The following is a 144,179-nucleotide window of genomic DNA, read 5'->3' as shown; positions in this document are numbered from 1 at the left end:
AATTCATATATGTGGAAAGAATGGTAGAAATAGAAAATAATTTGTAAGGCAACCCTGTAACAATCATTGCAGTCAAGGGTGGTAAAAATTAATAACTTCAAAGTACAATCAGAACTCCCTACCCTTGTACCCTCTTATTCAACCAACCACAGATGGAAAATAAATACTTTGTGATTAGGTCTACAATGCCTGCAGTTATACTGAACATGTACAGACATTTTTTTCTTGTCATTATTCCATAAGCAATAGTATAAATGTGTCATTTGCATAGTTTTTATATTGTATTAAATATTATAAGTAATTCAGAGGTAGGAGGATGTGTGTAGGTTATATGCAAGTGCTATGCCATTTTTTAAAAGGAACTTTAGTATCATAGACTTTTATATCTGTGGGGGTCCTGGAAACAATCCTCCACAGAGACCAAGGAAAATCTTTATTCCCCTAAAAGATGTCTATTAATTACAAAGGAGAAAATGGTAGCATTAGAGTGGAAAATTTGACAGATGTCCCCTTAACCAAGTGATCAAGTTTAACATTCATGGTAATAAGAGAAGTCAACATCATGTGCCTGTTAGTGAGAGGTACTGGGAATGACACACAACCACTCATGCATGTGACTTCTCCTCCCCCACAACTCACATTGTCTGATGTGCGATATAACAAGTGTTATGTAAGATGAAAGACAACAAGTGTTGGCAAAGATGTTGAGGAAAATGAACTCTTGTACACTGTTGGTGGTAAGTAAGTTGGTATAATCATGATAGTAATCACTATGGAAGCTCTTCAAACCATAGTACAATTGTTTCTCTTACACCCCAACAACCAAAAAGACAAGTGAACCCATTAAAAAATGGATCAAGGACTTGAATAAACATTTCTCCAAAGAAGATACACAAATGGCCAAGCATGAAATGAAGATACACAAATGGCCAAGCATAATGTTCCATATCACTAATCATTACAAAACTTCAAATAAAAAGCAAATGAGATGCCATTGCACTGCCAATAGGACAATAATAATAATAACAGCAACAATAGAAGATAACTAGAGTTGGCAAGGATGTGGAGATATTGGAACTCTTATGATGGAGTCACTATAGAAACCACAGTTTGCTTGTTCCTCAATAAGTTAAAGATAGAATTACTATCTGTCCCAGCAATTTCAGTCCTAGGTATATACTCAAAAACAGTGAAAGTACATAAATAAATACTTATACAAGAATGCTTATAGCAACATTATTTATAAAAGCCTAATACGCAAATAGCCCAAATGTCCATCAATGGACGAATGGATCAACAAAAGGTGTTATACAAATACATTGGAATATTATTCAGTTATAACTGAACTGTTGATACATGCTATAACTTGGATGAACCTGGAAAACTTTATGCTCAGTGAAAGAAGTCAGGCAAAGGGAAACATTCTGTATTAGACCATTTATATGAAATATCCAGCTGAGACAAGTTCCATGGAGATCAGTGGTTAGCAGTGGCTGGGAGCAGGGAGGAGTTGGGTGAGGGGTGACTGCTAACAAGTGTTCATTGAGATGACAAAAAACTTCTGGAGCTAAATAGTGGTGATAATTGAGTAACATTTTAAATGTACTTACCGAATTGTATGCTTTAGAATAATTCAAATGTTAAATAGTTTACATTTTGTTATGCTATTTTACCACAATAAAGAAAAAGTTAAATGCATAGCGACCATATGATGTGGCCATGCCATGCTCCATGGTCTGGGCTCAAGTTCTGATTTCTCTGTCTCCTGGTGGGAAATGTTGACAGCGGCCTATCTCTCTGAATCTCCTTTTTAAGACCCTCAAAAACCGTGTCAGCCTATGGAATAATGAAGTTAAAGGAACAATGAAGGCCCAGCACCTGAAAGCAAGGTTAGAAATCACATCCTGGGGTAAGAATTGAGCTAGCAGTGTGCTTAGGTGTGCAAGCCTTTAGGGTTCCTGTCCAAGAAGTCAGGGGAGGAGCCATACAAAGACAACCTGATAAGGGTCAACTTTTGGTGTCCGCTTATTTTCGGTACCTGCTCCTGATAGCCTCTTCTCAGAGACACAGATCTGGGTTATCATCTCAACTTTACACCGAAAGCCAACAAACCTTAGTGAAATGACCAATACCTTGGAGCCTCAGACAATAATTTCTACCATGAACTATGGTAGAGAAACAGTGAAGAAAGATTTTGCATACCAATGCAGTCTAAAAAGGTTTTGATGCAGCAAGATAATTTGTTTCAAGGATTTAACACCAGGAAATTTCTTCTCCCTCCCTCCACCATCCTTCTTCCTCCTGAGACACTCTCCATCCCCCCTCTTCCCTGCCCCAGATTTCAGAAAAGTCTGACAATCTCACCCTAGTTGGGGAAGTCCATCTGTGTGTAAACAGGAGTCCTAAGGATGGCAGAGAGGGGCTCCTGGGAGAATTAGGGACCAGGACAGGCCTTCCCAGGAGCCGTGAAAATTCGGCTTTGCCCTGGAAAGGTGGCATAGGCCAGGTTCTCATCAGGTGAATGATCACAGGCCACTCCAGGCTCACAATCCACTCCCTCAGAAGTTGTCCTTATGGCCAAGACAGCAAGGCACCCACTGGAACACCGTTTCCAGATGGGGTGGCTGCTCTCTCCCTCTGGGCTCTCCGCTGGCCTGGGTGCAGGCTCACATGCCTTTCTGCGGCTGTAATCCCAGCACACTTTCCAGCACGCTGCTCCTCATTGCGACATAGCTCTCAGCGCTTTGCTTTCCAAGTTCATCAAGTCAAAGTCTGTAAATCAAAGAACCACACCCTTGTTGTGAGCCCCCCTCCCTTTCAGATTGTTTCATCATAGTAAATTCCCAGCAGTGAGATTCTTGGGCTAGAGAACGTGAACAAACATTTTACGGGTCTTGCTGCTTATTGCCAAATTGTCTCCCCGTGTCTCGTACACTCTCGCTATCAATAAATGAACACACCACTTTCACTGTAACATTACTGGCACTGATTCATTTCATGAACTTCGAAAGTTTTGCAAATAAATTTATTCTTCCTTTTTAGATGTAAAAACTGCTTGTGATAATATTCTTGCTCGATGGACAAAGAGACTAGTGATAATCAGATATCTAACACAAACTAAGAACATTTTCGGTCTGCAGTAATCATTGTTTTTTCTAAAAAGCAAATCCTGTTTTACCTCCATTTTCCTTGTAAGGACATTTTCCTACAACCATAATGTCTTTGTGGCACTAAATGATCAATGTCTTTGGTGTCATCTAATGCCCAGTCCATAGTTAGAGTTCTCCCTTCCCTTGAAAGTAAAGTCTCTTTTTATTTATTTTGTTCCAATGGGATCCACATAAAGACCATACGTGCTATTTGGATGTAATGTTTCTTAATTTTCTTTTAATCTAGAGTTCCCCATATTCCCCGTTTGCCTCTCTTGCATGGCTTGCTGCATGAGACAGGTCAGTTACCCTAAACCTCCTTGTTGCTCAATTTGTCCAGGCTGCCTCATGGTATTATTCAGCTGGACTCCCGCTCACCTTCCTCCTTTAAACTGAAAGTCAGTTCTAAGGCCATCACTGGCTTCAAGCTCAATATTTTGGGTAGAAAACCTCAGAAGCAGAGTCAAGGGCTCCTCCGTGTATCTCATTTAACACACAGGACATCTGAATGCTCCATTTTTAGTGATTTCAACTTTGGTTTCTGATGAGTAAATGTCCCATCAAACTTTTATTTTTTATTTTTTTAAGGATTTATTTATTTATGCATACAAGAGCTGACATACAGGCCAGAGATGTGGGGGGGTGAGAGGATTCACCAGAGACAGAGTGGGGAACAGAACAGGCAGATTGACTGAAAGACACTGCTGAGGGGAGTAGCGGGCGATTCAGGAGAGGTCTGTTGTGCCATGTGGGTTGCTCCCTGGCCGGCCGGGGGATCAAACTCGAGCTGCAGAGGCTGCGGACAGCTTCATAGGTTGCATCTTAACCCTTGCACCACCAGGAAGATCCCCTATCAAACTTTTAAACCATTCATTGTTGTCTATTAATCAGCAGACAAAACAATCCACCAGCTCAGTGCCACGGGAGATGGCAATTCATTCATTAATTCTTTCTATTTGAAGATAAATTTGGAAAGAAGTAAAAGAAACCATCATTCAGTGAGTACCCATTAATGTGCTGGCATTGTGCTTTGTATTTTGCTATTTTGGTTTTATTTAATCTTTGCTGTAACATGGTGAGGAAGAAAATTGATATGATTATACCAGAAGTACTAGTCAGTAAAATTTGGCCTATCGCATCTTTTTTTGATCCTATCCTTGAGATAGACTCTGTTATCATCCTTAACTTACTGATGGGGAAATCAAGGCTGTTACTGTCCTTCCTTACCCCAGGGCAGAGAGCCTGGAAGAAGCAGGGCAGGATGTGAGTCCAGGTTGCCCAGCTTCTACAATTCTCCACGAAATTTCGGTAGGGTCATGGAGCCCAGCTGGCCCTCCCTAGCATTGGCAGTGGTAGTGGAAGAAATGGTGAATATATAAAAGCGCCCACAAAATACTGTCCTTAGGAATTTCTTCTAGAAAGACACACACATCACCAAGAGTACCTGGTTCAATGCATATTTACTGGCCACAACTCTGCTTTGGGAAATTCAGAGGCTGGTCTGTTGGTGACTCCAGTAGCAGCCCTGAGTAGCTGAGGTTTACACCAAGATGTGGGGTTGCTGGCACAGAGATTAAAACCCGAAGTAAGGCAAAAGATGACACAGTCAGGTGTCTTAATATGGAGTGGTTTCTACTGCTTACCACCTCTGGCAGCTGCAGAGGGAAAACCCATGCTCTCCACCAGTGGTTGGGGGTGGCAACTAGGACCTTTGCCACATTATCTGCCCCTGGGTAAAGATAGGGACCAGGATTAGTCAGGTTCAAGGTCAGATTCACTATTCAGGGAGAGCCAGTGATGGGACCCACTTCCTTGTTACTTGCTCACCATCTAAGACCCCTGTTGTGTGCCCCACATTGAGGCATTACTGTGACTGTCACTGTGATCACACCCTTGCTGATGCCACTCCTTTGCTAAGTGACTCATATATTGATTCACTTTGCTAAGTGACTCATTTCACTAAGTGATTACAAAGTGATCACATTACCCCAGGCTTCTCACAGCAACCCCTGGAGCAAGTCTTGCCTGGAATCCCATCTTGGGTTAGGAAATTGCTAGGGCCAAATTGTTAGAAAATAGGTAAGGCATTAGTCAAACCCATTTCTGTCTCTAAAGCTATTTTTGCAAAATAACTGGGGCTTTTGGGCCTCCCCTGGTGGCGCAGATGGTTGAGCACAGCGCTGTGAAGCTGTCTGCAGCCTCTGCAGTGCAGTTCAATCCCGGCTAGATGGTGAGGGTCCCACATGGCGAAGCAGACCTCTCCTGTCTCACCTGCTGCTCCCCTCAGCAATGTATTTCTTCAATCTGCCTGTTCTGTTCCCCGCTCTGTCTCTGGTGAATCCTCTCACCCTCCCGCTTGTCTGACCTGTATCCCAGTTCTTGTATGTATGAATAAATGAATCTTTAAAAAAAAAATAACTGGGACATTTTTTCTTTATTTTTTGCTCCCTAAATAACTTTTATCTAGGCAGCACTATGTCTATCATCACGGCTCTAGCCAAAGGCATAAGACTCGGACAAGCACTTGCTGGGAGATTTTCCAAATCCATGACTTGGGTCATGCCTGGATCTTAAAGCATGGCCTATTGATATAAAAACAAAACAAAGTAGGAAATGTTGTATTCCAAACAAAGAGTGTGAGCCTTTAATTGACATAATACTGAGAGTACGAGATTCCCAAAGCAGGTATGGAAATTCTGGGTGCTGTAGGCAAATGCAACTGTGACCAACTATATGAAAAACCAGAAGGGGTCCTGCTGACATCCCAGGGGGATACCCAACAGACAGGAAGGGCCAGAATCCAGAGAGGTTAGAGGGACAGGCTACATGGCTTTGCTTCCAAAGAGCCTGGAGAGCCAGGAGTCCACCAAGAAGGCCGCGCTTAATACTATAAGATGGGCAGCAGCGAGAGCTGTAGGTCTGAAAAAGCCCTCTAGGGAAGATGGTGGGCAGCCACCTAGAGTTCTTGGGCACCAGTTGAAATGAGGAGGTGGCAGGCCTGGGTGAGCATGGAATGAGGCTGATATAGGGGTGGGAGTGGGGGCCAGCCCAGAAGCTGCAAGAGTTACTGAAGAGCCATCCACCATAACTGCAGTTGGTATCTTGGAGCCAGTATTCCTTCCATAATCTTTGCACCTTAGAACTTAAATGTTACTCGGAAGAAGGGAAGCAGAACTTTGAATGGGTTGATTTTCAAACATGAAGTGATTAAGAAATCACAAAATGAGACAAAGTTTACCTGAAAGCAATTCAACAAGGGTGCTGCAGTGCAAGTCTTGATTCAGAGATCAACACAAGTTGTAGACAGTGGAGTCACTGACCAGGGTAGTGTGGAGTTTATGTCCTGCCTCTCCACTTGCTCAGGTCAGGTGCTCCAGAGGTGGCATGGCCTAGGTCTACCCAGATCCCCACAATGTCCGGCCCAGAATCTTATAAATGATAGGGTACAAATATACATGTATTTGTGGCTAAATTATTACCAGAGAGAGTCCAACTTTCACCTTTGTGGAAGTCTGACCATAATAATAATTAGCATATAGTATAATTTTGGCACCCCCAAAATTCCCTTGTGCCACTCATTTGTAGAAAACTCAGCCCTCAAACTTAATATTTGGCCACCACTGATCTACTCTGTCCCTATAGTTTTGCCTCCTCCAAAATGCCATATAAATGACATTAAATTGAATTATGTAATTTATTGAGTCTGACACCCTCATTCAGCATAATGCCTTTAAGATTCATGTCTCAATAAATTTAAAACATTTTATGTCAGATAAGCCATATTCTCTGGCCAAATGGAATAAAATTAGAAATTTAACAATAGAAAGATATCTGGTAAATCCTCAAACATTTGAAAATGCAGTAACACACTTCTAAATAACCCACGGGTGAAAGAACAATATCAAAGGAAAGATTGAAAAGTATTTTGAACTTAATGAAAATGAAAACACAACATATAAAAATCCAGGGGCTATAAACACAAAATAAGCAGAGAAAAAGACATAGTAAAGATCAAAAAGAAAGCATTTGACAAAATTCCACATCTATTCCCAATAAAAGCTATCTGAGCAAAGTAGGAATAGAGGGGGACTTTTTCAGCCCAATATTATGTAGATGAAAAATCTCCAGCTAACATCACACTAATAATGACAATATCAATGCTTTCCACTATGATCAGGAAAATGACAAGGATGTTCACTCTTACCACTTCCATTCAAGACTGTAATGGAGGTTATATCCAGTGCAATCAGGCATGAAAAAGACATAAAATTCATCAAAATTTTGGAAAGGAAAAAAAAATATTTTCTTTGCACATGATATGATTCCCCTTGGAGAAAATCTGATGAATTCTCTAAAAACAGCTATAGAAAACATAAGTGAGTTTAGCAAAGTTGCAGAATTGAAGATCAATATACAAAAATCAATTATAGAATATCTGGAGGGGCGGAGCAACATGGCGGCGAGGAGACACTGCGAGTAAGATCTCCCATTAAAAAAAGTTAATAGGGAGGAAAAGCGGCAGGTCCCAGTGAGAACTGGGACACGGAAGATAAACGGACGACTCCAGCAAACTGCCCGAAGAAGAAAGTTGCCATAAAAGAGGACGAGAAGGGAGGGAAGCGCAGAACCCTGCTCCCCTCCCCCGCCCACAGAGGCGGCACTCTCCGACTGGCAGAGAGGAGGGAAACAACAAACCAAAACGGCCAACAAGAAAAACGGACACAGCAAGTGTGACTGTGAGTGGAAAGGAACTATTTCAGCCACCACACCCCGTGAACAGGAGCTGAGGCAAACCCTGCAGGATCCGCCGCGGAGGTGAGCTCCAGGCGCCATTAAAGAGAGCCCCGCCCCCCAGGAGGAGACCAGCACCAGCACACAGCCCCGGCCGCCCGGTAAGCTTGCGCGGAAAGTGGCGCGGATCCAGACCAGATCGCAGCTGCCCAGGTCCCCGCGCCTGCGACCTAGGCTGGCGGGGAGACGGCGGAGGCCCTCCCTGAGTGAGCAGGAACAAGGCGCCCAGGCAGGGGAGCGGGATTCAAAAGGCGCCATTCCCGCGCCACTGATCTGGGCTACAGCCCGCGTCCTGGAACTGAGGGCTTTGGAACTGAGACCCGGGGCACGAAATTAGGGGTGTGGGTTCCCCACGACGGTGGGGCACAAGGCAGACACAGCACCCCAAAGCCGTTGAGGTGTACCCTACCATCCCCGCTCTGCTCCCTGTCCCACGGGGTGGAAAATCAGCTCCCCAAGGGCTCTAGGAGAGATCTCTGGCGCCACCTAGCGACTTGACCCCAGCACAGGCTACTGAAGGAGCTAGTGGCCAGCTGGGGAGTTAGCCCACACCGGGCCCCTTCCGAACAAGTAGTCTGAGCCCACAGGGAGAGCGAGCACCCACAGCCGGGGCAGACCAGGCGCGCAAAAGAGTGTGCCTGAGACCAGACGCGCAGGGAGTGTGTCCCACATCACCATTTTAGAACAGGGACATTTCTTCAGTAAAGACTACCTGCAGAAGGCTTCCTCAGGAGCCAGAGGTGAGCGGGGGAAGTTCGCCCACGCCAGACCCCCTCTGGCCTGCAGTCCAAGCCCAGAGGGGAGCAGGAACCCACCGCCGGGGCAGACCAGGCGCACAGGGGAGTGTGTCCCCACATCGGCATTTTAGAACAGGGACCCTTCTCCAGTAAAGGCTGCTTGAAACTGACAGATGACTCCTGGAAGAACCAGAGGGGAACAGAGAAGCCCACCCAAGATGCCGGACAGTCCCAACAACACAGTGTCCCAATGCATACGGCAAATTAGAAAACAGACAGTAGGGAGGAGAAGAACCACACGCAACCTAGCAACTCTCCAGAGAAAAAGCACACCACAAAAAGAAAGCCAGCCCCCAGATTGCAAAGACAATAACTTGGAAGAATTTCTGAGCCTTCCAGAAAGAGAATTTAAAATTGCCGTGATTAAAAAACTGACAGAAGTCATAAAGGAAAACAATGATAAGGGAAAAATAATCAACGATCAGAAGAATGCAATTGAGTCCCTAGAGAGGGAAAACAATGGTCAGAAGAAAGAAATTGAGTCCCTAAAGAGGGAAGTAAAAGAAATGCAGGAGATCAAAGAATTAATGGAAGAACTAAAGAATTCTGGGAAAAGCAATGAAAGCAGAATAGATGAAATGGAAGAACGAATAAGTACTCTTGAAGACACAGAAATAAAAAGAACCAAAACAGAAAAGGAAAGAGAAGTACGAAGGAAAAAGAACGAAGAAAGACTTCGGGAACTATCTGACTCCATGAGGAAAGGAAATATAAGAGTTATAGGAATACCAGAAGGAGAGGAGAGAGATGTAGGAACAGAGAAAATATTCAAAGAGATAATTGAAGAGAACTTCCCAAATGTGAAGAAGGAGCTGAAAATTGATATACAAGAAGCAAGAAGAACACCAAACTTCCACGACGAAAGGAAAAATACAGCAAGACACATAATAGTAAAGCTCCCAAGAATCCAGGACAAGGAAAAAATAATGAAGCTGGCAAGAGGGAAGAAACAGATAACATTCAAAGGAAAACCAATCAGGCTGACATCAGACTTCTCCGAAGAAACACTACGGGCAAGGAGAGAGTGGAGGGACATAGTCAACAGACTCCAAGAAAACAGATGCCAACCAAGGCTACTTTATCCTGCAAAGCTCTCCTTCCTCTTTGAAGAAAGAATATGGACCTTCCCAGACAAACAGAAACTCTGGAATTTCATTGCAACTAAACCCCCACTCCAAAAAATACTACAAGGAGTCCTAAAGCCAGAACCTCAGAGGGACGAATAACAATGAAAGAAGGCCAAAAAAAAAAGTTATTAAAAGAATAAATAAATAAAATCAAAGGAAAGACAAACACAATGGCAAATACAGATGTTAACATATCAATATTAAACTAAATGTAAACGGACTAAACTCTTCAATAAAAAGACACAGAGTTGCAGCCTGGATTAAGAAACAAAACCCAACCTTTTGCTGTCTCCAGGAAACACATTTAGCTACAAAAGATAAAAATAGGCTCAAAGTTAAAGGATGGAAAACAATCCTACAAGCAAATGGACCAAAAAAGAAAGCAGGAACAGCTATACTTATATCAGATAAAACAGATTTCAAACTCAAAAAGATAAAAAGAGACCCCAATGGTCACTACATTATGATCAAGGGGACAATACTTCAAGAAGAAATAACACTCATTAACATATACTCACCAAACGAAGGAGCACCAAAATATATCAGACAACTGTTGTCCTCTCTGAAAACAGACATCAGAGAAAACACATACGTAGTGGGAGACTTCAACACACCACTATCAACAATGGATAGATCAACAAGACAAAAAATAAGTAAAGAAACCAAAGCTCTAAATAAGGACCTAGAGCAATTAGGCTTAACAGACATCTATAGAACACTAAACCCCAAAAAAATGGAGTACACATTTTTCTCAAGCGCACACGGATCATTCTCCAGGATCGATCACATACTGGGGCACAAGACAAACATCAACAGATACACCAAGATTGAAATCATATCAACCATCTTTTCTGACCATGAAGGCATCAAACTAGAAATAAACCATAAAAAGAAGGCAAGGAACTTTCCTACCTCATGGAGATTAAAAACCACACTACTGGAAGACCATTGGACTAATGAGGAGATCAAAGAAGAAATTAAAAAATTTTTTGAATTGAACGACAAGGAGGACACCAATATCCTAAATGTATGGGATGCAGCAAAAGCAGTAATAAGAGGAAAATATATAGCAATAGAAGCTCACATCAAGAAACAAGAAAGAACGCAAAGAAACAACCTAATCTCGAAGCTCAAAGATCTAGAAAAAGAACAACAAAAAAACCCCAAAACCAGTAGAAGAAAAGAAATAATAAAAACCAAAGCAGAAATAAATGAAATTGAAACTAAAAAAACAATCCAAAAGATCAATGAAACCAAGAGCTGGTTCTTTGAAAAAATAAATAAAATAGACAAACCCCTAGCCAGGCTCACAAAGGAAAAAAGGGAGAAAGCACAAATAAACAGGATCATCAATGAAAGAGGAGAAATCACAACGGACACAGCAGAAATCAAAAGAATAATCAGTAACTACTATGAACAGTTATATGGAAACAAGTTTAACAATCTAGAGGAGATGGACAAATTCCTACAACTCTACAATCACCCAAAGTTAGATAAAGAAGAAATAGAACACCTAAACAGACCAATTACAATTAGCGAAATTGAAATGGTAATCAAAAACCTCCCCAAAAACAAAAGCCCAGGACCTGATGGATTTACAAATGAATTCTACCAAACATTCAGAGACGAATTAGTGCCTATCCTTCACAAACTCTTCCAAAAAATTGAGAAGGAAGGGACAATACCAAACACGTTTTATGAAGCCAACATTACACTAATACCAAAACCGAACAAGGACAACACAAAAAAGGAAAACTACAGGCCAATCTCCCTAATGAACACTGATGCAAAAATCCTCAATAAAATTTTAGCTATCAGAATCCAACAATGTATCCATAAGATAATTCACCACGACCAAGTTGGATTCATTCCAGGGGCACAAGGATGGTTTAACATCCGAAAATCAATCAACGTTATCCAACACATCAACAAAAAGAAATATAAAAACCATATGATAATATCAATAGATGCTGAGAAAGCTTTCGACAAAGTGCAACACCCATTCATGATAAAAGCCCTTGAAATTCTTGGGATACAAGGAACATACCTCAACATCATAAAGGCCATCTATGACAAGCCAACAGCCAGTATCATTCTCAATGGTGAAAAGCTGAAAGCAATTCCATTAAGATCTGGAACAAGACAAGGATGTCCACTCTCACCATTGCTTTTCAATATAATACTGGAAGTCCTAGCCAGGGCAATAAGACAAGAGAAAGACATCCAAGGAATCCAAATAGGAAAAGAAGAAGTCAAACTATCACTATTTGCAGACGATATGATATTATACATAGAGAACCCCAAAAACTCCACAGAAAAGCTAATTCAACTCATCAATCAGTTCAGTAAAGTGGCAGGATACAAAATCAACACGCAAAAGTCAGTAGCCTTCCTATACACAAACAATAAATCTGAAGAAGAAGAAATCAAAAAGACCATCCCTTTTGTTATTGAAACAAAAAAAATCAAATATTTGGGAATAAATCTAACAAAAGAGGTAAAGGACCTATACAAAGAAAACTATAAAACACTGTTCAAAGAAATAGAAGAAGACACAAAGAAATGGAGAGACATCCCCTGCTCATGGATTGGAAGAATAAACATTATTAAAACGGCCATCCTTCCAAAAGCAATATACAGATTTAATGCTATTCCAATCAAAATCTCAATGTCATTCTTCAAAGAAATAGAACAATTATTGATGAAATTCATATGGAATCACAAAAAACCCCGAATAGCCACAGCTCTCCTGAAAAAAAAAAGAAGGGAATGGAGGCATCATACTCCCAGACTTCAAACTCTACTACAAAGCCATAATCATCAAAACTGCATGGTATTGGAACAAGAACAGACATACAGACCAATGGAATCGAATAGAAAATCCAGAAATAAACCCACAGATTTATGGTCAACTAATCTTTGACAAAGGAGCAAAGACTATGCATTGGAGCAAAGAAAGTTTGTTCAATAAATGGTGCTGGGAAAACTGGGTCGCTACATGCAAAAGAATGAAGCTTGACCACCACCTCACACCATACACAAAAATCAACTCAAAATGGATTAAAGAACTAGACATAAGACCTGAAACCATAAAATATATAGAAGGAAATATAGGCGAAACACTACGTGATTTGCACATCAAAGACATCTTTACAGACACATCACCCAAAGCAGTGATAGTGAAGGCAAAGATAAACAGCTGGGACTACATCAAATTAAAGAGCTTTTGCACAGCAAAAGAGACAATAACAAAAACAAAGAGAAACCCCACCAACTGGGAGAACATTTTTGCACCCAACACTAATGATAAAGGACTGATCACAAAAATCTGCAAAGAGCTGATGAGACTCAACAACAACAAAGAAAATAATCCAGTCAAAAAATGGGCAGAAGAGCTTAAAAGAAACTTCTCTGAAGAGGAAATACAAATGGCCAACAGGCATATGAAAAAATGTTCAACATCACTTGTCATCAGGGAAATGCAAATCAAAACTACCATGAGATACCATCTTACACCAGTGAGAATGGCACATATTAAAAAAGTTAGCAACAACAAATGTTGGCGAGGGTGTGGAGAAAAAGGAACTCTTCTGCACTGTTGGTGGGAGTGCAAACTGGTCCAAACGCTGTGGAAAGCTGTATGGAGATTTCTGGACCTACTAAACATAGAGCTTCCATATGATCCAGCAATTCCACTCCTAGGTATTTACCCAAAGGACACAGAAACATCAATTCCAAAGAACACCTGCACCCCTATGTTTATAGCAGCACTGTTTACAATAGCTAAGCTTTGGAAACAACCCAAATGCCCAAAAATAGATGACTGGATCAAGAAGATGTGGTACATATATACCATGGAATATTACTCAGCATTCAAAAAAGATAAACACATGCAATTTGCAGCAACATGGATGGCGCTGGAAGGGATCATGCTCAGCGAAATAAGCCAAAAAGAAAAAGAAAAATACCGGATGGTCTCACTCATAGCAGGAATCTAGAAAACTTAAATAAGGGACCAGGAAAATGAATAACTATAAGAAAGTGAAAATCAGAGTCAACGGGGGACTATGAACCAGAGACACTTTTAGGGGGGCGGGGGTGGGGGGGAGGGATTGGGGTCAGAATGGGGGGGCTGCAATTGTATGGGGAATATAACAATAAAATTTATTAAAAAAATAAATAAATAAATAAAAAATCAATTATATTTCCTAGGACTGAAGATCAGACATTGAAATTAAAAACAAATACTTGAAGCTGCACTAAATTATGATAGTTCTAAAAATAGATGTGAAAGACCTACATACATCACTATAAAATATTCCTGAGTTATTAAAGAACATCTAAATAAAATAAATGGAGAGAAAAACTGTGGTCATGGGTTGGAAAATTCTATAATATTAGGACGTCATTTCTCCTGAAGTTGATCTAAAGATTCAGTGCAATTTCAGTCATAATTCCAGAAGACAAGGATATGTCAAAACTTGTATGGAAAATCAAAGGACCTAGAATAAGGTCCTTTCCAAAACAACTTTGGAAAATAACAATGTTGAATAGTTATCTCTCCCTTATTCAAGGATATTCTAATAAACCTACTTAATCAAAGTGGTATTGCCCTATAAATATCATCTTTTGGATTATCTGAAAATTTGTAAGATTCCATCTTAGTTTATTTATTTAATTTACCTGTATGTCTTTGTGTAGGTATTTCAGTGGTCATTTTTGCAATTATGATATGCATAATTAACTTTTCACACTCTATTCCAACATCAATATATTTTAAAATTTTTAAATATATTTTTACATCATTCTTCATTTTTATACAATGTATGCTTTCTCGTCTCGGGTGTAGTCCCCATGAAGTTCCCACCACCAATTTTCCCGTGTGCCATCACCATAGTCCCTTGTGCTCTTCCCACTCCGTACCCTCTGCAGAATGTCTCTGGTTTATTGTTGCCTGTTGATTTTGATTTTCACTTCATTATAATTAGTTTTTGTTTTCCTGTTCCCATATTTGGATCCTCTACATTTCTCCTGAGTGAAACCATCCAATATTTTTCTTTTTCTTTTTGGCTTATTTCGCTTCCACATCCATCCATGTTTTCCATCCATATCCATCTATCTATCTATCTATCTATCTATCTATCTATCTATCTCTCTCTCTCTCTCCATATATATATATATATATATATATATCACATCTTCTTGATACAGTCATCGGCTTTTGGGCAATTGGGTTGTTTCCACAGCTTACTATTGTAAATAGTGCTGCAATAAACATAGGGCAGCAGGTTTCCTTTTGAATTAATGTTTTTGTGTCCTTTGGGTAGATACCTAGGAGTGGAATAGCTGGATCATGTGGAAGCTCCATTTTAAGCAGATTGAAGAACCTCCAGACAGCTTTCCATAGTGGCTGGACCAGTTTGCACTTCCACCAGCAGTATAGGAGTGTTCCTTTTTCTCCACATCCTTGCCAACATTTGTTGTTGCTAGTTTTTTTAATATGTGCCAGTATTACTGTTGTAAGGTGGTATCTCATTTTGGTTTTGATTTGCATTTTTCTGATTACAAGTGATGTTGAACGATTTTTCATATGCCTGTTGGCCATTTGCATTTCCTCTTTGGAGAAGTGTCTTTTTTGCTCCTCTGCCCACTTTTTGACTGGGTTGTTTACTTTGTTTTTGTTGAGTTTTGTCAGTTCTTTGTAGATCTTTGTGATTAGTCCCTTATCATTAGTATTTTGTGCAAAATTTTTCTCCCAATCAGTGGAGTGTCTCTTTGTTTTGGTTAATGTACAGAGCTCTTTAATTTGATGTAGTCCCAGCTGTTCATTTTTTCCTTCACTATCTATGCCTTGGGTGAAGTGTATTTAAAGATGTTACCGAGGTGTATGTCATGTAGTGTTTTGCCTATATTTTCTTCTATATATTTTATGGTTTCAGGTCTTATGTCTAGGTCTTTAATCCATTTTGAGTTGATGTGAGGTAGTAGTCTAGCTTCATTTTTTTGCATGTAGCAGACCAGTTTTCCCAGCACCATTTATTGAACAAACTTTCTTTATTCCATTGATCCTTTGATCCTTTGTCAAAAATTACTTGTCTGTAAATCTGTGGGTTTATTTCTGGGTTTTCTGTTCGATTCCATTGGTTTGTGTGTCTGTTTTTTTTTTTTCTTGTACCATGTAATTTTGATTATTATGGCTTTTTAGTATAGTGTGAAGTCTGGCAGTTTGATACCTCCATTCCATTCTTATTTTTTCAGGAGAGATTTGGCTATTCAGGGTTTTTGGTGGGTCCATATGAATTTCATGGATATTTGTTCTATTTCTTTGAAGAATGTCATTGAAATTTTTATTGAAATAGCATTGAATCTGTAACTTGCTTTTGGTAGGATGGCCATTTTGAAAATGTTAATTCTTCCAATCCATGAGCAGAGGATGTCTTTCCATTTCTTTGTGTCTTCTTTTATTTCTTTTAACAATGTTTTATAATTTTCTTTGTATAGGTCCTTCACCTCTTTTGTTAGGTTTATTCCCCAAAAAGAGATGGTTTTCTTAATTTCTTCTTCAGCTTGATTTTTTTTGCGTATAGGAAAGCTACTGATTTTTGTGTGCTAATTTTGCATCCTGCTACTTTACTAAACTGGTTGATTATTTTGATTAGTTTTTCTGTGGAGTTTTTGGGGTTCTCTATGTGTATTATAATATCATCTGTGACTAGTGATAGTTTTACTTCTTCTTTCCCTATTTAGATTCATGTATGTCTTTCTCTTGTCTTATTGCTCTGGCTAGGACTTCCAGTATTATATTGAAAAGCAATAGTGAGAGTGGACATCCTTGTCTTGTTCCAGATCTTAAAGGAAAAGATTTCAGCTTTTCACCATTGAGAATGATATTGGCTATGGACTTGTCATATATGACCTTTATTATGTTAAGGTTTGTTCCTTCTATCTCAAGAATTTCGAGGGCCTTTATCATAAATGTGTGTTGTACTTTGTCAAATGCTTTCTCAGCATCAATAGATAAGATCATATGGTTTTTATTTTTCTATTTGTTGATGTTTTGGATTACATTAATTGATTTTCAGATGTTGAACCATCCTCGTGTGCCTGGAATAAATCCTACTTGGTTTTGGTGAATTATCTTATTGATGCATTATTAGATTCTGTTGGCTAAGATTTTATCAAGGATTTTTGCATCAGTATTCACTAGAGAGATTGACCTGTAGTTTTCTTTTTTTGTGTTGTCCTTGTTCGGTTTTGGTATTAGTGTAATGTTGGCTTCATAAAATGTGTTTGGTATTATCCCTTCCTTCTCAATTTTTTGAAAGAGTTTGTGTAGGATAGCACTAGTCATTTCCAAACCTTTGGTGGAATTCATTTGTAAATCTGTCTGTCCTGGGCTTTTTATTTATTTATTTTTTTTATTTTTATATTCCCTATAAACCCCCTGATTTTGACCCCAATCCCCCCTTTCCCTCCCCCGCAAAGTGTGTCTCTGGTTCATAGTTGTTTGTTGATTTTGATTTTTCTCTTTCTTATAGTTATTCTTTTTCCTGGTCCCTTATTTAGGTTTTCTAGATTCCTGCTATGAGTGAGACCATCCTGGGCTTTTGTTTTTGGGAAGAGTTTTGATTACTCTTTCAATTTCACTGCTTGTAATTAGTCTACTTAGTGTTCTATTTCTCCTTTATCTAGCTTTGGATGATTGCATAGTTCTAGGAATTTGTCCATCTCTTCTAGATTGCTGAACCTGTTTGCATATAACTCTTCATAGTAGTCTCTGATTATTCTTTTGATTTCTGCTGTGTCTGTTGTGATTTCTCTTCTTTCATTTATGATCCTATTTATTTGTGCTTTCTTCCATTTTTTCTTGTGAGCCTGGATAGAGATTTGTCTGCTTTGTTTATTTTCAAAGAATCAACTCTTCATTACACTGATCTTTTGTATTTTTTTCCTTAACTTCTATTTCATTTATTTCTGCTTTAACTTTTATTTTTTCCTTTATTATACTGGCTTTTGGGTTTTTTTGTTCTTTTTCCAGTTCTTTAAGGTGGGAAATTAGGTTGTTTCTTTGATTTCTTTATTGTTTCTTGATGTGAACCTGTACTGCGATATATTTTCCTCTTATAACTGCTTTTGCTGTGTCCCATATATTCTTTAGAGTAGTGTCCTTATTACCATTCATCTCAAGGTATTTTTTAATTTCTTCTTTGATCTCCTCATTGATCCAATGGTCTTCCAGTAGTGTGAGTTTCAATCTCCATGAGGTGGGAGGGTTCCTTGCCTTCTTTTTTGGTTTATTTCTAGTTTGATGCCTTCATGGTCAGAGAAGATGGTTGGTATGATTTAAATCTTAGTGTATCTGTTGATGTTTGTCTTGTGTCCCAGTATGTGATCAATCCTGGAGAATGATTCGTGTGCACCTGAGAAAAATGTGTACTCAGATTTTGGGGGGTACAGTGTTCTATAGATATCTGTTTAGCCCAGGAGGTCTAGGTCCTTGTTTAGAGCTTTAGTGTCCTTGCTTATTTTTTTTGTCTTGTTGATCTATCCATTGTTGAGAGTGGTGTGTTGTAGTCTCCTACTACATACATATTTTCTCTAATGTCTGTTTTCAGAGATGAAAATAATTGTCTGATATATTTTGGTGCTCCTTCATGTGGTGGGTATATGTTGATGAGTGTTAGGTCTTCTTGATGTACGGTCCCCTTAATCATAATGTAGTGGCCCTCTATGTCTCTGTTTACTTTTTTCAGTTTGAAGTCTATTTTATGAGATATAAGCATAGCTGTTCCTGCCTTCTTTTTTGGTTCATTTGCTGGTAGGATTGTTTTCCATGCTTTTACTTTCAGTCTATCTTTATCTTTTATAGTTTAATGTGTTTCCTGAAGATAGCAAAAAGTTGGGTTCTGTTTTTTAACCAGCTTGTGACTCTGTATCTTTTTATTGAAGAGTTTAGTCCATTTACATTTAGAGTTAATATTGATGTTGGTGTCTGTTTAGCCATTTTGTTTGTCTTTTTGTGATTTTATTCCTTGTCTTGTTCCATTCTTCTTATTCATCCCTCTGTTGGTTTTGGCTTTAGGACTTCTTGTAGTATTTTTGGAGTGGGGATTTAATCATAATGAAATTCTGGAGTTTCTGTTTGTCTGGGAAGGTCCTTATTCTTTCTTCATAGAGGAAGGAGAGCTTTGCAGGATAAAGTAGCCTTGGTTGGCATTTGTTGTCTTGTTTGTTGACTATGTCCCTCCACTCTCTCCTTGCCTGTCCTGTTTCTTCAGAGAAGTCTGATATCAGCCTGATTGGTTTTCCTTTGTATGTTATCTGTTTCTTCCCTCTTGTCAGCTTCATTATTTTTTCTTTGTCTTGGATTCTTGGGAGCTTTGCTATTATGTGTCTTCCTGTATTTTTCCTTTCTTCATAGAAGTTTGGTGTTCTTCTCACTTGTTCTATGTCTATTTTCAGCTCCTTCTTCATGCTTGGGAAGTTCTCTTGGATTACCTCCTTGAATATTTTCTCTATTCCTTGGTCTCTCTCCTATACTTCCAGGATTCCTATAACTCTTATATTTCCTTTCCTCATGGAGTCAGATAGTTCTTGAAGTGTTTCTTCATTCTTTTTCCTTCATGCTTCTCTTTCCTTTTCTGTTTTGATTCTTTTTATTTCTGTCTTCGAGAGTACTTATTCATCCTTCCAATTCATCTGTTCTGTTTTCATTGCTTTTCCCAGAGTTCTTTAGCCCCTCCACTAATCTTTTAATCCCCTGCCTTTCTTTCATTTCCCTCTTTAGGGACTCAATTTCATTATTCTGATCATTGATTATTTTCCTCTTATCATTCTTTTCCTTTTTGTCTTCTTTCAGTTTTTCATTCATGGTGGTTTTAAATTCTTTATCTGGCAGGCTAAGAAGTTCTTCCAAGTCATTGTTGTTGGGCTCTTGTGGTTGGTTTTCATTTTGTGGTGTGTCCTTCCCCTGAGGGCTTGCTGGTTGTATGTATTTTTTCTTCTCCCTGTTATTTGTTTTCTAATATGTTCTATGCATTGGGACACTGTATCACTGGTACTGGTGGGCAACTTTTCGGGGTGCTCCTTCTGGGATGTTGGGAACTGGTAGTCAGACCAAGTCTAGCACTATTGCACCACTCTACAAGGGTGTAGTGATGCTGTGGGTATTTTTATGGATGTCCCCAATGATCCCTTCCCTCCATATTTACTCAGTTCTGGAGGAGGGCACAGTCCCTTGCTTCCAGCTGAGACACAGGGGCTGTGCACTCCCAGTGCACTTCCTGTGCACTCCAGGAGCCAGTGGTGCCAGCATATCCTGCCCCAGCTGGCTCAGATCAGATCCCTGGCTCAAGGTCTGCAGAAGACCCCCTCTGCTCTGTGCGCGCTATCTTACTGACCCCTGCTTGGTTGTGGAGCCCTCCTTCTTTCAGTTACAAAGATGGGGGATCTTGTGGTCCCTAGCTTCCAGGGATGGTGACTCACCAGGGCTGTGCACTCCTGCTGCTGTCAGGACAACCTGCAGGTGGATCTCCTCCCCCCGCAACTCCCCCCCCCACCCCATTGTCACTTTAAGCAAAGTTCACTTAGAATTTTTCCTACCGCTTTCAGTTGGGCTGATGTTCCCAATATGTAAGCTGATAATCAGTTTTCTGGCTTTGTTTGGTATTCTTATTGTATGTATCTAAAGATGACACACCCAGAGTCTTCACTCTGCTGCCATCTTCCTTTCTCTCTAATATATGTAATTTAACTTCAAATAAATGTAGAAAACTTCACAATCTCTCTCCCACTGACATTATAGGTGTCTTATGTATTGTATCTACATACATTACATACCCATCAGACAACACTATGATTTTTATTTTTAGCATCTAACATGTTTTAAGGAAGCTTAGAGAATGGTCTATTATATTTACCAAATATTTACCATTTTGGTTGTGTCCTTTATTCCTCATATTCCAAGAGTCCTTTCACTTCCCTTCTGTCTGAAGAAATTCCTCTAACAATTTCTTTAGTGATGGCCACAGATTATCTTCATTTCCCTTCCTCTGAGAATGTCTTTCTTTCAGTTCATTCTTGAAAGATATTTTTATTGCATTTGAAGTTCTGTGCTCACAGTTTTTTTCAGTAGTTTAAAATTATTCCTTCATTGCCTTCTGAGTTGCATGGTTTGTGATATAAAATCTGGTCTTTTGAAGCTATTTCCCTGCATCCAGTGTGTCATTTTCCCCTGTCTTTTATGATATACTTCTTTTCTTTCCCTTTCTTTTTTTTTTCTTTCCTTTTTTTTTCACTTCACTCCCCCCTCTTCTTCCCTCCCCCTTCTCTTCTTTTCTCTTCTTGCCATGCTACAGCCACCACCTTGGATCTAGCTACTATCCACTAGACTTTTACTATACTGTATGTGCAAGACATATTTCTTATGTTCAGGGTTTAACAATATCTATTTCTTTATCTTTAGATTATGATACATTCAGGCATGAATTTCTTTGAATTTGTGTTGTTTCCGTTTACTTAGCTTCTTGAAACTCTAAGTGTGGAATTTCATATTTTCAAAATTTGGAGGTTCTCACTCATTGTTTTTCAAATTTTGTTTTCCACATTTTTCTTCTTCCCCCTTTGGGACTGTGATGGGATGAATGGTAGGCTTTTAGTATTGCCCTACATGTTTCAGACACCTTGTACATTTTTTCTCTCTGTTATTCACTTAGGATAAATTTTATTCCTCTATCTTTGGTTCATTGACTCCTCTACTCAGGAAATTTCTTTATTTTGGCTACTGTATTTTCCAAACCCCAAATTTTCCAGTTAGTTCTTTTTAGTGCTTTCTATTTATTCACTGAGAAGTTCTAACTTTCCATACACATCAAGAGGTGTTTATATACTTCCTGGAACATGAAAATGATATTTGTTTTAAAGTCTTCTTAGAATATAGTGTGTTGGGCCTCCCTGGTGGCGCAGGCAGTTGAGCACCGCACTGTGAAGCTGTCTGCAGACTCTGCAGCGTGGGTTCGATCCCGGCTGGCAGGGGAGAAACACACATGGCACAGCAGACCTCTCCTGTCTCGCCCGCTGCTCCCCTCAACAGTGTATTTCGTCAGTCTGCCTGTTCTGTCCCCTACTCTGTCTCTGGTGAATCCTCTCACTCTCCCACGCATCTGGCCTATACCCAGGTGCTTGTATAAATAAATAAATCTTTAAAAAAAATATATTGTGTGTCATCTCTAGGTTGACATCTATTTTTGATTACTATTTTCCTTGTGAGTTGATACCAGATGTTCCTAGTTTTTCATATGTCAAACAATTTGGTTTTGTCTCATGGACACTTTAAATATTACTCTGTGGGATTCTAAGTCTTGTTTTTAAGACTAGCCCATGGCTAATCTGGGAACTGAATAGTGTTCTAGTCTGTAGTTTAGATCTCACAGCCATACATGATTTGTTGTATAAAATAACTCTGGTAAATTGGCCTTTAATGACAGAGTGTTAAGGTATGGGAGAAGAAAAACATTCTATAACTCTATGATTAAATCCCAGTCTTTGAGTGAGCCTGTGATGTAAACTTTACAAGTGCTTCTCAATTTCTTGCCCCCTTAAATAGGACAGGATGAGTAGAGGAGGGTGGAGTTGGGTATTTCCTTCCCCCATGTAGAGGAGTAGGTAAATTCCTTCCCCTAGTGATTCAGAGTCTGATAAAACTTCCCTAGGTTAGGCTTTGTAAAAGTTTCTCTTGAAAACAGATTTTACTAAAAACAGTGCTCAGTTATATTCCAAAATTGTTACATTCTTGTCCCCGCCCTGTGAGGCAGCACATAGGATTTCCCCCTGACATTCACTGTGAAAACCTGGTAGTGCTTCTAGAGATAAAACCCACAAAAGTGTGGGTACCCTTCCTAAGACTGGGACCCTCTGGAGCTTTGAATTCTCAGACCTAGCCACACTGAGTTTTCAATTCATCAACTGCAGTTCTGTCTTCCTACCTGACACTGGTTCCTTTGGAGGTTGCTCCTGGGCTTCTGCTCTGGTAAGTGGTGGTTATTTGGGTGGGCCCTAACTGACAAATGTCCTTATATTAAATATGCAGAAGAGGAGATAAAAACCATGGAGAGGGAGATATGGGAGAGATGTGGTCACAAGCCAAGGATGACAGCAACTACCAAAGTTACAAGAGATAAAGAATAGATTCTCCTCTAGAACTCAGAAGACATTGTGATTCTGCTGATAGCTTTGTTAACCCAAGAAATAAAATAGGCTGTAATGTGCTAGAAATAGTTATTAGAGAATAGGAATCATGATCTGGGTCCAACACCAAGAAGGCAACCCCAAGGTGTGTTCCTCTATGGTCAGTTTGTAGTGGAATTTTTAAAGGACTAAATAAGGAAGTGGTCTGAGTTTAGGTCCCTATGGTGAAACTTTTGGATTGTTTTTTAAGTCCATTTGTCCATGATTGGTTGCTTCAGACAAAAGGCTATACTGTGGATGTCTGTTGGGATAATCAGCAGATGGTCTCCTAGTTGCTTCCTAGTTGAGTGTCAGTTTGCGCCTCAGCAATTACCCAGAAGTATCAGGACAATTGGAGAAAAGTGGAGTTTGTTTGACTGAAAGGAGTTTGCACACTTTGATTTTGGACATTTGACCTCTAGAACTGTGAGAAAATAAATTCCTATTGCTTTTTGGTAATGTTACAGCAACCTTTGGAAACTAATACAGCTTTAGGCAACCCATACTGTGGGCAGGTCATCCGGCCTAGTCAGACTCAAGGCAGACTGATGAAAGGTCAGTTCCAATCGGGTGTGGAAAGAGCAGTAGTATTGGTGGGAGCAGTAGCACCATATAAGACCTATAACTGGATAGGAAACCAGTGTCCTCTGGGGAGGGATTCTTTGGAGATCTATGGAGCTACCCTATGGAAGTATCTCTGCTGTGAATATTACTCAATTTAATGTTACATCTTTTGGCGAATTTGTGCGTCAGTCCACATAGGGGACGTCATGCTGCAAAGAATCCTAAACTATTAGCAAATTAAAACAACAAAGATTTATTTCATGTGACACATTGGTAATGGATTTAGTATGAGTCTTGCTCCATATTTTCTATCTTCATGACTCAGTCTGAAGAAGCAGTCACCATTTGAAACACTAATAGTCACCACAGCAGACAGGAGAGAGCTTTCACAGGTCCCACCTAAACAATCACATGCCTCAACCAATTTGCCTGACTCAGTCTACCAAACCCACCCAAACAAGGATGCCAGGAAGTGTGAGCCTATCATATTCCCGGGAAGTAGAGAGCAAAATCATAGTCAGCAAACAGCACAAATGTGAACCAGAAGTCCCCTATCTACTGATGACTTTTCAGTGATCATTCCCAGGGCAGGTCCTGTCTGAGAATGCATTTCATTACTGCTAAATAAAAGTAAAGAAGGGAGGGAAGGAGGGGGAGAAAGAGGAAGGAAGGAGAAAGTTCCTGGCATGTTGAAAGTGTTTTTCCAAACCAGTGCTACTTATGGGCCACATAAGGAGCACTATAAACACATGCTGGATGCAATTGAATTGATGTTCATTTTTGTCCCATCTAACTTTGACTTGTAATCTTTTGTCAAATCCAAGCCCTCAGTCAGGCATAGCCCAGGACAAGACAGCCTCCAAGCTTGAGGTCAGCAGTGAGGTTGGTGATGGTGGAGACACCTGAGCAGCCAGAACAGAGGTTGAGTGCCAGATCAAGCCTCAGTGCAAGGTTCTGTGCCAGGGCTGCTCTTCCCTCTCCCACTCTTGAGGCTGTGCCCCAGTGCCCCAGACATACCCAGCCCTGTGTGCTGAATCAGTGATGCCACTTGTTCTGTTCTGGCTAGCTCTTTCAGGACTGATAGATGCACCCTGCCTCTAATCAGCCCATCTGGATAGAACACAGACTGTGGCCTTGCTTTTGTTTCAGTCTTACCTTAGAATTAGCTATGACTTATTTCATGCTAGTTTTAGAAATCCACTCAAAATGTTTTACAAAAAAGAGTGCAAGTGATTTCAGGTACAGTTGGTTCCAGAAGTCTAAACCCATGTTCTGCTTCTCAGGTTCTCCTCTATTTTAGCCTCATTCTCAGACTTGTTATCCCTACACGTGCAGCCCTGACAAATGGGCCTAGACAGCACCTACAGAAGAGATTTGATAAATGCTTGATGAATGAATTAAAGATGGGTTAGCACTCTTAAGTTTATATAGGTTATCATCTTAGCAATTCCAGGAAAAAGAAAGTAACTCTTGCCTGGGTTTGGGTCATATATTTGTCAGAGTATACTAGACTTTGTCATGGTAACACATCAATCCTGATACCTCTTACTGCTGACTCACATCACAGTTCAATGTGTTTAGGAGAGGGAGACTTTGCTTCAAGTATTCACCAGGATATCCAGGCCCTCCCCGTTTGTGACCATTTTCATGCAGGTCTTTAAGGTTATCATAGACAGGGAAAAGAGAATATTTATGTAGGAAATGTATTAAGGTGCAGAATGAAAGAAACATTCGTTACTTCTGCTTGTATTCTATTGGCCAGAGCTGGTGCAATGGGGCAAATCATGGGTATATTATAAGAAAGGCAATGGTATCTTGAAGAGAAGTATCTTGAAGGGAGGTTATCAGGTCCCAACCACAAACTTCTGCCTCAGTCAAACTTCTCTCTTTTTTGTCTGTGATCATTTTTTTTGTCCTCACAGGTAGATTTCTGAAATTTAAACAGAAATTTTAATAATTTATCAGAGGAGCAGAGGTGTAAGTTGCTATTTGGGGTGCCGGATGCCATAGGGCCACTTCTTAGGCCTTGTGGCCCTATGAGGTAGGATTCGCCTACAAATAAAATTAGATCAGTATTAGAGGCATCTTAGTGTAAGTTGTTTCTAGGAATCAAGGGAATTTTAGAGTTAAATAACTGATTTAAAACCCATTATTTTTTTTAACACATTATTATTTCACTTCCTTTTGCAGCATCACTGAAGCACCAAGGGCCAAAATGAAGTTCTCTCCCTTTGTGACTTCTGACTGGGCAAGAACCGTAAAAGGCATTTCAATGCACCTTCTACATTTGTAAGGAGGTCATGTCTTCCCCTCTTCCCAAGGAGCTGAGACAGGAGTACCATGTCCCATCTGTGCTCATCTGGAAGGATAATGAAGTCCCAGATGTCCAAGGGCACTGCAAAGAGCGAAGTGTCCGAGTTTACAGGAGGGAACAGTTGGGAGGTGAAGGGGCACAGCGGAGGAGGCACAGCCATCCCAGGGGTGCTCACCCCAGCAGGTGGGTATCATAGCTAAAACTGGACAAGGACAGCAGAAAGATCCTAGAATGCAAAGCCAAATCTCCCCAAGTAGGAAAGGAAAAGAGCAAATACAAGAAGCAATTGCGAAGATGCAGGAATAAAGTGACCTCTCAAACACCCTGTCCTTAAAAGCTGCTACAATGAGGGGGAAAAACACATTATTATTGTTTTAATAAGAATCTCACTTTTCCAAATTATAATTGATTAATCTTTTTGTTAACAAATTAGATGTGCATATGCATGTAAAATATTAAGTGTCTTTTTATATGTATATGTATACATATTTTTTATATGCATACATATCCAAATTCCTGGAGGGATTTAAATGTCTTCTTAGAGTTAAGGTCACTACCTTCTTGGGTTTTGTGTGTGTTTCTTTTTGTTCTTTGTTAGGGTCATTTCCTACTTCAAGGTTATACACAACATTATTATGCGTTATTGTCACTATTCTTTTGTTATTTTTGATGGTTTCTCACTCAAAAGCAAATTAAATCATTTCAGTTTCAACAATGTTTCAATAAAAAGATATACAAACATTATACTACATTCTGGGGCAAGTGAATTAATCAGGCTTTTTATGCCATTAGCCTCTGTGGCTATCACTTGTAGCCTTGGTTGTAATGATTTGGAGGCCTTTGGGCACATGGGCTCAGGGCACACATGCCTGATTGTGGACACGTAGGGTATGGGTATGAGCAAGCATCAGTGTGCACACCTGAACCTAGAGGCCAGGGATTTAAGGGCAGCATCACTCAGACAGACTATGGTTACAAGGAGGACGAGAGGTATGGCTACAGAAGATATGAGACAACACGCAAGAGAAAACTCCAGAGACAGCCCAGAGAAAGAACATAAAGATTTGTGGGGGGCTGGGAGGTTCAGTTGCCTGCCTGTTTCCAGGCTCCCTGCCTGGTGTGCTTGTGTGCCTAGTTCCCTGAAAGAGCATTAAAGCCTGAAACATCCACTGAGGGCTCTGGGACTCTCCTTTATCCATCTGCCCAAATCCATATAGTGAACCTGCCCTGTGCATCCTGGCACCAGACATATCTAAATTTTGGAAACTATAAAATTTCTAGAACATATATATTAATATCTATACAAATGTAATGACAAGAAGGTTTAAAGTTATTTCTTTTTTGACCATGCATTATATTTAACATATCAGTCAAGTCAAATTTGCTGTAATATCTTCCTTCAACTTGGAATGAGTAAAATTCTGTGAATTTCCAGGGCCTCCTCTGGAAACTGTTAGCTTAAGGTCAGATCATCCCTTCTTTTTTTACCTTCAAGGTGTTGATCAAAAAATGCATTCCATTTTGACTGCCTGATCTTTAGACAGCTCTTTGTAACTATGTTAGCAAAAACAAAAATATCGGGTTTGCTAAGCTATTCTGGCCATTTTAATATGAGATCTCTTTTTGTAAAAATCTCCTCTCTAGAGAAGTACTTGCAAGTATGAGCTTCATATGTTATTCATGAAACCCATTGAGTGCTGGCAGGGGTAGGAGGGGGATTTAGTATCTGGTGTCTTCTTCGATGCCTTATTCCCCATTTTAAACACTTTTTTTCATTGAGACAAAACTAGGATTGATGTGTCATGGATCAAGGTGTACTGATTTGAGTTGCTAATAGCTATGGCTCATATATAGCTCAGATTCTCCCATAGCTGTTCAGAGTGTGAATGATCAGAGTGTGGGTGATCATCTTCTATGTACCTGCTGGATAAAATTTAGTTATAGCTGTGGTTGGAAGACCTGGTGGGAATCACTGCACATTTTAGGACTTGAGCCAAGACACTTTCTAGTGGAAAGGAGCAAGTGTCCCTTTTTTCTTCAGAGTCAACACCTGGGCAGGCCCAGACTCCTAGTCCTGCAAAACTCCTAGGCTTCTGTCTTTGGAGGTCAGTTGTTAGATGCTTCTTTCTTATTTTTTTGGCAGATATAGAATTGAGGTTGGGGATCGGCATCCTGGGATCTCTCAGAGGATCATTCCTGCACTTCCTTACGTCCACTTCTAGGGGCTCCCTCCCTAGATACCTCCTGATTGTGTTACAGGGTAGGGAGAGGGGTACCTCAGAACCCCCCAAACCTGCCCATTCTAAATAGGTTCTGCCATCCATATCAAGACAAAGCATACTCTAGTGTATAAGACCTTCAATGGAAAGGAACTTGAATACAACTATTGTGCAAATAGAAAAGAGGAAGAATATAGTTTCCACATCAAGCACCCAAAGTTACCCATCCCTCCATGGGTAAATGTCCAGCCAAGTAGGGTTGGTTAAAAGCAGAGCCACTGAGACCTGATTGCCTGCCACAAGTCTAAGGCACATTCTGGAGGGGACCTATAGAAAAGGGTCAGAAACAGCCAGACAAGTCTGGGAGGAAAAGAATAAAATCAAAACCAAGATAAAAGCTGCCACTGTTAACCCCACACAGGTCTCTCACCCACATCTGTTTCAACCAGTCCAGGACCAAGAAGCAAGTGCAGTTTCATCATGTCTCTTTGCTCCATGTGCCTCCTCCAGGTGTCCTTCTTACTTTCCATCCTGCTTCCTTCTTTCTTCAGTCTCCTCTCCATCTTCTTTTCCTTCCCTTCTCAGCTCTACCTTTCCTTGGGTGGAGAAGGGAATCAGGAACCTCCCTTTTCCTGGGGACCACCTTCTTACAATTGGACCATTCATCCTGGCTGGTGCCCAAGGAAGGAAACTGCCCACAGGCAGCAACTTTTGGCATGTGCGGATAAACCCACCACATTTTTCTCATGGTTCCACTGTTTAAGTGGTAATGAGAAAAACACCAGTTTTGCCCTGCAGTTCATGCTGCAGGGCCCTGTAACAATTCCATGAAAGTTCATTCACACTAAGGGTATACTTTCTTGTCTTTATGTGGCAGATGGAGGACACCATTTTATTTATTTATTTTTAAATGTTATTTTTCTATTCCCCATACAATTGCAACCCCCTTATTTTGACCCCAATCCCCCCTATCCCCACCCCTCCCCCACAGTGTGTCTCTGGTTCATAGTTGTTTGTTGATTTTGATTTTTTCTTTCTTTAGTTATTCTTTTTCCTGGTCCCTTGATTCCTGCTATGAGTGAGACCATCCAGTATTTTTCTTTTTCTTTCTGGCTTATTTCACTGAGCATGATCCCTTCCAGCTCCATCCATGTTGCTGCAAATTGCATGAGTTTATCTTTTTTTATTCCATTGTGTATATGTACCACATCTTCTTGATCCAGTCATCTATTTTTGGACATTTGGGTTGTTTTCAAAGCTTAGCTATTGTAAACAGTGCTGCTATAAACATAGGGGTGCAGGTGCTCTTTGGAAGAAAGAGCCTAGGAGTGGAATTGCTGGATCCTATGGAAGCTCTATCTTTAGTAGGTTGAGGAATCTCCGCACAGCTTTCCATAGTGGTTGGACCAGTTTGCACTCCCACCAGCAGTGCAGGAGAGTTCCTTTTTCTCCACATCCTCACCAACATTTGTTGTTGCTAGTTTTTTTTAATATGCGTCATTCTTACTGGTGTGAGATGGGATCTCATTGTAGTTTTGATGTGCATTTCCCTGACTGCAAGTGATGTTGAACATTTTTTCATATCCCTGTTGGCCATTTGTATTTCCTCTTTGGAGAAGTTTCTTGTTAGCTCTTCTGCCCATTTTTTGACTGGATTATTTTTGTTTTTGTTGAGTCTCATCAGCTCTTTGTAGATTTTGGTGATCAGTCCTTTATCATTAGTGTTGTGTGCAAAAATTTTCTCCCAGTCATTGGGGTTTCTCTTTGTTTTGGTTATTGTCTCTTTTTCTGTGCAGAAGCTCTTTAATTTGATGTAGTCCCAGCTGTTGATCTTTGCCTTCACTATCACTACTTTGGGTGATGTGTCTGTAAAGATATCTTTGAGGTGCATGTCATTTAGTGTTTTGCCTGTATTTCCTTCTATATATTTTATGGTTTCAGGTCTTATGTCTAGTTCTTTAATCCATTTTGAGTTGGTTTTTGTGCAAGGTGTGAGGTAGTAGTCAAGCTTCATTCTTTTGCATGTAGTGACCCAGTTTTCCCAGCACCATTTATTGAACAAACTTTCTTTGCTCCAATGCATATTCTTTGCTCCTTTGTCAAAGATTAGCTGACCATAAATCTGTGGGTTTATTTCTGAGTTTTCTATTTGGTTCCATTGGTCCGTGTATCTGTTCTGGTTCCAGTACCATGTAGTTTTTATTATTATGGCTTTGTAGTATAGTTAGAAATCTGGAAGCGTGATGCCTCCATTCCCTTCTCTTTTTTTCAGGAGGGTTTGGCTATTCGGGGTTTTTGGTGGATCCATATGAATTTCATCAATATTTTTTCTATTTCTTTGAAAAATGACATTGGAATTTTAATTGGAATAGCATTGAATCTGTAGATTGCTTTTGGTAGGATGGCCATTTTGTTAATGTTAATTCTTCTGATCCATGAGCAAGGTATGTCTTCCCATTTCTTTGTGTCTACTTCCATTTCTTTTAACAGTGTTTTATAGTTTTCTTTATATAGGTCCTTTACTTCTTTTGTTAGGTTTATTCACATTTATTTGATTTTTTTGTTTCAATAATAAAATTAATGGTTTTCTTGATTTCTTCTTCTTCAGATTTATATGCATCAGATTTATATGCATTGATTTTGTATCCTGCCACTTGACTAAACTGATTGATTAGTTGAATTAGTTTTTCTGTGGAGTTTTTGGGGTTCTCTATGTATATTATCATATAGTCCACAAATAGTGATAGTTTGACTTCTTCCTTGCCTATTTGGACTCCTTGTATGTCTTTCTCTTGTCTTAATGCTCTGGCTAGGACTTCCAGTGTTATGTTGAAAAGCAGTGGTGAGAGTGGACATCCTTGTCTTGCTCCAGATCTTAATGGGAATGCTTTCAGCTTTTCACCATTGAGAATGATATTGGCTATGAGCTTGTCATAGATGGCCTTTATGATGTTAAGGTATGTTCCTTGTATCCTGAAAATTTCAAGGGCCTTTATCATAAATGGGTGTTGTACTTTGTCAAATGCTTTCTCAGTATCTATGGATAGTATCATATGGTTTTTCTATTTCTTTTTGTTAATGTGTTGAATTACATTGATTTATTTTCAGATGTTGAACCACCCTTGTGTCCCTGGAGTAAATCCTACTTGGTTGTGGTGAATTATCTTATGGATGCATTGTTGGATTCTGTTGACAAGGATTTTGTTAAGGATTTTTGCATCAGTGTTTATTAGGGAAATTGGCCTGTAATTTTCTTTTTTTGTGCTGTCTTTGTTGGGTTTTGGTATTAGTGTAATGTTGGCTTCATAGAACGTATTTGATAGTATTCCTTCTTTTTCAATTTTTTGAAGAGTTTGTGTAGGATAGGCACTAATTCACTCCTGAACGTTTGGTAAAATTCACTTGTGAAGCCGTCTGGGCCTGGGCTTTGTTTTTTTTTTTTTTGTTTTTGGGGAGTGCTTTGATTACTGCTTCAATTTTGCTGCTTGTAATTGGTCTGTTTAGTTGTTCTATTTCTTCTTTGTCCAGCTTTGGATGATTATATCATTCTAGGAATCTGTCCATCTCTTCTAGGTTGCTGAATTTGTTTGCATATAAGTGCTCATAGTAATCTCTGATTATTCTTTTGATTTCTACTGAATCTGTTGTTATTTCTCCTCTTTCATTTATAATCCTATTTATATGTGTTTTCTCCCATTTTTTCTTTGTGAGCCTTGCTAGAGGTTTGTCTATTTTGTTTATTTTTTTAAAGAACCAACTTTTTGTTTCATTGATCTTTTGGATTGTTTTTTTTTAATTTCTAATTCATTTATTTCTGCTTTGATTTTTATTATTTCATTTTTTCTACTGGCTTTAGGGTTTTTTTGGTTGTTCTTTTTCTAGTTGTTTGAGATGTTCTTTCTTGCTTGCTGATGTGAGCCTGTATTGCTATGTATTTTCCTCTTATTACTGCTTTTGCTGCATCCCATACATTCTGGAAAGTGGGGAGGACACCATTTTAAAGTGTGCAAGCTTGAGGGTCCCTGGGTATCCCTTAGTCAAGCACTAACAGGTTTACATAGGTTAGTTACATGCACAAAAATAAAACATAATTTTTGAACAAAAAAGATAACTAGCTAATTTCTAACACTTTCATTTAACCAGAGGAGGTAAGTGATGTCAGTTTGGAGAGGTGTTGGGTTGAGAGAGTGGGGTCCTTGGGTTACCTCTGAGAAAAGTTTTATCAGAGCTCCCTTTTTTTTTTAGAGATTTATTTATTTATGCCTATAAGAGTCAGGGTGCAGGCCAGAGGTGTGGGAGTTGGGAGGGAGTGAGAAGATTCACCAGAGACAGAGTGGGGAACAGAACAGTCAGACTGACTGAAATACACTGCTGAGGGGAGGAGCGGGCAGACAGGAGAGATCTGCTGAGCCATGTGGATCAGCTCCCTGGCCAGGATCAAATTCATGTTGCAGTGGCTGCGGATGGCTTCATAGTGCTGCAACTCAACCTCTTGCACCACCAGGGAGGCCCAGAGTTCCACTTTCAGTGGCATGCGGCAAGTGTCCCCATGAGGCAGAGATGTTTTTTGGGGGGAAAGGATATCCTGAACAAACTCCACAAAAACAGGTTTTATGGATGCCACCTCCACCCCAGACCAAAGAGATTCAAGACACCAAGGACTACAAATCCCATAATGTCATCACCACCGAAGGGAGGGTTGCTGGGAACTGAGGGTTTAGGTAAGCAGTCAGGTTTGGTGTAGAACCAGACATGTGGGCCTTGGGGGACCTTCGTTTTTTGCCAGCTCACAACGTGCTATTGGGGTTCCAGCTCAGCAGAACTGGTAAGACGCATTCACAAATTTATCTCTCTTTCTCCCTGAGTTATACCTTTCTTCATTTCCCCCTTTTAGTAAATAAACCCTTTATTAACCTTTTTGTGTGTGCCTGCAGTTGAGTCTCATTATAAGTCCCTTGTAAGTACGTGGGTGAGGACCCACAATCAGGCCAACCCATTTCACACTGGGGTTGCCCTGTAACAGTTTAGCTATATTCAAAAGGGAAGGATGCTTGCACAGACACAAGAGGGCAGAGAGAGCTGCCCCTGAAAGGGATATGTTAAAAGAGAGGACTGCCTAGTCATAGGTGGGAAGTCTTGAGAGGAGGGCTCCCTGTGCTGCTTTGCCAAGAAAGGGAGAAGGTTGGTGAAGAGAAGTACCTGCATAGTCACAGGCGGGCAGAAGGACTGCTGCATCCTTAGTGTCTTGCACCACTCCTGACTTGTTGGTGTAAAAACAGCCGTGCTCTCCTAAGCAGAGACAGAGGCCACCATGGGCCACTGTGAGAAGGTTCAGACCCCTGCAATTCTGGAGGACCACTGATGCCAGGGTGTCTATCTGGGTCTGAAGGTCCCTCTTGGACTGGGACACATCAGTGAGTTCATGGTCTACTTTCTGGGAGAGGGCCGTATACTGTTGCTGAAAAGATGCTGATGCTGGCAGCCCCCAGTCCTATTCCAGGAGCTTAGCCTATGGCCTCCACCAAGGGAATGGCCACCAGGACCCTATGGACCTGTGGTTTTCGTTCACTTGGGCCAGAAAAGGCAGGGGGCCAGATGACCAGTTATGAGGGTAAAGTCAGGCAGGAGAGTGACTATAGCACACTGGCTTATGCTTGCCTGCCCCACACAAGACTAAGTACCAGAACTGCAGGCTATGTATGAGTTTGGAGGGCATCAAGTCCCACTAGGAAGTGGTAGAACTTGGGAGCATGGGGAGGTAATGTTGGAGAACTCTGACAGTCCAGCCACACAGGAGGAGTTTCCCTATATTTCAGGGAAGGGTGAGGGCAAAGGGTCCTGACACATGCCAGGCTGGCAGGTAGCATTAGTATTTACAATGCCTAAATAGAGGGGAGCTCCCAGTCTTACACAAAGCCAGCAATCTTTACCTAGATTGGGATCAGAGATATTTAGTGTATGATGTGCAGCCTGTAGCGGTGAAAAAACAGTTACGGCAGGCTGGTTCGTGAGGGACTTCCACTGTCTAGCCTGATCACAAGCTGCTGTGGGACAGAGATGAGGGGGCACATTGTTGGATGTGATTGCAGCCTGGTATGGACTTTCTGGATAGTTATTTCTGCCTGAGCACCCAGGCCTGTGCCTTTTAATCCTAACCTGAAAGTCCACCCCTTCTCTCAGCCCTGATGTTGTGGGTTTAGGATGGTGATGTTTACTGGGTTGCTGTGGTTAAGAAGAAGGCAATCATTGCAGGCCCAGACTTCTGGAGGCTGAGCTCAATGGTGTCAGCATCCTATCCAGTAAGGGGGAGGCCGAGGAATTTTTTTCTGGCCCACACGACCACCTATATGCTCCATAATCCCAGGAAGTGAGGCCTCCTGCAGAGGCTCTGAGGAGCTCCCTCAAGAGGCACAAGTATTTGTGAGGAGGGGTACAGTATTGCTGCCAGCCCAGAGGGGAGGTACACTCCCATTCTCTAAAACCTGCCGCGTGGCTACTGAAAGCATCACAGGCATCAAATGTCAGGCTAATGGCCGGTTGGGGGGAATGTATGTGGCCAAGGTGAGCTGTCTCCCTGTTGGCCCGTAGGTCCCAGTCTGTGATACACGAAATTCCCATTTGGGAACTGGGGAAAACACAGCTTCAAAGAGAGCCAAAAGGGAGAGTACTGGGAACATTGTCAGAGGGCACATTTGGAAAACAAAAACAAAAACAAAAACAAAAAACAGAAGTCCTACCACAAGAAAGTAGAGCACAGCTGAGAGCAGTCTCTCCCCCAGGGTCCAATGTTGGCAGGTGGTAAAAGCCAGGCCCAGAGCAAAAAAGAAAGCAGTGAGGCCACCTGCTACCAGAGTCACAGGGTAGCAATGGAGATTCCAGTTGGAGCAGTCAGGCTGCACAGTCCTCAACTTCCACCATGGTTAGACCAACCAGGGGCCAGTGTGTGGTTGGTACAGGGCTGGGCGTGGCTGGGAGTCAGGAGTAGCAATCCTTGATGGAGAGTCTCAGGGGATTTACTGGGTTCTGGCAGGTTGTCTAGGTGCTGGTCCCCTCAGGAGTGGCTCGCTCGACTCAGTTGTGGTGGACCCATGTGGCTACACCTGTAACTTTGACAGCAGTTGGAGTGACAAAAAAAGTGTGAGGCCCAATCCAAGTTGGCTGTAGGGGTTCCTTTTTCCAATGTTTGATTCAAACAGAGTCACCTGGCCTATAGGGATGTGTGGGAATGCCCAAGGGGGTTGGTGGCCTCTGCAAAACAGTTCGGCTGATTTTGGTGAGGCCCTCACTCAGGACCTGAATTTCTTTAACTAAACTGAGTTCCCTGATCTGCCTCAGGTCTCTCCTTACCATTGTAATAATGGGAGGGGGACGTTCAAACAGTATCTCAAACAGGGAGAACCTGGTGGCTCCTGGTACCCTAAGGAGCACTGGTGCATAGTACACCAAGGAGCACTAGTAGGGGTAGATCTGCCCAAGGGAGACCTGTTTCCTGACAGAATTTTCCTTTAATACTCTTGAGGGACCAATTCATTTGCTCCACTTTTCCTGAGCTTTATGGCTGGTATGCGGTATTGAGGTTCCACTGAATTCCTAAGATAACAGTCAGTTGGCTGTTCCTTCTACAGTAAAAGCCAGCCCATTATTGCTCCCAATGGTCAGGGGGATTCCATAGTGAGGCAAGATTTCCCGCACAAGGTCCTTGGTCACTTCCTGAGCCTTTTCCATTCTGGTGGGGAAGGCTTCTACCCACCCGGAATAGGTAGAGATGAAGACAAGGAGGACAAGGTAGGTCTTAATCTCAGTAAAGGCCACTTCAATATCTTCAAACGGAGACAAACCAGTACACTGGAATCTTGCCGTGATCGCTGATACTGTGATCTCAGAGATGCTGTGATCTCTGAATGGAGTTATTTTTGGCACATGTCTGGCACCTGGCAGCAATAGTAGCACACAGGTCAGATAGGTGTGTCACGAGGTAATAGCAGCCAAGGAATGTCTCCAGGGCACTCTTGCCCAGGTGTGTCATTTCATGATACTGTTGAAGCAACTGATAGACCATCCTTTGAGGAACAAAGACCTGGCCATCTGGTAGCTGCCAGCATCTCTCCAATGTGTTGTTTCCCCTTCACTCTTGGCCCATGTCTCCTTCTCAGAATACCCTGGTTCTTTGGGCCTCTCTGGGAGAGGGACAGCCTTTGATAATGGCATCATGAAGTCTAGTGAAGCCTGCCATGCCACAGCCTCAGCTGTCAGGTCAGCTAGCTGGTTTCCTTTAGTGATAAAGACTATACCGTGCTGGTGCCTCTTGCAGTATATTATGGCCACCTTGGCAGCTCCCAAATAGCTTCTAGCAACTAAAGAATTGCCACTTTATTATTTCTCTTGCCTCCTGCTTCCAGGAGTCCCCTTTCTTTAGATAATGCCCCATGAGTATGAATTGTAGCAAGGCATACCAGGAATCAGTATAGGTGTTTACAGCCGTATCCTTAACCTGCCCCAGGGCTCAGATAAGGGACCAGAGTTCTGCTCATTGGGTAGACCATCCTTTAGGTAAGGGGCCCACTTCCACCACATGGTCCGCAGTAGTGACTGTATACCCAGCATGCCCTCCCTGTCTCGTACATAACTGATGCCATCTGTGAAAAGCTCCAGAGGGCTATCAGAAAGGTCAGGACGACTGGAGTAAATCTCATCCAGGACAGCCTCACAATCATGATCTGGCGGCCCGTCTTCGGTGGGCAAAAAGGTGGCAGCATTTGAACTTTGCATGACTTTGAGAGTGACCTAAGGATTTTCACACAGAAGCCCCTAGTAATGTGTCATCCTGGCTCTGGACAGCCACTTATGACCTTGATTATTCATCAAGGTAACAACAGAGTTAACTCGACATGGATGGTCTGGCTCAAGGTGAGTTTGTCTGCTTCCTGGATAAGCAGGACAGTGACTGTTAGGGTGCAGAGACAGGGAGGCCACCCTGCAGCAATAGAATCAAGGCGTTTGGAGAGATAAGCTATGGGTCTCTGCCAAGGGCTACCGCCTGCGTGAGGACCCTGAGTGCCATGTACTGCTTTTCACAAAGAGATTGAAGTTCTTGTTTACATCTGGTAGTCCCAAGGCAGGGCCTTTTTGAGCCCCCAAAAGTACTGATCTGGAGGTTCTCCCCACTTTCTGGCCTGATGTTCTGGTCCTGTCAACACATCATACAGTGGCTTGGCCAGCTCTGAGAATCCTGCAGTATCCAGCGGTGTATTGGCCAGGATGGGGAGGGGGTCGGGAGATGGCCCCCAATCTATGAGGGGGTTCAGGTTTGCAAGCTGGGTCAGGCCTGCCCAAGGCTGCCACAAGTAGGGAGACTTTTTGCTTCATGTGTCTATCCGCTTCCCTCTGGGCCTCTCAGTCACAGTTGATGAAGACCTTGTTGGTCACTTCCAGGAACTGAGTCATTCATCCCAGCAAAGCCTTTGAGTTTTTGGAGTTTTCAATGGATGTCAGGAGCAGCCTGAGAAACAAAGGCAGCGTTTACAATATGCTGGTTGTCAGACATCTCAGGGTCACATGGGGTGTAAATGCAGAAGGCTTTACATGGGCTCTCCTAAGAGTTGCCTGGCGATTCATCTGCTCTTTGAGTGCTTGAAGCTGTTTTTGACATATTGGTGGGTTTTTTAGCTCCCATCCGAATCCCTTTCATGAGGGCTTCTTGATATAGATGAAGGGCCAGCCTTCCTTCTTTCGTGTTAAAATTCAGTGAGGTTGGTTATTGGGAGCTGCTTGTCTAGCCAATGCCTCAGGGTCTAGCATTCCAGCCAGAGTCTATTCTGGGAGCCACCTCTGAGCGTCGGTGAGGATGAGGACACAGTGGCACGCTTCGTGTTGAAGACCATAGTACAACCGGGTTTATGTTAATGAGATTTTTGGAAAGCACCTAAGCATAGTGGATGGTTGCCATGGGAACCAACCTCCCTGGATTAACAGAGGTCGGAACTCTTGGTCTCACCCTTGGCCTCTGGGAAGGAGAGGGACTGGAGGTCAAATCAATCACTAATGGCCAACAACACCTGTAGGGGCAGGAAGGACACGGAGCAGGTTCTCTAAGACCCGAGCAGACTGGGTAAAGGAGGAAAGAGAGAGTCCTTGGTGACTTTTGCAGGCTTTTATTGGGATTTACCGGGTACATGGCAGGTAGGGGTTCCGGGGGGCCGGGAGACTGGCAGGCCTCCCAGCCCCCAGCAAATCTTCACTCTTTTTGGGCTCTTCGGCGTTCTCTCATGTTCTCTCTACTTCTCTGCTCTCCTGCTTCTCCTTCTGCTCTCTTTGCTTCTGCTGGTGTCCCCATGTTGCCGCCCTTAAAAGCCCAGTCTTAGCCCAGGTGAATCCCATCGACATACGCCCACACCCTACTCCGGGTGCCTGCCATCAGGCATGCATTTGGGACCACAGGATTCCATCCTCTATCCCAATGGCAGGAGGGCAGAAAAGCCTGATACTTTTACCTTACCCTACAACACCATACACCGTGCCTCAAGCGATGAAGCCTCCATAAAACCCAAAGGAGAGGGCTCAGGGGACTTCCAGGTTGGGGAACCAGAAGAACTTCAATGTGCCACTGTACTGGGCCCAAACTCCACAGGACCCTCCTCTCTGTGTGGTCTTTCTTCCTTTTCTATGTGGTCTATGTAGTCTTTCCAGAGGAAAAGCCAAACTTCCTACATGACAGCTCTGTGGGGTAAATGTCTGTCAGGCTTTTCTGCCCTCCCACCATCAGGATAGATGATGGATCCTTGCGGTCCTGAATGCATGCCTGATGGCGGGCACCTGGAGTAGGGGGTGGGCATATGTAGGTGGGTTCACCTGGGCTGAGACAGGGCTTATAAGGGCAGAGGCGCAGAATGGAACCACTGGAAGGAGAACAAGCAAGAGACTGGAAGAGAACCAGCAGAGAAGCAGAGGCCATGAGAGAACGCCAGAGCCCAGTAAATAATGAATATTCGCAGGGGGCTGGGAATCCTGCCAGCCTCCGGGCACCCCTGCCTGACATGTACCTGGTAAAATCCCAAATAAAACCTGAAAAAGCCACCAAGGGCTCCAGGACTCCTCTCCTTACCTGTTCTGCTCAGGTCATAGAGATCCTGCTCTGTGCCTTCCTGCACTACAAACTCTCAGTGTACAAATGTGGAAACTTTCAGTTACCGGCCTCCTTAAGGCTCAGGACTGTAACTGATGCAGGGTTAAAACCAGTAATAGGCTCAGCTCACATTCATAGGGAAGGGATCACTCCAGGGTGTGCATAGTGGGAGGGTGATTCATTGGGAGTCACCAATGTTATAATGTTACATGTCTGTACTTCCTAAAATATGCCAGTAAGGGCCACCCATTGGAAAATAAGGGGGCAGAGAAAGATGGTCACAGAGAACTGGAAAACATATAGCCACTTATATTGCACAAGGAGAATAAAAACAATCACCTGGTAGCTAGAAGTTGCCACAGAGGCTATAATGTTTGTATCCAAACTGAATGCAAACAATTTATAAAAAGTAATAATTAGGTAAGGTCACCCCACAAGAGTGGTAAAACTAAATAAGCACACAGCACAGTTAACAGCCCTTCTGGTGCCCCCGCGCTCCCCAACCACTGCTTCTTTACCAATGCAGCTCTGTTCCTCCTATCTCACAGGTAAATGCGATTAAGAATCACCAAATTGAGGGCCTCCCTGGTGGCGCAAGGGATTAAGCACAGCACTATGAAGCAATCCGAAACTTTTGCCGCACAAGTTCAATCCCCTGGGTTGCTGGCCAGGGACAAACCAAATGGTGCGGCAGACTCTCCTATCTCACCCGCTGCTCCCCTCAACAGTGTACTTCAGTCAGTCTGCCTGCTCTGTTCCCCACTCTATCTCTGGTGAATTCTCTCACCCCCTGTGTCTCTGGCTGTACCCCAGCTCTTGTATGCATAAATAAATAAATCTTAAAAAAAATCACCAAATAGCCCCTGCTTCCCAACAGCACCTGATCCAGAACTGCTCTTTTCTCCCTAAAGCCCTCCTTAAAATCACCCAGCACAAGCCCACAATGTACAAGTCCCACCCAGTTCCTACAATCCTTCCGGAATGTCTGCTCTTCTTTTCTACCATCTTTAAGAGTCTCCAGAGTTCTTGGTGGCCTTTGGATGGGGGACTTTGACTTTACTCATTCAACAATACTTAATGTCTGTCTCCACATTCCTTCTGTTTTTATCAATATTCAGGTCTCCCCATCTTCTGAGGTTCTGATTCTATTTCTAGCACTCTGGCCCCATGGAGCCCAGTTACAGTATCTGCTGGGATGGGGAAGTACTGCATTAGTGACCAAAAAACCATTTGAAGACATCGCCTTGGCATGTGTAAAGGAAGGAGCTTCATCCAAACCTCACATTTTTCAGGGTCCTTCCTTCCCTTTGCAGGTCTGTTCTCTAGACTGAGGAACTCTCTTTAACACCTCTCAGGGATAGGCTGGTGAGCAGCAACTAATACAGGCAGCAAGGCCAAGGACACTGCCCAAATAGTTTACCATTCACTGTCTGAGTTCTTCACCCACATGCACAATTGCAAGACTACTCAGGTTCAAAGATCAACAATGATGGGATTTATTTAATAAACCAGGGAAAAACAAAGTTACTGAGGCCAAAAATGCCGTTTTCTTCACCCAAAGCAGTGTCCAATGTTTTAAAGCCCTAAACACAAATGCTCCCAAGATGGCATCTTCCCATCTTCCCACTGCTGCAGACACAGAACACATGACAGCCAGATTATAGGCTGGGTTCCAACTCACAAAGACAGCAGAAAACACAATAGGAAATTCTCACTGGAGCTGCTGAGATGTCCCAGCAGAGCACCAGACAATTGACACTCAAACCAGCAGCTTCAGCCAAGCAACCCAACAAATGGCCCACACTCACACAGCTCAGCATGCTCTAGGACTTTGCCTTCCTGCCAGGCTGTAACAGCAGCAAATCAGAACAGTTTCAGTCACTCAGCTACTTGCAAAGCCCCTGAACTTTTCCTTTCTGAGATTGGCTGTTGGAGCCTCTCCAAGTCCTTCAAAGTCCGGCACCGGCCTTCAGAAAGATCAACAAGGTGGGAGCAGAAATCGTTGACCCTGGATTCTCTGAAGATCCAAAAACACTGAAATCCTGAACACTTAATCCTGAGCACTGAATACTGGGGGCTGCTTCTGCAGTCCCTTATATTTCTTATCTGAGCCTCCACCCCCACCAATATTTTGTTTGCATTTTCCCTGGGGCTATCCATTCTCAGCACCTCCCTCCAGGGGGCACCACCTATAAGTCTTTGGCTTCAGCCACCTGTTACACAACTAGGTACAGGGAGGGAAGGTTATTGTTGATTCAGGCAAATGGATAAAGGAATCTTGGAGCCCTTGGTATATTTGACAGGCTTTTAATGCTGAAGCAGGAGATCAGGTACACAGACAGACCAGTGGGCAGGGAGGCTGGGCAGCAGGCAGCAATCGAAATTCCAAATTTCTCAGTTCCCACAATCTCCCTCTGGCTTCTCTCTGGCTTCTTTTTCCCTTGTCAATCTTGCTTCACAGCCCAGGGGTCTGATTTATATATGCATATTCCCCATGGTCTTTGGCTTCTGGCCTGGATGTCCACAATCACAGGCACATGTGTCCTATGCCCATGGACCCAATTACTTTTTGCACTAACACGATATCATGTGCTGGTAATGAAACCTGGGAGGAAGGCATGCCGCAGGTGGCAGCCATAGAGGCAAGCATCAGGAAGGTGAAAAAGAGCCAGAACTAACCCATTTTCCTTACAGCTGATCTGTGTGAGTGATGCCTAATGAGCACTTAGGATTTCAGCTGTTAGGAATGGCTCACTTGATTCCTGTAGAATACAAATGATCACTCTGGGGCAAGTGGCAAGAGTTGAACCTTCACTCCAAGGAGAGTACCCACAGCACTGGGGCACCCTGGTCTTTGAGCCCCTCAGACTGCTTCCCATTGTGTTGGGCGCAGCAGATGGGAAAGGCCTGGAAAGGTAATGATGGCAGTCTGCTGGAGACAGGTGCAGACTTGTAACATCACTGACTCTCCAGTATCTGATGGGACCCCCCAGGGCAGGCTGGGGGCTCAGCCTGTGCATGTGTGTATGAAGCCTGGTGCCAACAAGCCTGGCCCCAGGCAGCGAATCATCCTCCATTCAGGAGAGGAGTCAGCTGGCAGGGTCTGCAGACTGAGGTCCAGGTCTGAGCTGTGGAAGCCTATCCCAGGTGTCTATTGGGGACAGGACCCCAACAAGGTCCTCTGCATCACTAACCAAACAGGGGCAGCTGCAGGGCTCACAACCATGGTTGTAGCCACCATCAAACCTTTGGTGAGTTGAGGTGGGTGTCAAGGGGTGTGGTGTGGGTAGAAAATGCACAGATTTGGACCCCCATGCCAGCCTCTGTAGGGGCAACCAGGCTCAGGGTGGGCCTGGTAGGGAGACTGAGGGGCCGGTGAACTCCCCCTCCTCTTCCCACCTTGCCCACCAGAGCTGAAAGCCCCTTTTAACCCTCAATTCTGGGCCCAGGTGTCCATGATCATATGTGCTTGTGTCCCTGCCCTTGCCTCTCAACCTGGGCGTCTGTGCAGGTAACGCAAGCCAGGAGTAATCTAGACCACAGGTGCTGGCCATAGAGTGGCAGGAGGGTGGGAAAAAGCCCGAGTAACTCCATTTTCCCTACAGTCAACCTCCTCAGGGTCTTTATCGCCCTCATTCTTCCATCTATTCTTCAATCATGCATCATTCTTCCTCAAATTTCCCTTGGTCAGTGTGGAACACTGTACCCATGACCCCCAAAAGCAATGCAGACTGCAACTGAAACTAAAGACCCATGCAAAGCAAGCTCCACATGTGGCCTCTGGTCCCTGCCCAACCCTGGGGATGGATTCCTTGGCCCTCACCCTATTCAAAAGTGAACAGGCCCCTGCTTGGGCTGGGGTCAGCAGCAAATGTTCCTCAAGGTTCAGGGCACATGCCTGGATCCTGGAGTCCACAGGTTTCCTCTTCACAGCAGCCCCTCCTCTCATGGGAGAGAACCTGTGTCCTGTTGCAATTGCCTCCATAGCTCTAGCAAGTACAAATTGAGTAGTGCATCTATTTTGGCACGAACTACACCTGCTCTCACTAGATCCACCCATATTTGGGTATGAGTAACTTTAAAAGGCTGTGACTTTAAGAACCTTGCTTGCCTTTTTGGCATCCTTCTCCATTGCTTAACAACAGCTCAGGACTTCCTGACCGTAGCATCAGCTTTTGGCCTTATCTAAGTTGGCCTTTTGATATGTCTCCTGGTACCTGGAGAGGGATTCCCCTCAGCCAACCTTGGGCTGCTCTCTTTTCTACCCCTGCCCCCACTCTAACCTGCCCTTGGGGGCCATTACCATGCTGGGCTGAGCCCACCTGGCTGATTGAGCACAGCCACCCACTGTGGCCCTTGGAGTGCCAGGAAGCACACAGGCTGCTTTAGGCCACCAACACCCACCAGCCACCCCTTGATTTTCATTTACTGGGGTGTGCAAATGATCCCATTCACCCCCAGGTCCCAAAAATATAGCAGCCAACCTGCCAAAGTTCCCCTGCCTTCTGGTGGAATTGTTCGTCTAAGTCCATCAGTTTTACCTTTGTGCCACCGCTGGGCAAGCTCTTCTTTCTCCCCTGATGAGGCTGCTGCCTTGAGGGTAGTGAGATGCTCCTTGAAGGCCATCTCCTCCAGACGAGCTCTCAGGTGTCCTGCAGTATCATCTTGTCCTGCACCTCTTGGGCCCTGCCACCTCCTATGCTCCTACAGCATCTTTAACTTGTCCCACAGCTCCTGGATTTTGGTCATCACCATGCTCCCATGGTGCCTTCAGCACTGTCTTTGACCCATGCAGAGCTGTGAGGGAACACTCATCCCACTGCCCCTGCCTCCAAGGAGGCACCATGTCTGTCCAGTGCCTTCCCCACCATGTATAGAATCCTCTCCACTTGCACTGGGGAATCTGTCTGCCTCCGGCCATTCATAGGCAGGTGCCCACGGAGAGAGGAGGCTGGGCCCTGAGTACTACATGCCGAAGGCCCACCACCCATCAGTCCCTCCTGAGGCCTTCAAAGGGTTCCATACCCATCTGTTTCAAATCCTGCTGTCTTAAGCCACGTGTGGGGGTAAGCATGCAGGCCAGCGTGGGCAGGTAGGCAGGCATAGGGAGGCGGGGTGGGAGGGGAATGGAAGGCAACTGAGCCCCCCAAGTCCTCCAGTGCCCCCCTCCCCGCAATATCCACACTCTCTCTGGTGTTCTCTCTTGGTCTTCCTCTCACAATCTGGGCCTCATCTAGCCTTGCCTCGAAGTGACGCTGCCTTGCATGCCAAAGCCAAGGAGCCCCTTTTACTCCTTGAGTGTAGGCCCAGGTATCAGGTGTCCATATTTACATATATGCACACCCCATGATCTCTGGGTCCATGTGTCAGTAATCATAGGTGCTCGAGCCCTGCACCCACATCTCTCAACCCTGGGCATTTGTGCAGGTATCACAGGTATCACAACCCAGGAGGAATGCAAGATCACAGGTGCCGGCTGAAGAGGCCAGGGGCAGAAAGGTGGAAAAAAGCCTGAGTAACTCCATTTTCCTTATAGCCACCCACCCCTGTGCACAGTTATTGCAGGTCTCTAGGCCTCAATCACCTCATTCAAAAATCAGGCACAACGTTTGATGCAGGGTGCAAAAGCCACATGATGCAGGGTGCAAAAGCCACCTGGCACTCATAAAGCAGCTTAACATTTTGAATGGATTGCCACAATTTTAACATCAGAAGATGCTTGCCTAAAAAGTAGAATTTCTAGCTTTCTTTTTTTTTTTTTTTGAAAATCTCAGCAAGTGTTTTATTGAGAGCAGAAAGCATGTTTGAAACATGAGAATTAGTTTTTTAAAAATTGAAAACCAAGTATCCATCCCTTTAGTTTCACCTTTAATTGCTGGGCAATTAACAAGTCTTTGCATTTTCTAAGTTTTCTTTACTTAGTGATGTTTTGCTTTTCATTTACTGTCTCAAACACAGCATTGAATTGTTTAAATCAAAACAATGAGTTGTATTATATGTGAAAATAGGAATCTTTGTCATTAATGGTTAACCCAGAAAAGAAACGCTGTTTGATTCAGGGGTAGAATTCATTAATTGCATAATGGGAATGATATTCAGTCATTAGTAGTGAGGAGAAATATTTCTGGATGTTGGAGAAACTCATTTTTAAAAGTTATAATGTTTTTCAAGTCTATTGTATTACCTGCATTATGGAAAATATTATGGTTTATCATCTTAAAAATGAAAATAAACTTTAGTTGAAAATCAGGCTTATACACACCTTTGATGAAGAAATTAACTCTCCATGAATTTCTGCAGGGGTGATATATTATAATTGGGAATCCAAATGACTCCCATTTCAAACCCATTTTTGTGATCTAGGCATACTGGAACTGTTCTTTCTTTTTTTTTTTTTTAATTTTAATTTTAAATTTCTAGCTTTCTTTAAAGGTGAATGGGAACTGTCATCCGACCACCTGTAACCTGGAGTTGGGTAGCAGCCACCCCTTCAGACAAAGGCCTGCTTCTCCTCCTAGTTGGCCACTTGTCCCTCCAGTAGGCAGTTATGTCTGGGCCTGGTGATGCCACAGCACAGGCCACCAGGTGACACTGCCCAAGAGTACCAAGCAGGCTGGGCCAAAACAAGGAGGCCCAGGCTGGGTGAGGGGCTCTATCTCTGATGCACCATGACCCAGCTGTAGCCCTTAGCAGGGGTTGTCTCCAGTCCTGTACACGGGCAGTCACCTTCTCGGCCAGCCAGTGTGGACATGAGCAGAATGATGCGGAAAGGGAGACAAATGATTACAGAGGCCCAGAGTGGAGACTGCAGTGCTTGCTACTCAATGTCCTTCAAGTCCAGGTGAGGAACCTGAAATCACAGCAGGGCCTGAGCCCAGGCTACCAGGGAGATGCCACTTGGCTGAGAGGGAGTAGCCAGGTTGGGAGCACTTGGGATGGAATGACTGGGGGAGCTTTGCAGTTCTGAGTTTCTGGGTACTTGGGTGAGAACTCACAGGCAGGCATGCTGCAGGAGGCGGCCTTTCTAACTGTCAGGACCATTGGGCCTCAGAGACCTGCATGGGGCAGAAGGGGCATGTCTCCAAAAGTGGAAATGTTCAGGTAGGCCACACCTGTCACACTCATGTTTTTTCCTTGTTCTAAGGTATGTGGGGGCTGGGACGGAGGCTGGAAACCACAGTGCCTGGCTACAGTGAATCCATGTGGTTCCTGGGGCCCCGCAGGAAGGTGGAATGCAGGAAACCAGAGATAGATGGTCAGCAGTCCCAGGCCTCTGCCCTTGGTCTTCCTTATCTAGACAGTCAGCCTCTCTGTCTGGAGTCCTTTTCCTTATCTTCCTTTAGCAAGCTCCTTCAAGATTCAGTTGAAATTTTTCCTTCTCCCAGAAGCTTTCTCTGACCTATGGGCAAAAGAATTCTGTTTCTTCTGGGTGTCCTTGGACATTGTCCCCCTATACCACAGCCAGCCATTCTGTACTATGATGGGTGAGTCACATGGTCATGTTCCCCAACAGGTACTGAGATCCCAGGTGCAAGGATCATCTCCCATGTCCCCAGTACCCAGACCAAGACCTGGCACAGAAAAGCGCCTGATGTTTCCATGGTTCACAGGGTTGGGTCAGCATGTCCTCTCCAAGGGGCCCACGTGCCTACGGTCCTTGCATAAGCCTGTGGTCCCCCAGAATGCTCAGCCCTGTGGCGTCAGGGCCTGTGTGTAGTGAGCCCAGGGGACAGGAGGGGCCTGCATGACTTCAGAGGGGTGTGTACAGGACAAGTGTGAAGTCATGCTTGTTTATGAGGCTCTGATACAGCACCCGTCATTTCCTCCCCACTGGGCCACACAGAGATACAGACTTCCCTGCTCAGCCAGCCTCTGACTTATTCTCTGGCATCACATACTGTCACTTTCACAGCCCATTTCAGTGGGGTTGATGCGGTCAGAGTTGTTTGTCTGCAGTTTGGATAATGAACATCAGGGAAGCACTGGGGCCTTGTCGGGAGACCCTCCCAGCAGCTGTTGCGGGGACCTGCATGGTTCATGGGCTCTGAGGTACCCCAGCCCAGAAGCAGCTGGCTTCTCTATGGGGAGCACTGAGCAGGCAGAGTCAGGATCCCACACAAGAACTCCCGGAAGGGTCTGACTATAGGGATGGACAGGAGGTATGGCCAGCCCTGCTGTTTCTCGCTCTGCAGGGCACAGAGATGGTGTCCCTAGTAAGAGGTACTAGGGACCAGCCTGAAGGCCTCAGAGGGAGGGAGGGCACACTGAGTCCACATAGCTCAGGTGGGGTTGAGGGCTGTTAGGGGTCCATACCAGGGAAGAGATGGAGCAATAAGTCTCAGGAGTTTCCCTTTTGAGAATAAGAGGGAGCTCCAATTCCACTCCAATCCCCAAGAGCTGACCCCTGAGGCAAACTGCTCTCAAGGACCAGAAAATTGAGAGATACCAGCTTCACAGACTAGTGAGTACTTGCCCTATCGAAAGGTATTCACATCCACAAAGGTAAAACACTTTTTGGTCAAAATGGAAAAATGCATAAACACACACATGTAACATAGGCAAATGCACACATTTGCACACATACACACAAACACATAGGGCATGGCATAGTTACTTTGTAGCAAGAAATTGTCCTCACCACTTGAGAACAATTTCTTTCGTCTGTAGGCATGAGAAACTAGGCCAAGACATGCTGAAAAATAAGGAATTTATTGTAAAGGTAGTGTGGGGTGGGAGGTTGGAGTCTAGCTGTTCTCTGACTCTTGCTTTCTTATTATTTTCTTATTGAGATATAGTTTACATACAGTAAATGCATAAACCTTAAATACACTAGTGGTGAGTTTTTAATCTATGCACACATCCACAGAACCTCCACCCAAATGAATATAAGGGACTTTTCCATCTCTGAAAGTCCCATCATACTCCATCCTAGTTTATCTGCACCCGCACCTTCAAAGTCCCACTCCCAGAAGTAACCACTCTTCTGTTTTCATCATATGTCATTCTCAACTATTCTTGAATCATGCTGTAGAAACATTCTTTTTTTTTTTTTAAGATTTATTTATTCATACAAGCACTGGGTACAGTCAGAAGCGCGGGAGGGTGAGAGAATTCACCAGAGCCAGAGCGGGGAACAGAACAGGCAGAAGGACGGAAGTACACTGCTGAGGGGAGCAGCGGGCAGCAGGAGAGGTCTGCGCGCCATGTGGGACCCTCACCCGATGGCTGGGGATGGAACCAGCGCTGCAGAGGCTGCGGGCAGTCTCGCAACCCAGCACTCAACCACTGCTCCACCAGGGAAGGCCCAGTAGAATCAGTCTTGTACAAGTCTGTGAGCTTAAGGTTTCATTTAGCTTAGGTAAATTTCTAGAGTGAGATTGCTAGTTCAGAGTAGCAGAGTAGCAATACGCTTAACTTCATCAGAAACTGTCAAGCAATTTTCCAAAGCAGTTGGACTATTTTGCATCCCTGCTAGTGATGCTCTTAAGTTCCACTTGACACATATCTTCATCAATACTTGGTATTGTCAGTCTTCTAAACTTAGTCATGCAATGGGGTGGGTAGTAGTATTTGTGATTTTAATTAGTGTTTTCTTGATGACTAATGAAGCTAAACAACTTTTCATATGCTTATTGGTCATCTGGGTACTCTTTTGTAAAGTGCATTTTCAATATTTTTTTCTTACTTAATGGATTTTACTATTTTCTTTTTTTGATGAGAAGGAGCTCTTTATGTTTTTCAGATAGTCTATATAGTCATGTGCAAAATGAATATTTTCTCCCAGTCTATGATTTTTATTTTCATCATGTCTTGTGGGTAAGCAAAAATTTTCAATTTCTTTGTCACATTCATCATTTTCCCCAGAGATAATAATTAGTGCCATTCATCGAAAAGATCTTCCTTTTCTCATTGAATTGCACTGAAGTCTTTGTTTGACTCAAGAGACTGAATATGTGTGAGCCTATTTGTGGACTCTGTTTTTTCCATTGGTCCTTGTGTCTGTCCTTACACTGATACCACAATGTCTTCATCACTGTAGCTTTATGGGGAGCTTGAAATTACTTAGTGTAAATTTTCTAGCTATGTCCTTCTTCAAGTTTATCTTAGTTCTTTATATTTCCATATAAATTTTCGAATCCACTTGTTGGATTCTATAAGAGCTTGCCAAAAGTTTCATACGAGTAACATTAAACCTATAGATTTAATTTTTTTCTTTTTTTACTTTTTGGTTCTTTAATTTTATATTTTATATATTTTTACATTTTTTTCATTTTTGTACAATGTTTGCATTTTCATCTTGGTTATAATCCCTGTACAATTCCCACCACCCTTGTTTGATTCTACTCCCTTCTCTGACACGCACCCTCCCCCGCTGCCCCCCAGCCGCCTGTAGTGTGTCTGCTGGTTGATTTTGATTTTTGCTTTATTATAATTAGTCTTTTTCTTGATCCCTTATTTAGGTTTTATAAATTCCTGCTATGAGTGAGACCATCCAGTATTTTTCTTTTTCTTTCTGGCTTATTTCACTTGGCATGATCCCTTCCAGCTCCATCCATGTTTGTGTGAATGGCATGAGTTTATATATATTTTTTATTGCTGAGTAATATTCCATTGTGTATATACACTACATCTTCTTGATCCAGTCATCTATTTTTGGGCATTTGGGTTGCCACCATAGCTTACCTATTGTAAATAGTGCTGCTATAAACATAGGTGTGCAGGTGCCCTTTTGATTAATGTTTCTGTGTCCTTTAGGTAAATACTTAGGAGTGGAATTGGTAGATCATATGGAAGCTCCATCTTTAGCAGACTGAGGAACCTCCACACAGCTCCCCATAGTGGTTGCCATTTTGCACTTCCACCAGCAGTACAGGAGAGTTCCTTTTTCTCCACATCCTTGCCAACATTTGTTGTTACGTTTTTTTTAATATGTGCCATTCTCACTGGTGTAAGACAGTATCTCATTGTAATTTGGTTTGCATTTCCCTGACTACAAGCGATGTTGAACATTTTTTTTAATCTTTTATTTTTTTTTTAAAGATTTATTTATTTATTTATACAAGCACCGGGTACAGTCAGAAGCTTGGGAGGGTGAGAGAATTCGCCAGAGCCAGAGCTGGGAGCAGAGCAGGCAGAAGGACCGAAGTACACTGCTGAGGGGAGCAACGGGCTGCAGGAGAGGTCTGTGAGCCATGTGGGACCCTTCTCCAGTGGCCGGGGAGCAGCCGGGGATGGAACTGGCACTGCAGAGGCTGCGGGCAGCTACGCAACCCAGCGCTCAACCACTGCGCCACCGGGGAGGCCCAATGTTGAACATTTTTTCATATGCCTAATGGCCATTTGCATTTCCTCCCTGAAGAAGTTTCCTTTTAGTTCTTTTGCCCATTTTTTGACTGGTTATTTATTTTGTTTTTGTTGAGTCTCTTCAGCTCTTTGTAGATTTTTGTGATCAGTCCTTTATCATTAGTGTTGTGTGCAAAAAATTTCTCCCAATCAGTGGGGTATCTTTTTGTTTTGGTTACTGTCTCTTTTGCTGTACAGAAGCTCTTTATTATTTTTTTAAATAATAAATTTTATTTTTATATTCCCCATACAATTGCAACCCCCCCATTCTGACCCCAATCCCTCCCCTCCCGCCCCCGCCCCCCAAAAAGTGTCTCTGGTTCATAGTTTTTTGTTGATTTTGATTTTCACTTTCTTATAGTTATTCATTTTCCTGGTCCCTTATTTAAGTTTTCTAGATTCCTGCTATGAGTAAGACCATCCAGTATTTTTCTTTTTCTTTTTGGCTTATTTCGCTGAGCATGATCCCTTCCAGCGCCATACATGTTGCTGCAAATTGCATGTGTTTATCTTTTTTGAATGCTGAGTAATATTCCATGGTATATATTGTACAGAAGCTCTTTAATTGGATGTAGTCCCATCTGTTTATCTTTTCCTTCACTATCACTCCTTTGGGTGATGTGTTTTTAAAGATGTTACTGAGGTGTATGTCATGTAGTGTTTTACCTATATTTCCTACTATGTGTTCTATGGTTTCAGGTCTTATGTCTAGTTATTTAATCCATTTTGAATTGGTTTGTGTGCATGGTGTGAGGTAATAGTCAACCTTCATTCTTTTGCATGTAACAACCCAGTTTTCCCAGCACCATTTATTGAACAAATTTTCTTTGCCCCGTTACATATTCTTTTCTCCTTTGTCACAGATTAGTTGACCATAAATTTGTGGGTTTATTCCTGGATTTTCTATTCAGTTCCATTGGTCTGTGTGTCTGCTCTTGTTCCAATACTGTGCAGTTTTGATTATTATGGCTTTGTTGTATAGTTCGAAGTCCGGGTGTGTGATACCTCCATTTCCTTCTTTTTTTTTTTTTCAGGAGAGCTTTGGCTATTCAGGGTTTTTGGTGGCTCCATATGAATTTCACTGATATTTGTTCTATTTCTTTGAAGAATGTCATTGAAATTTTTTATTGGAATAGCATTGAATCTGTAACTTGCTTTTGGTAGGATGGCCATTTTGAGAATGTTAATTTTGCCAATCCATGAGCAGGGGATGTCTTTCCCTTTCTTCGTGTCTTCTTTTATTTCTTTTAATATTGTTTCATAGTTTTCTTTGTATAGGTCCTTTACCTCTTTTGTTAGGTTTATTCCCAAGTATTTGATTTTTTTTCTTTTAATAAGAAAAAGAATGTTTTATTTTTTTATTTCTTCTTCTTTGGATTTATTGTCTGTATGTTTGATTTTTGCATGTTGATTTTGTATCCTGCTATGTTACTAAACTGATTGATTAGCTTGATTAGTTTTTCTGTGGTGTTTTTGGGGTTCTCTATGTATATCATCAAATCATCTGCAAATAGTGATAGTTTTACTTCTTCCTTCCCTGTTTGGATTCCTTGCATGTCTTTCTCTTGTATTATTGCTCTGGCTAGGACTTCCAGTATTATATTGAAAAGCAGTGGTGAGAGTGGACATCCTTGTCTTGTTCCAGATCTTAATGGAAGTGCTTTCAACTTTTCAACATTGAGAATGATATTGGCTATGGGCTTGTCATATATGGCCATTATGATGTTGAGGTATGTTCCTTGTATCCCAAAAATTTCAAAGGCCTTTATCATAAATGAGTGTTGTACTTTGTTGAAAGCTTTCTTGACATCTATTGATATTATCATATGGTTTTTATGTTCCTTTTTGTTGATGTGTTGGATTACATTGATTGATTTTCAGATGTTGAACCATCCTTGTGTCCCTGGAATAAATCCTACTCAGTTGTGAATAATCTTATGGATACATTATTGGATTCTGTTAGCTAAAACTTTATTGAGGATTTTTGCATCAGTGCTCATTAGAGAGATTGGCCTGTAGTTTCTCTTTTTGTGTTGTCCTTGTTTTGTTTTGGTGTTAGTGTAATATTGGCTTCATAGAACATGTTTGGTATTATCCTGTCCTTCTCAATTTTTTGAAAGATTTTGTGAAGGATAGGCACTAGTTTGTTTCTGAATGTTTGGTAGAATTCATTTGTAAATCCATCTGGTTCTGGGCTTTTGTTTTTGGGGAGGGTTTTGATTACCACTTCAATTTCACTGCTTGTAATTGGGCTATTTAGGTGTTCTATTTCTTCTTTATCTAGCTTTGGGTGATTGTAAAGTTGGAGGAATTTGTCCATCTCTTCTAGATTATTGAGCTTGTTTGAATATACCTGCTCATAGTAGTTTCTGATTATTCTTTTGATTTCTGCTGTGTCTGTTGTTTTTTCGCCCTTTCATTTGTGATTCTATTTATTTGTGCTTTCTCCTGTTTTTCCTTTGTGAGCCTGGCTAGGGGTTTGTCTATTTTGTTTATTTTTTCAAAGAACCAACTTTGGTTTCATTGATCTTTTGGATTGTTTTTTTTAGTTTCTATTTCATTTATTTCCTCTTTGATTTTTATTATTTCCTTTCTTCTACTGGTTGTGGAGTTATTTGTTGTTGTTTTTCTAATTCTTTGAGCTGTGAGATTAGGTTGTTTCTTTGAGTTCTTTCTTGTTTCTTGATGTGAGCCTGTATTGCTATATATTTTCCTTTCATTACTGCTTTGGCTGCATCCCATACATTTAGGAAATTGGTGTCCTCCTTGTCATTCAACTCAAAGAATTTTTTAAATTCTTCACTGATCTCTTCGTTATTCCAGTGGCATTCCAGTAGTGTGGGTTTCAATTTCCACGAGGTGGGAGGGTTCCTTGCCTTCTTTTTATGGTTTATTTTTAGTTTGATGCCTTCATGGTCAGAGAAGATGGTTGGTATAATTTCAATCTTGGTGTATCTGTTGATGTTTGTCTTGTGTCCCAGTATGTGATCGATCCTGGAGAATGATCCATGTGCACCTGAGAAAAATGTGTATTTGTGGTGCAGTGTTATTTAGATATCTGTTTAGCCCAGGAGGTCTAGGTCCTTGATTAGAGCTTTAGTGTCCTTGCTTATTTTTTTCTCTTGTTGATCTATCCATTGTTGAGAGTAGTGTGTTGAAGTCTTCTACTACATATGTATTTTCTCTAATGTCTGTTTTCAGAGATGAAAATAATTGTCTGATATATTTTGGTGCCCCTTCATATGGTGAGTATATGTTGATGAGTGTTATGTCTTCTTAATGTACTGTCCCCTTAATCATAATGTAGTGACCCTCTATGTCTCTGTTTACCTTTTTAATTTAAAGTCTATTTTATCTGATATAAGCATAGCTGTTCCTGCCTTCTTTTTTGGTTCATTTGCTGGTAGGATTGTTTTTCATCCTTTTACTTTCAGTCTATTTTTATCTTTTGTAGTTGAATGTGTTTCCTGAAGACAGTAAAAAGTTGGGTTCTGTTTCTTAACCAGCCTGTGACTCTGTATCTTTTTATTGAAGAGTTAAGTCCATTTATATTTAGAGTAATATTGATATATTGGTGTCTGTTTTCCCATTTTGTTTGTCTTTTTGTGATTTTATTCCTTGTCTTGTTCCATTTTTCTCATTCATCTCTCTGTTGGCTTTGGCTTAGGACTTCTTGTAGTATTTTTTGGAGTGGGGATTTAGTCATAATGAAATTCTGGAGTTTCTGTTTGTCTGGGAAGGTCCTTATTCTTTCTTCATAGAGGAAGGAGAGCTTTGCAGGATAAAGTAGTCTTGGTTGGCATTTGTTGTCTTGTTTGTTGACTATGTCCCTCCACTCTCTCCTTGCCTGTCCTGTTTCTTCAGAGAAGTCTGATATCAGCCTGATTGGTTTTCCTTTGTATGTTATCTGTTTCTTCCCTCTTGTCAGCTTCATTATTTTTTTCCTTGTCTTGGATTCTTGGGAGCTTTACTATATGTGTCTTGCTGTATTTTTTCTTTCATGGAAGTTTGGTGTTCTTACTTCTTGTATGTGTTTTCAGCTCCTTCTTCATGCTTGGGAAGTTCTCTTTGAGTATTTCCTTGAATATTTTCTCTATTCCTTGGTCTCTTTCTTCTCCTTCTGGGATCCCTATAACTCTTATATTTCCTTTCCTCATGGAGTCAGATAGTTCCTGAAATCTTTCTTCATTCTTTTCCCATCATACTTCTCTTTCCTTTTCTGTTTTGGTTTCTGCGTCTGTTTTTATTTCTGTGTCTTCAATAGTACTATTCGTTCTTCCATTTCATCTATTTTGCTTTCATTGCTTTTCCCAGAGTTCTTCAGCTCCTACATTAATCCTTTGATCTCCTGCATTTCTTTCACTTCCCTTTTTAAGGACTTGATTTCATTCTTCTGATCTTCTGATCGTTGATTGTTTTTCCCATATCATTTTCAGCTTCTTTCAGTTTTTTAATCATGGCTATTTTAAATTCTCTATCAGGAAAACTGAGAAGTTTTCCAAGTCACTGTTGTTGCAGTCTTGTGGTTGATTTTCTTTTGTGGTGTATCCTTTCCCTGACCGCTTGCTTGGTTGCTTGTTGTTTTTTCTCCCTGCTGCTTGTTTTCTGATTTGTCCAATGTGTTGGGACACTGTGTCACTGATAATGGCTGGCATCTCTTTGGTGAGCTCCTTCTGAGATGTTGGAAGCTCTGAATGTGGGGACAGCCCTTTCTCAGTTCCACGCAGTTTTGGTGAGGTAGAGACACAAACCTCCCTGTCTTACAGAAGGCGCATCTAGGGGGTTCTACCCTGCGCGCATAGTATGCTCTGGTGGTAGCTGGATCCCCCTTCTGGGCTCCATTTCTCAGCAGTCGTGGGGCCTGGCTTGTGCAGGGTTTCAGCTCACCTCTGACTGTGGGGACAGCCCTTTCTCAGTTCCACACAGTTTTGGTGAGGTCCAGATGTGACCCTCCTGTATTAAAGATGACGTATCTCTACCGATTTAATTTAAAGAGAATTTATACCACAATCCATGAATATGGTATACCTCTCATATCACTTTGGCCTCCTTCTAGTGGCAACTCATCTGTTCTCTCTCTCAGCCATCATGTGCATATTTTTGATCCAAATTTTGAATAAAGTCAGTCTGATTGATCTATTTAACACCACAATCTCCCTAAGCCAAATTTTCCTTGAATCTGGGGAACCAACTTGATCACTTAACCAAGCACCACACACTCCTCCTTCTCTAAAAAGGTAACCTCAGATATTTATTTCTGCATAGGAAAGAAGAAATCTGTGTGGCAGCCACTGTGACTGACATGACTGCTACAGTTCTATGGTGGGTTAAGTGGTATCCCCCTAGAATATATGTCCACCTACAATGTAATCTTAAGTGAAATAGAAACTTTTGTATTTGTAACTAAGGTACAACCCTTGAGATGAAATCATCTTGGATTAGGGTTAGTCCTAAATCCAGTGACAGGTAGCCTTACAATGAAGAAAAGAAGGCAGAGAGAGAAAGAGAGAGAGAGAGAGAGAGAGAGAGAGAGAGAGAGAGAGAGAGAGGGAAAACGTGGAGAAAAGAGACACACAAGGGAGAAAGTCATGTGAAGAGAGGTCACGATTGAAGTGATACATTTACAAGCCAAAGAATGTTACGGATTTCCCATAGCCACCCAAAACTGAAACAGGCATAGGATGGATGATAGGACCTTCACAGATGATAGGACCCAAGTTAGCTGACACTTTGATTTCAAAGTTTTGGCCTCTAGAACAATGAGAGAATAAATTTCTATTGAAAGTCATCCATATTGTGGTAATTTGTTAAAAAAGCCCGAGGAAACTAGTAATTCATAGACATAGTCACTCTGAACTGGATGATTATAGCTATTGCACCTGTTTTGAGTGTAAGAACTGCTGGCAGAAACTCCTCCCTTCTTTACAGCACACCTTCTCTAAACTGTGGAGACTGTGCCTGAACATTAATGGCATCATCCTTATAGTGGGTCTCTTCTAGTGGTAAATGGAAGGGTCTAGTCAGTTTCTTCACTCATCTGTATCCTGTTCTCCAGAGTAGGAGAAAAAGGAGGGGAGGTAGATGTACTGTTTTTATTTGGGGTGATGCCCTCTGGATGTGGCAAATATCCAAATGTTAATTCTTTCCCTGGCTGAGCACTTCTCGGGTTCTCTCAGTACCCCTGACAGGAATATCTGGCTACAGTTTCTTTATATGGGCAATATTTATTTGGTTGACTGAGAAAGGCCCTCTGCTGCTGATTTGATGGTTCACACTGCAGACACCCTCTTCGGTCTTGGCAACTCAAGGCCAGCCACTTTGCAGAGATCCAGTGGCCCTGGGATTCTTACTCATTTTGCTGTGCCAGACTGTAAATACAAGCTATTCCCAACATGCTGTTTTAGTTAAAGTGACTTTAAAACAAGATTTAACATCTGGTAGATCAATTCTCCCCAGTCATTTTATTAATTTCCTAGTGTACTTACTTTTTTGCTGTAAACTTTTAAATCATTTGTACAACTCCTGATCTCCCTTCTCATCTCTTTCCCTTCTCACCCACCCCCAAAAGTCAAACTGTATAAAATTTATTTTCTAATTTGAGGAAAGTGACTTTTTTTTTACTCTTTTTTTTTTTATATTCCCCATGAGGAAAGTGACATTTTTAAGGCATTCTGTTTTCCCAACCTAAAATGTAAATGTTTTCTATTTGTCAAACTTTTATTTTGGGCATTTCCATTCAGTTTCATAGGGTTTCTCATCAGTATCTTTCTTTTTAAAATTATTTCTAAGATTTTATAGTTATTGTGAATTTATTTTTTGGTTTTCATTTCTAGGTGTTTTAGAAAGAATAGATATTACTTATATATCATACTTTCAACCATCTTAAATTATCTTATCAATCCTAATACTCTGTTTCCAAAAATATTTTGACCATCTAAATATAATTTTGTTTACAAATAAAGATAACTTTTTATTTTCCCACCCCCAAGTATAACCAATTAATCAACTGTTTTATATTCTGGCACTATTTTTTTAAGTTAGGACTTTTAAAATAGTCTGGAACTTGGGCCTCCCTGGTGGCGCAGGCGGTTGAGCACCACACTGTGAGGCTGTCCGCAGTCTCTGCAGCACAGGTTCAATCCCAGCCAGCTGGCGAGAATCCCACATGGCAGGGCAGACCTCTCCTGTCTCGTTGGCTGTCCCCTCAGCAGTGTATTTCATCAGTCTGCCTGTTCTGTTCCCCACTCTGTCTCTGGTGAGTCCTCTCACCCTCCAGCACATCTGGCCTGTACCCCGGTTCTTCTATAAATAAATAGATCTTTAAAAAATTGTCTTGAACTTAATGGTGATGGCAGACATACACTTTTTGCTGGCAATTTTAATAAAAGTGATTTCCACCTATTAATAATTACATTGATTTTGGTAAAAGTCTTAGTTAACATTTTCTCTTTTTATTTTATTTGTAATTTTAATTAGGAATGATTGCTAAATTATATGAAATGTCTTCTAGTATATCTTGACATAGCCACATGATTTTTATCCCTTAGGTAAATATGTTGATGTTCTCTGAATAACTTCATTTTCAGAATAAGAATTTTTTAGTCACTACACATGTAAATTATATGTATAATATATAGCTTTGTATGTGAATATATATAATATATAATGACCAAATAAGGCCTATTTCAAAAAGTTATTCAATATTAAAGAATATGTACATGAAAGCATTATGTATATACCATATATCATTTATATATGAATATATACATATATTATTATACACATGTATTTATATATTATATAATATATATAACTAGTTTCAATTTTCTATTTCCTACAAACCAAGTGTGATCATTAAAATAAAGTAAAAATCAAATGAAAGTATTAAATTATAATCATACACTATTGTCTTTGGACGGCCTTAGAGTATAGCAGTTAGAGCACATACTTGGGGGACAGCCTCAATGACTATAAATGCCAATGTGCTCAAGTGACAAGCTACAGTCCCTACCCTCATTGGCAGATGGAGGTGGCCAGTGAGATGTAGGTGGAAGTCTATATGGGTCTTTTGAGAAAGCCTGCCTTTTCATATTTCTTTTCCCTACCTCTTCTCCCTCTTCTTTCTATCTAGACACTAGGCCTAAAGGCTAAAGGCCCAGCAGCCACTTTGTGACCTTGAGGATGAGTGCTATATGGTAGAGCAGGAAGGTGGAAGAAACCTGGGTCTTGGCGATACCATGGAGCCACCCCACCATAGTTCTTAGATCCAGGCTACATTGACATGAGACAGAAATGCCTTCTGTCTTATTTGTGCCTCTATCATTTCCAGAATATCATTTCCCCTGTATTAACAGCCATGCTCCTCTGGGAGCCCACAGGCTATCCAAGACACTGGGTCATCTTTAAGAAGTTTCCCCCAAGGGCCTCCCCAGTGGTGCAGCGGTTGAGCGCTGGGTTGCGAAGCTGCCCGCAGCCTCTGCAGCGCCAGTTCGATCCCCGGCTGCTCCCCGGCCACCAGAGGAGGGTCCCACATGGCGTGCAGACCTCTCCTGCTGCCCGCTGCTCCCCTCAGCAGTGTACCTCGGTCCTTCTGCCTGCTCTGCTCCCCGCTCTGGCTCTGGTGAATTCTCTCACCCTCCCGCGCTTCTGATTGTACCCAGTGCTTGTATAAATAAATAAATAAATCTTTAAAAAAAAAAAAAAGGTAGTTTCCCCCAACACCCAAAAACTAGCCTTCTTGGGACTGAAAGACCACTGAATGTCCTCAAATCTATCAATATGCAACTCCTCTGTGTTCATATCCCTGCCAACCAGACCCCCAACCAAGACCAGTGAGCACCTCCCTCCCGAAAAGTGTGGCCTCATTTCAAAAACTGCTCCCAAAGTCAGAGTTTCTTCCCTGAGGTACTAGGACAACACACTGTCCATCAGGAGTCAGAGCCACTGGACCCAGGAAGCTCAGCACATACCAGAACAGGGGCACTTTGTATGAGCTCTCCAAATTTCCTGTGTCTTCCTGTTTGGTGTTTAAAAACCCTGGGCAGATACCCTTTCCAGAAAGCCTAAGTGTTTGGGGCCTTCTATATTTTCTCTCATTCCCAGATGCCCCCACAAACACAGGTGGTTAGCAGTTTAGCTCAATTTCCTCTCTTACAGAGATACCCTCTTTCCCTGTGGAAACATTGATCCTCACTTAGACAGTGTCTTCTCCCCATCTCATGTTCCCAACAGTACTTGCCCTGCCCTCCACTTCTCAGAAACAGTTTCTGCTTCACCACATTTCACATTGTGGCCCACATTTGTCTCCTGGTTCAGAAGGGCAAAATTCTCTCAGTTAGGAGCCTTTAGGGTTCATATGGCATAAAATCATATCAAACTGAATGAAAAGGCAAAGGGAATGTATTGGATCATGTTGAAAATTCCAGGTATGGGCTTCAGGTGAAGGCTGCTCCAGCTGCTTAGGCAATATCGCCAATTATCCAACTCTTCTTTCTGATCTTCCTTCCATGGTGATAGCATCTTCCTGGTTGCCCCAGTTACAGAAGGTTCTTCTGTCATGTTACCAAAACAGTTATGACATTTCTAGACTCATAAACTTTCCCCCCGGTGGCTTCTTCTAGAGTTTCCAATAAAGAAAGGAAAGGTTACATGCCAAGGAATCTCAGGAAACAAATCATATTGCATTGGCTCTGGTTGCTCAACAAATCATCTGAATAGCACCTTCATTGGAATGAAAGTCATCTTGGCTTTCCTTTGGGGAACAATTTTCCCTCCTATGGTCAAAGAGGACTGAACTCACAAACAGAGACGATTACAGGTAGTCAGCTACAGCCCCCTCCCTTACTTCAGAACCCAGGGGCTCATTCCTTCTCCCTGGCTTTATTTGGAGCAGGAGCCTGAAGGCAGTGGAGGGAGAAGGCCTTGGGGACACTGGAGTCCTACAGTATAGACGGGGGAGGGGACCAACACTGGAGGGATTGATATCCCAACTACAAGCTCTCCCACCTCCCAGAGGCTACAGCCTAGGGCCAAAACTAGTCCTTAGAAGGAGAGAGAAGGCAGTGGAAATTGCCTTTAGAGAGAAGGACCTGTGGGCCTGATGGCCATGGTAGAATCAGAGGGTTTTCCAGACTAGGCCTTGAAGGAGGAATGAGAAGAGTGTTCTTCACAAAGGCTGGAACCTGAAAAGTCGGGATGCAGGAACAAGCAGCAGAGGCCTGGCTGCAGGATGGGCAGGGCAGGGCCACTCTGAGATCACATGTGACAACAGGCAGCGTCAGCAGGGGAGGGGCACTGGGTGGGCCTGGGGAAGACTCATCCGGATCTTTCTCACCAGAGACTATGTCCTGACCGCTTGACCCTTTCTTTTCCCTCCCAACTGACCTGTCTCTCCCCTACTCCCAGCCCTAGCCCTGCCAGCCCTGCTCCTACCGCCCTGCTCGGTCAGGCTATTCAGCTGTGCTCCAGCTGTGCTCCAGGCTGCATATGAAAGTCATTATGGACAGTGGGGTCCTCCTGCTGTCTGCACCAGCCAGGAAAGCAAACAGTTTGGGAGGCATGAAAGGGTCCCCTGTCCTGGATCAGGAAGGAGCAGGAGGGAGATATGATAGGACATACAGATTTTGGGGGCTGTGGGTTCTTTGCAAAGGAGAAGGGGCCTGAGTCAGTCTCTAAAGGAGTGGACAGTAATGAGGGTGCCCACAGGTCACCCTGGCCATGGCTCTGAGAAGCGAGCACAGCCATCCTCCCCTCACAGAGGGGACTCCAGGCTCAGAGGATTAAGGAACTTCCCCAGGGGACTTGATTGAGGCAGAGAAGAGCTCTGCTGGCCTTCCTGAGGTACTGAGGCACTTGAGGAAGCAGTGCACCTTTGTTCCCAGGGCTCACTGAACTGTCACCACCACCTGGGGTACTGTTAACCCATTTTCACATGGGAAGCCAGAACTCAGAAAGGAGATCACCTGCGTAAGGTCCCAAGCCTGGGACTCCAGCTACAAGAGACCTTGGCCTCAAACTCCCTAGACCTGGGAAGGGTGGGGAGGGGCACAGTTGCGAGTGTGTTCTTGCAGACCCTCCTCTGATAACCTAGAAAAGGTTGGGGTGAGGCCAGTCGGCCTGGTTTCAGAGCAGACAGGAATCCCCAGGCCTGCCCCGGGTACTGGCTGATTTCTGCAGCACATTCTTGGCAGCACCTTGTTCCCATCCTCCCCGACCCTGGGAACCTCTCCCAGTGCCCTTCCGTTCACATTCACAAGCACGGGATGCAGACTTGGGGGTGAAAGGGCCAGGTGGGCAAAGCCAGCTCAACATAGTTTCTCTTCTTCCTCCAGAAGAGTGACGATCAGATGTTGGGCTCCTCATCCCAGAGGGGAGGGGTTTGGCCTAGTCAGGGGCTCAGCTGGAAAGAAAGCACACAGCATCCTCAGACACAGGACCTTTCCACTTCAGGGACTTGCGGTTCCAAGCTTAGACTAGTCTCTGTGTTCATCTTTGAGTTTTTGGCAAGGCCTGGCATCAGGTGTCCAGGGCAGGAGGCTTCACACTTGTCACCAGGATGGATCCAGGGTTCTCTGAGCTGCTTTCCTTGCTGCTCACTGACATTCACTCTGAAAAAGACCTTTTAAAATACTTGCTGGATTTTATCACTACTGTTTCTTCTATTACTTTAATGGATTGTAGTGAACCAAGCTTTCATAAAAAAGAAATGCAGAACGAAAACGTTATTTTAAAAGATGTGTCCCTGATTTGGTTATTTGGAGTCTTGCCTAAAATGGAGCACAGGAAAATCATTCAATAGTATCTGAGTATGTAAACAGACAGAATCTCCCTTTTCTTCTATTGTAGAATAAAAAATCAAAAATGCAAGATTTGATCTAATCTTGAGGAAAAGCTGAACAGAGAGACTGCTACAGATCAACATGGGATGGGTCACTCAGACTTGGCAGCCAACCAGGTGCTGCAGGCCTGGGGTGTGTGGGTTTCTACCCCTACAGCCTCAGGTGGGCTTTAGGGTCTCCTGCCCTCCTGCCACCCCAACCCCACAATCTTCAGTCAGCATGTTCTTTGAGCAGCAACTAGGTGTCAGGCACTGTTGGAGAATCAGGGGCCATAGCAGTGTACAAAAGAGACAACGGTTCCTTCCCTCGTGGACCTAATGTTCTTGCGAGGGAAGCAAACAAGGGGCCGATGTTAAGGAGAGCTCTGGAGAGAGCTGCAGCCAGGTGATGGGGCGGGGGAGGCGGAGATCGGGACGTGGGTGCAGTGCAGTGTCATTGAGCATGATGTTAAGGGAGTTTCATTGAGAAGGTGACCGTGCAGCAAGAGGTGACAGGAGTCTGAGAATTCTGGAGTGGGGGGAGAGACAGCTCTAGGCAGAGTCAACAACATATATAGAAACAAGTGTGGCGTGTTCCAGAAATATCCAGGGGGCTGGGCATTCTGCGACTGGAGTAAAGAAATGAAGGGGAAGTGGGGGAAGTGGAGGGAAGTGACTTGAGATAGTAGCTCTGATCAAAGAAGGGGCAACCAGGCTTCCCCCCGAGGCTTGCCTACATCCCAGTACCTGTGAATGTAACCTGATTTGGAAGAAGAATGCAGTTATAATTTCTAAGGTTCTCAAGATGAGCTCATCCTGGATTATCCAGGTGGGTCCTAAACCCAATGGCAAGTGCCCTTGTAAGAGACACAGAGGAGAGACAGACTCAGAGGAAAAGACCCTGTGAGGACAAAGGAGAGGAGGAAGTGATGCTGCCACATGCCAGGGGTGCCTGGGTCAGCAGGAGTGGGGAGACGCATGGAAGGACCCTCCTCTAGAGCCTTGGAGAGGGAGCGACCCTGCCAACAGCCCTGTTGACCCAGTGAAACTGATTGAGGACTTCTGGTCTCCAGGACTGTGGGAGACTAAATATGTGTAGCTCTAAGTCACCCATACGTGGTGATTTGTTGTGGCAACCACAGGAAATGAATACACCACTGGAAGGGGCCAGGATGAAAGCGGGGAGAGTCACTCTGAGACAGTCACCCAGTGACTCCCAATTTATTGGCCTGCGCAAATATAGGGTTTGCCATGTTTTCTCACCATCTGGGTTGTTTTTTTTTAATGTTTCTCCTTGTTTTAATTTAAATAAATGTATTTTTAAATGTGATATTAGATCGCTAAATTATATATAAAAGTAGATGTTTTTAACTGGAGCACTGTAGTTTACACTACAGGGCAACCCTGGCATTTTATGGCCTCCTGCCTGGGGAAGGGGAGCCTAGAATTGTCGCACTTGGTCCCTAGCTTCAAGAAGACGGAAGAAGCGGGCTTGGCGACTGATCTCTGAAGAGAGAAGCCAAGAAGTTTTGCAGGTAACCGGGCAGCTTAATCCAGTCTTATCTCTAAATACCCGAAGAGAGCACCCCAGGCTCTCTGTGTCTCACTGAGCTGTTTTTGGTGTGAGATGTTTTTTGGATCACCTGCCTTCACGTACCAGTGCTGCTGCCTTTGTTGTTGTCTGTTCCAGGGTCTGACGCTGTTCATCCTGACCTTCAGACTTTTGCTGTGGGCTGCAGTGGCCTTGTCTCAGCAGCCTCACCTGTGGGTGCCTCCTGCTGCCACATGCTCCAGGCCCTTGTTGGTGGAAAGGCGCCATCTTGGATGAGAGGCCTATTGTTCGGGACTTCTGAACATTGTGGACACTATCTAGGGTGAGATAACCAGCCACTTGTGGCCTTAGTGACTCTTTGTTTGTTAAATAAACCCTCATTATCGTTGTTCTCTGAAACTGAGTGGTTGGCTGATGTACACGGAGAAGAGGAACCCACAGACAGTGACCTGTATTCTTTTGGACACCGTCCTTGGAAGGCTTTAATATCCATATAGCCCTACTTCAGATTCATGTTCCATAAATAGAAAGTAATCATGAAAATAAATTCAAGGAAAACCAAACTGTCACTGCATTCTAATGACAAGCACCACTGTTCCACCCCTCTTTTCCAAGCATTTGATGCCCTGTTTATATCTAAAAACATAAGTGCTAAAATAAGAGGGAGGTCAAAGGCATTTAGTATCAGAGAGAGCTTCTCCCACAGTGGCGATCCTTGTTCCTCCATCCTGGAGGTTAGCATGGCCCCACCTTGCATGGCCACACCTAGTCAAGCACAGTATGGCCAGTTATGTCCCCAAGTCCTGGCTGGCCCAGCCAGCTTGGGTGGTGTCGGTTTCTGCATTAGACTCAGTGGGTGGGAGAGGGGGTAGAACCATTACAAAAAGGACATTATGGGGAAGGGAGTTTTTTCAAGAAAGAGAGCCATAAATAAAAGGGTACTGTGTGCTGGAGAGGTTCCCTGTGGCTGAGCTGCAGGGTGCACGCACAGGAATGGCATCCTCACAACTGAAATACTTAGCAGGCTCAGAAACAAGTTGTGCCCCAGGAACCTGAGCTTGCTGGTAAATCTTAAATCAATAGGCCCTCCTCCTTGGGAAACCAGAGATCAGGGTATTTCCTCCCCAAAATTTAAATTTTGTTTATTCAAATTTCCCTCTTTGCAGGATCTCCTGGCTTGGCTGTGTGCCTTCGTCAGAGGTGCCTGTTTCCACTTGGCAGCCTCTCCACATAGGTCCTTCCTTCTCCAGTTTCTGAGGATGCACACTGCTCTAGTCCCTGCAGGCGGAGGGTAGCAGCAGCACCCCAGGGAGAAACACTCTCTGGACTTTCCTACATACACCCTCCCCGTACCTTGGTAGAGCCATCTATTAAACTCTCCTCAACTTGCCCTGTTTGAATGAGCCTCAATTAACACATTCTCCAAGTGGTCTGTGGTATCTGCTTTTTCACACATTCGAGGAACACACAGGTCATGCCTCCCTATCATGAGGAAACAGGACAAGGGATAGCTGGCAGGCAGTGGCATTGTGATTCCCCAAGGATGGCTGATGGTAGCATGAGGTAAGTGCAGGTAGAGAGGACAGCACTGGAGCATCAAGTGACTGACGCTCAGTTGCTATAGCAACTGCTCCCAGGACATAGTAATAATCCCAGAGCATCATTTGTCAAAACATGACCCCTGTCCATTGACTGCTTGTTGCTGGCCAGAGACAAGTTCAGAACTGGAGGGTGTTTGGAACTTTTGCAGCAGTTAGCTGCAGCCTCCAAGCACATCCAGGGACGTGGCCGGTGTTCTCACTCCACAGGGCAGAGACCTGTCCCAGCATTGTTAGTCACTGGTGAATGCAAGCGTGTCCTTGACAAGTGCAGCAGGACTGTGTAACCAAATGTGAGGTTTTAAGGTTAATCTTTAATCTAAAAGTGTTCAAGATATGGAATCCATCTATTTCTTGGAAAGATGAGTTAAATTTATAACTTCTAGAATAAATTGCTGGGACAACTTTGAACTAATAAAGAATTGGAGATGGACTTTTAAAACATGAAGTCACCTGCTTCATTTTAGACAAAAATTTAAAATGACTATCCTTAATTTGTTCACTTTAAAATCTCTGCATTCATTTCTGTCAGCATATTTCTGTGATTCCCTTAGCTATCTCTACTGTTAAAATTAAAAAAAAGGTGATATTCTTACTACTAAAATTACTAAAGTGAAGGATAAAAAACCCTAATTATTTTTATTCCCTGCAAACAGCAGTGTGTTAATTCAATCCAGATTAACTAAATTAACAAGCAAGAAGCAAGTCCTTTAAAGAATTCAAAAATGGGGTCTCCCTGGTGGCACAGGGGTTAAAGACAACACTATCAAGCTACCGCCAGCCACTACAGCTTCAATTCAATCCCCAGCTGGCCAGGGAGCTGTCCACACTGTGCAGCAGACCTCGCCTGTCTCATCCGCTGCTCCCCTCAGCAGTGTGTTTCAGTACATCTGCCTGTTCTGCTTCCCACTCTGTCTCTGGCGAATCTTCTCACCACCCACACCTCTGGCTTACACCCCAGTTCTTGTTTGCATAAATAAACAAATCTTCTAAAAAAGGAATTCAAAATTGGAAATCATTAATGGACTTCTGACTTCTTGTTTATTTATAGTTACAAAATGACAAAGCATTACTAATATAAGCATGATTCTTTGTATTAGTTACCTATATGTATGTTTTCAATGAAATATATAGTTTTGGTGTTTTTAATAATTTTTCCTATACTATATTTGTTCTAATTATATTTATTAAAAATAATTTTATGTATGTCAAATCTAATACTTCCTAAGTCTTGCTTTTTAATTCTTTTCTTTTTTTGTATGTGATTTTTGTTGTATTTTACATAGCTATCAGTCTGCAATGGATTGGAAATTCTTTTAAATGACCCTCCCTCACAGACAGTTTGAAAAACACCACAACAGAGAGGGCATCAAGGGACAGGGAGAAATTCAGAGTTGAGAATGTCCATCTGTAAAATGACAACAGAGGATGTTCCACATGAGCCTTGAAGGTGTTTTTATCTCCTGAGAAGGCAGATGTAGTAGAAGAGTCGCAGTGACAAATGCTCAACCCTGCTGACATCAAACATTGTAAGACCACGGGGAGAGGAAGCCCTTGAGACAAAAGAAAGTGGCAGTTGGACAATCACAAATAAGACTGAACTCTGAATCCTCAGATGTCCCCAGGCCTCTCCTGTAACAAAGGTCACCCTAGGATTTGGGAAGTAACCTCCCCTACAAAACCACTGCTCAGTCTACACCTGGGCATGCCTGTACCAGGTCAGACCCACATTGAGTCACAGCTAACTACAGCCAGACAGAGAGGTCCATGGCCTGGTCTCAGAGGAGATACCCTGAACCCCGAAAGATTATTGGCCTTGCCAATCAACCCTGATGACCAAGATCCCAGGAAGCGTGTTGTGGCAAGTGGTAGGGGTAATGTTGGGAAGCTCCACCTAGTAATCTGTTTGGTCAAGAACATGAGTGTAAGATCTGCCAGCCCCCATTCATTCTTGGAAGCACCTGATAGTTCTTAGGGTATAATATTCTGGCTGGGGACCCGGGAATCACACTGTCAGTCAGCCAATGAAAGACCAGAAAGAACATGACTGAGATGCTGGAATCTTCTCGTATACTAGGAATATGGATACTTGGTCACACAGGAAGGGCAACCTACTCTGCCACTTCCCATCACCACCCCTGCAATGGCTTGGAATCCACTTGCTTCAACCATGCACTAAGAAAGGCTTTGGTAGAGATGCACCCATCCTTGGGAAGCTCAATGGTGGCCTTCTCTAAGGCTGGAAATACAGGGAGGGACATTGCAGTGGAACTGGGTTTCCTACTCTCCATGGGAATAATGGGACCCTGAGGCACAGTGACAAAGGCACAGAGCAGTCTCACCATGGGACCTACTGTGGTTGCATATTGACAGAAACTTTGAGGTGAAATTCATGGGCAGATATGTAAGTCTGGTGGGCACAGCAGGATTCATAGTTCTCAGACCAACAGCACTTGGACAGGTGGGGAGGTCATGCTCTTTGAGCAAGAATCCTGAAATGCCAATATTAATCTGGCCTTGGGCATTCCCCAATGGGAATGGCTGCCATTTGCCAGAGTGATCACACCAGGAGGAAAAAAAATACCTAGGTCTTCTAGGAATAGACACAGGCTCCGAACTGTTGTTAATCCTCAGAGATCTGAAGTGATCCAATGGTCAAAAGGGAGCTTATGGAGGTGAGACAAGAGATGGAATATGACTAGGCCCACCTCATAGGGGGTCCAATCATTATTTCCTCATGTCCAGCAGAGGATGAGCAGACAGACTTAATACCCAGATAAATCCCCACATGGATTCCCACATGGTGTCACCTCGGGGTGTGCAGGGATTGACCACCCTCAAAGACATGAGAAACGCAGCTGGTGCATATCCCCCAAATCCTCACTTCATTCCCCATTCTGTGTAAATGTGGGGTGGGAGTGGTAGAGAACAACAATAAATTTTTGCAAACTCCATTGTAGCAATAACGCTAATAAGTCTTCAGTTCCATATGTGGTATCTGGACCTGTCTTCCTCTTATTGGCTCAGAAATTTGTTGTTTGATCCCAGTCAATAAAGAAAATACAATATAGTTCATCCTCTCATGCCCTGCAGCTGTGTTTCACCCTTCAGTTCCCACAAACCAAAATGCTGGTCCATTGCACTAGCCACACTGTGCTGTATGTACCTGAAGGACAGGGAGCAGCAAATGTGAAAAATACCCTATGTCAGACACATTTCTGCCATGGTTGGGAGGTCAACCACAGGAAACCTCAGTGAAGTCTCTAAGGGCCCAGTGATCTTGGATGTCCTCTCGAAAGTGAGGGGTAAGTTGCTATATCATGCTCCATCCATCAGAAGGAAAAAAGAGGCAAATATTTTTGGATTTTGGAGATAATATAACATTTAAACACCTTTCCTAGCCCAGATCCTGAATAACCTGTGGTTGTGAGTCAGGGGTGGAGCAGGAAGGAGCCCTCCTTAGTACAGATGCCAGGGTCCTCAGCACAGCCATATCCTCTTCTGCAAACATGATTTTTCACTTAAATACAAGTTTGCTTGGGGGAGCATGAATGCCTGACCATGGGATGGTAAATGTTCCCAATGACCCCTTATGTCCATCAGGAATTGCTTGTTATCTGAACCAATGAATCACAAAATAGTATGTGCAGCCTTCCCTCTTAGCATGGAAACATTAAATACAGTAGGTCTAGAAGGCGCAGCATGTCATACAAGCCAGAGATTGGGATCCCTACCATGCCAGTTTCCCATGCTTCCTTGCCTCTGCCCAACCTACTGTAGGCTCCTTGGGAGTTCCCTACCACCAGCTAACAGAGCAATAAAGGCCCATCTCATGCATGGGTTCCATAGTAAGTCGGGGCCACACTGAAGTGAATAGGAGTCTCCCGAGACCCCCCTCTTCAGGGGACCCAGAAAGAACATGAGGAGAAATCCTCCCCGAAGGCAAAATTTCAGACAACTCACTTGGTCACCTGCTTTCTAGGGAGGCTAGGTTCATAGGCAATAAAGAGCTGAAGGGAAAGCACTAGAAGTCTAGTCTGATGGTCTGGGTCACAAGGGCTGGCCACTTGAAATGGGCACAGAGGTAACAACATCTGCTCATCCAAGGTATCCATTGTGGAGGAAGCACACAGTAATCAAACTAACCCACCTGTGATTGTCAACCAGTTTCTTTCCTAGGCTCCTAGGTATCTAGGAATAATAATGCCGTGGTGACAGGGATCGAGGCCATTTATAACATGGCCATAGCGGCAGTGACAGAGGCTGTGTGTGCACTCAACAGCATGGACTTTGTTGCACCAAGGCTGATCTGACAACTGCCACTGCTGACTGTCCAACCTGCCAACAGCAGGGGTCAGTGCCAACCCTCCAGCATGGCATCATTCTCTGGGGGATCAGCAGGCCATTTGTTGGCAGGTTCATGATATTGAGCTTCTGCCATGAAGGGAAACTGCTTTGCCCTACTGGAATAAAAATATATTCCAAACTCATCTTTGCCTCCCCCACTTATAGAACTTCTGCATCACCACCACTCATGGACTCAGACCACCTGTCCACCACATGGAACCCCATGCAACACTGACCAGGGGGCACATTTTATGGCAAAGGAGTGTGCCAGTGAATTCTCATGAACCTATCACTGGCTTATGCGAGTAGAGGAAGTCTCCATGATCTGGAGGACAACAGTACTCTTTGAGGCTTGGAGTGCTGACCTGGGAAGCATGATCTATGTCCTAAGCCAGCCCTGAATATGGTTCCACATTTCCCTTATGCAGAATCCACAGGAAACCAAGGAAGGAAGTAGGAATGGCCCGTTCACTACCCACTGAAACCCACCTAAGATTTTTGGCTTCCCCTCCTGGTTACCTTAGGATCTGTGGAAGCTGACAGGGGAGGAATATTCCCTATGGTTATAGTGATGGTCCTACTTAGAGTTATAGTTATGGTCCTATCTGTAAGTTATGGTCCCTACATCTGGAAGCTTAGAATGTCCTGCAGCCATTTGGGCTCACCATTTCCCAAGCCAAAAGGCAGATAGAAGGGGATACCGGACTAAGCAGGGAATTTACCTCAATTATAAGAAAGAAATTGGGTTTTTGCTACTTAGTGGGAGGAGGCAGGACACAGTGTGAACCCTAGGAACCCTAACCAGATAGTACTGGTCAATGGAAAGTGTACCTCCCAGTAAAGAGAGGCCTCAAATGAAGGGCTCAGATGCTGCAGGAGAAAAGGAAAGGATTGCAGATAAAGAACCCCATGTGGTTATGGTGTTGACCCAGAGTAATGCAGAACCGGCAGTGGAAGGAGCCCTCCTCACCAGCTGCAAAGCAAGGGCTGGGGCATCTAAGTCTTAGCTAGTTGTTTCTCTACTGCCCCCCACCTTCATGTCATTCCTGCTGCCACACATGGAAAACACTGGTGGTGGTGAGCATTTTAAGTTTCTGATGAGAATAAGCTGAGGAACCAAACCCACTCCATAATAATATTATAACAAAGGGGATAGCAAACAATGGCCCCTGGGCCAAAACCACTTCACCACCTGTTTTTGTAAATAAAGTTTTATTGGGTCACAGTTACACTTATAGTTTATGTATTGGCTATGGCTACTGCAGAAGAGTTAAATTGCAGTTAAAACAACGTGGTTTACAAAACTTAAATATTTAGTATCTGGTCCTTTACAGAAAAAAAAAATTATGTCCTGAGAATATGGAGGAAAGGGAAGCCTTATGTACTGTTGGTGGGGATAGAAATTGGTGCTGCCCCATGGAAAACAAAAATATTAAAAATAGAACTATCATATGAGCCAGCAATTTTGTTTCCAGGCATTTATCTAAAGAAAACAAAAGCACTGGCTTAAAAAGATATCTACACTCCCATATTTATCACAGCATTATTTCTATTAGCCAAGACATAGAAATTACCTAAAAGGCCATGTATAAGTGAATATATAAAGAAAATGTGGCATATAGATAAAGATGCGGTGGAATATTATTCAGTCATAAAAAGGAACTCCTGCCATGTGTGATGATATGACTGGACCTGTAGACCATTATGCTAAGAGAAATAAGACAGAGAAATTCAAATGCTATAGAATCTCACTTATAAGTGGAATCTAAAAAACAAAAAAAAAATGGAACTCTCAAAATGCACAAGACAGATTGTTGCCAGAAGCAGGGTGAGCGGGTGGGCAAAATGGATGAAGGGTATGAAAAGGTAAAAACTCCCAGTTAGAAAATAAATTATGTCATGGAGAAGTAATCTACAACATAGGGACTATAGTTTAAAATACTTCATTTAAAATAACAATATTTGAAAATTGTTAAGAGAGTAGATCTCAAAAGTTCTTATCACATGAATAAAGGTTATAACTCTGTGAGATAAATGTTAGATTTATTGTGGTGATCATTTCTCAATGCATACAAATACCAAATCATTATGTTTAATACTTGAAATTAATATGTTAGAGGTCATTTATTCCTCAGTTAAAAAAAGGGGGGGCTTCCCTGGTGGTGCAAAGGGTTGAGACGCAACCTATGAAGCTGTCCACAGCCACTGCGGCAAGGGTTCAGTCCCCGGCCAAGGAGCAACCCACGTGGTGCAGCAGACCTCTCCTGATTCACCTGCTGCTCCCCTCAGCAGTGTATTTCTTTCTTTTTTTTTTTTCCAAAGATTTATTTATTTTTATACAAGTACCGGGGTATAGGCCAGATGTGCGGGAGGGTGAGAGGATTCACCAGAGACAGAGCGGGGAACAGAGCAGGCAGACTGAAGAAATACACTGCTGAGGGGAGAAGCAGGCGAGACAGGCGAGGTCTGCTTCGCCATGTGGGACTCGCTCCGGCCAGCCGGGATCGAACCCATGCTGCAGAGGCTGCATGGCGCTCAACCACCTGTGCCACCAGGGAGGCCCTCAGCAGTGTATTTCAGTTAATCTGTGTGTGCTGTTCTCCACTCTGTCTCTGGTGAATCCTCTCACCCCCCACACCTCTGGCCTGTACCCCAGCTCTTGCATGCATAAATAAATAAATCTTTAAAAAAAAAGTTGACAAATTCCTGAAGATACTGTTGAGAATGAAAGGCTCCTGTAGTGATCCAAAGTTCTCCTTGGATGAATGGGTCTGAGGGTAAAAAGGGTAGACTATTCGGGATGTCTTCTGTTTGCCCCTCCAGACTCACTGCTCCATACTAATCTATGTTCAAAAACGCCGAGCTATAGGGCCACAGCAGAGGGCGCTCTTTTGCTCTTCCATTTGGATTTGTCATTGGGAGGCATTTAGTAAGAGATTAGAGGGGGAGAGGCTAGTGAAATCCTTCCTGCAGGGCTACCTGCATCCCACAACCAAGGCCATAGCTTCCATCAGACGACCTTCTCCACATGGCCCTTCCAGTTTCTGAGTTCTGGAAACCCCTTCAGGCCCAAGAACAGTTATGGTTCCCTGCTGCTATTAGCTCTAGTACTTGCAGTGCCCCTATACTCTGTCTACACCTTTCACAACGAGTACTTTTATGAAAAATCTTCTCAAGCTACCCAATTTGAGAGTGTTATCGTATCCTATAGGAATCCAGATTGATGTAAAATACATTCTTTTGTTTAATTTGCTTATTTGTTCTATAACTAAACATCTATAACTAAACTTAATTTGAATCCACCAGAATCCACCGATCAATTTTATTAGATTTCCAGTCCTCTCTGTTAATTTGGGGTTTTACACATGCACACATCATGCACACCTGCCCCTGTACTCTCTGGGGTTGTGTGTAAGTAGAGTGACCCTGGGGCTGACTTGTGGGAGATAGTTCCATTGACACAGTTTGTCTCAGCATTGCTGTTAATGAGCAGCTCTACTTCCGCTGGTAGCAGAAGGAGTCAGGGTCCAGCAGAAGGAGTCAGGGTCTACCTCTGACCTTACTCTCTTAGCCCCAGACTCACTCCCAGGGAGTGGAAACCTGACTCAGACCTAGTGACCACACCTGAGGCTGGTCCCAAGGGATGCCCCTGGCAAGCAACCTCAAGCAGGCAAGTAGTCAGGATCAATAGGTGACCTCTTTCAATAGGAGCAGCCTCTGAGGGGTGGTGTGAGCAGCCCTGGAGACAATAGGGGTGGAGGTAGCATCTTCCAGTCTGAGGAAACAGAAAGGGACTTGAAGAGGGAACAAATGACTTCTTGTGCTGGCCACTCCTTGTTAATGGAGACTCAAACTCACAACTCTCAAAACGGTCTTTGGGGTCTTCCATGCCTTCTCCTGGCCTCCAGCTCTCCCTTTTTTCACACACATGTGCACACACATAAGCACGAACACAGGCACACACAGGCTTGCAAACACTTGCATACCCACATAATGAATGTATACATGTACACACATTTATTCAGACATACATATGAACATATGCACACACATGTACACACTAATGCCCAGAACACTCCAGACCCCTCTGGTAATATCCTCAACCAACGTGGGTGGGTTTGGGGTATGATGGCATGCATGTGGGCCAAACCTGGAATCACCCTCCTCCTAAAGGCCCTGTGAACACCAGCCAGGTGTCACTTGAGGGTCTGCGACCCACCAGATGCCTGTCCCAAACCTCTCCAGCTTCTCTCCTCGTCTGTCCAGAGGACAGGTCAACACCCAAGGCCTAAGTGGCCTGAAGCTTGCCATGGACTGGCCCCATTGCACTCCACAAACAAGCAGCACTCATCCCTTCATCTGTTGATGATAAGGCAATCTCCCCAAATCCCAATGAGCTGGGAGGTGTGACAGAGAGGCCATGTGGCCAACACCCACTGGCCAGTGATCATTTTTTCCCAGCTGTAGCTTTAGAAGAAAATAATTAAGACTCTGAATGTTGTCAACAGGGTGGCTCTGTGGCTGCCTTGGCAGTGTGACCCCAAAGCAGAACCCAAACTGATTAAGCTCCCTTGCACTGGCTTAAGCCCTACCCATTGATCCTTGCCAGGGTCACATTAGATCCACTTGTGAGGCACCAGAAGCAGCAGTTCCCTCTCTGTGCATGGTCCTGGCCCTATTTGGGCCACAATTCTCAGACCGCCCTGGCCTCTCTTCTGCCCTGCTCACATGCCCTCACCTTCTGAGCACCTCCCCTGTGCTTCATGGTTTGCACAGCCTGTCCTCATCTGTCCTTATACTTTATACCTGGGAACTAGGCTTTCTCAGTCCAATTTTACAGATGAGGAAACTGAGGCTCAGGGAGATAAAAGCTTGCAGGGTCATAGGCCATCAAGACGAGGCCCCAGAATTCTGATCAAGCCTTCAGACTCCGATTCCTCAGTCTTCTATCCCCTTTGTCCCACTCTCCAACTCCTTAAATTCATGTTCTCTGATTCCTATCCCCAATACAGTCCCCTCTCTGAGCTCCAAACTCATATCAAACGGCCTTGGTCCCCTCTGATGGGGGACAGGTATCATAGTCAACAAGCCCAAATAGTGACCCCCCGAAGCCCCACTACCTGCTGTCATCTTATATACTGAAGACCAGCAGATATCTCTCCCATATTCTCCAAGAGCTGCATACATGGGGGCCATGCCATGGGTGCATCCCTTCCAACATCCCTCTATAGCTCTGCCTGTGCAACCTCCCAGAGGCCCCTCCTGATCACCTCTCCTTGCAACCCAAGTGTGCACTAAAGCTTACTCACAGAACCTTCTCTGACCCAGAGATCTTTCTAAAATCAAAGCCCACAGATCGCTTCTACTTATGGATTTCCACTGAGCTTCTGACCACAATAGGGACAGGAAGGCCCAGTCCTAGTTCCCATCTCATATACTAGGCCAACTTGAGGATTGGTTCCAGTCATGGGGGTGCCCCACATGCCTTTCTTCTTCCTGACACTATCTGTCCTCCATCCTTCCTGGGCAGAATCCTACCCATTTTTGATGGACAAAAGGTCTTTACAACCTAGTAGCCAAGTCCTTAGCCTGGTAACAGTGGCTCAGATATTACTTAGAGAGGCCCACTCTGACCTCAAAGCCCCCACCTCCAAATACTGTCACCTTGGGAATTAGAGTTTTAGCATATGAACATGGGATTTTGGAGGAGGAATTAAGATTCAGTCAAACAGTCAGTTTGAGGTGCATTCCTGCTTCACTAACTGTATGGGACCCCAGGCTGGCCTTTGGCTGGGGTAGAGTCAGGGAGAGAAAGCAGGAGTCAGGCCCTGTCCGAGACCCCAGTGAAACATCAAGAACCCCAACATCCCCAAACACAAAATAACAGATTTCATTGTTGGCAAATGAGAGACCAGTGTTGTGTTCCAAGTCACCTCCAACCTGTCAGGTGTGGAAGGCATCTGGCATAGAGTGTGTAATAGCAAAGAACCCTGCAAGCAGTCACATACCTGCCTGTATGTCTAGGGGTAGTGGGAACTATGGCTGGGTCAGTGTATCCTTGCCAGGAAGACTTCTGTGCTTACTTGTTTGCAGTATCTCTGCTGTGATTCATTTGCACACTTGGACTTACCACACTGGTAGTTATTTCAAGCTCATCAACATCTACAGACCCACAAGAAGAGCCAAAGCAATTCATTCCACAGACGGAGCAATTAACTTTGTGACATGGGACAATTTACACCCTTAGAAGACACAGAGCCCCTTGTTCTCCCTGTACTGGCTTCTCCTCAGAGGAACAGGCCAGCCAGGTGGACAGTGCCAAGAAGCCTGAGACCTCAGCTCAGCCAGCAGGGGAGTGGTGAGGCAAGGGAGGCCAGGGCCACATAGAAGTGGAGAGGAGGCAGGTAACCTAATGCCTTTCAATGAGTCTTGAGGGATACAGATACAAAGACTTGATCCCCAGAGGGCCTGCACTTTCCTCCACAGACTTGGCACCATGGTGGCCAGGACTTGAGTCACAGTCTTGCCACTGAGCCAGTTTATAGCCAGACAGGAGGCTTGCACCACTTCTCACAGACAAGGGCCAGCAGATTTCCCAGGAGCACCAGACCCTTTTGACAAGAAGCCTTTCCCACCAGACTGGTAGTCTCTTGATTTTTTTTTTTTTTTTTTTGCAGGCAGTGATGAAAATGTTCTCATATTGATTGCCCTGATGGTTGCACAATTTGTGAATATTCTGAAAACCACAGAAGCAGATGCTGTAAATGGGTGTGTATGGTATGTGAATTATATTTCAATAAAATTATGTCTAAAACAAAACCACAGTGAGGATTTTACACCCCACCTCATCTTTGTAGCCCCTTTTCCTACTGAAGATCAGTCATAAACCTGAGTGGGCATTTGAGTCACAGTGCTGTGCAGCACTCACTGGTGGGTACATTCCATTCTTCATGTGACCAGTCCCCTGTCAATAGATATTATCAAATTTCTCTCTAGAAAGCTGGACACATTGCACTTTCTTGGGAAGTGCATGAGAGTACCTGCTGTCTTTCATTCTGTGGAAGAGGAGAATTTGATGCACAAGACCACACCATGATGGTCACAGAGAGTCAGCGTTCAAACTTGCCTGGTGTCAGTTGGGACCAGCACCCTCTCTGCTCAAAAGTCTGCTTCTGGCTTGTGTTGGCATCTCTGTTCCTCTCTGCTTTCCACACCTACTGCCTGCTCCAGGCCCCAGGGCTGCTGCTTTTCCAGCAGCACATGCTCCCTACACGGCTGCATGCCTGAGCCAGGTGGGAGACCACCATCCAGGGCAGCACCATTACACAGGGCCTCAAGGGTGTAAAAGCAGTTGCTGACATCAGACCATCCAACTGGAAGGGGAGGGGGCAGCAGGAGGAGGGAGTTGTGTTTGGTTTTATGATGGATGAAAAACTACAGGTCTTGGAGACATACCAGTAAAGGCCATCTATAGATGCTGTTTGGTATCTTGATTTAAACCAACACATTGTAAAAGATATTTTTGAGACAACTGAGAAATATTAAATAAACTCTAATGTATAGACATATTGACTATGAAATGAGTATTAGATAATATTAACTACTAATTTTGTTCGGTATGATACTGATATGGCAGTCCTAGGAGTCTTCATTTACAAATATACACAATGAATTATTAATAAGCCAAATCATATCAGGACTCATTCCAGCAAAATAGAACAAAAGCCAGAGGAATGGGGGAGAGAGGATCAGTGAAACATTGATAATTATTGATTCTATGTGGTGAGGACATGGAGGTTCATCAGAAAATTTTTGAAATTTTTTGTAACAAAAACATGCTGTCATAGTGTATGTGTGTGTATATGTGGGGTCATGCAGGCAGAATGGGGAGGCCCTCTCTTATTGTCCTGCTTGTCTTATCTCTGGAGGAGGTGATTTTCCTTCTAGAGGCATCAAGATCCCCTTTGCTTCAGTCAAGACTGGCTAGAATAAATCTCTTCCTAGCAACAGAGCTATTTGCTGAGGCAAAAGAAGTGGATACCCCAGCAAGCGCTCCTAGTTCTCAGGTAGTTGGTGTATAGAGCACTATGAACTCTGCACATATTGTCCAAATTATGCTAACAACCCACTTACAGGTGAAGTAAACTGATTAAATGATCAGCACCTCACGGGAAACTTCAAGGAATTGCAGCTAAGATCAATGCTTTCAGGACCATATCACTGGAATGACCCCAGGGGTAAGCTGGGGCCCCCACTCAGGCAAAAGTAAAATGCCTGAAAAGTCCAGGCAGGGCTGGATCCAGATGCATAGGTCTGCTTTCCTCTGTTTCATCTCCACTCCTGGACTATTTCCACTTGGGGCAAGCTACCATAAACAACACCCTACTTTTATTTTCTAATAGTAAGTAACATCATTAGAAGGAAATCCCTGTTTGCTATTAGCAAAACTCCTCCAGGATGACCTTTGCTGATTGTAATCAGACTGACTTAGGTCCCTTGCCAAGACCCAACCTAATCTCTGTGTTCAGAGTATGGTGATTTATTGTCCAGATTTGGGTTGTGAGCCCACCCCAGCAGCCAGGGACCAAGTCAAGTGAAAAAGAGTGATTCCATAAAGGAATCCAGGTGTTGTCCCCAGAGGGAGGGATATAAGACCAGATGTCCCCTCTGCTCCTTGAACACTCTAGAAAGCACAAAGCTAGTGAACATCCAGGCAGAACACCCCTGAAGCTTTCTTTCTGTACTAGCAGGGTCTAGGAGTTTCTCTTACCCAAAGTGCCTCAACAAATAAAAACATGAGGCTTACACATAAGGTAGGAGAGGGCCAGGGTATGCTTGGCAGCTGGTCCCAGCTCTGTGGGGTTGGACTGACCATTGTGTAGGATGCCTTCCATTGTCTTCTCTCCATGGCCCACCCAAATGCACCCCTTCTCCACTGCCTGAAGGAGAGAGATGCCAGAGAAGCCCTGGAACCCAAGCCTTCATCATCTGTCATTGCCCTGGACTCAAAGAATCACAGACAACTTCAAGGAGACATTTACCACCACCCTCAGAAGGCAACCCCCACACCTCTTGAATATGTAGGACATCATCAGTGTACAGAGTAGCCTATTTAACTGCCTATGGGCCAGGCAGGAAACCCAGGAAGATAGGACAGTCAGTACCCAGCTTAGAAGAGGGGATGGGAAGAAGTGGGGGTGGGGGCAAGTGCCCCTCTAAAGACATAACCACACTTATAACCTTTATGGGGTGAGGCCAGGATTACCAGCTGGCAATTTCATTGTGTGAATGAAAAACTGGAAGTCTAGGAGACTGGGCCCTTTTTAACCTTGGCCCAGTAGACAAGAAAGCAAGGAAAGGAGAATGCAGTATCTGAGTCTGCAGGAATCTGTGGCAGCCGGAGGGGACCACCTGCCCCAGTTCCCTGGGACTGAAAGGTTCCCTGGGATGTGAGAGCTTCACTGTTAACACTGGGATGATCCCAAGCAAACTCAGATACCTTAGGTCACCTTAGGCTACTCCCTGAGACAGAACCTGAGACCTCGGGGAGAAGAGAATATCTGTGTGCTGGTGTCTCCCACCAGCAGAGCCAACCAGAAGCCAGAAGGCCTGGGACCTTGATGCCAAACAGCCTCCCTGGGCACAGAGCAAGGGGGGAGTAAAGAGTAGACCTGCAGGGGCACAGGGTGAACACTTAGCACAGAGGGAAGATTAAGGTCAAGAGGTCAAAAAAAATCATTAGGGAAGACAGGGCTGGGCACAGGCTCCTCAGAAGAAAGCAAACTCCCTTGACCTCTTCCTGTCCCGATGAGCATGGAAGTTCAAGTGGGCGGCACAGATAATTCTCTGCTCCTCTCCCCTGTATCAGAGTGCCATTCTGGGAAGACTTGGGTTCCCCACATTTGGAGGTCCTTTCCCAGAGGATGCCTAGACAAAGCTCTCCTGACCCCCATGAAAGTGCCTGCAGAAGGGCCCAGCAGCATGTATTCATCTTTCTGAAGAAAAAGCATGAAGGCCTGGTCCTCTGAGGTTGAGGGAGCCCTTGTGTCACATAGAGGGTCCCCTGGAATCTGCTCCCCAATGACCCTGCTGGTTTTCTGAGATGCTTTTCTGGACCATTGTCAGGAAACACTGCAGGATAAATGAACAACCTTGCTTTATTTCACCTAATGGTCAGCGAGTGTGAGGCTTTTCCCTACTCTGACAGGGACTTTATTATGTACCTTTTTGTCCCTGAGGAGATGCTTGCCTACAATAATATGTTGCTTGGAGTTGGGTGAGCTTCAGCAGTACCATGTAGGCATACTAAGGCAGACATTAGCATTACCAGTCCTGAGTCTCCAGAGAGGGTGGGAGGGTGGGAGGTGTGGAGTTGGGGGGATGAAGGGATGGGATGAAGCCATCTGGCAGCCAAAACCTGAACCATACAACCCTCTTGACCCAGTCAAGACTATGAGTCTTTCTTCCCCCCAAGTCCCTGTCTCTGCAGAAAGATTCCTGCCTCAGTTTCCCAGCCAGCTATCTATTTCTGGCTATCCTTGGACCCTGGCTCTAGGTCAATTTCTCAGACCCTCTTGTTAAATTTTAAAAGAAAGTCCAAAAGTTTTTATATTAAATATCTAGTTGGTTTTATTAAATGATTGATGAAATCAGGCAGCATCTTACCTAGCAAGTACAAAGGTATTCAAAAAAACTGCACAAAATTAAAGGGTTTTATGGGCAGAAAGAGGGCAAGACAAAGGAAGAGGGGATTAGTTCAGGTTTAGGTAACTTACCTATGGGGAATAAAAAAGGGGATTGTGGCAGATTGTCTCATTTTCCTTTCAAGACTGGAAAACGTGATATCACTGGTGCTGACCAGAAAATTCCATACTGACCTAGGATGACATTCCTAGGAGAGGTTGAAAATACAAGAGACTTGAAACCACAGTTGTTAGGTATGAATTCATGGTGGGCTTAGCACAAATGCCTCCATTTTGAGCTTGTCATTTTCTTCTTTAATACTCCCTAGCCATGGTCCTTTTGTACCCCACACATCTCCATCCACCCCACTCCAGCCCTGCAAGAAGGAAGGGTAGGGGATGGGTAGTGACTTGCTGTACCACTTGTAGGTGTGGTCTGATACCTTGCCACACCTTGTCCTGCCCACCTCAGGACTTTTCAATCAGGTCAAGACATCTGGGGTGACTCACCTAGGTTTCCCAAACTCCAGCCGCCAAGGGTACCATTCAAGGTTGCCCTAGAATTTCCTGCTCACCTAGATGGAGTGAGCCAGTGCAGGGCTCCCCCAACTCCTGTGACCCTCCTCTAAAGACCTTCCAGGAAATCCTGTGTTCCATCGTTCTGGGTTGGGCTGTGTCTCTAGGTTCCAAGAACCAACACTGAGGTCTCCGTGGCATTTCTGATGCCAGAGGGGTACGAGGAAATCAGGAGGTAAAGGTGGCCATCCCTGGACTTCCGACAGCCATAGCCCGGCTCAGGCAGGTTGTGACTAGTTATTGAGGACCCTGATAAATAGAGTCAGGACATTACAGGAGTTAGAAGGCAACTCTTACCAGGCTGTGGACCTTATAATGCTCCCCAAGCCCCTGCAGAAATATCCCAGGGGAAAGCAGCTGAGCAGTGCCCTATGGCAGAGGGAAAGCGGGCACATTCCATGTCCACCAGGACACTGCAGGACTTGGGGAGGTCTCTGTGTTGTTTGGGAGAAGCTAGATCAATGAGCAAACTTTTCAACTACATAAAAGTTGGCTTGAGGTTTGAAAAAACTATACAGATAAAGAAGCCATGTTTGTGGCTGCCATTTGTAATACCAGTGCTTGTTCCTGCTCTGTCAGCCAGAGTAGTCAAGGTCACCTTAATATGTGGGACCAGAGTTGTTACAGGGCAGGGAGAGAGGCACCCTAAAGCCCCCAAATCTGTTCATTTAAATAGGCTCTGCCATCCACTGCATTAAGACAAAACATATTTTAGTGCATAAGACCTCCGATACAAAGGAACTTTAATACAATTAGTGTGCAACAAAGATAAAACAAAAAATATAGTTTCCACATCAAGCACCCAAAGTTACCCATCCCCGCATAGGTAAATGTCCCGCCAAACAGGGTTGACCCAAAGCAAGGTCGAAAAGTCTGCCACAAGTCTAAAACACCTTCTGGTAGGGACCCATAGGAAAGGGGCAGAAACATCCAGATAAGTCTGGAAGGAAAAGGACAAAATCAAAATCAAGATAAAAGCTGCCACTGTTAACCTCCCCACAGGTCTCTCACCCACATCTGTTTTAGCCAGTCCAGGACCAAGAAGCAAGTGCAGCTTCTTCACATGTCTCTCTGTTCCATGTGCCTCCTTCAGGTCTCTTTCTGGCTCTCCATCTTGCTTCCTTCTTCTCCAGTCCCCTCTCCAGTTTCTTCTCCTCCCTGCTCAGCTCCATCCTTCCTTGGGTGGGGCAGGGACCACCCTGTTACAGAGTCAGCCATCGTGATCAGCTTTGGCACCATATGCCCAGGACCAACTGGGAGCAGACTCAGGACCCTGCCCCATCAGGTCCTGTGGGCTTTTGTTCTCTTCAGGATTACCCTCTTGGAAGCACAGCTATGAGACCAAGTTGGTCCAATCCTTACTCTTCTAAGAGGGGGCAAACCTGGGCCTCCTGATCCAGACCAATACCTGCTTCCTGACTGTGTGGCTTTGGTCATATTGCTTAATCTTGCCAACCCCCAGGGGTCACCTAGGCTACATAGGGAAAGGTCTCTGACAAGACAGGAGGCAGGAAAGGGTTCCAGCCAGCAGAGTCACATGGCCGGGGTCCAGCACCTGCCAAACCTGGACCTCAGTTCCAACAGGTTGAAAGAATCAGGACCTTATTTGGTTACCAATTACAGGTTTCCCTTGAGAGTGCCTAGGGGATAATGGGAATTTATTAAACCCTCATATTAAGAAGTCCAGGAACAGATCCTGGCTTTAGAGCCAGCCGAATCTAGGGCTCCAAAAATGTCTATCTTTTTCCATTCTAGGGATCCACTTTGCTCTAGATTGCTTCATTCCCAAATGGCCTCTACCCCACCTACCCCAAAGATAGCAAAAGTCTCCAGCCAGTCTACCCTCCAGCCAGCGGCACCAGTAGGTGCAGGAGAAGCTCATCTTTTCCGCTGTTTTCCACGATGTCCCTGACAAGGTCCCGCCTGCACCACATGCTAATTCCTGAACCAATGCCAAGGGCAGAAGCTATATGATTGGGCTCAGGTCACTGTCTCCCCAAAGGACTCCCAGGGGTTGGTCTCCAAGGCAAGGGCAGCAACTGAAGATATTCCACAAGGGTCCCAGGATTTATTCCACTGCCCAGCAGGAAGATGGGGACAGATCTGGACCCTGCTAGGACCTCAGGGTTCTGGAGTTCTGGTGCTAGCGGAGGGCCTGATGATATCATCCTGGCCCCACCTCAGTTACAGAGGATGGAGGCTGGTCTGGGACAGAATAGCCTGATCTTTAGACTCCAGCATCAGTCCTCAGGACCTTTGCACATGCCTGTTCCCCCTTTCCTTCTGGAGTCTATTAATTTCCTCTGCAACCTGCCCTAGCTCTACAGCCACCTGTCCTAATCCCAGGCAGAGCCTCATCAGCCAGCACCCTCCCCATTAGCTGGAGCACTCCCCTCCATGCATCTCACCTGGAATTGTCCAGGTTTCTGTGTGATGCGGAACAAGTTAGTTAGGATTTGCCTCCCACCACTTTGTAAGTACTAGGAGGGAAAAGCTAGATTATCCTCACTCAATCTATCCTAGATTATACTCACTCAGTAAGTCTCTAGCACCAGGACAGGCTAAAAACAGCTGCTTAGGAATAAGAGAATGAAGGAAGGAAGTGACCTTGTTCACTGGAGGGTGAGGGACAAATGAAGTGAATCTTGAAGCAGCTCTACTGTTTCCTAGCAGGATGACTCAACCAAACCTTCTAACTGTCACCGGAGCTCAGTTTCCTCAACAATCTAGTGGGTACAATAAACACCTCCTAGCCACAGGGCCTGCAGAGCTGTGATGAAGCTAGAGAGATGATGTCAGAGCAAATGCTCTAGACAAGACATAAAACGCAACCTTTTGTTCTCTGACACGAAAGAAGAGAATCTGTTTAGAATTTCGGGTTGTTGTTGTTGTTGTTGTTGTTTTTTAAGTAAAATAGAAAACACCAGATGGCTTCAAAGTATGCAAATGTTAGGCCAGTTCTTGTGACCTACCTCTGGAGACCCAGGGCCTAGAGCACAGAGGGAGGAGAGGGGGCAGCGGGGAACTTAACTAGGGCGGGGGAATACTGGCCCGGGTGACTCACTCGAATCGGGTTCCAGGCCCAGCTGCCTGGGCGGAGAGCCCCTGACTTGCAGGCCGCTGTGGGCCAACTGCAGGGAGGACAGGCTGGCCAGCGCCACTGAGGGAGGGGCGGCTTCCAGGGGCCCCCGGTCCTAAGTTCCAGGTCTGGAGTAAATCCTGGGTCCCATTACTGCTCTGCCCCTAGCTGTCTATTTTTGGCAAGGCCCCTTTGCATTAAAAAGTAGCCTCACTTTTCTTATCAACTAACCAGACCCTGGAGTTTTCTCTTCATCAGAAGGGGCCCGATTTAAAGTCCTACTGTGTGCCTTTCTGGTGCCCTGAGAGGCGCACAGAGGGGCTCACAGCTGGAGCACGCGTGTTATGCCCGACTTTGTGCTCTGGGCTTTCCACAGAAGGTCTTAATCCTCGCGACCTGAGTAGATTTCACAGACAGCCCCATTTTACAGACGGGGGAAACTGACGCCCACGGTCCCAGTCTCTTCAGTGGTTGGATCCCGGTCAGATATCGGGCTGCCTGCCTCCTCCCACCCCAATTCCAGGACCTGACGCCCCACGCCCTCGCATTACACATCGGGCTTGCACTGAGGAGCCGCCCCTCGCCTGCTTCCCCGATACAGGAGGTGCGGGGGGCGGGGGCAGTGGCCGCCGTTGTCACGACAACCGTGGACCAATCGGGAACGGGCAGGCGGGAGGCGGCGCCACCCCGGGCGGAGGGCTCCGGGCTATAAGCGCGGACGACGAGCGGCGGGAGCTCAAGTCCGCGGAGCGCGAGGCGCGGAGCGTCCCGAGAGCCCCGAGCATCCCGAGAGCCCCGAGCGTCCCGAGAGTCCGGAGCCCGCAGAGCCCCGAGCTGCGAAGGGCGCGAGTGTTAACCAAAATGTGCGGTGAGTCCCGCGTCCCCGGGCCCCCGCCCGCTGCCCCTCCTCTGCAGTGGTTGTGGGTGCCGGCGCCCCAGCCTTTCAGCGCCTGGGCCCGAGACCGGGCGCCAGGGACCCGGGGACTCGGAGGCAGCGCGGGACGGGGACGGCGATCCGCCCTGTGCTGCATCAGGGGTCTCACGACCCGCCCCGATCCCGGAGTGGTTGTCTCAGGGAGGTGTGGGGGAGGGGTGCCCGGCCCCTCTCTCAGGCGTCGGGAGGGCGACCCGCCCCGCCACAGAGGGTCGGGAATTGGCTCCGTCCTGGGCCTGGACGCTCGCCACACAGAGGTGTCATCGCCCTGTGTCCGGCGAGGAAGGCGTCCCTCGGTCGCCCACAAAGGCGGCCATGCGCGAGCTCGTGCATCCTCCGCGCGGGCGCCCAAGCCTTCAGCCCACCGCGCCCACCCGAGAGGCGACCCCGGCGAGGCCCTCCCGCAGCCCGCCGGGCCGTCCCCCGTGGCGCTGGGGCAGCGCCGTGCGCTCGGGAAGGGCAGCTCTGGCGTCCCAGAATGAACCTCCCGTCCCTAGAAGAGTTGATTTGGCGTGGCCGCCTCTGCTGGAAAAGGGCTCTGGGCGAGGCACGGGGAGGTGGCAGCATTGCCACTAGAGCTCCGCGTGAAGCTGGGGGAGGACTCCGGGCCGAAGAGCGGGCGGGATTCCGGGCGCCGCGAGCGCCAGGACGACCCGGCGCTGTCCGGCGCCATGGGCAGGGCAGCCGCGGCTCGGCGCGCACATCTGCAACTCCTTACTCTCCTGGCTGGGCCGCCTCCGCCGGCGGGGGAGAGAGCTGGGAACTTCTGCTGGGACAAAAGGTCACTGTGCCTTTTTTTTTTTCCTTGAGTAGGATTCAGTTACCCGTTCCAACCTCCTGTGACTGGAGGACCTGGTGGAACTTTTGAAGCCATGAAAGGCCTCTGTCTGACTTCTCTGAGGGCTGCAGGGTGGGGTGTGCCAGCGGTGAGCCCTGGGCCAAGGTCTGTACAGGCCTTGTTTCTGAGACCAGCGCTCCTCCTGGAAAAATGAAAAAAGGAGTAACTGACCAAGGAGTCAGCAGTCAGCTTTAGGGTTCAGGCTTCCCCAGGCTGAGCAGGCTTCTGTTACAACTCCAGCAATCATCTCAGGCTTCCCACACAGCCTTTGCAATGTATAGAGGTGCCTGTGAGCACTTCTGGGGAGAGAATTGAGGCAGTTTTCTGTATGTCCTTTGGGTCAAGGCCCTTAGAGCCAGATTAGTGTACCAAAACCCTGGCACTTAAGAATGTCTGCCCCTCTCTGAAGCCCTTCTGCCCCCATGGCTCCCCAACCTTCCATCCTTTCGCTTACTTGCATCCAGTTTTCTCTGATGTCTTTCTGAGCTTGGGCGTGGGGGAGTTGGGACTAGGTGGAAGGGTGATTCTCTCTCCTCCATTTCTCAAAATCATGACTTTGGTTCTGTTTTCTTAAAGAGCTGCTCATGTTTTGTCACCTTGGGGAAGGATAACTCTTGGGTTAAAAATACCTGTGTCTTCAAATCAAGGGTCACCACTGGAATGCCCCACCCTCCATTTCTCAGCTAAGTCAAGGGGTCAAGTGGAATTCCTGCCTGGGAAAGTTATTTCCTTTTCAAGTAGCCAGGAGAAAGTCTCAGCTGGGTACTAGTGTATCTTGTACCTCTTCTGACACTTGCTAAGCACCCTGGCATGGAGGAAGCTGTTCCTATGCTCAGAGTTCACAGCAGCGGCTGACTAGAATTGAATACATTGGTCTATTTATTTTGGTTTATGGTCTGTATGTGTACAGCAAGTGATACTGGTTTTCCTCTTATGGTGGTTACCTTTTGTAATGAATTTGTTTAAGTTTTCAAAAATGTAGCCAACTTTACAGAAATATGTTAAAGCTGGTTAATATATTTCTCTGGGCTGGTTGTAGCCCTGCTGAGGTCTGTCCCTTCCAAGCTCCACTCTCTGGGTTGTTACTGCAGGGGTCAGCAAGCGTCATGCCTCAGTCTATCCTTATCATTTGCCCAAGACCATGCTCACACTGGATCTTACTCCCTTTCTTCTTCACTGCTTCTCACACAGAGCCCAGTTTTGTACTAGTTGATCCTGCACACACATTACGCAGGTGCCCCTCGGCAAGTGTTGGTACACTGAGTTTAGCTGCAATGACATTTAGGTATTTGTGGATGGTCTTGTTGACATCAAGAGTTACTGGCACTTTGCTGATTTTTGGCCAATAGAAAGGCTATTATATTCTTTTTCTCCTTCCCTCCATCTCCAACCTCCATCTTCCATCTTCACTCAGCCACTAGTGCATGACTGCTGATAGAGAGAGGCCTTATGTGTGCCAGGCCCTGGGACCTCAAGGACATGATCCTCTTCTTAGTGCAGGGCAAAGTAGTGAAAGAAGCAATTCAGAGATGATCGATGATGATGAACAGGGACAGGATATTCCTGGAGGTAGATGCTGTAGAGGGAAGCCCTCAGGCACAAATGACAGCCTGGTAACCCAGGACAGTGTTTAATTTAAAAAAAAAAAAAAGTAGTTAACCAAATTACGAAATTGGGAGATTTCATAAGTAGGTGGGATTTTCAACTTCTCTTGAAATAATCTGAAGATGAGCACCCCTGAGTCCATATTCCTGAATAGAGAGCACAGTGGTTCCTAGGATGCTGTATGAAGTCTGCCATGTTCTCCCAAGCCTGGTTCAGCTGCCCCACTTATGTTCGTTCACCTATTGGCCCCCATGAGGTGTAAACTTGAGACTCTAGCACAGAGGAAGCAGGAGCACTGGCTTTCCCAGGAAGAGAGAGAGAGACTGGGACAGTGCCACAAGACCTGGCCTTAAGGACAAGCAGAGAGAAGAGGTTGCCAGGTGTGCCAGGCTGAGACACAGCATATACGAGGGTGTGGCAGTGTGCTCCATGCACATGGGGGCATGGAGGGTGGTAAAAGGACTGCACGTACAGTCCATGAATTCTTAAATTTCCCTGTCCTTCAACTACCGAATTTAATAATCTGTGAGAAAAAGAAAATAAGACTTGGCAGTGGAGAACAGGAAAATATTTTTTAAAAAAATTATTATTTTTTAACTTTGGTTTAAGGGGTACCAGTTCACGCCTCTTCAGATGTATGTTACCACACTACACCCACTATCAAAGCACCTATAATCCACTGAACACTTCTCCCTCACCCTCACCCCCTTCCTCTGGTAGCCTCAATCGTACAGACGGATTTCTAGGGTTTATTGTTATTTAGCTTTGTCGGTTCCTTTGTTTCATTTATTTATATTCCACATGGGATGAAATCATCAGATGTTTGCATTTGTCTTTCTCCTCCTGACTTATTTCACTTAGCATCATCTCCTCCAAGAACTGGATAATTCTTAATTTTTCCTGGAAGGTAAATTCCTTGCCTTGAATTTATCATCTTTTGTTCTAGTTGGTATATTAGCTTAACCATAAAAATTACCACAAGCTTGCTAATTTAAAAAAATATAAATTTATTCTCTCATAGTTCTGGAGACTAGAAGTCCAAAACTCAGTTTTACTGGGCCCAAATCAAGGTGTCTGTAGGGCCCCACTTCCTCCAAAAGCCCTGGGGGAGAATGTGCCCTTGCTTCTCCCAGCTTCTGGTGGCCGCCAGCATCCCTTGGCTGTGACTACATCACTCCATTCTGCCTATGTGGTTACAGAGCCTTCTCTTCTATGTGTAACTTCCCTCTGTCTCCCTTTTATGTCAATACTTGTGATTGCATGTAGGGTATGCCCAGTTATTCCAAGGAATCTCCCATCTCAATATCCTTAACCACATCTATAAAGACCTTTTTCCATATAAAGTAACATATACAGGTTCTAAGGATTAGAACCTGATAGCTTTGGAGGTCATTATTCATCCTGCTGCAATTGGGTTCTTGCTTTTAGGTGCCTTCCCCCAGTAGCCCAGTGCTGCCAAGTGATGGTCACAGGAACTTGATCAGAAGACTACCAGCAACCTCCACCACCACCACACATATGCTCCTCGTCCCCGAACTCTCAGACAGGATCCACCACAGGCATCAAATACCCCGTACTTCTCTGACATGGTGCCACATGCCCAGTTGGCCCAAACAGATGTCATAGTTTCTCTAAAAGTCAATTCCCGTGTGTAAACATGGTGGTGTATAAACACAGCGCCAGCCATGTCCTACCCCCATGCATGCACACACTCCTCCCTCTCATCTCTTCTTTCCAAGGAGCAGGTATGGTTTTACTCCTCAGAATCAGAAGGATCAGGACACATACACACAAATACACACACAATTTGCTTGCACAGTGGCCTTTTGGGAAAACTTGTCAAGTGGTCTCAACTGAGGAAACTGCAATCCAGATTACTAGACTCAGCGGAGGGCTCACCTTCTGACCCAGGCTCTTCTGAGTCTCAGTAGCCGGTTATATGTGACCCTCTTTTCCTCCTTGTAACAGTTCAGTTCACAGATGGATGCCTCGAGAGGGACTAGACTAGAGATGATGGCACATGGAGTCGGGCTGGTCATCACCTGTCTTGCTCCCTCCCTCTTCAAGCCACTGGAGCCTTATGAAAGATTCTCTTACTCAGTGATGTGCAGATAAATGCTTAACAACTGGCTCTGTGGTTTGCCAATTTCTGAAGTGCAAGTATGCTCACAGTAGTTAATTTCAGTAGTTAGTGTGAAATCTTTACCTTGGGGTTGGGAAGAGATGCACAGTTTGCTTTCCAGAGGCAGTCCCCACAGCTCCCACACCCCACCCCTCCTATTTACCGAATTCTGGTGGGCTTCTTAGAGAGGGCTTTGTGGGGGAGCGTGGGCAGCCGTAGCTCAGCTTGTGCTGCCCCCCATGACTCCTCCCCATCTCATGCTCTTCCTCCATCCAGAATTTTTATTCATCAGGAGTTTCCCAACTTCAGAGAAACCTACTGGAAATTTTGTGAGATAATGTTAGTTAACATTGCTTTTAAATGGAAGATTATTTTTGGAAGAAGGGAAAAAATGGATGATTATTTTTATGTTTAGCAAAATTACCTTATTAAGGGGACTAATGAGGTTATGAACACTTGGGGGAAAATTCTGAAGTTTAATTTGATACAAAAACAATTATGCAACTTAAGCTGATCATCTGCCTCTTTTTAATTTTCCAAGGAAATACTTCTGTCACTGAAAAAAAGTTCATAGCCAAATTTTGGCAGTTTCAACAAGACTGCAGTTGTTTTGTTGTTGTTGTTGTTTTTAGTGTAATTTAAGAATATATGTTGCTTGGGCCTCCCTGGTGGCGCAGCAGTTGAGCGCTGGGTTGTGAAGCTGCCCGCAGCCTCTGCAGCGCCAGCACCGGTTCGATCCCCGGCTGCCAGGCAAGGGTCCCACATGGCACGCAGACCTCTCCTGCAGCCTGCTGCTCCCCTCAGCAGTGTACTTAGTCCATCTGCCTGTTCTGATCCCTGCTCTGGCTCTGGTGAATTCTCTCATCCTCCCGCACTTCTGACTGTACCCCAGTGCTTGTATAAATAAATAAATAAATCTTTAAAAAGAAAGAATATATGTTGCTTCTCCCTCGTGCTCTTGGTGAAATCCTAAAATGACAAGGACACGAGGAATTTTTCTATTAAAAATAGAAATACGTTGCCTACGTTTACTGCAGGAAGCAGAGTCTCCTGTTATCTCAGGGATTCCAGCTGTAACGGTTAACCCAAGGACTTCCAAGGAGGCCTGAGACAGAAGCTGTGCAGCCCCGTGCCTGTGCGTGAGAACCGGGCTGTGGGCCATCTCGCTTCCTTCACACCTCTTCTTAGGTGGGTTTCACGTCTGCAAGGAAGCAGCAGGACTTGCTCCACTTTTTTTTTTTAATTTTTGGTTTTTTAATTTTGTGTATATTTTACATCATTTTTCATTTTTGTACAATGTATGCATTTTCATTTTGGCTATAGTCTCCGTACAATTCCCACCACCCTTGTAGTGATCCTACTCCCTTCTCCCCCCATAAACTCATGCAATTTGCAGCAACATGGATGGAGCTGGAAGGGATCATGCTCAGCAAAATAAGCCAGAAAGAAATAGAAAAATACCGGATGGTCTCACTCATAGCAGGAATCTAGAAAACCTAAATAAGGGATCGGGAAAAAGACTAATTATAATAAAGTAAAAATCAAAATCAACAAGCAACTATAAACCTTGCTCCACTTTTGAATCAAGTGGCATTCCCTAGTCCACAGAGCAAGAGTGGACTTACAGAGAGGCCACAGCCTCCTCTGTAGACCGTGGCACAGTTGACCTGTCCCACATGGGGACCTCGCACAGAAGAGGACACTTGCCCACCCTCCTGGCACGCCATACACAAGCAGATGTACACATTCACACACACTCTCTCACATATAGTCAATGTTCAAGTAGAAACACATCGATACCCATACACTCAAATTTTATGAGACAGAAATCCAGCTTGCCATGTCTTCTGTCTGGGTGAGGATTGATCCAATTTGGGATGTAAAATAGCCTCTAAACTCTGGTAGGCTCATGGACTAAGGTGCGCTCCTTCAATGCTGAGAAGCATTGACTGGTAAAAGTAAGAACAACCTGAGTCTGGGCGGTATTCCTCTCCCATGAGCAAGCGCCTGCTCTGTGCGGGGTATAGGCTGGACCTCTAGCTGGGACTGTCCGTCCCCACTTTCAAGAGATCAGTGCTTACATGGACAGTTCCCACTTACATAAGATCAGTGCTTTCACTGGGAAGTGGATGCTTCCAAATCTTCCAAGTGGAGATTTTCTAAAACTATAGGGCAGGGGCCTCTGCTGGTGGCACAGGCGGTTGAGCACGGCGCTGTGAAGCTGTCCGCAGCCTCTGCAGCGCCAGGGCTGGTGAGGGTCCCACATGGAGCAGCAGACCTCTCCTGTCTTGCCTGCTGCTCCCCTCAGCAGTGTATTTCATCAGTCTGCCTGTTCTGTTCCCCGCTCTGTCTCTGGTGAATCCTCACCTCCCGCACATCTGGCCTGTACCCAGGTTCTTGTATGGATAAATAAATAAATCTTTAGGGAAAAAAAAAAAACAACTGTAGGGCAGGATCAGAATATGTTGCTAAGCCTGCCCACTGTGGACTTGGCTCAGTGTCCTCACCCTCCCAGCCCCACACAATCCCTTCTCACATCACCACCTGAGTTCTCCAGGGGTTGTAGAGAAGCTACTACAAGTTCAGTGCTCCTATGCTAACGGGACACTCAGATACTGCCTCCTGATAAGGTTTTTGTAATTCTCTGTCACTTTTTAAGTTTGGTGCTGCTATCTGTGTGGCTGGACCTCTTTGGTGCCTTTGGTATCTGGTTTCTGTATTATCTCTTAGGTCTTATGCAGAGGGATCATCAGACTCCCCAGAGCCCCAAGGTAAGCCCAGGCCAAAGGGCCACAGCCCCCTCTCCCAGGCTTCATCTCCATCCTGCATCCCATCTGCCTCTTCCAGGGTCCCACCAAGTTGATCTCGGTTTCTCTCTCTCTGGAATCCTTTCTCAGTCACTTTCCCTATCAGTTTTAGGAGTGGGATACTGCAAAGCTGCTTGGAAGCCCTGTGTACAAGATGGGTGGTTGGCAGAGAGCTTGTGTTGAGTCTGGGGTTTGGCTGCAAACCACCTCAGTAAGGGTCTCACTGTCACACCTGTGCAGGGGAGGAAGGGAAGGAGTGGAAAAGAGCCTTGCTGTGGTTGCTTCAGTGCTGTGGGGCAGGGAAGAGAAGGTAGAATCAGAAGCAGGAGTGTCCCCAGTGAGGAGCTGGGCCCCCAGAGTTCAGGGGAGGGTGTGTCAACACACCTGGACCTTACCAGGGGGCCTCAAAGGTCTGTCCATTGGGGACCAGGTAGACACTGCAGCCACAACCCCTTATTACCAGCTTTTCTTGCCCCTGGGGGTAGAATTCTAAGACAGGGCTTATGCTGATTGGGCAAGAACAGCAGTAATGAACCCTATGCTGTCAGACAGACCTGGCTGTGAGTTACAAAACTCATTGAACTTGGAGTTGAAGATGCCCCATCTGTCCATGGGAACCACAGCCTTGGCACAGGATGTTGTGAGGATTAGACAAGATAAAGTGCTGAAAATATTGGTACTTGGGAAGCCTCTGTGAACTGTTTACTGTTAGTCCCTTCAGTGAAAATGTGGGATCCTACCTTGGAACCTGGTTCTTTTATTTAGAAGACTCTCCTCACTTCAGTCCTGAGATCATTAATTATTGCAATACATGCAGCTGGGGGGTAATGTTGGGGTGTATAAGCCTTTGTGCTTGTGGTTACCCCTGGATTCTGGCAGTGCACACTGACCTTGTGAAAGGAAATGACACTTAGGGCCTCCTGGCTCAGCCCTACCCCTTTCCCGGCCTTTCTGTTCCTTGTGCTCACCCTGAGGGTTCCAGAGCCAGGTCTGCCTCTGTGTTACTGAGTGTGGCTATATCTTGTGGTCTAGCTTTCTCTCACTGCCTCCCCATTCATTCATGCATTCATTCACTCAACAAATAGTTATTGAATATCTAAAATGTTCCAGGCTCTGGGCTAGGTGCTGGAGGTAAAGTGATGAATGAGAGGGATAAATAAGACAGATATGGCCCCAGCCTCATGCAGGTTACAGTCCAGTGGGAAAAGCAGACAAAAAACCAAGGAGGCCAGAATCAGGTAGGAAATAAACAAGGCTACATGACTTTAAACCAGGAGAGGGAAAGGCTGACTGGGCGCCCGTGAGTTAACCCCTGCAGAATGAGTCGAGGTCACCTTTGCACTGGGCCAGCCCAGGAGCTCACTGCCTCTTCTCCACTTTTCAGCTCCCAGCCCCACTGCCTGCAAATCCCTAGAGGTGCTGGAAGGTTCCTGTGCATCCTGTACTCTCTAACCCCACCCATCAAGCTCCCCTCATTGGTCCATCCTGGCACCACAGAGCACCCAGTGATGAGACCCATGTGATATAGAGAAATGGTCATGGGATGAAATAAATCTTGATTCAGTTGCAGCCAAATCATGCATTTGGTTTAGCTGTTTTTCCCCCAAGTGGAAACCAAGAAGAAATAACAGTAAAATGGTACTATTTCTCCCTGAGTTTAGGTTCAGGATCATTTCTCAAGGGTTTCCCAAGAACCACATGCATCCCAGCATTTGTATACCACACCTCCATTTAGGAAGCTCTTTGCCCACTCTATTTGGAGGAACACCTATTGTGCAGCAAGTACCATGCTGGGAGCTTTACAAAGGCTCCATGGATCCTCCCAATAACCCTTTAAAAGGAGCACTGCTCTAGGCTGGGCAGAAAGCAAGATTGACCTGGGATTTGAAATCGATATTTGGTGCAGGCTGCATTCTTCAGCTGCCACACTGTGCTTCTTGGTGTCACAGAATAGTGAGTGGCCGAGGAGGGAGGCACTCAGGTGGATGTCCCCGAGCCCAGCCTTTTGTACTAGGAAGGCTGTGCTTTCTCTCATCTTGTGACTGTTGGGCATCCAGGTAAGCCATGCTAGGGAGCTGTAGTGATGGCTGTGAAGTCAGATTGGACTGAATGACAGCACCATCTGAGTCTGGAGGTCTGGAGAGCCTCCTGTCCACCGCTCACCTGTGGCAGAACCTTCACTTCCCTGATCCTGCCAGACATCCCATGGCCCCCAGGCTTTAGCTGCCACAAACAGCCCTGAGCAACTATCCTTATACTTGCACACATGCGTCTCAGCAAAGATTTGGATTGGCTACATTCCTAGAAGTACAACAGCTCTGGTCAATAGACATACATCTTCAGTTTTGAGAGCTTGCCAGATTGCCTTCCATAGAGGGTGCATAAATTTTAGCTCTCACTTATTGTCAAACTGTTTAATCTTTACTAATATAATAGACTGAAAAAAAATAGACTCTCATCATAGTTTTTATTATGAAACAAAGGAATTCCAGAAGTCAGTTCTGGCATGAACAGCAAGCAAAATTCCTGGGAATGCAGCTTTGTTGTACTTCATATATTTTTTTAAGATAGTAAGACTAGAATATAAATGCTGTTTTATTAATTTCATTGCAGCAGAGCACAGGGAGTATCTAACCAGGAGGGTAAGCTTCCAAAGGAGAGAGACAATGCTTAATGAAAGAACTTACTGAGTAGCATGGAAGAGATTTTATGTTGAAAGTTCTATTTAGGCTTTCTTTTGCAATGACCTTGAAAACCTTGGCATCCCATCACCACCACAGTAGTTTCCCACACTGCCTAAGTGGCCATGGAGCCTCCTGGCTAGGAGTAGACACCCATGGCCCAGCCTACCAGGGCCTCTGGTGGCAGCTGCTACCCCTACCCCGGGAGGCTGTTGTGAATCTGAGAGCCAGAGACCCCTTGAAGAACATACATGCCTGACATGAGTCTAGAAGTGAGGTTTGGCCCAAAGGAAGTAGGAGTCTGGAGAGCAGAGAGGTAGAGTAGTCTCAAAGAAGCATCTTGGATTTAAAGTTTCTGCAGAGTTGTGTGTGGACCTTTGTGCCATCTGCAGTGCCTGTCAGCTTCCCTTTGAGAGGGGCAAATATAGTTCTAGAATGATCCCCAAGGTGCCAGGAGAGTTTTGTAGTTAAAAAACAAAAAATGATCCCTGAGTTGTTCCATCCTACATGTAGCCACCTCCCATAGCTATGTGTCATTACAGTGACTGGAATTTGACCATGTCCCTCAGGAAATATTTTGAATTTTTGCAGAAAAATTAATATTATGAAAAGTTCCACCTACATACAGATTCTGGTGGTAGTTGCACAACTCTGATGATATGAAAATTTATTGCCCTGTACACTCTAAATGGGAAACTCTCATGGCTTGACTTAAATCCCAAAAAAGCTGTTAAAAATGTTTAATATTTACTTTAAAAGGTAACTGTCTTTTTAAAAATATATATGTAAGGTAACAAAAATACATCCCATGCCTAGACTGTAGTTTAGAGTAAAATGTGAACTCCTGGGGCACAAGTGCTCAGTAGGCGCCCTCACCTGCACACACACCTTTAGAGCAGTGCCTCTCACCTGACCTGCAGTCAGCCAGGAAGACAGAAATAGCTGGCTGTCAACATTATACTTGGCAATTTTTAACAGAAAATGCCTATAAATTGCTCAGAAGGACCTCCCTGGTGATGCAAGAGATTAAGATGGAGCCTATGAAGCTGTCCGCAGCCTCTGCAGCTCGAGTTTGATACCCGGCCGGCCAGGGAGCAACCCACATGGCGCAGCAGACCTCTCCTGACTTGCCCGCTGCTCCCCTCAGCAGTGTATTTCAGTCAATCTGACTGTTCTGTTCCCCATTCTGTCTCTGGTGAATCCTCTCAGCCCCCACACCTCTGGTCTGTACTCCACTCTTGTATGCATAAATAAATAATCTTTGAAAAAAACAAAAAAAAAATTAAATTGCTCAGAAAGCACACTGTACATATTTTAAAACATAAACTCTGTATCTTAAATGTGTGTGCAGATACATTCTGTGTATGATGATGTGCAGTACCTAATAATGCAAAATATTTTTAATACTATGTAGTTTGAACGTTTTTTGACTGAATTTATCTAGCAGCTTTTCAGTAAGTTCAGTGTTCATATGACTGGACCCTATTTACTGCTTAGGGATATGACATTCATTAAACTGAAGTTTAATCATTCATTCAGATATGCTGTGTTGACTTCAATCTTCTTAACAACTAGAGACATTGGTGTACAACATGATTTGGCATATGTCTATATTACAAAATAACCACAATAAAATAGCACAGATCTCATGTAGTTGAAATTTTTTCCCTTGTGATGAGAACTTTGAAGATTTACTCTTTTAGTTAGTAAGTGTACAATAGAGTATTGTTAACTGTTGTCACCATGCTGTGCATTACATTCCCAGAACTTATCTTACAACCTTTGAATCTTCTGACTACCTACACCTAATTCCCTCAACCCCTGCCTCTGGCAGCCACCAATCTTACCTGTTTCTATAATTTTTTTTTTTAAGATTCCACTTAAAAATGAGACCATATAGTATTTGTCTTTCTCTATCTGACTTATTTTGCTTAGCCTAACACCCTCAAGGACTACCCATCTTATCCCAAATGGTAGCATTTCCTCATTTTTAATGGCTGATTAATGTTTCTATCTGTGTGTATGTAGGGGGTGTGTGCACATGCACTCACATGTATCATAATTGTCTCCATAGTTGTCTCCATATATTGGCTATTGTATTGAATGTGAGGGTTCAGATATCTGGCAAATTTGTAATCCTGATTCGACCTTTCTGACATCTTAGCAAAATGTAATTGAGGAAAATCAACCTCCTTTAAACCCTGCTCCTCCCCAAGGCATAGTTGCCCTGTGATTTGGAACACTTAGTCGTGAAGTCAGGTTTCCTTTGTTCTTACTCCTGACTCTGGCCTGGTAACAGAATCTCAGGCTTCTCTTCCAAAAGGGACAGGGAGAGTAATGTCAGGCCCAACCTCTAGGCTGCAAGCTCTGATTGATATCTGTATGGGAATGCTTAGTGAAGTGCCTGCACATAGTGAGTCTTCTACTCAGAATATACCTGAAGCCTAATGACTTTTCATGATCCATGCTGTTGCTGCCTTCATTACAGATTCATGGTCACTCTATCCCACATACATTTATTGACCAAGAACTGCGTGTTGAACATGGTAAGAAATGTAAAGATAGGAGTACCAGCGTGGGCCCTTCTCAGGGGATGTGGGTCCCAGTGTGCAAGAGCATTGGGGTAGGCCAGAGCCAGGCACACTTCTGCCTGGGGCTTGGACAGCCTGGTCTGGGGGGTGGGGTTAGAGCTAAGCTTAGAGGTGGGCACAGAGGAAGAAAGAGAAATTTGCGGATAGAGGGCTGACAGGGCAGGATTCATATTCTCTAATAGGGGAGTGAGGTGTTTAGAAAGAACCAATATGACTGTGACTTCCTACTTGGAAAAATACTACTGAAATATGAATACAGAAAATAAAGCCAAGCTTGTAGGCTTACCTTGATAGTAAAGATTTTTCAGGTACCAAGAGATGGTTTTAATCTTGCTGTTGTAAAAGTTGGGTTTATAGACGTTAAAGTTCCAAACAGCAGGCCCACATGGAAAGCAGAAGCAAAGTCCCACCATAACCTCTTCAGACTCTTCCCAGTTGTGTTCTGTGTAAATCAAGGAACCCACATAGGTGTGATTTCCAGATGTCCCTTGGTGGTTGGGTGGTTTGCTGATCTTTGCTGTAATAATTGTTTCCTGCGAGTGTGTCCATAAGAAAAATTCTCTGCAGAGGAATTGCAAGGCCAAGGTGTGTGCTTGTGCTCTTTGCATGCTTCCTGAGTCTCATCACATGCAGAGGGCTGCGTCCAGCATCCTTCCGGAAGACGTAGGGGAGGCTGGGTCTTGCCAGGGAAGACCACTTTCCCTCTGTGGTCAGCCTGGGAGTCCTCCAGCTATGCCACCACCGCATCTGTGCCCCCCAATGTGTTTTCTTCTAAATACAAGCCAAGTGTTTTATAGACATGAGGTTTCCCCCTATTTTAACAGGAATCTTTGCCTACATGAACTACAGAGTTCCTCGGACGAGGAAGGAGATCTTTGAAACCCTCATCAAGGGCCTGCAGCGGCTTGAGTACAGGGGCTATGACTCGGCAGGTGAGCCCTGCAGCGTGCAGTGTTATAGACATAAATCTCATTCATTAAAGACATTTGAAAAATTCTGTAGAAAAATGGAAAGAGGAAACAAGGCTTTAAAAAAACTATAAAAAGTGCCCCCCATAAGTATCATCGTGTCCTTCTTCTGGTCATTGCTGTGCACATATTAGGGTGATGTTGGGGGAGGAGGATCGGTGGTGTCATGCAGGCTGATTAAATGTCAATTAAATTTTATGCTGATTAAATGTCAATTTTGCTAGCATTTCATTCTGAAAAATTTCAAACTTAACAGAAAAGTTGAAGGGGTTAGTACCATGAATCCCTATGCATCCTTTAATCATATCAATAATTCTTTAATTTCATATTATTCTTTTCACTTAGCATGTTTGATTACTGTAAACTCTTCTAACAATCATTTATGAGTGGCTACATAATCTTCCCCTGGATGTCTGTCTCATTTTACTCCTCCATCACGGAACAGGTGGATATGTGGTCTGTTTGCCATTTTTAATTGGACAGTCTTAGGAAAAAGGGAGAGTCAGATAATTTCATTTCCCTATCAATTCTTAACATAAAGCAAATCATAAAAGATTACAGGAACACTAGTGCAATGCAAGGTGCACAGCAAGATAAAGGACTTCAAGTGAGCCTGCTGCCTTCAGTGGCAGAACTGGTGGCCCTCTCCCCACAGGCAAGGTCTCCGGTTGAAAACTGGGAGAGGCACTCACAGTCTGGGTTCTAGATTCACACTCCCTGCTCTCCAGGCATTCTCAGTCATAGGCTCCTGTATCAAAGTTGATTTCCTGAAAACTGCCCAATCTCTTCTGGGCACAAACCTGGGGAATAAGAGCTAATAAATCAACCACTCTGTGTAGCCCTCACCTTGGAATGGTACCTTGTAATGAAATGTGCAAGACAAAACTTTCAATACATAAAAGATCATGTTTATGCTATAGGTGTGGCAATTGACGGGAGTAACAGTGAAGTCAAAGAAAGACATATCCAGCTAGTCAAGAAAAGGGGAAATGTTAAAGCTCTTGATGAAGAACTCTACAGTAAGTGGAAAACACTGATAAACATGCAATAAACGCATGGGTCCCTGTGAACTCTTTTATTCTGCCGGCATTTGAGACTAAAAATATTAACCTATCCAAGTGTGGATACATAGAAGGAGGGGGCCTGAGCCCACATTGTAAAATTGTGTCTCCCAGGGTGTGGGATGGTTTATTTTAGGTGGTAGTGTATGGAGAAATTGAACAACAACAAAAAAAATTAATACTTAACGCATTTAACTTCTCTGCTTTCCCATTTATAGTGATGATGTATGATTTTCTTTTTAAAGTAAGTTTATTTCAGCAAAGTGAGTTAGGTTACTGATAAGTACTAAGTAAACAACAGATGGGTCTGGCAGAAATCACCAGGGTGGGGCTGTGCTGTGGCATAGCTGATGTGCCTAGGTATAACAGTGCCGTGTTGATGCTTATTTTTAAAGTATGGCCACATTTTTTCCTTTCTCTTAGAGCAAGACAGCATGGATTTAAAGGTGGAGTTTGAGACCCACTTTGGCATTGCCCACACTCGCTGGGCCACCCATGGTGTCCCCAATGCTGTTAACAGCCATCCACAGCGCTCAGACAAAGGCAACGGTATGTGCCACGGCCTTGCTTCCCAGTCCCTGCAGTTCTGCTGGCTTCACCCAAGCCAGCATTGATCCAGGCCCACTGCTAACTGACTTCTCAGCCAGCCTTGTCTTCCCTGGAGAGCCGAACTGGTGGCACTGGGCCCCAGACAGGAGGCAAACTCAGCCTGGCCCCTGGCCATTGCTGACCATCCAGCTATCCTCAGGAAAAATGGAGACACTTCACAAGGGTTGCTGGCTCTTGGATTCCAACCTATGAGGAGGACATGGTGGTGTGAGCAGTTGGAGGACCTGGACGTTGTTTCTCAAAGGCCTCCAGTCTGTTCCAGAGTGGTGCCTGGGGGAGGATGGGCTTCCCTCCTGACCCAGCTAAATCCACCCTGCTCATATGAGAGTGGTCTTGAGAGAACAGGTGCCAGTACTGAAATTTTGTAACTCAGTAACATCTGAGTTGCCTATTCCAACCCAGGACCCCTGCTTTGAGGCCTCAGCAACCAAAGGATTAAGATTTGGAGAAGCAGAGGCTGCATTTGACAGTCCGAGAACCCCCACCCAGCAGCAGAAACTTCAACGTGGCTCTCGCCTCATGTTTTTTAAAATTAATGTGATTGTACATGAAAGTCCAGACTTCTGGCACCCCTTGACAAACTGGAATATATGGTAACTGGGCTCATAGTACCTTGGAGTCACACTGTCAGACAGTGGGCCAAGATCAGGGAGCAGGGATATGGTGACTGCTTATGGTACAAGCTGTTGAGCACCAGGCCTGTTTGGTGCCTAGCTGCTTCCTTGTATCACCCCAGCTCTTGGGTCCCCCTTCTTTCCTGGGCCTCCAGGACAGTTTCCAGGTCCTGGTTCTCTTAAATTATAACCAGAACTCTGTCATGGGGAAAGGACTGGTAAGTTTGGAGCTCCAAGTGGCAGCTCTCCAGGACTCTGTGATCAGCCCTTAGGAATGCCAGGGTCTCGGGCAATAGGACTTGGGGGAGGGGGTGTGAGATGGAGAGAGCATAGTCCCAGACTCCTGCCAGGGCTTCCATGGCAGGCGAGACCGAGACATAACCTGGGCCTTCCAGTGGTTCTCCACTCTGAGTTGGGTCTGATTAAGTCAGGAACCCCTGAAGACACATATCTGGGCTTAATGAGGTGGTGCCTGGTGGACAGAATGATCTCGAGTTAGCTGGACCCCGGCCCAAGACAGCTAGGACCCCACCCCCAGACATCCTTGGATAGTACAAGTCTTTCCAAGCCCCGTAATAGAGTGAGAGTCAGCTATATCCAGTAATGGTGGGATGATTTCTAACAGGCACTTAGCTAAACCTGGGGCAAACCTCACTGCAGTTAATTGTCATGGATGTTGGGTCAGGTTGGTGGAGTCTTCCTATTGAAAGAGAAAAGTGTGTTTCCTCAGGTTTAAATTGTGGTCATAGCAGATGTCACTTCTGATTACTGTAAATGATCTTACCTTATCAGAAGTCAGAGCAGAGTTTGCAGAGAGTTTCAAGCTATTGAATCAATTTGCTTTGCCTCTAACTTGAATTTCACTTCTTCATAGTATTTCTCTCTTGACTAATCTTTTCTCCCAGAATTCGTTGTCATCCATAATGGGATCATCACAAATTACAAAGACCTGAGGAAATTTCTGGTAAGATACTTCCCTTAGGTAACACCCGAGTCCTTAGGTAACACCTGTCCCTTAAGTAATACCTGAGTCAAGTGGTATTGCTTTTCCCCAGAAACTTGCCAACTGAATCATTTCCCTCCAGAGGTCAAGACCTGAGCTGAGTGACAACCACTCTTGGCTACCTCACCACTAGGACATAAACTTCACCCCCAGATCAGTATCACCCCATATTTTTGGGGAGGAGATAAGAGGAGATAATAGGGCATTTACGTTGATCTCAAGAACCACTGCAGATTCACAGAATCAAATGAATACAAACTTCCTTTTATTCAAATATCTGTACTAAATAACAGATCGACTCACACTCCCAGTGGAATGTTGGCTCTGAAGGCAGACGATGAGTAGAGTCTAAGTATGAAAAGGTTGTGGTGTTGCTTGGGAAGTGGGTGGACTGGACTCAACAAATTTGATCATTTTAACTGCTGTTATTTCACAATGTCCAGATAAACAGCAAGGACATGCTTCTGAGACAGGATGATCTCAGGGAATGCTGGAATGACTCAGCTATGTTGGGCTGTGTGATTCTGGCAAACATTTCTCATCCCTTCCCTGTTTTCCTTGTTCTCACCTTAAGTCACTCTGAGAGCAACTCGTAAGGGAAGGAAGGGAGTGGGCCAGGCCAGTGTTGCGCAATGACCATTACCTGACATTCTGTCCAACTGAATATTCCAGGAAAGCAAAGGCTATGAGTTTGAGTCAGAAACAGATACGGAGACTATTGCAAAGCTGATAAAATACGTGTTTGACAACAGAGAAACTGAAGACATCACATTTTCAACACTGGTTGAGAGAGTCATACAGCAGTTGGTAAGTTACAAGTGAAAGTCATTCATTCTTTCATTTATTAGCCAAATTTGCACAAATTCCTTGAGAATTGGAGATGGCTGTCTATATCCCTCTGGCTGCAAGATGTTCCCTCCCTGATAGAATTAGGGGAAGTTTTGTAGTTCTGGTTGTCACCAGCACCTTGCTTCCCTTGAACGCCTCTAGAATTATAATTGGCTCTCCAATCTGTGATTTCTTTTGTGGCTTGATTGTAGTTTGGTGGTGTCAGCTTTTCTGTTGTGTGCACTGTTCTTTACATACCAGAGATGAAGTTAATAGATGTGGGAGATAGAATTGTATTATTTCCTGCTATTTCGGGAATGCATTCAATAATAATACCCATGTATTCTTACTGAATAGAACTGGACGGAATGAAGAGACAGCAGGTGGGAACTTGGGAGAAGTTTAACTTCAGAAGAAAGGTGCACAGGAGTGACCCAGTGATGGGAGAGCATTGCAGTTCCCTTTTGTGATAGCAGATAGCGTATCACATCTGTGTGCTGAATGGAGTGGTCCAGGAGGGAGGAGGAGAGATTGCTGATGTCCCACAGTGCTGGACCTAAGAAAGAGAGTGCTCAAAAAGGGCAGCACACATTGAGGGGGGTGGGGTGGCTTCAAGCGAGCCCCCTCCTTGGAGGAGGAAGTAGAGCAGACCCAAGCCCTGTGTCGGATGGTTGGGGGAGACCTCCCACAGTCCTTATTCCCAAGAACCAATGCCACCAATAGCACCTACAAGGCAGCCACAGCCTGAGAATCTGGAACAGCTGGTGTGAGAGTTCTGCAGGTAAAACACTGTGGTTTAAAATATATCACCCTTTGGCTTTTTCAGAGCCTTTTGAAAAAAGTAAGTCTAGAGTCAAAACCATTTGCCCTATGACTCCCATTTTGGGGGACATGATGTAGAGGCCATCTATAAATAAGAGCTTGTCCTATACATGATGTGCAGTTGAATGTGAGGAACAGTGGAATGTTAGGCAAAACCAATTTGGTATTGCAGCATGCTATTTTCTCTTTTCCTTTCATCATTTTAAATTTGGAAATACTCCCACATGATGGCACTTTATAAACTTCATCACCTTTTCTTACCTAAAGCAACAAGGGCTCATTTTGGGCAGAGAAAGGGAAGTGTTTTTCTATTGAGTTCTACTTCTTCATTGTTAACAAAAGTGAAACTGTGACTGTCAGGATCCTTGGGTGCGTGAAGCTCCTTCATTTAGGATAGTTTGAAAAGCTTGTAGAGGCCTGGGCCTGCCGGCTCTTGGTCCTTCCAGTTGAGTGACTGAGTTTACACCTGGTCCCACAGAAAGCTAGGTCTGCCCAGGTCCCAAACATGGGGGAGTTCATATGGCAATCCAGATTTATTGCTGGTCATAATGTAACCAAAGTCTACTAGGATCATGGTGAATGATTACAGGGTGGTCAGAATGTAGAAGAGAATTTTACACAAAGGATTTAAATAGAAAGAGCAGTTGGAGTCTTGAGTTAGTACAACAGGATTAGTACAATGCATTAGTTCCCAGGAGCCATACAAGATAGGACCAGTTTCATTTCCATTCACCATGAGGAAGATGAGACACAGAGAAGGCTGCAAAGATTGCCCGACTGAGCGGAGGAACTAGGATTTGAACCTAGGCTGTTATTTGCCTTGAGCTAAGTGAAGGTCCTGGATTAGCCCCTTTAGTCTTCACAGTTGCTGACTCCTGACTCTGGTTCTCATTTCCTGAGGTTCTAATTGCACCTGTCCACCCAGTTCATCGAAAAACTGGGAATTGTTCTGCGATGGACCTGGGCAGGTATAGTTTTTGTTGCTCACAATGAAACCCACAGATCTTTGGCACTTGAGCATGGTACCTTATGCTCTGCTTTCCCCTCCTGATAATCACACTGTGGGAGCTCTCCTGCATTCTGCCCCCAAAATGAGGGAACCCAGGGCCACTATCAGTGGAGAGGGCCCCAGGGAGATCTCTCTGGGATAGCAAACCTGGCTTTACCAGAGTAAGCTGTCCCTCACTTTCTTTCTTTCTTTTTTTAAGTTTTTTAAAAAGATTTATTTTTTATGCATACAAGAACTGTGGTACAGGCCAGAGGTGCAGGGGGTAAGAGGATTCACTAGAGATAGCGGGAAACAGAACAGGCAGATTGAAACACTGCTGAAGGGAGCAGCAGGTCTGCCACTCCTGGCTGGAGATTGAGCTCTTGCTGCAGTGGCTGTGGATAGCTTCACTGTGCTGAGATTTAACCTCTTGCACCACCAGGGAGGCCAGTGCCTCACTTTCTTTCTGCATTTTCAGGAAGGTGCATTCGCATTGGTTTTCAAGAGCATCCACTATCCCGGAGAAGCTGTTGCCACAAGGTGAGACAAAACATGTTAACATTTCTGATAGCAATAAAATAAAATAGTTGTCAGCCTAAGAGAGAAGTAAGCTCCCTGGCAATTTGGAAGGTACTTGTTCTATCTAAAGGAAGGTTGTGACTTTGCCATAGAGAACGGACCCCACCATTTCTGTGGCTGACTTTTAAATTTTTTAAAGAGAAACCAGATAGTTGGGGTTTTATTTGAAAGCTCCACATTTTATAAGTTGACAACAAATTAAAACTGTGTAGGTGATTTTATTTTAAAGTTGGGCAGGTCTAGGTTTCGTGGGGATTGAAGCCTATGTAATTTCTAAGACTCCCTTTAGAAAAAGTATGTAAAACTTATGAACATGAAGGGGGAACAAAACTGAACATTGATTTGAATACAGTAAAGAAGAAGCTCAAAGGCCCAGAGATTAAATTTCATTACTTTCAAGCCAAGGGCACCCCAGGAATCAGTGGAGAAGACCTGGGTCAGCCTTCATATCCCTCTGTTAAAACACTGTGTCCCCCAGTGCTGTGTGGATTCACATAGGTGGGTGTGTGAGTGCCATCGGTTATTTTACATTTAGTTGGGTTGATTATCCATCTGTCCATCCATTCATCCACCCATTTATCCTTCCATCCATCTATCTGTTCATCCATTTGTCCATTTGACCATCCATTGAACTAATAATGCTGAGCACTTACTATGTACTGTGACCTGGGGACCCAATGACACCCAGCCTGTCCTGCACTTAAGGACTGGACATCTGTGCAGGAGGGGCACATCTGTGCAGAGTAGGGCAGAGGATGGTATGCTCTTTGATGAGGCTTGCAGGAGGGAGAGGGGAGAGTGTAATGCTCTGGGAGCCTGAGGGAAAGGAAGTATCAGCCAGGGGAAGGCAGGCAGAGGGACCAGCATGAGCAAAGGCAAGTTGCCCAGAGGAGCGTGACGTAAACTCGAGATGGTCTCCAGAGAGGGTGAGACTCTCCCATGCACATGTCACATTGCCTGAGCTGGAAATGATATGGCTATGTTATAATTTTAGTTTTTCAAAGACATTAACTTATTTATCATTTGGAATTTAATTCCTTCAGATAGTAGAATTATAAAATAATAGTTGGTCCCCATCAAATTTAGAAACCCCCCTTAAAATTCAGTATGATTATATTGCTATTTTATTCTTTTTTATTTTTTACATCATTGTTCATGTTTAAATAATATTTGCTCCCACCCGCCAGGAGTATGTTGCTATTTTCAATGAATGCAGAAGGCAGTGTAAAGCAGCTATAATGCTATGTTTCATAAGCTGTCTATAACTAATGACTCTGTAACCTGGCCCAGGAGAATCTTTGGGATGTCTTGGGAGCATTATGTGTCAAAAAGTTTAGGGAAACCACAAAGCTCAATCTGCAGCAATAATATTTGGCTGAGACAGTTGCCAAGGAATTCAGAACTTTCCCACTCTTATAAAGACTATTTAAGCTAGTTCCCTTTTGGACCTAGAAATGTCTGTGATTTGCTTTGGATACAATAAAAGATCATCCAAAATATTCCAGGTACTCACAGCACCTTCTTCAAAGCCACAGACTCTGCCACCCACTTTGTGTTGGCTAAGAATTCCAAACCAGATGGGGACTGTTTCTTACAGTGCACGTCCGTCGTGCACTTGATTTGCATGCTGCAGCTTAGAGAATGAGCGTAGAATTAGAGTTTGGAGACAAGAAACTATTAAAATCGTGGAATAATACCCTAAAAACATTAGCTCGCAGAAGTTGTGAACAGGAAAGAAATGCCATATGCAAAATGCTTTGCTGAGATTCTCTTCTAGGATACCTGGAGCCGGCGCAGGTGACCGAGTTTGGGGTGTTGGGGACAAGAGTTAGGGCCACCCATGGCAGCTTCAGGAATTCCACAGGGAAAATCATTGGCCCTTTGTAATAGATTCAGTCTGTGCAGGTTGAGGTTTCAAAACTGCACCCACTAGGTGTCATTCAGGCAGAGACAAAACCACTTACATTGCCTTATGTGGCCCACAAATTGAGTAAACCTCAAGTCAATCAGTGTCATGTTCCCCAAAGCTGGAAAACAACTGAACTAGGCAAAAGGAGGCAAAGAGAATCTTGGGGCAATCTGGGGTGTGAGGGCTGCATTTTGAGATGTGCAGCAGCTGGAGGCCTGTGTGCTGCCAGGACCTACTGACATCCCAGCCTCTGATCCGACTGTGGGCTGGTTCACCGCTGCTGCCCCTGGAGCATCTTCTATGGTGAAGTCCTGCCTGTGCGACCTCAACATGACACTCTGTCCTCAGAGAAGTGAGAGTTGTGAGGGTTCCCACCTTAGTGCTAAGAGAATGGCCATTCCCACTCGGGGTGTACAGGTGACTGGGAGCTCTTTTCCCTCTTGTCTCTACAGAAGAGGCAGCCCCCTGCTGATTGGAGTGCGGAGCAAGTACAAACTCTCCACGGAACAAATCCCCATCTTGTACAGGACACGTAAGTTTCTCAGAAGAACTTGAGCAGCACAGAGCAGCCCCCCTCAGAGGCAGGATGCCTTCAGTCTGATCCACTGACCCAGCACTGGACTCATGCAGTTCTCATGCAGCTGAGACTTTTCCCCGTTTTTTTCAAGAGCTTTTTATTATGGTTATTTTCAAACAGCTTCACAACTCCAGGGAGCAACATGCAGATCCATTATATAAAGGCGCTCCTGCCCCGATTTCAACATTGATTTGGTTTGTTTTGTTTGTAGACGTTTAAATGCTCCTGCAGCAGTTATGTGGTGCTATTTGGGGCTCTTATACACGATTTGGCTGATACAGTGAAAGCTATAAATTGCACATTTTCCCCACACATTCAAAGGGAAAATTGGCTCCTTACTTCATGTTATTCAAACAGAGTAATTTAGCTGGCTTTACAATCCTTTCCTTCTCTCACTAGGCAATATTGAAAATGTGAAGAATATCTGCAAAACAAGGATGAAGAGGCTAGACAGCTCAACCTGCCTTCACGCTGTGGGTGACAAAGCAGTGGAATTCTTCTTTGCTTCTGATGCAAGGTAGCTAAACCTTGTTGCTTTCGTTTCCTAGGATTATGTAGTCAAGAATGACTGGCTAAACACCCCCATTTCCTATATCTCTCCTTAGTTGAGCTGTTTCCTCACAGCTCAGCAAAGGACCTTAGTAATGGCACTTTCCAGCCCTCAGTGGCCTTTCTCCAGGAATCCAGGTGCTGTGAGCATCTACCTGGCAGTCACTGGCAGCCCTGGTAACCAAGGCCAGGTCCACTGCTGGGCACAATGTTGTGGGTTTGCACAAAACACCTGAATTAGTTGCCAACATTTTAATTGGGAGATTTCACATGAAAATCTGGATTTCTACCTTCTGTGGAAAAGCAGCAGATCTAAGCACATTGGCTGTTCTCCCCTTTGCCCCATTTGTCTGGGACTGCTCCTTTTAGATGGAGCAGATGTCTCCAGACCATCAGTCCATCCCATACCTTGCCCACCTTTGCTTGATCATTCATAAAAGACAGAGCCAGAATTTAGAGTCCAGTTGATTTCAAAGTTCACATTCCCAGCAGTACACAAAAAAATAATTCTAAGAATGTTAAAAGTCGGTTTCATGCATATCTTAGTACAAAAAAAATTATGCGCACAATACACACACACTCAGAAAAGAACAAAATACGTTCCTATTAGTTGAAATAGAAAGTCCTATAAACACCACCACCATATCTTCATCCAGATTTTTATTAAGCCTCTTCCCAAGGCATCCAGTGGGGCCTTGCTAGGAAGCAGGTGAGGTCTCTGGGGACACATGGAAGAATAGGAACCTAAAGCCCAAGCTGCAAGGCCTGTCTCAGCCCATAGCCAACTTTGTACTTAGTGCTGATAAGAACAGCATTCCCAAACTGTTGTTCCTTAGAACACCATTTCTTTTTTTTTAAGATTTATTTATTAATAAACTTATTTATTAATAAATTTATGTATTAATAAATAAATAAATGGTGTCGGGAGTGAGAGGATTCACCAGAGATAGAGTGGGGAGCAGAACAGGCAGACTGACCGAAACACACTGCTGAGGGGAGTAGCAGGCAAGACAGGAGAGGCCTGCTGTACCATGTGGGTCACCTCCCTGGCCAGGGATTGAACTCATGCTGCAGTGGCTATAGATAGCTTGGTGGTGCTGAGACTTAACCCCTTGTGCCACCAGGGAGGCCCATTAGAATACCATTTCAATGAGAAGCTAATATTATCTCAGAGATTCTAAGATACACAATTATTATGTAGATAGGTGGTATCTCACAATGATAATTTCCTACAGTTTTTATTTCTTGGATGTGTATAAAGATCAAAGGTGCCTTATATTCAATGAAATGGGGTAGATGTTTCTGGGGGAGTGGTGGGAAAGTCTAAGGTGAAATAATTATCTGTTGACATTGTGATTATATACTTGATAAAATCCTATTGAAAGATTGCTAGAAATACTTGTGGCTGGTCAGAAAATTAAGTTATGGAAATCTACCTGGCAGAACACCATCTAGCACCTCCTTCATCTCCGTGCCCTCCGCCCCCACCATGGGATTGTCACAGTAGGCTCACAGCAGACATTCGATGAACAAAATAAATAATCTATTCATCACAGCTGAAAAATGTTTTAATCGCTTACAATAAATTTTATTAAAATGTCCAGAGACAATTGCAAGAGTTTGCCATAACAAACAAGAAGTTTGAAGACAGAGAAAAAAAGATTCCACATCTCTTGGTAGGAAGGCTTAACATAACTTTAAAAACCAGCTGGTTGGAAATTAATAATTAACAATTATTGTTTAAAATACTGACTTCTTCAAATTACTATGTAAATTTAATGCTATAATTAAAACCCTCAAGATTCTTTTGTTTGTTTAGGTTTTGGGAACTTTAGAAAGTGATTCTGCACATGTAGTGGAAAAGCTAGGCAAGGGCTAGGACCCAGTCCCGTGGTTACAGTGACCATGTGCCCTGCACCTGCCCTGAACGCTGCATGTAGTGATCACAACCTGATGAAGGCACAGCCATCCACTCCTGTTTGACAGATGGGGAACCAGGCCCAAATGATATCACCTCGGGCGTGTCTGACCCTTTGGTCTATAGTCTTATTGACTGCATTATACCATCACTCATTTTATAAATAAAAATAAATATAATAATTGTTATATTTAAACATACCGTTGTACCTACATACACACATGGTTTAAGCATTGTCTGGAGGACAATGCAGTATAAAGTGTTTATCTCTTGGGATGGAATCCAGCCATTTCCTGTAGTTATTCTGTGCTTATACTTTTAATGCAATGGGTGTATATTGTTATTTTTTTTCTCATTTTTTTTAGATTTTTTTATTTTAACATTTATCATTTTTACATTTTTAAGACAATATTTGCTTCCCCTCACCCCCTCAGATTGAGTCCCCATAGAATTTCCTTCCCCAAGGCCCGCATGCACCATCACCACAGTCCCCTGTGCTCCTCCCTCCCTCCCTCTCACCCCTCTCCCGCCTCCTCCCCCGCAGTATGTCTCTGATTTGTAATTGTCTATTTTTGCTTTGTTGTGTTGTGTACTGTTATTATTTTTTTTTACACTGATGTCTTATTTGGTTTCCCTATATTCCTGTTATAAGTGAAACCATCTGATATTTTTCTTTTTCCTTCTGGCTAATTTCACTGAGCATAATTCCTTCTAGCTCCAGCCACGTTGCTGTAAATGGCATGAGTTTATCTTTTTTGATTGCTGAATAATATTCCATTGTGTATATATACCACATCTTCTTGAGCCAGTCATCTATTTTTGAGCATTTGGATTGTTTCCAGGTTTTGCCTATTGTAAATAGTGCTGCAATAAACATAGGGGTATAGGTGCTCTTTTGAATCACTGTTTTTGTGTCCTTTGGGTAGATCCCTAGTAGTGGAATTGCCGGATCATATGGTAGCTCCATTTTTAGTAGACTGAGCAACCTCCAGACAGCTTTCCACAATGGTTGGATCAGTTTGCACTCCCACCAGCAATGTAGGAGAGTTCCTTTTTCACCACATCCTCGCCAACATTTGTTGTTGCTTGCATTTTTGATATGTGCCATTCTTGCTTGTGTAAGGTGGTATCTTGGTGTGGTTTTGATTTGCATTTCCCTGATTATTAGGGATGTTGAACATTTTTTCATATGCCTTTTGGCCATTTGCATCTCCTCTTTGGAGAAATGTCTTTTGAGTTCTTCTGCCCATTTCTTGACTGGGTTATTTATATTGTTTTTTTTTTGAGCCTTGTGAGTTCTTTGTATATCATTGTGATCAGTCTCTTATCAGTTGGATGGAGTGCAAAGATTTTTTCCCAGTCAGTGGGGTGTCTTTCTGTTTTGGTTAATGTCTCTTTTGCTGTGCAGAAGCTTTTCAGTTTGATATAATCCCAGGTGTTTATCTTTGCCTTCACTATCACTGCTTTGGGTGATGAGTCTTTAAAGATGTTTCTGAGATGTATGTCTTGTAGTGTTTTACCTATATTTTCTTCTATATATTTTATGGTTTCAGGTCTTATGTCCAGTTCTTTTATCCATTTTGAGTTGATTTTTGCGCACGGAGAGAGGTAGTGGTCTAGTTTCATTTTTTTGCATGTGGAGGTTCAATTTTCCCAGCACCATTTATTGAACAAACTGTCCATGTTCCATTGCATATTCTTTGCTCCTTTGTCAAAGATTAGTTGTTCATATAAGTGCGGCTTTATTTCTGGGCTTTCTATTCACTTCCATTGGTCTGTGTGTCTGTTTTTGTTCCAATACTAAACTGTTTTAATTATTATAGCTTTGTAGTATAGCTTGAAGTTTGGAAGTGTGATACCTCCTTTCTCCTTTGTTTTCATCAGTAGGGCTTTGGCTATTCGTGGTTTTTTGTGGTTCCATATGAATTTCATCAGTGTTTGTTCTATTTCTTTGAAGAATGTCATTGGGATTTTTATTGGAATAGCATTGAATCTGTATATTGCTTTTGGGAGGATGGCCATTTTAACAATGTTGATTCTTCCAATCCATGAGCAGGGGATGTCTTTCCATTTCTTTGTGTCTTCTTCTATTTCTTTTAACAGTGTTTTATAATTTTCTTTGTATAGGTCTTTCACCTCTTTTGTTAGGTTTATTCCCAAGTATTAGATTTTTTGGTTTCAATTATAAAAGGGATGGTTTTCTTGATTTCTTCTTCTTCTGATTGTTTGTGTATAGGAAGGCTACTGATTTTTGTGTGTTGATTTTGCATCCTGCTACTTTACTGAACTAGTTGATTATTTTGAGTAGTTTTTCTGTGGAATTTTTAGGGTTCTCTATGTATATAATCGTATCATCTGCGAATAGTGAGAGTTTTACTTCTTCTTTCCCTATCTGGATTCCTTGTATGTCTTTCTGTTGTCTTATTGCCCTGGCTAGGACCTCCAGTATTATATTGAAGAGCAGTGGTGAGAGAGGACATCCTTGTCTTGTTCTTGCTCTTAAAGGAAAGGCCTTCAGCTTTTCGCCATTGAAAATAATGTTGGCAGTGGGTTTGTGGTATATGGCATTTATCATGTTAAGGTATGTCCCTTCTATCCCGAGAATTTCAAGGGCCTTCGTCATAAATGGATGTTGGACTTGGGTGTATATTGTTTAAATTATGTTTTTTTCCAATGCAGTGGCTTTCCTTCATACTTTATCTTTCTTCTCTAGGATCTGTCTAGAGACATCTCTCTAAGAGTTATAGAATTTGATAGTTTCTTTCTTTACCTTTGCATCATGAGTTCTAAATGTACATTTTTCTGCACAGAGCAAGTGTGAGAGCATGGCACTTGGTAGAATGAGGACTTTTTTCCTCTACTGCTCAAGCAGCTCATTCATGTATTTTACCATATCTGTGTACCACCTATGCTGTTAATTATCTTTCTTTTTCATTTACCAATTTTTCTAACTTAAAGTTATTTTTATTTTTTTGAAGATTTTCTTTTTTTCTTCTTTTTTTTAAGATTTATTTATGCATACAAGAGCTGGGGTACAGGCCAGAGATGCAGGGAGTGAGAGGATTCACTAGAAACAGAGTGGGGAACAGGACAGGCAGACTGAATGAAACACACTGCTGAGGGGAGCAGCAGGCGAGACAGGAGAGGTCTGCTGCTCCATGTGGGTTGCTGCCTGGCCGGAGATCAAACTCATGCTGCAGAGGCTGCAGATTGCTTCTTAGTGCTGTGCTTAACCCCTTGCACCACCAGGGAGGCCCTTAAAGTTATTTTTAATTTTTTTTAATTTATTTATGTATACAAGCACAGTCAGAAGCGTGGGAGGGTGAGAGGATTCACCAGAGCCAGAGCGGGGAACAGAGCAGGCAGACTGACGAAATACACTGCTGAGGGGAGCAGTGGGCGCGGCAAGAGAGGTCTGTCGCACCATGTGGGACCCTCACCTGTGGCCAGGGATCGAACCGGCGCTGTAGAGGCTGCGGGCAGCTTTGCAGCTCAGCGCTCAACTGCTGCACCACCAGAGGAGGCCCCCTTAAAGTTATTTTTAAAAGAAACTTTCTATTGCTATCTCAAAGAGGAGGTCAATATTACTTTGCCTATAGAGAAAGTTGTTATAAAAGTAAGCACGATGTTCTCACATTTCATTTGTGGCTGTATCTTGTAGTTTGCTTTTTAAGTCCCCCCCACCCACCCACTTTTCCCTTTCAGTGTGTGAGTATGTGTGTGCGTGTTTTAAGAAATTGAGTCATTTGTCTGGAGACTTTTCTGGATTTTGTTGAATGCCTCCCCCATGGTGTCATTTCCCTTGCCCTCTGTTTGCTGTATTTCCTTTAAACTGGAGTTACAGATGTCTATAAGCTTGGTCTTTTCAGTTTTGAATTTTTGGTAAGATTTTTGATTCCTACGTGGTGTTATGTCCAGGTATATGTGTCCTATTGTCTGTCTTTTTGGGCTGTTAAGATTGATCCAGGGCTTCAGATGTCATCAGTCTTACCCATCCATTATGAAGCTGCTCTCAGACTTTCATCTCTTGGTTTCAACAGTCATTAATGGCCCTTGGTTAAAGTTACTAATAATTAGGTGTTTATAAGTTTATTATTCTATCATTTTTTTCTTTGCTGGTTATATCCCTCTTGCTTTCATACACTATGGTTATTCTGAAAAACAGATCCTTTGGAAAAGAGAGATAAATTTTTTCCTTTGCGGTTCAGAATAATAAAATAAGTTGGTTCCTAAGCATTCTCTAAAAGCTTTCTGTTTGGATCCTGATTTGAAGAAAGCAATTATAAAAAAGCATCTGTGAGGGCCTCACTGGTGGCACAGGGGTTAAAGTCTCAGTGCTATCATGAGTTTTATCCCCAGCCAGGGAGCTGACTCACATGGTGCAACAGACCTCTCCTGTCTCTCCCACTGCTCCCATCAGCAGTGTATTTCATAGACCCACCTGTTCTGGTCCCCACTCTGTCTCTGGTGAATCCTCTTGTGCGCCCCTCCCCCCGACCTCTGGCCTACACCCCAGTTTTTCTATACATAAATAAATAAATATTTTTTTAAAAAAAAGAGTATCTGTGAGATTATTGGGTAAATTTGAACATGCTATATGTTTGGTATGAAGGAATAATTATTAATTTTAGATGTGATAATGATATTAGAGTATGTAAAAATTCTTTTTTAACTGTATAAGCTAAAACAAGCTACAGATGAAATAATATCATACCTGGGACTGGTTCCCAAATAATTCAGGGGGAGGAGAGGGAAGTATGAGTCCATGTTTACAGTACAATGTCTCTACCCCTGCCAAAATGCCACCCAGTGCACTAATACACACCCAGATTTGGGAGGCATTAAGTGACTGCCACCTCCTCACTGTCAAGGACAGGCCTATCTATAACACCCATGTTTTCTTTCCTCCAGTGCTATCATAGAACATACCAACCGGGTCATCTTTCTTGAAGATGATGACATTGCTGCAGTGGCTGATGGGAAACTATCCATTCACCGGATCAAGCGTTTGGCTAGTGATGACCCATCTCGAGCCATTCAGACATTGCAGATGGAACTGCAGCAAATCATGAAAGGTAGGTATCCTCCAAGGGCCTGTGGAGTAGCCTCAGGTGCAGGAACTCCCTGAGGAAGCTCCTGAGACATTCTGTGCTGCCCTTCCTGGGTCAGCCCGGTCCTGCCCTGCCCTGCCCTGCCCAGCCTTGGGTGGGCATCACAGCCCTCCTGCCCACCATGGCCTCAGGGATACGGTTGCAGGTTGTCTGTGGCTCACACAGCTGACAGGATGTGAGAAGTCTGACCTGCTCCTCCAAAGGGAACTCCAGACTATATTCAGACACCAGGACTCCCTGCTTTGTCCAACCCTAGTACATCGACTGCCTCCCTTTATATTCTCTGGGACACATTTCTGCACCCCACGCTTCATTTCTTCTCTGGACAGAAAGTCATGGAGAAATAGGGCCACTGTATCCTTGTGAAGAGAGCCTGTGTTCCTGCAACCACGTTTCCCTCCCTCACCCTCCTTTTTCTCTTTGTACCCACATTCGTCTTCCTCACCAAAATTTTTAATGCTCACCACATTTGTCTTGCACCCTCTTCCCCACAGGCAGCTCAGGCAAACCTTTAAGCACATGACTCAGACCCTGTTATCCTTTGCTGAAATCCTCCAACTGTTTCCTGCTATTTCTAGATAAAAACTGGAGCCCATAAGCCCGACACCTAGTCTGGCCCCATCTGACTCAACCCTTTCCACACTACACCTGGCCAGGTGCACTCAGGCCAGGTGCACTTGCTGTTCTTCTCATTGGATAGGCTCCTTTTGATCATCACCACTGGTGATCATCATCATCACCTCCTTTTGATCATCATCATCCCTTTAGGGAGCCCTTCCTGATCCTGTGTCTGTGGGGGTTCCTCTGCCCCCTCCTCATTTGTCTTACTTGCTTCATGGCATCCTTTGTACAAGGCTTTTGGTAGTGGCTGCAGGCAGGGAACACTGCACTGATTGGCGTCAGGCATGTGGATATCCCAGAGAACATTCCTGTCTGTCTCGGAGCACCTCCAAAGTATCAGACACAGCACCTGTCAGGGGCCTTAACACACTTTGGTCAAATCATCCCTTTGACATTGTCCAATTCTGTTCAGTCAGACCCTTGGGAAAACATTTATGACTGAAAAGGCTTTCTTTAATATGGAAGCCAGGAGATCATTTGTTAACTGTCTCTTTCTTTGGGCTTACTTGATTTGTATTTTGCTATGTAGGTGAGTTTTGGGCAATAAAGCAATTTTCTTTCTTTCTCAATAGGGGAGCACAGCCCAGAAAGACCAGTCACACATTTGTTACTCCCTTCCTCAAGCCACAGGATCTGCTGTGGAGATTGGAGATAGTAATGCCTAACCTGCTTCCTTCCACTTGTCACCTTGGGCATCAGGAGGCACAGTGGCTGGGCATACCTTTATGTAAAGGTGTCACTGTGATTAATTACATAATGGCTTGTCATCTTGATTCAAAGCTAAGCAATAGAAATGTAACTAAATTGAAACTGACATCTCCTGTTGATGTTATTTTACCAGGTAACTTCAGCGCATTTATGCAGAAGGAGATCTTTGAACAGCCAGAATCAGTTTTCAATACCATGAGAGGTCGGGTGAATTTTGAAACCAACACAGGTAAATCCCTTGTGTGTGCTCTTGGGCCAGTGCACAGTCCTTGTTTGGGGTAAGCATTAACACCTGCTTGTGCCCTGCAGTGCTCCTGGGGGGCTTGAAGGACCACTTAAAGGAGATCCGACGGTGCCGACGGCTCATTGTGATCGGCTGTGGGACCAGCTACCATGCTGCTGTGGCTGTAAGTGCCACATGCTTGGCCTTTCATGTCATAGGGGATGTAGCGGGGATCTACAAAGAGACAAGTCTTAAGTGTTGCCATGCATGTGGCCTTCCAAATTTGGTGCCCATGAGCCAGCATGAGAACTGGCATGGAGCCCTTTCCCCTGCAATGTGGTCTGTGAGTTACTGAGTTCCCTCACCACTTTTGTGCCACTTCACAAACTGTCCCCAGATGCCCAGCCGCCTGTGTCCTGGTAGTGTCCCTGACTGACCTTAGTTTTCATTCTTGTTGACTTCAGACACGACAAGTTTTGGAGGAACTGACGGAGCTCCCTGTGATGGTTGAACTCGCTAGTGATTTTCTGGACAGGAACACCCCTGTCTTCAGGGATGATGTCTGCTTTTTCATAAGCCAGTCAGGTAAGGGATACAGGTTTCTATTAGTTCTTCTCAGAGCTCTGTCCTGTCCGTAACACCCCATAAGCCTGTCCCTCTCCTTCATCCAGTTAAGGTCTCTGTGCACAGCACCCACCAGGTGCCCATCCCTCCCGTCCAGTCATTTACTTCTCAGCCATGGTTGGTCTTGTCTTGCTCTGCTGCTGGGCTGTGCAGTCAGAGTAGCCCCATGCCACAGCCTCTCCCTCCTGCTGTTCAAGTCCAGGACTGCAGAGTGCCCTTCAAGTGTTTACAAATGTATGCTGGGCTTAATTTAGTGGAGAAAGTTCTCCAAAGTTCTGCGGATTGTCACTTCAAACTGTAGATGCTGTGCAGTATCCACACCTCCCAACAGGGGGCAGCATGGAGAGCCACTGCTTGCTGTCAGGCACAGCATGCCAGCCTAACACTAAACTTGCCAACCCCAGGAGCTGCCATCTGACTTCAGCTGCCAGTGTTGCTTCTGGATTTCTAGTCCCAACAGAGTCTAAAAATGCTTCATGAATTGGTGGCAGACACTAAACAAAGAACAGAGGAGGATTTAATGTGAAAATAATGCAATGCAGTGGCAGCTTCTGAGTGCCTACATAGAAGTTTACATTTTCATTTTGTTCAGTCCTTTATATTCATTTTTTTAAAATATATCAAAAACAGGGGAAGGGTAGAGTTGGAGATAGAGCTACACTGTCCCCACCTCTCGTCCCCACTGGTGCTGAGGAAGAGCAGTTTGACCCCTGCACTAGACAGTCTGAAGAGGGAAGAAGAATTAGGCCATACACAGCACTGGCTTCTCTGCAAAAGAGCCAGGACAGCCAAGACCTGAGTCCTCGTGGACATATTTGGATCTCATTTTATGGTTTGGGTCATAGCTTATTTAGTTTGGGGTTTTTAGGACTTATAAACACGGGGAGTCTGTGCTGACTTATGCGTGAAACTAAGTAGTTTTATTATAGAAATAATTTGAGTATACACTGGGAGGCTATAAGAAGTGTTTTCCTTTAAAACAAGATCTATTTAAGAAATGACTTTAGGGCATTCTTGGTTTTTAATGTTAAATCTTAGCAATGCTGAATAAAGCAGATTAGAAACATAGAAAGGGTGCTGGGAACCAGACCCACCTGGGTGGGCACCAGCTCTATCGCGTGAGGCTCTGGGGTCTTGAAGGAGAAGACGCTGATTTCCTCTGCCCCTGAGCTCCTCACCCTCAAGGGGAAACTGGGGACAACGGCCCTCATGGGGTGGTCACGAGAGTTCAGTGAAACAGTGGATGAGAAAAGGTTTCCATAAATAGTAGCAAAATCTTGAATCTTCGAATCCACTGGAAGAATTGTTGAGCACGCATTTTCTTTTCTGAGCACGTGCTGCCTATATCTGGACACCAGTTTCTGCGCTAGAGCAGAGAGGAAGTGAGTCGGGAGTTGGGGGAGGGGGTGGGCTGGCAGAGCCATGCACCTGTGAACATGCGTGAAAGGAAAGGCCCTGTGTGGCAGGTGAGACTGCTGACACCCTCCTGGCGCTGCGCTACTGTAAGGACCGCCGGGCTCTGACCGTGGGTGTCACCAACACCGTGGGCAGTTCCATCTCTCGGGAGACTGACTGCGGCGTCCACATCAATGCAGGACCAGAAGTTGGCGTGGCAAGCACCAAGGTAGGAGGCACACCTGCCCCTGCGGGAGTGAGTGGTGGGTTGGTGGACAGGAGGCTCTAAGGGAGCCTGAGATCTGCCTCCCCTTGAGTGGTCACCAGGCGCAGGTCCGCCCCTACTCTGCCAGCACCACCTCTGTGTTCACAGGCTTATACCAGTCAGTTCATATCTTTGGTGATGTTTGGTTTGATGATGTCTGAAGACCGAATTTCACTACAAAATAGAAGACGGGAAATCATCCATGGCCTAAAATCTTTACCTGGTATGTTCCAGAACTAAACTTTCCTCATTTTCAAATCCAATAGACTTTTGATTGGGCTTTGCCTTGCCTCTCACCTGTAATCAATACTGTTAATCACTTTCTTCTCCTTAAAACTTCCTACTTATCACTAAACCACTCCAGCAGTTCCAACTGGGCTAGGGTCAAACTCCACACTCCAGACCCTGGAGCCACACAAGCTGGTTCCCTCCTCCTCCTCCCATCCCTCTCCTTTCCCCTCCTCTGGGGCCGCTTCACCGACCTACTGATCTCAGCAATGCCAAGCTCTTTCCACTTCAGGGCCTTTGCATTGGCTCTTTCCCCTCCTGAAACCCTCTTCATTCAGCCATAGGCTTCTCCTCACCCAAGTCTCAACTCAAATGACTTCCTGGGAACCTCCCTGACCACCCTAACTAAGAGAGGTACCAATACCATAGGCAACTCTCTGTTCAATACCAGCCCATTTATAGCGCATGCTATGAGCTGAGTAACCTGCTCATCTGTGTTCTGGCTTGTCTCCCCAACTGAAGGGTCAGCTCAGTGGGCACACATCCCTGTCTGTTGGAATCTCTGCTGGACACCTGGTGTCCAGTCAGAGCAGGCACACAGTAGGTGCTCAAGAAATACCGAAGAAGGAGCAAATGTTCCCAAACCTCTTCCTGACCCAGATTGCCCCTTCACAGTCTTACTCCACTTACCTCTGTTGCTAGGTCCCATCTGTTGTAGTCGGTGAGATAACAGTGTCTGTTGCACTAACTCTTGAGGTCTTTGAAGGGACCAGAGTTTCAGTTAGTCACTCATTCATTAACTTACTTATTTGTTCAGGACCAGTGGCCTATGTGCCATCCTGGGACTGCCAAGATAGGCATCTTTAGTTACTTGTCCCTCCAGAAGGAGAGAGGGCTTTTGGGTTTGAGCAGTGCAGCCCTGAGAAAGGGAATGCAAAAGGCCTCATTAGTGTCTGACAAGGCAGGAGTTCTGGGGCCAAGATGGTCCCAGGGCTATGGGTGTACCCTCCTGGTGATGAGCAAACACTAGGTCCCCCCTGAGAGTCAGGGGCAAGCCCCAGAGAAAGTAATGAGGAACACTTACATTTAAGAACCTAACAAGTACCAGCGCAAGACTGAATCTGACCAAGCTGGCATCCAGAAAATTTATTGAGAAAAAGACTCTTGACCTTAAGTAAGGTAATAAAAACCCTGCAAAAGCAGGATCCTATTCTGATTTCTAAATCAGCAGTTCTCAAGATGTGTGCTAAAAGATACTTTCAGTCAAAACTGTTTTCATAGTAATACATTGTTTATAATAAAAAAGACTTGTGTACCCTTTCGCTGGGTGGATATTTGCAAAGCAGAGGTGGCAGCTTCAGTTGCCTTTGTACACTTCAAGGCGGGGCCTCTCACCTTCCCCCAACCCTTTGCTAACATCAGTTTTGCAGTCTGAGTCCAAGGGTTAAAACCCTTTTAAACTAATGCAAGGACACCAAGTGAATTCCAGAACCTCGTCTTACACACCATGACTTCTCTTTGTGAATCTTGTTTTAATATCTTTGTGACTGGCTCTCCCACTCTGCTGTGCCCGTGACGTAGAGCTGATCAAGGAAGTGCTGTCGCTGGATGAGAAGATCCATGACCTGGCGCTGGAGCTCTACAAACAGAGGTCTCTCTTGGTGATGGGGCGAGGTTATAACTATGCCACGTGCCTGGAAGGAGCCCTGGTGAGCCCCCTCTACCCACCTTCCCTCTCAACATCCTTTCTGTGGTCCCTGGTGCTACCCTGGGAGGCATGAGGGCAGACACAGGAAACACCTTATGGCCCCCCAAAAGGAGGGCAGGGTCAGGCAGAATAAGGCATTGATCTAGGGAGGGGACGTCTCACAGACCCGTTGGACACTTGTATCAGGCTGCACTGAACACTAGCTCACAAGCAGGCGTGGTAGCCCTGGGACATAAACATGGAAGCTTCCAGTCTCCTGGAGAAAGGGGCAGGGTGCCTTTAAGGGTCCCCTGAGGTACCCACCCACACTAGTGGGTGGATAGAATAGTCCACTCTCACCTCATGAACATCTAAGAGGTTGTCCACATTTTACCCAGAAGGACGCTAAGCCTTCAGAAATTTCATCTTGCTCAAGTTTGCAGAGGAAGTGATCAGTCTGAGATCTGAACTCAGCTCTGTGTGGCTTTAGAGCTTTCTGATACCATGAGCAGCCTACCGTGGTCATGCAACCCAGCTTGGATAGACCACAGTAGTGGGGTGGGAACTCAGAGTTTCCCTGCTAGCCCCCAAATTCCCAAAATGTGCTGTGAATTCTATAGGAATATGCTTTGAAGGCTCTGCATTTTTAAAATCCGTCACTCTTTTGCCTTCTGTGGCAAAAAAAGATCACAACAACGTAAGAGAAAACTGATGGAGCGGGGCACCAGGACCCAGGGGTTGAGAAAAGGCGGGCAGTGCTTTCAGCGTCCTGCGTGTAGTCCTGGCCCTTGACTCACTGTCCGTTTGCTGTTCATGGCTCAGAATGCTCAACCCAGGTAAACTGGAGAGCGCGTCACAGAAGAGGCAGCATTTTGTTCCCAGACAAGCTAGCATGACACAGGTTGGCTCCCCTGCTCTCCTTGTGAGAGCAAGAAACATTCAGAGAATATTAGCTGGGGTGAGAGACACATCCAGGGGTGGGGTGGGGAAGTACAAGCTGTGAGTTGCCTCACTGTAATGAACTCTGACTTTCACATCTTTCCAATGGAGATTCTGACTCTGGCGCAGGAATTGAGGGACTGTCTATGCTGCCTCTCAGGGTGTGCCGAAGAAGTAAGACCTGGGCGGGTGCACTTTCAGTTTGGCTTTGCCGCTGGAGTGGGGGGCCAAGCTGCAGGCCTGAGTGCCCATGAAAGATGCGTATTCAGCTGCATCTCCAAGTTGGTCCTTGGGGAAAGAAAGAAGTTTTTACACAGCTGCTGGCATAAGTCAATGGCCTCACTGTGGTCACTTGGGGGCCGGCACTCCAGCTGTCTGGGGCACCCAGGGTGGAACCACACTCCTGACAGTGTTCCCCTGACCCAAATAAATAGTTCTAGGGGAGCTAAGAAATGTTTTTTTCAACATTCTACAGTTCAGTGATGTGGCTTTAATGGGCACTAAATAAACATGGATCTCTCTAAACTTAGGAAACAATCAGATAACAGCCGTGTATGATTTTTGCTTGATAGGTAAATGGGAGCAACCCCTTGGAAGTTATTAATGGTCTAGAATTTGGGGAATGATTAATCAGATAATTGAATGGAGGCATATCTAGACAGTACAATGCCATCATTACAAATTATAGCTGTGGAGTGGCCATTGTCTGGTTACAGAGCATGGAGAATGAAAGGGAAATTGATGTAGTCTTGTCCATCCAAAGGGGGTGGCTGCTCCCAGGGGCCAGTATGGGGATACCAGATGCACGCTGAGCTTTTTGCATGCCCTGAACGGTGGCCAGCCCTCATGTCTGGCCCTGGCCTTGCCAGCTGCCCACAGTGCTGTTGATGGATGCTCCATGCATCCCTCTGCTCGAGGCCTTCAGGTTCCTGCCTTTCAGCATCATCTTTCCCCCAGCTCCCTGCCCCCAGCTGATCTGCTCTACTTCCTTTCTTCCTAGTGTGACTGTTGTCCCACCTCTTATTTCCCCAGAAAATTAAAGAGATAACCTACATGCACTCAGAAGGCATCCTGGCTGGGGAGCTGAAGCATGGGCCTCTGGCGTTGATTGACAAGCAGATGCCTGTCATCATGGTCATCATGAAGGATCCCTGCTTTGCCAAATGCCAGAATGCCCTGCAGCAGGTCACAGCCCGCCAGGTAAGAGCCCCTAGCTGACTTGGGGCTACCTCTTTCCTGCTGTCTTCTGCACACGCCAACCATATGTACTATCTGCCAACACCTGCTATGCATGGCCCTGCTAGTGAGCAGCTGTGACCACACACTCTCTCCTGGTCCCCTGCAGAGTAATTCACACATGTGGAAAAGAACTGACCAGCCTACAGCCATACCGACAGCAAGCCCCCACTGAGACCCAGTGTAAGGGCCGGAACTGGCCACAGTGCAGGTTTTCTGATCCCATGCAGACCGGGTAAAGGAGGAGTCAGAGTCCTCAGTGGTTTTGCAGGTCTTTTATTGGGGTTCACCAGGCATATGGCAGGCAGGGGTGCTGGCTGGGGGGCTGGCAGGCCTCCCAGCCCCCAGCAAGTCTTCACTCTATCTGGGCTCTCTAGCGTTCGTTCTGCTGCTTCTCGGCTTCTCTTTCGGCTTCTGCTTCTGCTTCTGCTTCGGCTTCTGCTGCTGCTGCTGCTGCTGCTGCTGCTGCTGCTGCTGCTGCTGCTGCTGCTGCTGCTGCTGCTGCTGCTGCTGCTGCTGGCATCCCCCCGTGACGCCGCCCTTAAAAGCACAGTCTTAGCTCAGCTGAATCCCATCTACCTGAATCCCATCTATGCCCACACCCTATTCCAGGTGCCCGCCATCAGGCATGCATTCAGGACAAGGATCCATCATCTATCCTGATGGCGGGAGGGCAGAAAAGCCTGATATTTTCTTTACCCTACACCCAGTGACCCAGTTTGCCCTGAACTCTTCTGAATCCCAAGCCTGGAGACAGGAGGGTGTACTTCTGGTGGATAGGCCCAGGCCCAGTTCTGACATTTGCCACCCAGAGTTAGGGCAGTTTCACAGATGAAGGACACAGTCCTCCACACTCAGTGCTCACTTTAGTTACCAGCTGCAGGCTTGGGAGTTAACCTGGCCACCATACTTCTCACCAACATGATACAAATTCAGGACTTCCCCCTACTTCCTTGGGTTAAATAATTTGCTAGAAGACCTCTTAAAGCACAGGAAAACACTATAGGGATACAGTCTGAGAAATGCATTATTCGGTGATTTTGTTGTACAAACGTCAGAGTGTAATAACACAACCTAGATGATATAACCCACTACACACCTAGGCTGTGTGATATAGCCTGTTGGGACCACCACATCATTATGCGGTACACGACTGTGTAACTTTTATGGGTTATTAGACAGGATACATATCAGGACCCTCCAAAGGAAGAAACTTGTGGGTCCAGGGCCTCAAAACTCAAAGCTTCCCTGTCTTCAGGATGCTTCCTGAATGTCAGGGAACCTCCCTGAATATCTGGGAACCTCCCCGAGCTAGTTTCAGCAGCCACAGTTTATGTTGGGGTCTCATTATGAATGCTCATTCATAATCACCATCAATCACTGGTCATGTGATTGGGCTCAGCCTCCAGCATGAGAGGTCAGGAGGTCAGGCTGATCTCATGGGCTCAAAACCCCAACCCTGTAATCACATGGTGAATCTTTCCAGAATGGTCAGCCCCATCCTGAATCACCTGGAGTCACCTCAGCATAAACTCAGGTGTGGTAGACCAGGAAAAACAGACATTTCTATCACTCTAGAAAGCCCTATGGTCCAGAGGCCCCTTCCCAGGAGCCTGGGACAGAGATCAGCCAAATTCTTTTACTTCTCAACTTCATGATGGTGCCAAAGCAATAAGCATTCAATAGAAACCTACTTCAGATTTTGAGTTTTGATCTTTACCAACTAATGACACACTGTATGTTATCCTCTTCTGAAGGTAAATAGGTAGCAACCTCAGCTCCCACTCAGCCACTCTATCACTCACCATTTATCTGCACAGTTTTTCATTCCCAGTACAGAATTCAATAAATTACATGAGAGAGTCAACACTTTAATTTAAAATAGGCTTTTTGTTAAATGCTTGTGCCCAACTCTAGGCTAATGTAAGTGTTCTGAGCACATTAAAGGCTGGGTATATTAGGTGCATTTTCAATTTATGATATTTTCAACATTTATGATGGATTTATCAGGTTGTAACCCTATCATGAGTCAGGGAAGATCTGTATTACACTCCTGTTGCCCTGAGGTGGGAGGGTGAAACCCCCAGATCCATCTTGGGAGGGCCCATAATGTTACAGGGCGGTAAAACCCATGAGCTTGAGCCAGCTGCTGCCATGCTCTCCACACATCTTCACAAAGGAGGTCTTTCATCTTTCAGGCCTCAATCCAGATGTCTCCTTTTAAGAGAGGTCATCACAGACCTCACCAGTGTCTCTCAATAAGTTTACCCTCTTTCAGTGCCTACGAGACACTTATCTGAAATTCATTATTTATTGGTTTGCTTTTATTTTTGTTTTCCTCACTCAGCTGTGATCCCCACTAGAGTAAGGAGTTCTGCCCTTTGCAGAGCACATTGAAGGTCCTTAACAGATGGGAGCTCAATGACTGCAGCAGGATGGCAATCACCCTATCAGAGAAGGGGAAGAAACACCAGAAAGCATTAAACACTGTCTTTTCCATGACCCTATATATGCTCACCCCTTAACTCCAGCAACAAGAAACAGATTGCTCTTATCATTGCAATAATGTCATTCTCAGAAATTCTGCTGTGATAAATTGCTTCTTTAAGAAAGGATCTGCATTTTGTGACCACATTGCTCTGCTTTAGGGTCGTCCGATTATACTCTGCTCCAGGGATGACACTGAAAGTTCCAAGTTTGCGTATAAAACAATAGAGCTGCCGCACACCGTAGATTGTCTCCAGGGCATCCTGAGTGTGATCCCACTGCAGCTTCTCTCCTTCCACCTGGCTGTTCTCCGAGGATATGACGTATGTCTAAAAATCGCCCCTAACCCAGCAGAGAAGAAATGTAACCCTAGGGTTGCCTTTTGTTCTTAAATACTTACCTGATGTAAATATTCATAGGAGAAATAATCTCATTTAAAATAACTCTTTTGGAAATAATTTATACCCCCTGAAAATAACCTCTGGGAACTATAAGATATACAAAGACCCTATCATTAAATGGTAACCTGATCACCCAGAGGTAATGTTAATTAGCAAATTTAATATTTTAGTAAATATTTTATTAAATTCACATCCTCATGCATGTGAATTTAGTCTTTTTCAAGATTATATCAAAGATAAAATTTTACACCTTCCTTTTGATAAGTAATTTCTCTCAAAATGAATTTGTCATGAGCAACATTTAACCACTGCATAGTATTCCACCACAACCTTATAACATGGAATGTAATTATTACTTAGCCAGTGTCCTATTATAGTATTAAACCTTTTCTAATTTTTTGGAACATCTGCATATAACAACTGCAGTGAACATTCATACATATATCTCCATTCCACATTTAAGATTTGTCCTCAGACTAGCAAATGATTTTGAGGCTTTTAATATATATTGTCAATTTATGTTCCATAAAAAAACAATTTATGAGCTCACTAATGAGTGTGTAAGAACATATAATTCATTGTGCAAGAAATAGAAGTTTATTACAATTATATTGGGTGAAGCTTTTAAAAATATACAGCAATACAAAAAAAAAAGTACATACCAAATATATGATGATGTAAACATCATTCCAGAATTGACCTTTGCTAACATTGTGTTACGCTTCATCTTTTTTATTTAATTTTTTAAAGATTTATTTATTTATGCATACAAGAACTGGAGTACAGGCCAGAGGTGGGGGGGGGGTGAGAGGATTCACCAGAGACAGAGTGGGGAACAGAACAGTCAGATCAACTGAAATACACCACTGAGGGGAGCAGCAGGCTAGTCAGGAGAGGTCTGCTGCGCCATGTGGGTAACTCCCTGGCTGGGGATCGAACTTGTGCTGCAGTGGCTGCGGATTGCTTCATAGATTGCGTCTCAACCCCTTGCGTCACCAGGCAGGCCATGCTTCATCTTTTTTTAAGCTATAAAAGAAACATATGGCAGAGGCCTCCCTGGTGATGTATGGGTTAAGTCTCAACCTTAATGGCCTGAGTTCTATTCCCAGCAAGGAAGCTACCCACATGGCACAGCAGACCTCTACCTTTTCTCCTGCTGCTCACCTAAAAGTGCATTTCAGTAGATTCACCTGTTCTATCCCCACTGTCTCTGGTGAATCCTCTCATGCCCCCCTCCCCACCCCGTCCTCTGGCCTGCACCCCAGTTCTTCTACACATAAATAAAATCTTTTTTTTTTAAAGAAACAGATGGCAGATAAAATTGAAGCCCACTTTATCAACCATTCCCAGTCACATTTCCTTCCCAACCCCAACGCTAAATTTCAGATTTAGTGTGAATCCTTCTAAGAAAAGTGACTATTTAACAGTAAAAATTGAGTTAGTTGTTTTTAATAGCATGAATCATACCCTTTTTATAGTGTTAACACAACATGACACATATAAGGTGCAGTGTAAACGTTTATTGAATAAACAAAATGTTATAAACTTCAACGAAGCTTCTAGAGCATGGAACCACTCCCAATATGCAGGGTCCAAGGGAGCACCCACTTCCTGGTCTGATAATAGTTTCAAGCTACAGCATATTCTTGAGCTCTGTGGAGTCCTGAGAAGATATTTATTTTTGTTTTAGGTTGACTTCCCCAGAAATCTGGCCAAGTCTGTAACCGTGGAATGAGAACAGGAACATGAGGACACCATTGCCATCTTCAGTCTGGTTCAAGACCCATTGACAGCAAACGGAAGGAAATGCAGGCATTCTGTGTGTTCCGAGTAGATCCAATAGGGCTTGCCAGCTTTCATGTGCCTTGTACCCAAGTGCTTTGCTTACAGCAGATACTGTTTCTCTGTTTCCTGAAGTTGCCAGAGGAGAAGGGAATCATTGTTTACATATGGGGATCAGAGCGGACTTTTTTCACTACCGTGCAATAGAGATACAGCTCTCTTCAGAGCAACTGTGAACCTTTTTTAACCAACATTAGCTAGTTTTAAAATACAAAATATTTATAATGACAATTGTATAGCTTTTAAGTTATTTTTCTAGTGTGTGGCTTTCTGTGGCCGAGGTAATGCCCAGACAGAGCATCCCAGCTACCCAGTGCACCCAGTCTCCTGGCAGGGGGCATTCATCTCAGATTTGAGCACAAGGCATTGCCGCTCTGGCCTCCCTTCTCCCTTCCCTTACTCTCTGGGCTCCTCCTGAGTCCTGACCCCTGACATCAGAGAAGCCTCTTATGCCATCTTCCTATGCCTCCGTTAGTCCCCCTCAATTTCATTCTCAGCTCATCCTTCCAACTCTTCAGCTTCTGTTAAAATGATCATGGCTCTTTGTTAAACCCAAGCAGCATTTTGGTCTCTGCTCCTGCCCATAGTAAAACAGCTTGAAATATCCCACAAGAGAGTAGTTTCAAGTGAGCTACCTTGCCCTCTACTTAAAAGCGTGCACAATCGAAGTACTATGCAATTTTAAAACAATAAAGACAGTACAATTTTTTCGTCTCGTTTATTTGGCTTTTTTTTTTTTTTTTTTTTGATAATCTCATTCTTTTTGTGTATTTGGACAAACAGGGATTCAGCAATGTCTGGTGGGAGCAGCCCACTGGTTAGTAGCTCTGACACTGTCCCCTGTGAAATGTCCCCTCTCACCTCCCCCCCGCTCCACACACATACTGGTGACCTGCATGCTACTAGTATGAAAATGAGGGCTGTTTTACAGGGTTGAATAAAATGAAGGTGATTTGGGACTTCTTGGCTGAGAGTCCATAGAACAGATGTTAGAAGGAATCAGACCCCGTGATGCTGTTTGAGATGGTTGCCTCGAGCCTGAACACAGCACACAGGGATGAAAGCATGCTTCACCCCAACCCCCATGAGCAGTTACAGGCGTTGATTTTACTGGTACAACCAGGCAGAAAGATAGAAAGCCATAAACAGAGTTCTGAAGGTTTGTGGGGTTACAATTTAGACTCTATGAAAATACAATTCCAGCAGTTTGAATGGTATCATCATTGCAGCTAATTGCCTCGTGTGCTCTAGTATCTCCTCACACCCTTGTTCTGGGTTACTCATGGTCTGCTTGACAATTTTTGCACCCTCTTCTATGTTCTTCCCTAACACAGAGGTTGGAAACCTGGGAATTATATTTCCAGGTTAAATTTCACAGAAGCACTCATGGGAGGTTTGGAAGATAGTTTAGAAATAATATTATTCATTGAGAAGTCATATTATTTATTTTTCCTCTGACAGGCAGGTAGAAGCATGACGTCAGCAGACAGAAGGTCCTGCTAGGGTCCATAGCACCAAACCACTAGCTATGGTGGTACTCCCCCTGACTCACCCACTTAGATGTCTGTGGCACCTCCAAAAATCCCAATTTTGGAAAACTGACAGGAACCCAATCAGCTATAGCAGTATTCTCTGACCTCCTTCCTCTAGCCCTTCTCCCAAACTAACCAGGGTGTAAGTCCTGCTGGAAATACCTGCCATGGTGTCTTTCTTCCCGACCAAACCATGGCCAAACAACTTCTGAGTTTAAGGGACTACAAACTAGCTAGAACATTTTCATGTGGACAAGAACCAGAAAAATGTATTTCATCCCTTACACTACAGAGGCAATGACCAGCCTAACTTTTGTACTACTGACTTCCTCGATCTTCTTTATAACTCTGTCCATCCCCAGACAATATAATGCCGACTCCTGAAAACAGAGGGCAAAGTACACACTGACTATGCAAGGAGAGGGCAGCACTGCCCTGCTGGACAGAGGTTCCAGGAAGAGGAATGGCCAGAACCAAAGGGCAGGGGAGGCTGGGGCAGTCCTTCAGAAGGATCCAGGTATAGTCAGAGCTGTAGAGCTGAAGGTGAAGGGAAAGGAGGAAGCAGGTAGGTGGCACAGGTACGGATTGAAAGGGCCTTCCTCTGGACATGAGGGTGAGCAGGCCAAGGGCAGAAGTGCCCACTCCAAACACCAGGCCAACAACCATGGCTCCCTTCCCGACTCCCTCTCCCCCCACCCCTACCCCCTCCTCACTTTGACATGACAATTCCACCTCTTAAACAGATGGTTTTCCTGATATGAAGTTTACTTGATATATTATTAGTATAATTTACATACATTAAGTCACTCTTTTTAGGTGCACAGATCTGAGTTTTAACATAGTCATAGGACAACCGCCATAATTAAAGATACAGAATATACTCATCATCCCAAAATAGCCCCTGTGGTAGTTACTCTCCTCCCCCGCCTGACTTTGGGCAACCACTGAGCTGATTTTGCTTTTTCCAGAATTTCATATACATGGAATTTATAGAGGTGATAGTCTTAGCTTTTACGTCTTTCACTCAGCATTACACTTTTGGTATACCTACCCAGTTGTGTGTTTGTCAGCGTGTCAGTCTTGTTGCCAGGTAATATTGCACTGTATGGGTATGTCGCAGTGTGTTTATCCACTCAGTAGATTATGGACACATGGGTTGTTTCTAGTTTTTGACTATTTTTGTAAAGATTTATTTATTTATACAAGCACAGAGATACAGGCCAGAGGCGCGGGAGGGTGAATGAATCCACCAGAGACAGAGCAGGGAGCAGAAAAGGCAGAAGAACTGAAATACGCTGCTGAGGGGAGCAGCAGGCGAGACAGGAGAAGTCGGCCACACCATGTGGGAATATCCCTTGCCGGCCGGCCAGCTGTATATGGACCAGCACTGCAGAGGCTGCGGACAGCTTCACAGCACTGGGCTCAACCTGCTGCACCACCGAGGAGGGCCTTTGACTATTTTGAATAAAGCTACTATAAAAACTCATGTACAAGGCCTCCCTTGGTGGCACAGGTGGTTGAGCCCAGCGCTGTGAAGCTGTCCACAGCCTCTGCAGTGCGGGTTCGATCCCGGCCAGCATGCGAGAATCCCACAAGTTGCGGCAGACCTTTCCTGTCTCACCTGCTGCTCCCCTCAGCAGTGTATTTCAGTCAGTCCGCCCGTTCTGTTCCCCGCTATGTTTCTGATGAATCCTCTCACCCTCCCGCACATCTGGCCTGTACCCCGGTTCTTATATGCATGAATAAATAAATCTTAAAAAAAAAAAAAAACTCATGTACAGCTCTTTGTGTGGACATGTTTTCATTTCTTTTGCATACATATCAAGGAATGGGATTGCCGGCTACGATGATATGTTTCGGGTTGTCAGAAACTGCCAAAGTGATACACCATTTTGCTTTCCCACTGGCAGCCAGCAGTGTCTGAGAATTCCAACAGCTCACATCATCACTAGTAGACACTGTCTTTATTATAGCTGTCTTAGTGGGTATGAAGAGGCAACTTATTATGGCATTAATTTGCATTTCCCTAAAGCCTTAAGGGTTCAAAATCAGTTCCTTTTCCTATTAAAACTTGTGCCATGGCTCCAGGATAGGCCTCATCTTCTTTCAGAAGAGACTTTGCAATGACCCACTAATTGGTCTTGTGGCCTAAGCCCCTCATTCCTAAAAGCACATGTGCCTAGTGATTATTCCAACATAAACACCTAATCGCATCACTCACTTCCTTTCTTAACACCCCCAACAGCTGCTCTTTACCCCCACCCCAAGATGCCCCAAGGGCCAGCTGGGAAGGGGTGAGTAAAATCACAGTCAGTTGTAGGGGAATGTGGTGAACTCAGGGCCTGGCCTAAAGGGGCACCAGCCACTCAATACCACTTGCCCACTGTGCTGCCCTCTGGCAGTGTGGACCGTCCATGACAAGGGTTTCTAACCAAGAAAAAAACAACTGTGATTTCTCAAGGGAAAGTTCCTAATTTTTAAACGTTGGCAACTAAGTCAATGTAAAAATAAAATTTCCCTGGGCTGAAGAAGGCACACCAGTAGGCCAACAATGCCAGTCCATGGTCCTCCAGGGAGCAATGCCAGTCCACCTCAAGTCCTCATTACTCCAGCCCCCACCCCCAGGTGACCTGCAGTTCCCTGGACATAGCATTCAGGTCTTCACTTCTGATTGCCCTTCCATCTACACTACTGGCCCAGCACACTGCTGCTGGCCTCCAGTCTCACCTGGGCCTTCCTCCTGTCAAAATGCCACCTCCTTCTCCTCAGCTGGCAGGCCAGATCAGCCATCAGTCCTGTTCATGTGTCCTGCCCACAGTTCCCAGCATACCCAAAGCAGGATCTTCTCACTTGTCAGTCTTAACCAAAATTCTGAGTACTCATGCAGGCATGAACCAGTCCCCCTGTCACCCTACCTCTGGGTCCTTAAATATTCATTCTATTTCATAAATCAGAAAGCAGCAGTGTCTCTGGAGTAAGTAGAATCCTTATAGAAAACTCAGTGTGAAATATATATATATATATATATACACACACACACACACACACACACACATACACACACACATATGTGTGTGTGTGCAGTGATTTTTGGTACTCACTTAGCATAGGGTGAATGCTTCACACTCAGGGCTGGAATATATTTGGGAATGGGTGCCTTTCCTAATCTCAGCCAGGCATTCTATGGCTGGCAGCTCTGACTCTGACAACCATGTATTACCAGTTTCCCATAATCGTTGACAATGGCAATTTATGGTTCCTTGTTTTCCATTGTGCACCTGGGGCAGGTGGTAGGTGAGCTGAGGTGATGATGAGTGTGGGCAAGAGCCCCAGGGCCACCCTCCTCAATACAGGTCACACCAGGAGCTAGAATTTCCAGCAGAGGTGGTACCTAAGTCCTTCTGGTGGCCAAGGTGGGGGAGGGTGGTTAAGGGGGACACGGGGCTGGATTCTTTCCTTATCCCAGCCCTCCTCTGAGATCCTAGTGTCCGCAGTCTGGATTGGGGTAATCCCAAATTCTGCCACTACCCTCCATGCCCCCTAATCCCATGCTCTCCCCATCTGCAGGGCCCTGCTTTTCCCCCACAATTCAGACCCCACCCCATAATCCAGTGGGCCTGGCATCCTGTGCTGGCTGCTACTCCACAGCCCACCCCCACGACTCTCACCCCAGATCCCTGAGCTTTTCCCCAATGTCTCTAATTTCCCTGCCTACTTCTAATTTTGGTTAGCCACATATCCAGCAACAAGACTCTGATTTCTCCCATCATTTCACATAACCCAGGCCTGCTAAAACCTACCAAGGGTCCAGAGGGGTGCGGGAGATGACTCAAAAGGTCAGCTGTCCAAGGACCCCAGGGGACCCTCAGCACTGCATTCCATTCCTCCCACTTACTACAACCCAGCCCTTCTGCACTAGAACAGAAAAGAGGCTTGACCTGTGCCCCTACCGCACTAGCCTATCCTCTTTTTCCGCGTCACAGACCCTCCGGGGATACTGGCCTGCAACTGGCCATCTCCTCCAATACCAGCCCCACCCCTGACTCCTGACCGCGCTGCTACAAGCCCGTTCGCCAGGAGCAAGGGAGTTCAAGGCCCTTGCCTAGCCTCCCTTCTCTCAAGGTATCACAGAGGGGGTGCAGGACGCGGACGGCCAGGCCTCCCTCGCCCTGGCTCGCTCCCAAACTGCCCGCAGCCCTCTGTCACCCTCCAGGGGCCACGCCGCCGCCCGCCTGCACCTGCAACCGCAAAGACTGGGCTCAGTCCCGCCGGCTCGCCCCTCCGCCACCTCTCGGTTCCGGGTCCCGCAGCCGCGCCGCGAGCACCCAAGAGAGACAGCGGGCTCGGCGAGCGCGCAGAGGCTCGGCCGGGCGCCTAAGCTCCCTTCGCCGAACCCCGCTCCCGGAACCGCGGCTCCGCCCACCCCGCCCTCCATCAGCCCGCCCCCGGCGTGATTGGCCGCGCTGGCACATCTCTCCGCGCACTGATTGGCCAGCACTCGCGTCATTCAGGCGGGGCGCCGCGGCGGCGGCGGCGGCGGCGGAGGCAGCGGGACCGGAAGGGTCGAAGCGCCCCGGCGCCCCTCACACCCACTGCGGCGGCGGCGCGGGGCGGCGCGGAGCGGGGCGGGGCGTCCGGCGGAGCCCGGGGCAGCGGAGGCGCGAGCGGCCGACGCGCATCGCCGCTAGTCAGCCCGCCCGCCCTCTCCCCCTGGCGCGGCGGCGGGGAGGCGAGGTGAGCCCGGCAGCGGGCTAGGCCCGGCGGGGAGGGGCGCCGGGAGGCCGCGCGGCCTGGGTCTGCGGGAGGGCGCTGGGTTGGGGGCCCATGGGCGGGGCTCTGGCTGGGCCGGGCCGCCTTCCCGGTCCTTCGGGCTGCGGCGGTCGCCCCCTCCCGCCTGGCTGTCAGCAGCCGGGAGCCGGGAGTCCGCTCGCTGGCCTGGCTCTGGCAGACCTGCCGTGGGGTCTGTGGGCGCCACCCCCCCAACTGTGGGACCCGCAGCTGCACACCCACCCCCGATGCTCAGGAAATCGGAGTCAGGCTCCCAAGACCTTGGGCTCTGTGCTAACCCTCGGCTCTTCCCTCCGGAAAGTGGGAAAATGTCTACCCTCATGGACTGAGTTGTCAGGCTATGTGAATGTGTGTGAAAGCGCCTGGGCAGGAGTCCAGGGCCCATTTGTGAAAATTTGGGCGGGATAACACCTCTTGCTGGTGTGAGAGTGGCAGGAACCCCCTCCCTGCCTGTCCAGCTAGCCCCCACCCCCATCTCCTTGCTCCTCTGTGCCTTGTCATTGCATCCTCAGTGCCCAGCTTACCCAGAGCCAGCCCAGCCCACCTGCCCTGCCACTCCCGCACCCAGAGCTGCGCTGTCCTGTCCCGCCCATCTTCTCACCTGCTAGTACAAGCAGCCCTTTTACCTCAGGACCTTTACACTTGCTGCTTCCAGTGCTTGGAGTTGTCTGTAGGATCTTTGCACAGCTGACTCCTTCTGGACATTCTTCCGATCTGACGACTCATCTCCTTCTATGATCACCCTTTTTGTCCCTGCTTTAGTCATTCTCTTTATTTTGTTTATGGTTTTTTTTTTTCCCTGTCATTCATTCTCATTCAAAACTGTACTATTTACTTGCCTGCATATTTTTATCTCCCCCACTAGGAGGTAGCTCTGTGAAAATAGGTAGTTGTCTGATTTTCCCCTACTTTATCCCCAGTCCTTAGAAAGCACAGATAGTACTCAGTAATATCAATTCAGTAGAATACATGCATAACCTGCCTGTCTGCTGCCTCTGTTTTATCTGTTCACTTTATGACTTATGAGTAACTTGTGAAACTTGTAAGCAAATGGAAGCTCGTTCTCATTTTGTGAAAATTTTTTTTGTCCTTGACCTCTTTATTTAGTAACTGTCAGAACAAACTGTGATACAGAATGTTACATTTTTATGATGGTTTCGCTCTGACTTTCCTCCATATATTCAGGTGACATTTATTGAATTCTCTATTATCTAGGTCAGGTTTTCTGGTCATCTCTGAGGATAAAAAATAGATAGCAACAGGGTCCTTTCCTTTAGAGAACCCCAGAGCACAATTGAAAAGGCAAACATGTAGACAGTTCCAGGACAGTGTGACACTTGCTGCTTGCTGTAGAGAGGAGGGATTGTGCCAGGGGAATGTGGAGGAGGTGACAGGTGGTGCTGGAGTTGGGCCTTGAAGGGTGATGAGAAATTTGCCAGGCAGGGAGAAGCACTGAAGTGGGAAAGGGCAGAGTCAAGGAAGGACTTTACACCATTGTGGGTTCTGGAATCAGCCTGGAGGAGAAGGTATAAGAGGACGCACAGAGTGGTGGGGACCAGACCTTACCTACATTTTTCAAAAGAAGCCAGAACTCTAAATTTGAATCAATACTCTCCTGATTTTTAGATTTTGGCAGTAACTAATTCAAAATTTTATTGCTGTGAGCCAAGCAAAATACAGACCTCATTCAACTTGATTGCAGGATTCTCAACCTCCAGGACACATGTAGGAGGGAAGAGCTGCAATGAGCTAGAAAGGTAGCCCCAGGCCAGGAGAGTTAGGCAGTATTTGTCCAGGTACCATCATTTTGTTGCCAGAGGGCCTCCCCTGGTGGCACAGCGGTTGAAGCGGCCCACAGCCTCTTGCAGCGCCGGTTCCGGCCACCCCCCACCCCCCCACGCCCCCCCCACGCCCCCCCCCACCTGGCGAGGGTCCCACATGGCGCGCTCTTGCCGCGCCCGCTGCTCCCCTCAGCAGTGTACTTCAGCCCTTCTGCCTGTTCTGCTCCCCGCTCTGGCTCTGGTGAATTCTCTCACCCTCCCACACTTCTGACTGTACCCAGTGCTTGTATAAATGAATAAATCTTTTAAAAAAAAGATAATTTGTCACTGGAGCCTGTGATAATTAGTAAAAACCCTCTTATAGAAACCCATATCTACAGAGGCAAAAATGGGTGTTCAAAGTTCAGAGCACAGAGCTAGAAAGTGAAATTTGAACCCAGATCTCCCTAAATTCAGCATTCCTTTGTGAGTCCCTTAGATCTTGACTTTTAATTTGTTCTAGAAGAACAACATCCAATCTAGGTAACATTTTCCTTCATTTACTCTTTTTTTTCTCCTTTGATCCTTCAGGGTTAAGAAATACATCTATTTTGGCAATCTTCTGGACAGTTTTGACTTTCCTGGGAATTTAATTTCCAGGGTGCCCAAACTTAAATTTTTTGACAGATTTAAATGTTTACTTGACCCCCTACACAAATGTTAAAAATGTAGACTTCAATTTATTTAAAAGTCTTAATTTTCTCAATAATGTGTCAGATGAAGCAATTAAAAGTGAGCAAAGCTATTGTTTTCATGATGCAGAAGGTAAAAAACAAAACCCACATTTTTAATGCTTTTTTTAAAGATTTATTTTATTTATTTATGCATACAAGAGCTATGGTGTAGGCCAGAGGTGTGAGGGGTGAGAGGATTCACCAGAGACAGAGTAGGGAATAGAACAGGTGGATCTACTGAAATACACTGCTGAGGGGAGCAATAGGTGAGACAGGGGAGATCTGCTGCGCCATATGGGTCAGCTCCCTGGCTGGGGATCGCACTCATGCTGCAATGGCTACAGATAGCTTCATAGTGCCAAGACTTAACCCCTTGCACCACCAGGGAGGCCCCACAAAAACCGTATTTTTTACTCAACACTATTGTTTCAGTTGTAAGGCAGCTATTTTTTGTCTAAATATGTACTTATATTTAACTCCTGGTTAAGAAGGTAACATTTTTACATAATTTTCCTTAAAAATAATTGAATTGTATGGTCTTTCGTGATTTCGTGAACTAATTTCAGCATGTCTTTATTGTAACTGTTTATTGCAGGGATTTTAAACAACACACAAACACAGGATTACACACACACATACACACACACACACACCTGTAAGTAGAACATCCCTGTGAAGCCCTTCATAAAGCAAAATAGTGCAAAGCAAAGGAGCAACTACATTAATTTACATGGAAAAAATTTTGAGCAATCCCAGATACAAAAAATAACCTGCCAAATCTTACTACATAGTAAGTTAAACCTAAAATAACACAAGCATATAGTCAAAACAGAAATGCTGTAATAAATACACAGCTTGTGTAAAGTGGTTCTGGGGAACGGAGATTAATGGGACCCCTAGTTGCTCTGATCACAAGCTGCCTCCAGAGCAGCTCATAGCCAAAGAAATGATCACTTTTCACCTTTTGCCTTTTATCATAGAATTAAGGTGTTTTTTAGTTATCAAAAACTGGTACTAATTTAGATATTTCATAAAGCAAACTTTCAAAAAGCAGGGTATACCTGTAATCAGAATAGTTGCCAACACCTGACCAATCTTGTTTCATTCCTCACCTCATCCACTTAGACCCTGACTGCCCATACTATTTTCAGGCAAATTCTAGATATGATGTCACTTCATCCACAGATTTTTTCACTATGTGTTTCTAAAAGATAAAAACCCTTTTAAAGTTGAAAAAACAGGGCGTCCCTGGTGGCACAAGGGGTTAAACACCACACTATGAGGCAATCCGCAGCCTCTGCAGCACAAATTCGATCCCTGGCCAGGCAGAGAGAAACCCACATGGCAAAGCAGACCTCTCCTGACTCACCCGCTGCTCCCCTCAGCAGTGTACTTTGGTCAATCTGCCTATTCTGTTTCCCATTCTGTCTCTGGTGAATCAACCCCCGCATCTCTGGCCTGTACCCAGCTCTTGTATGCATAAATAAATAAATCTTTAAAAAAAATAAAGTTGAGAAAATAATACTTCCTTAATATCATCAAATAACCAGTTAATATTCAAGTTTCCAGTTGGCCTGTATGTTTTAGATAATGGATAAACAAGGAACAATCCGTGTGTGTGTGTGTGTGTGTGTGTAGGAAAAAAAATCAGTGAAGTATAAAGAAAATTAGTAGATGATAGTATTATAAAAGCAACGAGTTTTAATATGACTTTTAAATTTCTTTTAATCTATAGATTTCCTCCTGTTTTTTGTTTTCCCTGTAGTTTATTCTTTAAATCCATTGGGTGGTTCTGTAGCTTTTCTGTCGTTGGGATTTTACTGATTGCATCTGTCCAATGTAATTTAATGTGTTCCTCTGTATTTCTTGAAAATTCACAGCTGGATCTATAAAAGTCTTAGTAAGATTTGGGGTGCCTTTCTTGGGGGGGTGCATTTTTCCATAGAGTGGCCGGTAGTCTAGGCTCCATCTGTGACATTTCCCACCACTGTTACATTGCTTCATTAGGGGCAAGTTGATATATCTTTTGTGCAACATGAACTTATTTTTTAGAAAAGATCTGTGTGGGGGGCCTCCGCAGCGGTTGAGCGCTGGGTTGCAAAGCTGCCTGCAGCCTCTGTAGCGCCGGTTCGATCCCCAGCTGCTCCCCGGCCACTGGAGGAGGGTCCCACGTGGTGCGCAGACCTCTCCTGCCGCCTGCTGCTCCCCTCAGCAGTGTACTTTGGTCCTTCTGCCTGCTCTGCTCCCCGCTCTGGCTCTGGTGGGTTTTCTCGCCTTCCTGTGCTTCTGACTGTGCCGAGTGCTTGTATAAATAAATAAATCTTAAAAAAAAAAAAAAAAGATCTGTGTGTGGATCTTTTCAGATTTTTATTGACCTTTGAATTACAAGTGAAAATTTTTAACCAGTGCATCAAATCCTTTTGAAAAATGTTGGTACCATTTTAACATAGGAATTCCTTATAGCATATTCCTTTAACATAGGAATTCCTAGACATTTGAAGATGAAATTCAACAAATTTTATTTCTATTTCACTGGTGTTAATGCTTGTTTGCGTTTTTTTAGTTTTTTTGTTTGTTTGTTTTTGGTCCCATAAAACATTCCAATCCTCTCCCCAGCAAATTTTACCTCAGTAATTTTTTTTAAGTTAAAGATTACATACTTTAAAACTTTTTATTTTTTTTAAATTTATTTATTTATGCATATAAGAACTGGGGTGTAAGCCAGAGATGGGGAGGGTGAGAGGATTCACCAGAGAGAGCGGGGAGCAGAACAGGCAGATCTACTGAAATACAGCTGAGGGGAGCAGCAGGTGAGGCAGGAGAGGTCTGCTGCACCATGTGGGTTAGTTCCCTGGCTGGGGACCTAACTCTTGCTGCAGTGGTTGGCAATAGCTTGATAGTGCTGCCTTTAACCCCTGTGCCACCAGGGAGGCTCCAAAAGCTTTTTAGGAATACTAGAAATAGATTCTAAGGGCATATGGATTACAAATTAGATGTTTTATTTCTTCCTCAAAAGTGAGACATTAATTTAACCCCCTTTATTTTAAATAGGTTCTTGCCTGGTCTAAAGTTGTAATTTGAAATATTTCTATCAGTGAATTATTTGGTTATTAGGAGAATGAACAGAATGAAAGCCAGCGTTTTGTGGTATGCTAAAAGTTTGTCTTCCATTGGCCAGGGTACCAAGCACTTGGCATTTGTTTAAGAAACATTTTTTTTTTAAATAATAAATTTTATTTTTATATTCCCCATACAATTGCAGCTCCCCCCCATTCTGACCCCAATCCCTCCCCTCCCGCCCCGCCCCCCTCAAAGTGTCTCTGGTTCATAGTTTTTTGTTGATTTTGATTTTCACTTTCTTATAGTTATTCATTTTCCTGGTCCCTTATTTAAGTTTTCTAGATTCCTGATATGAGTGAGACCATCCGGTATTTTTCTTTTTCTTTCTGGCTTATTTCGCTGAGCATGATCCCTTCCAGCGCCATCCATGTTGCTGCAAATTGCATGTGTTTATCTTTTTTGAATGCTGAGTAATATTCCATGGTATATATGTACCACATCTTCTTGATCCAGTCATCTATTTTTGGGCATTTGGGTTGTTTCCAAAGCTTCGCTATTGTAAACAGTGCTGCTATAAACATAGGGGTGCAGGTGTTCTTTGGAATTGATGTTTCTGTGTCCTTTGGGTAAATACCTAGGAGTGGAATTGCTGGATCATATGGAAGCTCTATGTTTAGTAGGTCCAGAAATCTCCACACAGCTCTCCACAGTGGTTGGACCAGTTTGCACTCCCACCAACAGTGCAGAAGAGTTCCTTTTTCTCCACACCCTCGCCAACATTTGTTGTTGCTAACTTTTTTAATATGTGCCATTCTCACTGGTGTAAGATGGTATCTCATGGTAGTTTTGATTTGCATTTCCCTGATGACAAGTGATGTTGAACATTTTTTCATATGCCTGTTGGCCATTTGCATTTCCTCTTCAGAGAAGTTTCTTTTTAGCTCTTCTGCCCATTTTTTGACTGGATTATTTTCTTTGTTGTTGAGTCTCATCAGCTCTTTGCAGATTTTTGTGATCAGTTCTTTATCATTAGTGTTGGGTGCAAAAATGTTCTCCCAGTTGGTGGAGTTTCTCTTTGTTTTTGTTATTGTCTCTTTTGCTGTGCAGAAGCTCTTTAATTTGATGTAGTCCCAGCTGTTTATCTTTGCCTTCACTATCATTGCTTTGGGTGATGTGTCTGTAAAGATGTCTTTGATGTGCAAATCCCGTAGTGTTTTGCCTATATTTCCTTCTATGTATTTTATGGTTTCAGGTCTTATGTCTAGTTCTTTAATCCATTTTGAGTTGATTTTTGTGTATGGTGTGAGGTAGTGGTCAAGCTTCATTCTTTTGCATGTAGCAACCCAGTTTTCCCAGCACCATTTATTGAACAAACTTTCTTTGCTCCAATGCATAGTCTTTGCTCCTTTGTCAAAGATTAGTCGACCATAAATCTGTGGGTTTATTTCTGGATTTTCTATTTGATTCCATTGGTCTGTATGTCTGTTCTTGTTCCAATACCATGCAGTTTTGATGATTATGGCTTTGTAGTAGAGTTTGAAGTCTGGGAGTATGATGCCTCCATTCTCTTCTTTTTTTTTCAGGAGAGCTTTGGCTATTCGGGGTTTTTTGTGATTCCATATGAATTTCATCAATAATTGTTCTATTTCTTTGAAGAATGACATTGAGATTTTGATTGGAATAGCATTAAATCTGTATATTGCTTTTGGAAGGATGGCCGTTTTAATAATGTTTATTCTTCCAATCCATGAGCAGGGGATGTCTTTCCATTTCTTTGTGTCTTCTTCTATTTCTTTTAACAGTGTTTTATAGCTTTCTTTGTATAGGTCCTTTACCTCTTTTGTTAGATTTATTCCCAAATATTTGATTTTTTTTGTTTCAATAAAAAAAGGGATGGTTTTTTTGATTTCTTCTTCTTCAGATTTATTGTTTGTGTATAGGAAGGCTACTGACTTTTGCGTGTTGATTTTGTATCCTGCCACTTTACTGAACTGATTGATGAGTTGAATTAGTTTTTCTTTGGAGTTTTTGGGGTTCTCTATGTATATTATCATATCATCTGCAAATAGTGATAGCTTGACTTCTTCTTTTCCTATTTGGATTCCTTGGATGTCTTTCTCTTGTCTTATTGCTCTGGCTAGGACTTCCAGTATTATATTGAAAAGCAGTGGTGAGAGTGGACATCCTTGTCTTGTTCCAGATCTTAATGGAATTGCTTTCAGCTTTTCACCATTGAGAATGATACTGGCTGATGGCTTGTCATAGATGGCCTTTATGATGTTGAGGTATGTTCCTTGTATCCCAAGAATTTCAAGGGCTTTTATAATGAATGGGTGTTGCACTTTGTCGAAAGCTTTCTCAGCATCTATTGCTATTTTTATGGGCCTCCCCTGGTGGCGCAGGCAGTTGAGCGCAGCGAGGCAGACCTCTCTCCTGTCGTGCCCACTGCTCCCCTCAGCAGTGTATTTCAGTCAATCTGCCTGTTCTGTTCCCTGCTCTGTCTCTGGTGAATCCTCTCACCCTCCTGCACATCTGGCCTGTGCCGCGGTTCTTTATAAATAAATAAATCTTAAAAAAGAAATGTAAAAAAAGAAAAGAAACATTTTTATCACTCCTACTTCAGAATGCTGCAACAGGAAAGGATAATTAAAAAAGAATGATTGTTTTGAAAATAACTTCTTTTCTTTAAAATAAATGTGTTTACCTATGTACATACACACATTTGTTTAGCTATGTACACACATAGGTGCACACATTTATTTATTTAGCTATGTACACACATACACACATACCTCCAAGATATTGTGGGTTTGACTCCACGCCATTGCAATAAAGTGTGTCACACACAGTTTTTAGTTTCCTAGTGCACGTAAAAGTTATGTTTATACTATATTGTAATCTATTAAGTGTAAAATAGCATTGTCTTAAAAATGTATACTATAATTTAAAAATACTTGATAGCTAAAAAATGCATCACATCCTAGTTCACCATCATCTGAGCTGTAGGGAAAATAGCACCAAAAGACTTGTTACCATAAACCTTCAATTTGTAAAAAGTGCCAGTATCTGAAATGCAGTAAAGCAAAGCACAATAAAACAGGTCTGCTTGTGTATACCTATAGAACTGTTAGTGATTTAATTAGTTAGCTTGTTTAAATATTATGTATCTAAACTGATGCTGCTGTTAGTTCAATTTTAGCGTATCTAGGTGTGAGGGTGCAGGCTAGGTAATAAATCCACCTCTGGTTCTGGAAATCAAAATCTGCTTCACCAATTCTTTACTCTCAGAAACAAATACATTAGCTCTATGTTATGATGCAGATATCTTCAGAAAATTTCTTGAAACATCTGCCTGCTGTACCCTAGAATGTATAGTAAGTTCTGTGTATTTGCCTTCTGTCTGTTGTGTGTTTTACAGAGATACTCATCCACTATTAGCCTTGTTTGTACTTACTAGATCTAGTAAGCATTTGCACATAATAGATCCTAGTTCACCTTTTCAGAAGGCTAACCAGTTTGGGGAAGCACTAAATAGCATGAATATGGAAATCTCTGTCAGCTGACATTGAATTCTTACCTATGTTGGACATGGTGTTGGCTGTCTGAGATGGATTCTGTGCTTCTCCCCACTTACAGTTAAGTATGGCCACATCACCCTGATAAATTACAGACCCACTGCCCTGTCTGCAGAATCCTAATCTTAAACCATTGCTCTGTGCTGCCTTACCACATTTATCCTCCCGCTTAGTTTACCTGTAGCATTTACTGGGCATCCACTGTATAATTAGTAGGGCATTGAGAAATGAATCAGGCACACTTTCTGCTCATAGACCGAAGCAGAGATAGACTTGTAATAAAATGTAAAATAAATAGAGGTTGTGCTGGGGAGAAAAGGGTGTGCCCAATGCAGGTTGACTACAGAGGAAACTATACAGGAGTGCTTGAACTGGGGTTTGAGGAGGATGAAGGTAGATGAGGAGAACAAAAGGGAGAGGGAAGTCATCTCTGGCAAATGGAACAGTTCACACAGAGAGGCCCGAAGGTGTGCAGTAGCCTTTGTTGCTGCCAGTCCCACGTGGTTTGATATCGCTTAAGAGGGGGCATGCTGATTCCTCTGCTGTGCTAAGGATTGTCATTTTACTCTCAAGAGAGACAATCGCTGTTGAAGAAATTTAAACAAGAGAACAGTATATTCCAACAAATCTCCCCCCCTCTTTAACTCCTTGTTTTGAACTA

General features: G+C 44.4%; 1 protein-coding gene across 1 annotated transcript; it reads left to right on the top strand.

Annotated features, from left to right (window-relative positions):
• Positions 1–37,073: 37,073 nt before the first annotated feature.
• On the top strand, positions 37,074–127,962 carry GFPT2 (glutamine-fructose-6-phosphate transaminase 2; the record flags this gene model as incomplete). Its single annotated transcript, XM_084242380.1, has 20 exons — positions 37,074–37,092; positions 84,823–85,167; positions 98,702–98,809; positions 99,766–99,864; positions 100,330–100,455; positions 102,035–102,093; positions 102,805–102,939; positions 105,249–105,310; positions 107,711–107,790; positions 108,235–108,352; positions 115,214–115,377; positions 116,876–116,971; positions 117,052–117,149; positions 117,430–117,550; positions 119,056–119,213; positions 119,358–119,472; positions 121,059–121,186; positions 123,136–123,303; positions 125,988–126,149; positions 127,918–127,962. The coding sequence occupies 20 exons, from the start codon at positions 37,074–37,076 to the stop codon at positions 127,960–127,962; spliced, it is 2,406 nt and encodes an 801-aa protein (XP_084098506.1).
• Between the last annotated feature and the right edge of the window lie 16,217 nt (positions 127,963–144,179).

The sequence above is a fragment of the Talpa europaea genome (assembly GCF_964194135.1).
Source record: "Talpa europaea genome assembly, chromosome: 9".
NCBI classification, from domain to species: Eukaryota; Metazoa; Chordata; class Mammalia; order Eulipotyphla; family Talpidae; genus Talpa; species Talpa europaea.
Note: the sequence above shows the minus strand (reverse complement) of the source record. Positions and strands in the feature narration are given on the sequence as shown.